The sequence below is a fragment of the Peromyscus eremicus genome, chromosome 3 (assembly GCF_949786415.1).
Source record: "Peromyscus eremicus chromosome 3, PerEre_H2_v1, whole genome shotgun sequence".
NCBI classification, from domain to species: domain Eukaryota; kingdom Metazoa; phylum Chordata; class Mammalia; order Rodentia; family Cricetidae; genus Peromyscus; species Peromyscus eremicus.
In genome coordinates this window covers 134,777,196-134,904,138 of record NC_081418.1, presented here as the reverse complement: position 1 = coordinate 134,904,138, position 126,943 = coordinate 134,777,196, and the positions used below count along the sequence as shown (strand labels likewise).

The following is a 126,943-nucleotide window of genomic DNA, read 5'->3' as shown; positions in this document are numbered from 1 at the left end:
GAAGTGGAAGGCTGAGTGGGAGACACTGCCAGCCGCCGCCAGGACCAGCAGCATGTGAAGATGCCGGTAAGCCACGAGCCATGTGGCAAAGTATAGATTTATGGAAATGGATTAATTTAAGCTGTAAGAACAGTTAGCAAGAAGCCTGCCACGGCCATACAGTTTGTAACCAATTTAAGTCTCTGTGTTTACTTGGTTGGGTCTGAGTGGCTGTGGGACTGGCGGGTGAGAGAGATTTGCCCTGACTGTGGGCCAGGAAGGAAAACTCTAGCTACAGAGATAGAACAGGAATTAGGAAATAATTAGCTGAGAACGGTGGTTTAGAAATTGATAAGACAGGGGTTGGAGAGATGGTTCAGAGGTTAAGAGCACTGGCTGCTCTTCTAGAGGACACAAGTTCAATTCCCAGCACCCACATGGCAGTTCACAACTGTCTGTAACTCCAGTTCCAGGGAATCTGACATCCTCACACAGACATACGTGCAGGCAAAACACCAAAGTACATAAAATAAAAATAAATCAATCATTTGAAAAAGAAAGAAGTTGATAAAACAAAAAGCCGGACAGTGTTGGTGTACACCTTTAGTTCCAGCACTCCTGAGGCAGAGGCAGGTAGATCTCTGAATTCTAGGCCCAGATGGAGAAATTGATAAGAACAAAACAAAACCATATCCTGGCCAGAGTCTGCAACAGTCCTTGTCCCGGTGACCCAGGATCAAAACCTCATCCACTCAATATCCAGGACATATATGACACTTGGAATTGATTCTAAGAAGATAGCTCCTAATTCTGGAAAAAGCCTGTTCCTGCGAAGATAAGACCCTAAACAAATCCAGACTCCAGGGCCAGGGTGATAGCTGAGGCAGTGGAGGGCTTACCTCACAAGCATGAGGAGATGACTTCAGTCCCCAGACCCACGAGCTTGGCTGCTCTCTGTGTCTCGGGCATATACTCTGTTCTTGTTCTGTTTGCTCCAAGAAGTCTGCCTGTTCTTGTTGAATCTCTTTGTCTCTCTCTCTCTCTCTCTCTCTCTCTCTCTCTCTCTCTCTCTCTCAAAGGTCTTGCTATGTAACCCATAACTCTCTGCCTGCCTTAGTCTCCAAAGTTGGGATTATAGATGTAAGCCACCATCACACTGGCTTTCCCTTGAATTTTTTTCTCCCAGGACATCAAGAACCCCTGCAGTCTGGAGACACAGGTATGAGAAGTCTGCCAGGGTCAATGTACTCTGCTGGGGTTCTGGGGGTAGGGTGCTAAGTAAGGGACTGGCCACCATCGTCGTGTTTAGTGAGATGGACACCAACTAACACTTTTTTTTTTTTTTTTTGGTTTTTTGAGACAGGGTTTCTCTGTGTAGCTTTGCGCCTTTCCTGGAACTCACTTTGTAGACCAGGCTGGCCTCGAACTCACAGAGATCCGCCTGGCTCTGCCTCCCGAGTGCTGGGATTAAAGGCGTGTGCCGCCACCACCGCCTGGCACATATTTTATTCTGGTTGAACAATGGCTACAGAGGAGAGGCACAAGGGACCACCCCTACCTTGCATTAAGGAAGTGTGTTTCATCTGAGGAACTGGAGTGGCCTTAGACTATGGGCAGAAGTCACGATGGGAAAGCAACAGGATGCCAACAGCCTAGACCCTGGCATGGAGTTCCTGCTGCTCCCTCCCACAGAACCGTCCACCCCAGACCGCTTTCGTATGAGGAATAAACTCGTATCTTGGTCAATCAAGCCACTGTTTGGAGCTTTCTTCCACTTGCAACGGACAATAGCTTGTGGTGCTTAATAATACACTAATTGTTGACACAAGGCTACTTTGTGGTAAGCCCTCTCAGCCCACCATACTTTTTTTCCTTTTGTAGAGCATGCCATTTGCAACGCGGTCATTCATTATGGATGTGCGCCAAAGCTTGTGGATCCCTCTCTGTTCCCATATTCACTACTACATACTCACATTCACTGTTACACCCCAGCACTGACTGAAGCGCCTCGGGCTGGTGCCTACTTAACACCCCTTGAGTGTGTGGATGGATGGATGGATGGATGAGTCTAGAGCAGAGTCACAAATGCACTGCCTGCTGAAGGCTGCTGGGTGATGCAAATGAGAAAGGAGGGCTGGCTACAGGCTATGGAGAAGGTATTTGCATACCAGACTGAAAGAAAAGGAAGCCTGAGGGAGGGGGGCCCACAGGGGCCGCCTTAAAAGAGCAACTCAGAGGTCTGTCTGACACTTTTACTTCACTTCATTCACAAAACTGAGTCACCTGGCCAGGTCGACTGCAAGAAAGCTTGGGAATGTGTGTCAGATCCCAGGTCTCTAAAGCCAGAGAGCTGGTGCTGCAGCTCTGTAATCCTAGCTACTCGAGAGGCTGAGGCAGGAGGATTGTTTAAGCCCAGGAGTTGAAGATCAGACTGGGCAATATAGTAAGATGCCATCTTAAAATAAATAATCAATAAAAATTGAGCTCAGATAAAGATTGTGAGTTTTGGGGCTAGGGAGAGGGCTCAGTGGAGAAAGTATTTGCCTTGCAGGTTTGAGGATTAGAATTTGGATACCCAGACCCCACATAAAGCCAGCTAGATACTGTCGTGAATGTCTGCAACCCCAGCGCTCCTATGGTGAGACAGGAGGCAGAGAGAGAGGAACCCCAAGAAGTCATGGACCCAGGATATGCAGCAGTGAGCAAGAGACCCTTTCTCAGACAGGGAGGAAGGTGATGACCAGCTAAAGATTGTCCTTTGACCCCTGTGTGTGCTCAGTGACACACTCGTACCTGCACTCACACAGAAGAACCTCTCTCTCTTTCTTGTGCACACACAAGCGCTAAAAAAACTGAGGGCCCATTACTAAGAAGGAGAAAACCGATTTGAGACACAGTTAAAAAGATAGCTGGGATCTGAAGAATGAATAAAAGTTCCCTAGATTTGTGGTTCTCAACATGTAAGTGTGGCCTGTGGACCCCTAGGAGGCCCTGACACCTTCCAGAGGGTCTCAAAGGGCAAGCTACTTCCCTAAGAGCCACAGGACACCATTTGCCTGTTGCTGTGTGGCATCCCAGCGAGGCTGCAAAAGCTTCCTGGCGAAACTGCTGCCTCAGCACAAAGCGAGGCCATGGCAGGAAAATGTAGTAAGGCCCTCTGTGGCCAGGCACTTGCAGTTTAAAACAGGCCCATTTTTTACTGAAGAATGTCTTTGATGAAACAATAAAATTTAATTTTGTTAAAATGCAACCCTTGGGAACACTGTGTTACGAAGCAAGAAGAAGCAGAGAGCATTTTGCTGCAGATGAAGTTGCGATGGTTGCCGTGAGCAGACGCACTTATCCATTGTGGGTGTTACAGGCCTAACTACGCTTTTAGTATCTCTCCTTTATTATTATTATTTTTTAATAGTTAATTTATTTTAGCAGCCAGTGCTCTTAACTGCTGAACTATCTCTCCAGTCCTTTACTGTATTAAAGTGATGGGTTTCATTATGGCGTTTTTATACATACATGTCATTGTACTTTGTTCTTATCTTACTCTTCCCCTCTCCATGCCCATCTTGCTGAAGTAGCCACTATTTAATTTTTGTTTTTTTAAATGTGTAGGGTATTTTGCCTGCATGTTTGTGCATCCTGTGTGCACCTGGTACCTAAGGAGGCTAGAAGATAGGGGTGGATCCCCTGAAGCTGGAGTTACTGACAGTTGTGAGCCACCAGGTGGGTGCTGGGAATCGAACCTGCGTCCTCAGAGTGTTCTTAACCACTGAGCCATCTCTTCGGGCCTGAAACCAGGCTACTTTTTTCAGAGTAGGGGAATGGTCAGAGTACCTGTGCACCATTTGGTGATCACTCCAGCTGCTGTGTGGAACACATCTGGAGGAAGGCAGAATAGAGAGCATCATGGCCAACAGATCTGGAAAAAAGGTACTGGAAAACAGAGACCCAAGACTCTGGGTTCACTTCAAGAATGAGCAAGTTTGCCAGGCGTGGTGGCAGAAGCTTTTAATTCCAGCATTCGGGAGGCAGAGGCAGGCAGTCTCTGTGAACTGGAGGCCAGTATAGTCTACAGAGCAAGTTCTAGGACAGCCAGGGTTATGCAGAGAAACCCTGTCTCAAAAAACAAGCAAACAGAAAGATGAACAGTTTTTCTTTTTCCCAGCACTGTTTATATATTGTCCCTCTAGCTACTGGAGGTTCGTGACAAGCAGGGCTTGGACAAACAGCATCTCTGTCCCCTTACATCTACACTCCCTCGCTCTTGCGGCTTTGTGTTGCTCCGGAGGACATTTCTCCTAGGTTTTTTTTTTGTTTGTTTGTTTTGTTTTGTTTTGTTTTGTTTTTCAAGACAGGGTTTCTCTGTGTAGCTTTGCGCCTTTCCTGGAACTCACTTGGTAGCCCAGGCTGGCCTCGAACTCACAGAGATCCGCCTGGCTCTGCCTCCCGAGTGCTGGGATTAAAGGCGTGCGCCACCACGCCTGGCTCCTCCTAGGTTTTATCTATGCTTGTAGTTTCCAAAGTCATGCAGTCATGGGGCTACACCTGGGTCAGGGGGACAGCAGACCATCTGGACTCCAACAGGAGAGGCCAGGAGATGGGAGGCAGGAGCTAGCATAGGGTGGCAGTGTCTCCCAAGCCTGGAATGGTGGTATTGGTGTAGAGCGATCTGGAGAGATTTTTGAAGACATTTAGTGTTAGGGTCTGAGAGAAGCCCCAAGAAAGGCCAACAGTCACGTATGCAATTTAGCAAAAACGTTTATTTTCAGCATGTTGGGGTAGCAAATAGCGACCCTGAAGGGAGGTCGCAAGATCCTTTTAAGCAGAGTTAGGGGAATTCCAGGGAAGAGGGATTAATCTGGTGTTGATTGGTGGAGGAAAGATTGGTTGGAGGCTGTAGTGGTTAGGGGCTTTTTGATGGGAGGGTAGGAAAAGCTATCTTTGTTTGTTTGTTTGTTTGTTTGTTTGTTTTGTTTTTTTGAGATAGGGTTTCTCTGTGTGGTTTTGGTGCCTGTCCTGGAATTCACTCTGTGGAACAGGCTGGCCTTGAACTCCCAGAGATCTGCCTGCCTCTGCCTCCCGAGTACTGGGATCAGAGGCGTGTGCCACCTAAACTTGGACTAAGGCCACATCTCTTAATCCTTCTAATCCTTTCCAATAGTGCCACTCCCTGATGACTAAGTATTCAAATATATGAGCCTATGGGGGCCATTCTTATTCCACCACATTATGGTAAACATGCAAGTGGAGATGTTCAGTGGGAAGGCGGGTGTCTACCCGGAGAACTTAGGAGAGATCTGGGCTAGACAAGAATATGTGAAATGTTGAAGGAGCAGGCAAAAGCACTTTGGCCTGAGTACTGCCATTTTGACTTCAGACTCCATTTTACCTGTAGAGGAGCTGAGAACTTTCCAATGGCTGATCAACCTCCTCCCTAAACCATAAAAATAGTTGCTATCCATCTTTAGTTCTCTGAAACATTATGGCTGTCCCTAACAACAGAAAGAACAAATGAATCTGATTGGTTGGACTGAAAGGCTTGCATTGTATGTCGGTTGACAATGGTGTAACACACAAGGAAAGTCCCAAACCTTTGATTCCCGATTGAACCTGTAACTTGGTAACACACGTTTGTGCATTTTATGCTTATAAACCCTACTTCCGGCCCTGTTTGAGGCTGTCAGGAGAAACAAAGCTCCTGAGTCCTTGTCCTGCAGCCCTGATCCATCAGTGACCCTCTTATGTGGTTTTTAACAAAACCTTTGGAACCCCTAAGTGTCTCTCTCCTTCCTCACGGTGCGTATCGGGCTGGGTGTAAGGATGTGAGCCACAGCGTGGTGCATGGTCACTCTTGTCTTCTCAGATATCCACATTTCAGCCCAGCCCTTCTCTGCCGCCATGGGTAGGATACACAGCTGCTGCTGCTGGTCACAGTCCTGGAAGAAGCCACACCGCACACATATGCTCAGGGGTGTGGAACGAGAGTCCCTTTGTGGGGTGGCCGCAGCTGCTCTCAAACTGTCACTAAAGGAAGCAGGGCTGTGTTTGCCCACCTGTCCAAACACAGCGACCCTACTCTTCCTGTCAGAGAGGCCGCGCAGTCTAAATGGCTTATCCGTACCTTGTCCACAGAGGAGACACACAAAAGTCTCATCATGCGTTTTGCTTCTTGGCAATATGTTACCTACTCAGTCCCCAGGAAAGGAGTGAGGCGAAACCAGTACTGCTTGAGCTGCCGTGGAGCCAGATTGGCCCTTGCTGTTTCCTCTAGGCCCTTCATCACCTCTAAACAGCCGACTTCGTGGGTTTGTTGGGCAATGTAATCTCATCTAAATTTTCCACTGATGAAATTTTTGCTGACTTTTTTTTTTAACGTGGTATTACTGTATAGTCCAGTCTGGCATTGAACTTGTGATTCTTCTGCCTAAATCTCCCAAGTGCTGGGCTTACAGTTATGTGCCCCTAAGCCCTGCCTCATGCCAGCTGAATCTGGCTGTGTCAGCCTTTTTTTTCTTGCCCCCAAACAGACGACAGTGACATTCAGGCTCTAGCCTGACTCGGCTCAGCTATTTCCAATGACTTTGGCAGTTTTAACTCGTCAATTTCCCCAACAGCTTAGGGCAGAAGGGAGGGACTCCAGAGGGCTGGCCCACATCTGGCGTGTAGAGGAGCCTCGATGCCAGGCTTCCTGTTTCTTCACTTACGAACATCTGTGAAGACATAGCAAAACTCTCTCCCTCACTAGGAACCTGTCTGCAGAGCCTCGAACCCTCACACAGACACACCTGTGCAAGAAGCAGCGGGAAGACGGGCTGGCCAGAGGTAAGGGGCGCGCTTGGCTTCATTCCTTCAAGGAGCTGGAAGGGGCAGCAAGCATGGCGGCAGATGCGCCGGAATGTTCTGGATGCGACTCTCTGTTCCTAGCTGTGGCCCAGTTCTCACGCGTTTCTCTCAGGATAGGTCATGAAAACAGTGATCTCCTACTGGAATCGTGAGCTTCAAAAGGTTAAGCAGCAAGCCGTACTCATCTTCGCCTGCCCACCGTGGCACATACAGTGCTCAGCACAGCAGCAGGTGCTCAGCTGAGGTACCCTGAGTAGAGTGCAGCTTAGGGAGGCAGTGGCTGAGAGAGACAGCAGAAGGCTGGGGCCGGGGCAGTGGTGAGAGGTGAAGCTGGGGAGAAAGAAAAGGCAGAGACAGTTACGGAGAGGAGGAACGATTAGAGAGGATGAACAGGTGTTGACTATGGAGGAGACATAAGAAATGAACAGAGAAAGAGGAGACCAGGGGGGACTACATGCAGTTTTTCTAAAACCGCCACTAAAGACCTTCACCAAGCATCACGGAGTCAAGAACAGTTTAAACCACATGCTTTCTGTGACTCTTGTGTGTGTAAGAGTTCTCTAACTCCTGTCTTTTTCTGTGAAGTTTTAGGAGTTCGGCTTGTATTTTGTTTTCGAGATCTCACTACGTATGTTACCTGGGCTGGCCTAGGCTCAGGCTGGGCTCTGGGGACACTTTTGCCTCAGCCTCCCCACTCACTGGGACCAAGGCACACTATGCCTGGATGGATATTCAGAATTTTTGAAAGGAACCCTGTTTCAGTTACTGTGAGTTAGGAAACGGAGGAGTGAGATTCTCAGAAAGTATCAAAACTGGACTCTTACCTCTGGAGAGCTGTAAGTGGGTACTTTTTGTGGTAGACATGTGGTCAGAACAGTTGATCCTAAGAGAGCTGTGGCTACAGACCCTGGTGCTCTTGGTGGGCAGTGGGCATGAAGCAGGACTCTATTTCTCAAGATGGGGTGAGTTATCCAACTCTAGCCCCCTGCCTCCACACCCTCAGTCAGACCCTTCACATCTCTTAGCGCCACATGGTCAGGAAGTCATGCTGAGCCCCGAATGTCCTTCAGTTCATAGACTTGTTCCTGGAGAGGGGTCCCTGAAGTTCAGTTTGATCCTTCAAAATAGAAGGTTCTTTGATAATTCAAAGACTCTGCTGAACGGAGTAGTACTTTCCAAATGTCCTGATTGCGGGGCACAGAGTTGTTTTTTTTTTTTTTTTTTGGTGGGGGGCAAGCAAGGCAGGGAGAAGACCCTGATGAGGGAGACCACTGCTACTTCTTGTTCTGATTTCTGGTGCTGTCTTGGATCTGGGGGTTGATACAAAATGGCCGCCCTGCAGGGCTGAGGGAAGGGCCCCTGAGGAGTCAGATATGCAGGGACCACTGTCCCCTTTCAACCCCGGACACTCACTGTAGAGGCCTGCCTCGAAATACACATTCTCCCCCGACCATCACCCAGCTCCAGGCAGAGACTCGAAGTGGCCTTGGGTCTTGCTCCCGGCCACAGTGGCTGGAGTTGGGTGGCCAGGTGTGGCACGTTTTCGACGCTCAGTGAATGTTCGTTGGACTGAACAACTTGGATGGAGATGGGCGATGAGATCAGTGTGGGGAGGATGGAGATGGGTGGGCCTCTGTAGGGCCAATGTTGAGTGCTGTTTACAGCTCTGCTTAGACCTTTCAGAGACTAGGGCAGGAGGGGGTACAGAGCCCCCACCCACCCCACCCACCCTCCAGCCTGCGGGCATCTGAGGCAGGGGAGAGGTTGGCAGAGGTTGAAGCCACTGAACCACAAGGGTCGCTTAGAGGGTCACATCTCTAGGAAGTTTATACAAAGCCAGCCAGAGTTGAAGGGTGTGTGGTGGGGGGCACATCCCATGGCTGGGCTAGAGCGGGCTGACTGGGGCCTGAGGGGGGAAGATAAAAGTGCCTGTGGGACCACAGACTGTCGCTGTGGTGGGGCTGTGCCGGCACTGTGGCCTCCTTTCCCATCTCTGGGGGCCCTGTGAGGGTGGCAGGAACCTCAAGCACCCTGAAAGGTGTGTGGTATGTATTGCCATTTTGATAACGCTCCTTGTGTGTTCCCTCTCTGCCTCTTCTGTGTTCCCGGCATGCCTCTTGCCTCTCCGAGTCCCTTCATTTCTATGCCTCTCCTCCATCATTTCTGACAGGCCCTGTGCTCTTTGTGTGTTGGTGGAGCCTGTGAAGGTGGCTGTTGCTTTAATGGCTTTCGAAGCCCCGTTCTCCTTCCCTTGAGACCTCTGTGTTTTGTTTTGTTTCCAGAAAAGCTGTCTACTGTTCTCTGTTCACTGTGTCTCTCCTACTCGGCAGCCCAGTTCCTTTCACATCCACCCCTTGGGTCCAGCCCATCCTCTGCAGCTTCGCCTCAGATCAAAGCTTGTGAAAGACCTGCTGGTCTGCAGGAAGCCAGGCTGCTTGTTTACGGTGTAGAAAGAACTAGATCTTAGTGGTATCAAGAGAGGGGAAAGAGGAGAGAAAAAGAGACAGGGGAGCCCCAAGGAGCCAAGAACAGCAGTGGCTGCAGCCCAGAGGGAGACACCCCAGGAGCTGAGGACTGAAGCAGACGCCTGGAAAAGAGAGATTCAGAAATGCAGATGTGAGCCGAGAGGGGGAGGGGACACTGCAGTCAGTCAGTCCCTGCAGCTTCTCCCAGGGGTGATGTACACAGGATGCTGCGAGGCAGAGCGCCTCTGGGGAGGCTGAGGATGTGGGAATCAAAGGTCTCTGGGGTGGCAGCGGAAGCGTAAGGCACCAAAGTCGGCTGTGGCTGGAAACCCACAGCCTCCTCCACTAAGCCAAAGCCCGGGGTGCACTGGGGTGATGCCAGGAGCTGGGGACAGAGATAGCTCTCCGCAGAGTCTGGGAGTGAGGGGGAGAAAGTGGCTACCATCTGGGGAAGAGCCAGGGACGCCCTCATTCCTCAAGCATCTTTACCAGGGCAAGGGGATTCGGATCCCTAGGAGGGAGAGAGACTTTCTCTGTTAACTTCTACTCCAAGGACACATCTGCTCAAAAAGATTCTCCATCTGGGCTGGGGGTGGGGGGCAGTAGGAAACCCTTTCGGGGCTAGGCTGCCGCTACAGCTCTTCACGCCACACCCTTCCCTTAAATGCTCTGCAGGCCCCACCCCGAGCTAACTGAGCCAAGCACCCCTCATGACTATAGTGACGAGTTTCATGCCCACCTTTCCAAGACACATCTTTTGACAACTTCTCCTTCTAGCTTCCTGTTTTAAACAAAAATTATTCTCTCTCTCTCTCTCTCTCTCTCTCTCTCTCTCTCTCTCTCTCTCTCTCTGTGTGTGTGTGTGTGTGTGTGTGTGTGTGTGTGTGTGTATCTATCATCTACCTGTCTATCCATCTGAAGCATCTATTGTGTTTTAGGTAGGTTCTGGAAAATTCCTTTCAGCCCGTGGAGGAAGGGGACAGGGCTATTTCTTTTTTTTTTTTTTTTTTTTTTTTTTTTGGTTTTTCGAGACAGGGTTTCTCTGTGTAGCTTTGCGCCTTTCCTGGAACTCACTTGGTAGTCCAGGCTGGCCTTGAACTCACAGAGATCCGCCTGGGTCTGCCTCCCGAGTGCTGGGATTAAAGGCGTGCGCCACCACCGCCCGGCCGGCTATTTCTTAGCTTCCTCCAAACGCCTCTAGCATCTCCTCTGAGTGGTACATCCCTGTCAAGAATTATGTATATGGGGAGCTGGAGCAAAAGCTCAGTGGTTAAGAGCTCTGGCTGCTCTTCCAGAGGACCCGGGTTCAACTCCCAGTACCCACATGACAGCTCACACCTGTCTGTGACTCCTGTTCCAGGGGATCTGATTACCACATACAGACATACTTACAGGCAAAACACCAATTTATATAAAGTAAAAATAAATAATTTAAAAAATTGTGTAGTTGGGGTTGCTATGGTCCAGGGGGTAAAAGTCAAGCGTCATGACCTGAGCTCAATCCCCACCCCAGTGAAGGTGGAAGGGGAGAGCTGGCATCCTCTGACATTCTCTCTTCCTCCTCCCCCTCTCTCATAACACAACAATAATTTAAAAAATTATGTATTAGAGCCCAGTAGGAAACCTACCTCAGATGGTTCAAGGGACTGTGTAGAAAAGGAGTTATTACAGAGTCAGGGACAGGGCTAAGACCAACCAGGCAAGAATGGTGTTTCTGGAAGCAGGAAGAGCCCAAATTGTGGATAAGGACGGACAGACAGCAGTTGCAATGGGACAGGGTGGAGGCAGGGTGGACACACACAACCATTGGTGGCGATGGGACAGGGCGGAGGCAGGGTGGACACACACAGCCATTGGTGGTGATGGGACAGGGCGGAGGCAGGGTGGACACACACAGCCATTGGTGGTGATGGGACAGGGCGGAGGCAGGGTGGACACACACAGCCATTGGTGGTGATGGGACAGGGCGGAGGCAGGGTGGACACACAGCCATTGGTGGTGATGGGACAGGGTGGAGGTAGGGTGGACGCACACAGCCATTGGTGGTGAACACCCAGAGCATAGAGAGAGAGTAGGGAAACACAAGAGTGTCTCTTGCTGGGACACTCCCATCTCCTTTGGCATTTCCCATTGGCACCCCCAGTGGTCCCTAGAGGGCCAGGAAGCCCAAAGGACACGGTCAATAGCAGCCAGCCCCTTTCCGTGGAGTTTGGGCACAGACAATGGAAATGAATAAATTGTGTGGATGAGGACGACTTGGTTCCATCCGGGCCAGGGCTGGGTGTGAATATACACTTGTGACTGGCCTTCCTTCTCTTCCCTCCTCCTCAGGTCCCCCCCCTTCCTTCCTTGTGGCTACACTTCTGTGGTACCGAGGATGGAACCCAGGGCCTGCTGAGCAAACCCCGTACCACTGAGCTACATCCCCAGCCTTCAATGACCCACTTAAGAAGCAGAATTAGTGTACTGCATGCAGTGAGACGCATCATCCAGTCACTGTTCTCCGTCCATCCTACTTGGCTTAAGCTAAGCAGGCACATTGTCCAGTCTCTGAGCTCCCACTGGTGCCAGCCTTGTGACGGCTTGAGGCAGCCTGGACTGTTCGGGCTGTCGGGGAACGGATTACATGAATCATTCTGTCTTGAGGAGGAAAATGGGGCATGGCCGGGAGAGCGACTACAGGGAGCTGAGCCAGTTCAGAGAGGGCAGATTGCTGAGGGGTGACATGGCGGCCAGGGTGGACCCAGGGGAAGGGAACATCGGGCTTGGGAGAAAGGATGATTAAAAAGAAGTCTTCATGAATATCTTGTTTCGCCAGCTCTGGACCAGATCCCTGGGGAGTTTCACCCAAACAATCACTTCCCTGAGGCCCACTTACAGCCTGGGCCCCGGAGTTGCAGTGTGTGTGTGTGTGTGTGTGTGTGTGTGTGTGTGTGTGTGTGTGTGTGAGAGAGAGAGAGAGAGAGAGAGAGAGAGAGAGAGAGAGAGAGAGGTCAACAGAGAGAGAGAGAGAGAGAGAGAGAGAGAGAGAGAGAGAGAGAGAGAGAGAGAGAGAGGTCAACAGTGGCTCCAGGCTCCTCCAGAACCGAGTCTCAACCCTCCCCGCTAGCCTGTTATTTGTTGTCAGGCCCCAATACCCTCCTCTCCCGCTCCCCTCCCCGCACCTGCTCTCCCAAGCTCTTTGTTCTCAGCACATCCAGCACACCCCCACACCTCAGTGCTGAGGGACCCAGAATGCTCCTCCCCTTTCTCCTCCCCCTAAGTCATGAGCATGTCTGGGTCTTCTAGAGGTTTGTGAAAACGCAAATGACTAACCCCATCCCCCACTTCGGATCCCCAGGTCTGGGGTGGGCCCATGGATCTGTTTCTTACAAACTCAGTTTCTCAAATATTTCCTGGATATGTTGCAGCAAAGAATCACTCTTCCGGCACTTGGGAGGCAGAGGCAGGCAAATCTCTGTGGGTTCGAGGCCAGCCCGGTCTACATAGTGAGTTCCAGGCCAGCTATGGCTCAGCTCTTCTACTGTAATGCTGTCCCCTCCTCGAAGCCCACGCCGGTCTGCTGCCCTCCTCCCCTCCACAGCCTCAACTGTTGTCTTCATCCACAGGAGAGAGTCCTTATCTTCCTGGTGACCCAGACTTGATGCTGAGCAGGAAGCGAACCTTCTGGGGTTTTGTTTGGTTTGTCTCTCAGCCTGTCTGACTGTATGACTCTAAGTCCTGAGGATTTCATCTGAAGCCAGGCAAGGTGGTGGTACATGCCTGTAATCCCAGAATTTGGGAGGTCCGGGGCAGGAGGATCAGGAGCTCCAGGTTGTCTTCAACAAAAACAAACAAACAAAAGAAAAGAAAAGAAAAAGAGAGTGTGAGGGAGAGGGGAGGGGAGAGAGAAAGAAAGAGAGAGAGACAGACAGACAGACACCCTGTCCCCCAGCTCCCTTGCACCTTCCAGCTGTCTTAGAGAAATTGTGTCCCCTCCCTAGAATCACAGCTTTGCCTTCTCAGGTTCATCCTTTATCCTGCAGCTGGAGGAATCCATTTTACAACCAGAACCACCTTCTACCTAAAACTGCTGGTTCTCAGGCTTCCAAGGTCAAGTCCCAGGGTTTTAGCCTGCACTCCAGGACCTTCAGATACTGTTCTGGCCCCTTGTCTCAGTCCCCATCACTTGGACATCTTCTTAAATCGTTTTCTGTTTCCATCCACAAGGAAGTTATTGGCCAGGGCACAATATTGAAAAACATCTGAAAAAATTTTGACAGGGTCTCACGTAGCCCAGACTGGCCTCTGTCTGTATAGCTGAGGATGACCTTGAACTCCTGATTTCCTGCCTCTCTCTGCCTCCTGTGCTGGCATTACTGGTATGTACCACCACAGCTGGTACCACTAACTCACCTGATGTTCCCGAACCCAGGGCCTCACATATGCCAGGCAGGCACTTACTAGCTGAGCTGCGTTCCCCATTTTTAATTTTTTTGAATTTTTTTATGAAAACATTGCCACCGTCACCCCAGGGGCTTAGTGGTAGAGCACTTGACTAATGTGTGTGGCCCAACATGAGTAAACCAGGCTGGTGAAATGGCTTAGTGGGTAAAGGTGCCTGCCTGTCGATAGGCCTGTCGTCTGTCTAGACCCCTAAGGAACTCACACAGGTTGTCTTCTGACTGCCACGCAAGTGTTACATACACAATAGATAAATGAATAAGTAAACAAAGTAAAAAAATGTAAGTTAATAACAGCTACCCCTGCTCACTTCAGTAAGTAATGTGTTTTGTTTCCCGTTTGATGCTTTTCTCTTAGACAGTCTTGTCCATGTGTACAACGCATTCTGGTCACTCACCCTCCCCACCTTACCTTTCACCACCCCTGTCAACTACTCTCCTCTTCCCAGCAAGTCCCCTTCTCGTGTCTTTTTGGTTATGTTGTTTCTTGACCCACCCAGTTTAACTAGGGTAGCCCCAGAGCATGGGTCTGGAGCTATCTGATGCATGGGCAAGCTACCAGTGTCTACACCACTGAGGACCATGACTGATCCTCCTCCAGCTGTCTGCTACCCATAGTTCCTCAGGGAGAGGCAAGGCTGTGGCCTCATGAGCTTCTGTGCATCCGTGACCGGGTCTAGTTCTGCACAGATGGAGTGTGTTTAAAGTTGACGGGGCCTCAGCTGTCAGTGGCACTCAGTCTTGGAGCAGCTCTGCTTTTGGCAAGCAGGCAGGATATGCAACAAAACCCAAAGTGCTGAGGATCCAGGTCAGTAATGGAACTCTTGCCTGGCACGTGCAAGGGGGGGCGGGTTGCATCCCTAGTACCACAAAAGGGACAAAGAAGCCAATGACGCAGCCTGGGTACAAGGTCCATCTGTAAACATACTAAATATTTGAAAATTACAGTTATCAGGACTGAGAGAGCAGCTCAGTAATAGCACACTTACCTGGCATGTGGAAATCTTTAGGTTCTAGGCCCACCAGAGGGAAAAAATAAAACAAAACAATTTTTACAATATCAGTAAAGGTGATCCAGTTTATAGGTGAAATAAAGGTATCTGAAAATGGTTTACAAAGTTCCTGAACCTGGACCTAAATATATATATGTATATGTGTGTGTGTATGTACATGTACGTACATGCCTATATTATTTTATTTACACGAAATGAAATTGTCAGTCTATGCTTGCACTTTAAATGTCCTATGTGTATGGATGTTTTGTTTCTACGTGTGTCTGTGCACCATGTGTGTATCTGGTGCTATGGGACTGAGTTCCAGACAGGCTACCAGTGAGTGCTGGGAATTGGACCCAGGTCCTCTAAAAGAGCAGCCAGTGTTCTTAATGGCTGAGCCATTGCTCCAGCCAACCTTTATAATTTTAAAACCCAAGTCTAACCAGGACAGAAATCAAAACTAAAAAGAAATGTTTCTCTATCAGAATCTAATAGCTCTTTTATGAGCTACTTGTCCAAAGCTCTAAATAATTATCAAAGCAACAAAACCCACTCATAATATTGTCTCTCATAACAAGATTTATGTGTGAGCAAGTATGTATGTTTGAGTTAGCATATTGGGGGTGGGTATGGGTATCTATGCCAGCTTGCTCCAGGGATCCTCTGTCCCTGACTCCCAGTTACTGGGATTATAAGTGCCTTCCTGGCTTTTAAGTGAGGTCTGGGTTCCAAACTCCAGACCTCACATTTGCATGGTAAACATCTTATCAACTGACCAGTTCAAAACTAAGTGTTTCTTAAGCAAAGAGATCAGAAATAATTACTTTTTAATTTTGTTTTGTTTTGAGGCAGGGTTTCTCTGTATAGCTCTGGATGTCCTGGAACTTGCTCTGTAGACCAGGCTAGCCTTGAACTCAGAGATCCACCTGTCTCTGCCTCCTGAGTGCTGGAATTAAAGATGTGCACTACCACCTGGCTGTAATTACTTTTATTAAAAGACTAGTAGGTTCCCCACCTTTGAGATAGGGTCTCATATAACCCAGGTTTGCCTTGAACTTGCTATATAGCTGAGGCTGGCCTTGAATTCTCTCTCTCTCTCTCTCTTTACTAAAAAAATGTATTTTATGTGTATGGGTGTTTGCATGTATGTATGTGCACCACCTGGGTGCCTGGAGCCTGCTGGGGTCAGAAGAGGGCATTGTATCCCCGAGGTTTGAAGTTACTGATGGAACTGCCATGTGGGTGCTAGGAATCAAACCTGGGTCTTCCATAGGAGCAACACATGATCTCCATTGCTGAGTCAACTCTCCAGCCCCTTTAGTTTTACTTTTAAGATATGGTCTCACTATGTAGTCCTTGCTGGCTTTGGACTCATGGTCCTCCTGCCTCAGCCTCCTGAGTACTAAGATTACACATGTGTACCTCTGTGCCAGGGTAGGAGACTGTAACTCTTCATGGAAGTGCCTGAAACTGTAGTTTGTATTTGACACCCATGCATATACTTTCTTCTGTGTCTGTGTTATATGCTGCTATTGCTTAGGATGTTAAAATTGCTATTATGCTACCAACATCACACAGTCTTAACTTGGCACGGACTTTTGTGGTACATTACTGCAGGGTGCCTGCTTAGCATATACAAATAAGGTTCTTAGGGTTGGTTATAAAGGTCCTGAGGGGGGAGAGAGAGAAAGCTCTTGTGTGCTCCAGGCCCAAGGAATGCCTAAGAGTAATGGTTTCTATTTTCCTCTGCCCCTGCCATTTTCCCAGACTCAGATCCCCAGCAATTCAGCCTGTCCATCTCAGCAAGGCCACAATGAACCGAGGAATCTCTTTTAGGCACTTGTTCTTGGCGCTGCAGCTGGGTAAGTTCTCAGACTGGAGGACCAGCAGCAGATGGTGCGGGAGGTGGGCGGATGGGAGACGCTCAGAGGGAGACCGTGGAAACGTTGACCTCCTTTTCTACCCAGTACAACTCCCAGCTCTCACTCACGGGAAGACAGTGGTGTTGGGCAAAGAAGGGGCTTCGGTAGAACTGCCCTGCGAAGGTTCCCAGAAGAACCATCTGTTCTTCTGGAAGCTCCCTGACCAGACGAGGATTCTGGGACATCAGACTAATTTTATGACTAAAGGTAGGATTCCCTGTCCCCCAACTCGGGGAGGAAAACAGTGAGTTGAATGAACTTGTTGTTGGAAATCTGTTCCTAGGAAGTCCAGTGTTCTGTGGTGGCTAGGGTTGACAAAATCTCAGTGGTTCTCTATTCTGGGATTTCCTTTCTCCAGCTGTTGATGGCAAATGGCTTCTGGTAGAATCTTAATTTTGTTCTTTTAATATCCATGACTTTAATGGACAGTGGAAAATCATCATATAAAGTATATGATTTCAAAAATATTATTACTGTAGGCCATGAAGATGATATGACACTTGGGTTTAATCCCATCAAAAGCAACAGCTAGTGAGTGATATAGAGTGCCTAGAACATCTAAGGGCCTGGATTTGATTTCCCAGCAAAAACAAAGAAAAAAAAAAGTCAAGAGGTGGTGGTGTACTCGGCACCTCGGGGGGCAGAGACAGGTGGATCTCTGAGTTCAAGGTCAGCCTAGGATACAGAATGAGTTCCAGGACAGCCAGGACTACACAGAGAAACCCAGTCTCAGAAAATCAAAACAAACAACCCCACAAAAACAAAAACAAAAATTCATGTTCTGTGATGCTAGCATTAGGAGACTAAGGCAAGAAGGTGATAAGTTCCGGGGTCATATGCCAAGACTGTCTCAAAAACAAATAAAATTCATTTATTTCATCTTAAAAGTGAACATACTGGGCTGGAGGGATGGCTCAGAGGTTAAGAGCACTGACTGCTCTTCCAGAGGACGTGAGTTCAATTCCCAGCAACCACATGGTGGCTCACAACCATCTGTAATGAGATCTGGTGCCCTCTTCTGTATACATAATAAGTAAATAAATCTTTAAAAAAAAAAAAAGTGAACATACTGTGAGCGAGTTCCAGGGCAGCCAGGGCTACACAGAGAAACCCTGAACAACAAGCAAACAGCACGCCCGAGTTCATTCTAAGATGCTGTATAAAGTAGATGCATTTGGCTAAACCACGTGCAATGTCTGAAGGGCTGAAGTTTGGGAAAGAGCTGCAGTCCACTTACAGTCTTCTTGGTAGGCAGCTGAGGCCCTACCCCAAGCTTTCGTGCCCACTTAGAGGCAGAGCTGGGACTGGAGTGCTAGCCCAGGGCCTCCTCTAGAATGCTGTGTTCTAGGCAATCCGATCCTGCTTGATATCTAGACAGGTGTTTTAAAGATGATTCTCTATTCTAGGTGTATAAATACATACGCTTGGGCTGGTGGGATGACTCAGCCGTTGAAGGTGCCTACTGCCACGTCTGCTACCCTGACTTCCAATTCATGACCACAACTTGTCCTCTGAGCCCCACTTGTACTCTGGGGCACGTGTGAGTGAGCACTCTCACACACGCTCTAAAGAAACTAGTAAATGTAGTTAAAAAATTAAAAATATTTATAGTCATCTGAAGTAGATATGTATTTCTAGCTCATTTCTTTTCCATAACTGCTTAATTCCTTATTCAACTCCACTATGATTTACTTGACTAATTCCATACTGCTGGACATTTAGGCTTTTTTTCAGCTTTGTTATAACAAGAGCATCTCCAGTGAATAATTTGTGTCTTTGAGCACATTTTGCAAATACTTTTTTTTTTTTTTGGTTTTTTGAAACAGAGTTTCTCTGTATTGCCTTACCTGTCCTGGAAATATCTCTGTAGAACAGACTGGCCTCAAACTCACAGAGATTCCCCTGTCTCTAGCTCTAAAGTGCTGGGATTAAAGGTGTGCAGCCTCTGCCTGAGGAGGGTGGAAGGAGATGTCAGGTCCACTGGAACTGGAGTTCAAACAGTCATGAGCCACTATGTGGATGTTGGGGACTGAACCTGGGTCCTTGGATAGAGAAGTCAATGCTCTAACTCCTGAGCCATCTCTCCAGCTCCAAATATCTTATTTTATTTTGTGTTTGTGTTGGGGGGGGCACTTGTTTAGAGACAAGATCTTACTCAGTAATCCAGGCTAGTCTCAAACTCCCAATAACCCTCCTTCTGGGATTACAGGTGGTCATCAGACCTGGCTTTCAACAAGACTTATCTCTGTAGGCATGGAGATAACATACTTTTAATCCTAGCATTTAGTAGATCTCTGTGAGTCTGAGGCCAGCCTAGTATACATAGCAAGTTATAGAACAGCCAGGGCTACATAAAAAGACCCTGTCTCAAAAGCAAACAAACAAAGATACATCCCCCCCACAAATCTTATCTCATTCCTAAAGACCTACCCCGCCCCCCACCCCCCACCTCCATCCCCCCTCCTGGTTTCATCAGATGCCATTCGAACTTGACATGAGTGTTACATAGATCACTGGGTTTGAATTCATTCAGAGACAAACGTTCTCTCTAGCTACGACCCCATGAAACTAGACAAGTCATGTGCTCCTAAAAGAGAATGATGGACAGGCACAGGATAGACGACTTCCCATCCCAGAAGAAGAAATGGAGAAGAAGGAAGGGGTGCTGGATTTCTAAGAAGTCCAGACCTTGGCGAGTTCCATTAGAGATTTTCTTTTTTCTTTTTGGTTTTTCAAGACAGTGTTTCTCTGTGTAGCCCTGGCTGTCTTGGAACTCACTCTGAAGACCACCAGGCTGGCCTCAAATGCACAGATCCACCTGCCTCTGCCTTCAGACAGTCATGTGCTGGGAGAGGCCTGCACCATCACCCATGGGCTCATTAGATCTTAAAGGTCAGCATAATCTGCTTCCAGGCTAGATTTGTGCCCAGGACTCTGCTGGGTGGAGTCCTGTCCCCATGGCAGAGGCCAGTCAGCCTGTTGAAACTGTGATAATGGTTCTGATAATCCCTGAATCACCGGTGGGGTGATTTTCCCTCCTTTTGAAAACAGCTCACATTTATCCCTACGTCGCTCTACTGTCTGCCCTTCCAATCAAGGAGTCCACAGCCTTCCCTCACTGCATCCCTGCCATCATTTTATGACTCCGGAGTCCAAACCAGCAGTGTTTCCGCCCATACAATCCATGAACTCTTGGTGACTGGAACACACATCCTCATGTTTAGAATACGAGTGGACTGATAATTTTCCAAATCTGTAAGACTGGGTCCTTTTTGCTTACAAATCTCTTCAGCTAAATACTCAGTTTCATTATTTGCAAAGTCTACCTACACAAAACAGTAGAAAATTCGCACACTTTAGCCAAGTCCTTCGCCACTTTGTAGTAAGAATCCGGTTCCCAACATCACAGGCCTCACCTCTTTGTAGACCAGGAGCCCAAGGTCATCTAGACATATGGAACAGGCACAGGAACAAATGGACCTCAGTGGAAGGCAGCCTTCACTCACTAGAGACTAGGGAAGGAACAATCTAGAAAGGCAAAAGCCTCCATGATAATTATTGCACTTCAGCCAAACATCAGAGGAAACACTCTGTCTGTTCCCTAATGCATGCCAACACTGAGCAAGGAGCCACACTTCCTCCTCTTGAGACTGGACTGGAGTGTCCAAACACCTCCACCAGGATGGTGCCCTAGGGGGTGAAGTTGAGAGTCACTGTTGATCCATGCCAGCCTGCCCCAGGCTCCCACAGTCCTGGTAGAAAGCGTCAGAAGAGCCTGGGTACTCAGCCCACCCGACAATCAAGAACACCACTTCCTGCAGGGTGGTGTCAGGGGCTGCTGGTGGAGAGTTAGAACTTCCATCATCAGCCAGCAGCAATGAGACCACCACACTACAATATGGGTGAGATCAGAGTGCAGGCTGGCATTTCCGCTCAGCCTAGTAGTAATGAGGGGCATGGCCCTCCAGGGTCAACAATGATGGAAGGAATTTGGATTTCTACTTCCATCTGCAGTGATAAGGAGGGGCATCCCCTGAACAAATATTGGCCAAAAGGAGTCAGTTAAAAGGTTTAAAACAACCCCAAAATCTTTTTGTTTGTTTGGTTTGGTTTGGATTTTTGGGTTTTTCGAGACAAGGTCTCTCTATGTAGCCCTGGCTGTCCTGGAACTTGCTATGAAGACCAGGCTGACCTTGAACTCACAGAGCTGAGCCTGCCTCTGCCTCTCGAGTGCTGGGATTAAAGGGTTGTGCCAGCACACCCAGAACAATACAAAATCTTAAAGAAACTAACAACAAAAAACTCTTATAACATAGTTCTGAATGTCTAAATGTCCAGCCTTCCTTCCTTCCCTCCTCCCTTCCTTCTTCTTCCTTCCCTCCTTACACACACACACACACACACACACACACACACACACACACACACACACACGCGCGCGCAAATGCAATGATTTTTTTTAAAGATTTATTTATTATGTACACAGTATTCTGCCTGCATGTGTCCCTACAGGCCAGAAGAGGGCGCCAGATCTCATTACAAGTAGTTGAGCCACCCTGTGGTTGCTGGGAATTGAACTCAGGACCTCTGGAAGAACAGTCGGTGCTCTTAACCACTGAGCCATCTCTCCAGCCCGCAATGATTTTTAAAACAACATTTAATCAAACTCTAGGAAGGCAAGAAAAGGAATACTGAAACACGGGGCTGAAGGATGTAGCTTGGTTGGTAGAGTGTCTGGTATAAAGGAAACCCTGGGCTAGATCCCTAACACAAAGGAAACCCTGAGCTGGACCCTTAGCACAAAGGAAACCCAGGGCTAGACCCCTAGCACAAAGGAAACCCAGGGCTAGACCCCTAACACAAAGGAAACCCTGAGCTGGACCCTTAGCACAAAGGAAAGCCAGGGCTAGACCCCTAGCACAAAGGAAACCCAGGGCTAGACGCCTAGCACACCGTAGTCTGGGCCTGAGAGGCTTACAACACCAGGACTTGGGATATGGAACAAAGATCAGAAGTCCAAGGTCATTCTTAGCTACAGAAGGAGTTTGAGGCTAGATTGGGCTACATTAGGCCATATCTCAAAACAAAACAGAAAAATAAAAAAACTAAAATAAAGTAACAGGCACAAGTCCTAATATATCAACAATTACATTAGGTATAAATGATCTACACACATTATAATAGTCTACATGTATTGTAACAGTCTGCACATGTAACAATCTACACACTTTGTAATAATCGGCACACATTATAATAGCCTACACATATTGTAACAGTGTACACACATTGTAACAGTCTGCACACATTATAACAGTCTGTACATATTAGAATGGTCTACACACATAACAGTCCACACACATTGTTATTATTATTATTGTTGTTGTTGCTATTGTTGTTGTTATTGTTATCTGTTGTAAGACAAAGTCTAACTTTGTAGCCCCAGCTGGCCTGGAATTCACCATGTAAACCAGCCTGGCCTTGAACTCATAGAAATCCTCCCTGCACCTGCCTCCTGGGTGCTGGGATTAAAGATGTGTGCAACCACGTCTGGCCATTATTTCTATTTATGTATTTGCTTATTTTGGGCTGTGCTGAAGGTTTGAATCTAGAGTCTCCCACATGCATGGCAAGTGCTCTACCACTGAGTTTTATTTCCAGCTTCCAAACATTTATTAACAGAGAGCGTTGAGGGCGGGGCTGTAGCTCAGTGGTGGAGTATGAGTGAAGCCCTAGGTTCAATCTACAGTACTTCCAAAAAGGGAGAAAATAACAGTAGATAACATTCTTGAAATTCCAGATTATAGGAATGAATAACAGAAAGGATGAAGGTCCACAAAGAAAAAGAGGGTGTTTTAACTTTCTTTCTTTTGTTCATTCTTTTTTTTTCTTTTCTTTTTCTTCAAGACAGGGTTTCACTGTGTAGCCCTGGTTGTCCTGCAACTTATTCTGTAGACCAGGATGGCCTTGAACTCTGCCTGTCTCTGCCTCTCGAGTGCTGGGATTAAAGGCAGGTGCACGCTGCCTCTGCCTGGAGTACCACAGTTTTGTAAGACGTAACTATTGAGATAAGCTGGGAAAGAGTAGACAGGATTTCACACTCTTATTTCTTACAATTGCATGTGAGTCTACATCTCAAACTAGAATAAGATTGGCTTCCATAAACTCAAAACAAAAAGAAAGAGTTCCACCTATAAAGGACCATGTCAAGGATATTCTACAAAGTGAAAGCCGATCAATAAATATGTCATATAATCCCTTGGAAAGATTGTTTTTAACCGTGTATGAGTGTGTCTGAGTGCAGTTGCAGGAGGATGCCAGAAGAGGGCATCAGATAACCTGGAGCTGAGGTCACAGACTGTTGTAAGCGGCTTGACATGGGTTCTGGGAACCCAATTCAAATCCTCTGCAAGAGTAGTATGTGCTCTTAACTGTTGCACCATCTCTCCAGCCCCATTTTAATTGGAACATTGATTATATGTGAACATGTTTGCATGAGCAAAGAAACAGGTGTGGAAGACCCTGTACCAAACTGTTGCTAGAATTAGAATGACGGACAGAGAAGTGGAAGTGTGAAGTCTGAGGGATTTTTGTGGTTTAAATGACTAACCCGAGAAAACAAAGATTATTTTAAAGCAGCTTTTAAGATGTATGTTATGGCCGGGCAGTGGTGGTGCAAGCCTTTAACTCCAGCACTTGGGAGGCAGAGGCAGAGGCAGAGGCAGGCAGATCTCCAAGTTCAAGGCCACCCTGGTCTACAGGCTGAGTTCCAGGATAGCCAGGGCTACCCAGAGAAACCCTGGCTCAAACAAAAAACAATCAAACAAAGAGATGTATGTTATGAACATTTCCCATTTCATGAAATATTATATATAAGTATCATTTAGGGGTTGGGGATTTAGCTCAGTGGTAGAGCGCTTGCCTAGCAAGTGCAAGGCCCTGGGTTCAATCCTCAGCTCAAAAAAAACCAAAAAGTATCATTTTAGGGCCAACTCTAGTAGTCCATCAAATAATGTCCTCTAACACACAGCCATGGCGGTTTGGATAAGAATAGCTCCATAGGCTGTTTGGGTGCTTTGTCACCAGGGAGTGGAACTGTTTGAAAGGATTAGAAGAGTCAGGAGGTGTGGCCTTGTTGTTGGAGGAAGTGTGTCGCTGGGAGTGGGCTTTGAGTTTTCAAAAGTCCATGCTAGCCAGGCCCAGTCTCTTTCTTTCCTTGCTGCCTGTGGATCAGGATGTAGAACTCTCAGCTACTTCTCCAGCACCATGCCTCACTGTGTGCTGCTGTGATCGACTCCATGCTCCCTGCCATGGTGATAATGGACTAAGTCTCTGAAACTGTAAGCAAAGCCCTAATTAAATGCTTTGTTTTATAAGAATTGTTGTGGTCACGGTATCTCCTCACAGCAATATAACTAAGACAATAACCATTATCATTTTGTTTTTTGAGACAAGGTCTTATTTGGTAGCCTAAGCTGCCTTTGAACCTACAGTAATTCACCTGCCTCAGGCTCTCAAATGGCGGAAATATAGGCGTGAGCCACTACCATTCCAGATGCTATTACTGTTTTACCTGACATAGCATGATATTTAATAATACTATGATTATGATTTTTATTTCAAGATAAGATCTTACCATACAGCCTACTAAGCCTCCGACTCCCAATGTAGCCTAGGCTGGCTTTGAACTTGTGATGCTCCTGCACAGCCTTCCAGATGCTGGGATTCCACGAGTGCACTGTCACACCCAGCTAATTATGATTTCTGTACCTAAATTTTGGTTTGCATTTAAAAAGCATTATTTTTAAAATATTTATTGTTGTTTTTATCATCATCGTCATCATCATCATCAGTGTGTGTATTTGTGTATATGGATGTTCTGGGAGTCACTGCGCATGTGTTGAGGTCAGAGGACAACTTTTGGGGGCCTGTTCTCTTCTCTTACTGTGGGTTTCGGGGATTGAACTCAGGTAGTAAGGCTCTCACGGCAAGAGCTTTTACCTGCTGAGCCATCTCACTGTTGTGCTGGCGTCGTGACCACACACACACACACACACACACACACACACACACACACACGACCTCCACAGAGCCAATATCTGATGCAAAACACACAGGGGTTTATTAATAACTAGCAAGTCCAGGCTTTGTCTGTGTCGCAGTGGGTGGAGGAGGATGACCCTGAGCTTTCTCAGGGTGAGGGGTTTTTAAAGGGAAAAACCACAAGCAGGGTGGTACAAGTCTTTGCATCACGTGATCTGTCTGCCTCTGCCTCCCGATGTTGGGGTTAAAGGAATGCACCACCACTGTCCAGCATAAATAAAAATTTTGAAGATTTATTTTTTCTTGTACGTGTATGAGTGTTTTGACAGCATGTATGTATGTGCACCATGCACGTGCCTGATGCCTATGGAAACCAAAAGAGGGTGTCAGATCCTCCTGGTGTTACAGATGGTTGTGAGCCTCCACATGAGTGCTGGGAAGCAAACCCAGGTCCTCTGAAAGAGCAGAAAGTACTCTTATCCACTGAGCCACCCAATAATAAATAAAATTATTTTAAAAAGAAAAATATAGGCAGGCCAGGAGTGTGGCTCAGTGGTAGAGCATTTGCCTCTGCGTTCAGTTTCTAACATGGCAAAAATATTTCTTTTCTTTTTTCTTTTTCTTTTTAATGTGTGTGTGTGCTATATGTGCATGTGAGTGTGTAGGTAGCCGAAGGGGGGCATCAGATGTCCTGCTCTACCACTCTGCCCCTTATTTCTTTGAGATGAGGTTTCTCACTAACCTGGAGTTAATCTGGTGGTCAGCAGGCCCCCGAGATCTTCCTGTCTCTGGCCTGTACAGCGATGGGGTTGCTGTGGTGACCCTGGTCCAGCTTTTCCTGTGGGGGATGGAGTTTCCAGCTCAGGTCCTCGTGATGCAGGGCTCTCACTCTCTAGCCGTCTCCCCAGCCACAGAAAAAAGAAGTTTAAATACAGGAAAATGGATGTGGGGGAAGGACGTTCCAGGAAGGGCAGGTGGCGTAAGGAAGTAGTGCAAGGCAAGACTTCTGGTGGGGAGGTTTCCAGCTGGTGGCCTGTGGACAGAGGTGTGAAGAAGGCAGTGTCCAGTGGAAGCTGCTAGCTTTGGTCCTAGGCAGGGGATGACACTTGTTAATCATTGCTTTGGAAGTCAGTCCCGCAGCAGCAGCAGCAAGAGAAATCCAAGAAGAAGGACAAGAAACAGAATGACCAGGATGCTCACAAAGGTGTCTGTGACAGACAAGTAGGCCTCGAAGAGGAGGAAACCAAAAGATATCTTTGGGGGAGGTATTTAGTTCTGAATATACATTAATAATTCTGGCTGCTATGACAAATTATTAAGATGTTTGAATTTGAGCAATTGTTCCAACTCTGAGTGACAGGGTCCATATCTGCACTGTAGGCGAAACAGTGTGTAGTTCCTGGAATCAGAGTGAAGATAACTGGGGATGGTTCATGTAAAGTGTTCTGCCTGTGAGTGGGTGCTCTCCAAATAAGCATATTGTTTTATAATATTTTTTAAGCTAGTAGGATATTGTTCCCACATATAAATAGATACGATAGGCCTTCTCGTCAGTCTGGGGTTCCTTGAGGGGTGAAGTAAAGACTCTGCAATAGCTGTGGGCACTGTTCTGGGCAGGGATGCTAGGACACCAGAGCATTTCAACTTCCTTTATGTGGCTTCTATTCACAGGTTCATTTGATGGGTCTGACCGTTTTGATTCTAAAAAAGCTGCATGGGACAGAGGATCATTTCCTCTTGTCATCAATAAACTTAAGATGGAAGACTCAAAGACTTACATCTGTGAGGTGGAGAACAAGAAGATAGAGGTGGAGCTGTGGGTGTTCAGAGGTGAGTGGGGTAGCCTGGGAACACAGATGCCGCCTTACTCCCTTCCACTTCTGAGCTGATGACATTTCACAGACCACAGGGGGTCGAACTGTTCCTCTTGGCTAATGGGGGAGGGACAAAGACTGAGAGAGAAGGAAAGCAGGGGGAAGGAACTGGAGGAAGGAAGGAGACAGGAGGAAGGGAGAGGAGAAAGAGGGGAACCCTGCCTTGTGCTGGGAATGGGCAGCTGGGAGTTAGGAGGGGAGGCTCTGTTGGGAGAGGGGACAGTGGAAAGATACTCTCGTTTTTCCTTTCTTCTTTGTCCTTGGGGATGGTGTGTTGTGATACAGGTCATCTGCTTCTTCCACAGTGACTGCCAGTCCGGACACCCGCCTGCTGCAGGGGCAGAGTCTGACCCTTACCTTGGATAGCAGCTCCAAGGTCACTCAGCCCTCAATAGAGTGCAGAGTCCCTGGGAACAGAATTGTCAAGGGCTCTAAAACCCTCTCCATGCCCAACCTAAGGATTCAGGACAGCGGCGTCTGGACCTGCACCGTAACCCAGAGCCAGCAAAAGAATAACTTTGATATAAACATCTCAGTGTTGGGTAAGAGGCTCCCTCCTTGCAGCCTCCTTCTGGCTCAGGAACTCCCAGCCTTCCTCTTCCCTTCAGTTGGTTTTGGGAGCTGCTGGAGTGGGTGACAGGGATGTATCCAGACCCCTCTCTGACTGAGGTTTGTCCCGAGGTCCCTTCCCCCTTCAGGAGCCCATTACAGCAACCTAAGGAGTATACAAGAAGGAAGGCGTGAGCCTCCACCACCTGGCTCTGTTTCTCTTTTAGACTGGATCAATCTCATGTAGCCCAGGGTGGCCTTGAACTCCTGATCTAATCTTCAGGCAAACTTTATTTATTAGAGCACAAATGAAATATCGCCACAGTGGCACACGCCTTTAATCTCAGCACTCAGGAGGCATAGGCAGGTGGATCTCTGTGAATTCAAGGCCAGCCTGGTCTACATAGCGAGTTCCAGGACAGCCAGAGCTACACAGAGAAGCCCTGTCTCGAAACAAAAGAACTACAATGTACAGCATCCAGGCTAGTGCCTGGCACACAGCAAGCCTTATTTACGTGCTGGCTCTTATTTTGTGAAGGATGGTAAGCAGAGGTCAAGTCACTCCTGGACTCCAGGGGTCCCAAGGAGAGAGAATTAACAACCTTGGTGGGTAGACTGACCCGATCCCCTGTGCCATAAGTTTGCCCCCCTCCATATACTCCCTCATCCTCCTCTCCCTCCTCACTCAGGGCTATTTCTGTTCCTGTTCCCTTCCTACCTCCAGGTTTCCAGAAGACATCTACCACAGTCTATAAGAATGAAGGGGGGCTTGTGGAGTTTTCCTTCCCACTTAACTTTGGAGAAGAAAATCTGCGGGGAGAGCTGAGGTGGAGGGCAGAGAAGGCCCCCTCCCCACAGCCCTGGATCAACTTCTCCCTGGAGAATAAGAAGGTGTCCATGCAAAAGACCAGGGACAACCTCAAGCCCCAGATGGAGGAATCCCTCCCACTCCGCCTCAAGATACCCCAGGTCTCGCTAGAGAGTGCCGGTTCCGGAAACCTGACTCTAACTCTGGCCAAAGGCACACTGCATCAGGAAGTGAACCTGGTGGTGATGAAATGTGAGTGGTGGGCTGAAAAAGGGCATGCTGGGTAAAATGAAGAGGGGGGGTCAGTCCGGGGCTCTCCATGGCTGGACAGGTCCCCAAAGGAGGATGCTTTGACCCTGTTTGTTTGGCTAAATGATGAAGGAGTCTCCAGGTTTTGAGCCAGCTTGATTCTCTCTCTCTCTCCCTCTCCCTCTCCCTCTCCCTCTCCCTCTCTCTCTCTCTCTCTCTCTCTCTCTCTCTCTCTCTCTCTCTCTCTCTCTTTCTCTTCTTCTTTTTTTTTGGTGCTGGGGACAGAAACCAGGGCCTCATACATACTATGCACAAACTATTACTGAGCGGCACCCAGTCCTGGGCTGGCTTTGAATTGAGGCTGAAATCCACAGTCCTTCTCCAACATCTGGCCCGACATTGGCTCTACCAAGGCTTAGACTAACAACCAGGATCTAGTTCTTTCTCTGCCTGACAGCCTGTGGCCCTGGCTGATCCCCTTGGATACCTCAGACCTGAATGCTCACCTTTTCTTTGTTTGTTTCTTGTTTTTTGTTTTTGGTTTTTTGTTTTGTTTTGTTTTGTTTGAGATAGGTTTTCTCTGGGTAGCCCTGGCTGTCCTGGAACTCACTCTGTAGACTAGGTTGGCTTTGAACTCAGAGATCTGCCTCATTAAAGGCATGCATCACCATTGCCTTTATTTATTTATTTTTTATTTTATTTTATATCTGTGTGAGGGTGTCAGAAGCCTTGGAACTGGAGTTACAAACAGGTGTGAACTGCCATGTGGGTGCTGGGAACTGAACCCAGATGCTCTGGAAGAGCAACCAGTATCTTAACCACTGTGCCATCTCTCCAGCCCCTTAAGATTTATTTTCATTTTTTTTTGTGTGTGTGTGTGTGTATGTGTATGCAAGTGTGAGTGAGTGCATGTGTGTGTGTGAGAAAAAGAGAGAGAGAGAGAGAGAGAGAGAGAGAGAGAGAGAGAGAATATATGTCATACATGTCATGACAGAGGAGGTCAGAAGAGCATCAGATCCCCTGGAGCTATAGTTATGGTGGTGAGCTGCCATGTGGGTCCTTTGGAAGAGTGGAAGGACTTCTAAGCTCTGAGCCATCTCTCCCACCCCACCATCATTTTAATATGGAACAAAGTCTTTGCACATAGTAATGGTTGTAACATCAATGAGTTATTTGTATCCTTAACTCGTCACTTCACCAGCTCCACAAATAGCAATGACTAACCCTGACACTTACAGCACTATGCCAGGCCCCAATCAAACACTTCAGGCACTCAGACGTTCCGTTATCGTCGGTGGTGCTGGTGGTTAAGCAGTTTGTCCAGGGACACGCTGTGTGTGCCTCTGCAGACTCCAGGCCTGGCAGAGTACCGATCACATTCAGCAAGAAGGAAATATGGTTCAACACGACTTTGGGTTCAAATCTAAGGATAGCTCACTCCCAGGCTGTTTCTCCCTGACAATGACATGAAAATACCATCCAAGAAGCTAAACGACCACTCACACGTAGGATCATTTCCCCCATTCTACTGAATCACCTCACTTACAGCTTGAAAGTGCTCGGAACCCCCGAGCAAGAGGCTCCAGGTCTCTGCTTCTCCTTCCTCTGCAGTGGCTCAGAAAGACAACACTGTGACCTGTGAGGTGAGGGGACCTGCCTCCCCCAAGATGAGGCTGACCCTGAAGCTGGAGAACCAGGACAAGGTCTCCAGGCAGGAGAAGGTGGTTGAAATGCTGGACCCTGAGGCAGGGCTGTGGCAGTGTCAACTGACCGAAGGGGATGAGGTCAAGATAAGCTCCGATATCCAGGGTAAGGAGTCAATTCCTAAGCCTTGGCCTCTTCAACTGTGAAATCTTCCTAGGGGTTAGTCAAGATGACCCAGAGTCCCAGCTCCCTAGCTCCGTTGACATGGAGGGTTATGTACAGTGGCCTGAAGACATAGGTCCTGAGTTCCAGGTTCCCACTTCCATAGAGCCCAGGAATGAGGCTTTCCTCTGGCTAAGAGCTGCCCTCCTCCATGGCTTCCCTCTAAACCTAAATAAACACACAGGCCTGACTTCAGGCCCCTGACTTCTAGCTCTCTAGAGAACTGTGTAAGAAAAAAAACTGTACTCCCAAGGAAGGCCTGGTGGCCTTTGAGAATCCTGTGTCCTCAGCTCTTCTCTCTGATCTGGGACCACAGGTAAGATTGTCCCTAGATGGAGGCATTGAGTATCTCTCTTTCTTGATCGTGCTTGGGATGGAACCCAGGGCTCCCTCTACCAGAGCTACATCTCCAGCCAAATACAGCCCCACCCCCACCCCGCACTTTTCTCTCTCTCTCTCAGTTTCAGCCAGAGGGTTGAAGCAGGACCAGCCGATGTTCCTGGCTCTTGTGCTGGGGGGCGTCTTCAGCTTTCTGGCCTTCATCGGGCTCTGCATCCTCTGCTGTGTCAAGTGCAGGCACCAGCAGGTGAGTGGGCTCCCATCACCCCCCACTGGGCCCTCAAGCACAGTATCTTGTACATGAGGCTGAGCACCCTGCCACCGGCTGCGGCTGGCTTAGCTCTCCCCGCCTAGCCCCTGAAGTTCCTCACTGCAGACCAGGCCCTGCCTCTGTCTGCAGGGCTGACAGACAGGTGGCTTAAGCCACAGTGAATGCTTCTTCTCTGCCAGCTCCCCCCTCTCCCCCCTCCGAGGGGCACCTCCCTCCTGGAGGACTGGGACCCTCACAACTCCTCTCCTTGTCCCTGGGCAGCGCCAGGCAGAACGGATGTCTCAGATCAAGAGGCTCCTGAGTGAGAAGAAGACCTGCCAGTGTCCCCAGTAAGGATCTGGGCTGAGAGGAGGGAGGGAGGGAGGAGGGGGAGAGGAGGGGGGAAGAGGAGGGGGGAGAGAGAGGGAAAAAGGGAAGGAAGGAAACTGGTGAGGGAGGTAAGGTGAAGGAGTTGAGAAGGAAGGGAAGGAGCAAGGAGATGGGGTGATGGAGAGAGAGTGGAAAACGGACCTGGGGAAAGGGCTGGCAGAGGTGGAGTGGGCCTGTGGTGTGTCTGGACAGATGCTGCAGCGATGTCCATTGGTACCCCTGTGCTGCCAGAGGAAAGTGGGTTCTGGGAGCCATGGAAGCCGTAGCATCCCGAGAGGCTGGGAGGGTGGGTTTGCTCCCCTTATTCTTCTTTCTTCCAGCCGGATGCAGAAGACTCAGAATCTCATTTGAGGCCTAGGCCCCACCGGCAGCCTACCACCTGTGCCTTGCCCTGTCTGCTGAGGCCTGTGGACCAGATGAATGTAGCAGACGCAGTGCCTCCAGCCTCCGTCCGGCCTCCTCTTCCGTAACTGGCCACTGTTTCTCTCCCTCTATTCCCAAGCTCAAAGTAAGCTTGCTCTCTACTTTTCAGACAACTAAACACACTGTTTATTTTTCCCAGCTTCCTTTTCACCAAGACCTCAGCCCTTCTCTGACTCTTGTTCAGAGCCTCTTTCCAGCTGTCTGTTTGGATCTAAGGGCAGTGCACAGAATCAGCCGGGCATAGATGGTGGGCTGGTGTATGGAAATACACAGCACACTTTACAAGAGAGGGCCCTGGGACCGAACTGAGTGGAGGCTTGTGGAGATCGCACAGCCTTTCGGGGACAGATGTGGACCCCAAGCTGCTGACATCAGCCTCAGCTTCCCGTGCTGCCTGCTCCTCACTTTGTGTTGGCAAGACTGGGCTCACATTCTGGCCAGTGTACCAACACACACGCAGGCCACATGCCCCTGCACATAGCTACACACTTATCTGTAGTTAATGTATCAGCCAGTTTAATGTCCTTGGTATTTAAGCCTTTCAAAAACCTTACATGTAGGCAAGTAAAATGGTTCAGCAGTAAAAGCTCTTGCTGCCAAACCTGAGGACCTGAGTTCGATCCCTGAGGATGGAAGGAGAGAGCTGACTCTCAAAAGTTGTCCTCCACTCATGTGCCGTGGCCCTCATGTACACACACACACACACACACACACACACACACACACACACTGAAATCCACGAGCTGGCAGTGATGACCAAGATGGCAGAAATGACCGAGCACCTCCAATAAACTGGAACTAAGGTTGAATGACTACCCCAGGTTGCACAGGTAACTAGTGTGGGTGTCAGGACTAACCCAGGGCTCCTGATTGCTAGAGCCACTCTCTGTAACACAGGGGTGAATGGCAGGGAGATCTCTGGAGCTAGTCACAGGCATGTACCTTGGAAGCACAGGAGCACAGCACCCACAGGATGGCCTGTGTCCAGATCGAGAGAGGATAGAGGAGCAACTCTTGTTTGAATCCCTCCCTGACCACTGATGTTTGTGGACTCCTTTACTGGAGGGCAAAACCCCAGTTCACTTAGAGCAAGGCCAAGAGAACCCACCGTGCAGAGACCTGCCACTCACTGCATGCAGAGCCCGGAGAGTGAGCTATGTTTGGGGGGGGGGGGGTCCTTTGTCCTTTGATGAGATCCTCAGCCCTTGCCACGCATCCAGGGAGACCAGGGTTATAGTATTCTCCTGCCAGTCTTGATCTGTTTCTCTCAGATTCTCAGCTTCCTAGGCCTCTTTCACTCTCCTGCCTCAGCACCCTGCCTTTTTCCTCCCAACCTCGTTCCTTTCTTTTCTTTTCTGATGGCCTCTTCCAGAAAGACCCCCCCTGCTCCACCCCTCAATTGCTGCCAGGCTCCTCATTGATTACTTTTTATTTGTACCCACTCCTGACTCCTGCTTCCTCAGCTGACAGAAAAATAAAGACTATAATTAAAATGCACTTCGTGTGTGTGTGTGTGTGTGTGTGTGTGTGTGTGTGTGTGTGTGAGAGAGAGAGAGAGAGAGAGAGAGAGAGAGAGAGAGAGAGAGGGGGGGGGGGGCATGTACTTCTCTGGGGACCCAGGAGTCTTTGGGGCTTTAGCTGCCAGGCCTGGCCCAGGAAGAAGATGAAATCGCCCAGAGAAGAAAAAATTCCCTAGAGGTTGATTTCCCACCTTCTCATCCCAAAAGCACTGTGTGTGTGACTCTGTAGTTAGCCTAGAGATTATGGGGTTATGTGTGCTTTCCTGCCGTCTGTGTATGGGAGAGGAAAGGGACTATGAGAAACTGTAATGTGTGTGCCAATTGTGTGTGTCCCCACCATAAGTGTGCGCTTGTGTTCTGGGAGGAGAAAGAGGTGTACACAGGTGTGCCAAGAGCTCACATCCTTTTTGATCCGTGCAACCACCTCCAACTTCACAAGCGGTCTTAGCCTGCATCACAAGCACCCTTAGCTTCCAGCAGGCCTTCAGGTGGTGCCCCTCCGAGCTCTACCCAAGAAGAGCCCTGACAAGGATGCACACGGTGACACACGGTGACACGCTTCCTCCTCCCCTGACAGCTAGCTCCTCAGTCCCTAACAACACCAGCTGCCTCTTCGGGCTCATTCGTGTTGAAAAAACGGGACGGGGTGGGGGCAGGACACCAACCGCTTCACCAATGAAGCCCGCTCCCCGCCGTCCTCCTCGCCCCCTCCTTCTCCGCTCCTTCCTTGCCCCTCCTCCGCTAAGTCCCCGCGGTCCAGTTTCCCCGCCCCACCCTCGCCACCCCCGACCCCAAGACTGGCCAGCGGCTCCCTAACCCCGGGCTCGCAGGCGGATGACCCCGGGAGGCAGGAGCCTCGAGGGGCCGCAGACCCGCGCGCCCGCCGCGGGCTGAGCTTGGGAGGCCCGGCTGCGGAGGGGGAGGAGGCCTGGAGGGAGGGAGCGAACGAAGGAGGAGGGCTGGCGAGCCGGAGCCGGCAGGCGGCGGGAGCCCGGGCGAGCCTCGCCGGGAGTGCGTCTCCCCGGCAGAGCGGAGCGCGGCCGGAGGTAAGAGGACCCCTGCCCGGTCCCCCGTGTGTCTCGGCTCCCCCCACCCCGCCCAGCCAGCTGCCTCCGCTCCCCTCTTCCCCGCCCCCCTCCTCCCCAGCCACCTGCTGTTTCTGCCCTGGAGAGCACCCTAGGTGACAGGAGGGAGGAGCCACCTGACCTTATCCGATCAAGGCGAAGGGCGAGGGACCCCTGTCGGCCAGGAAGCCCCCAATAGTCCTCCTCCCTTCCCTTCTCCCGCTCTGTCCTTCATCTCCTTCTCTCTGTCCTTCACGTCTTTCTTCTTCCCTCCCTTTCTGACTCTCCCTCTCTCTCTTTCTTTCGGAACCACCAACTGGGTCTGGGGGTGGAGGTGGGGGTGAGGGTGGGTGGGAAGGGGTCCAAAGGCTGTAGGGGAGGGCAGTGGGGGGCATTCGGACCAATTCCCTACACCTCCCCCTGGCTGTCCATTGCCATGGCAACTAGGATGTACTGGGCTGGGGGGGGGGGAGAAAGGTGGGGGCTGGACTGGGACCTCTTGGGGAGAGCTAGGGCCTGGGGTTCTTCCTCAGGAGACAGACGGTGGCCCGAAGCCATTATGCCGGTCCTTACAGCCTCTGCTCTACTCCGCTAAGTGGGTGACTTGGCTTTCTAGTGTCTTCCCCAGGTCTCGATGAACTGTGTCGCTAAGATCAGGACCCTCCTCCTCCTCCCCATCAGGGGGAAACTGAGGCTCTGGGCCAGAGGAGGAGACCCAAGGTCTCCTAGTGAGGACAGCCAGCCTATGGAAGGTCCAGCTTTTCTTCTCAGCCCCTCTGTCCCCTGCTCCTTACATCCATAATCCTCCTGCTCACTCCCTCCCTCCAGCATCCATCTCCTCCCAAGGGTTTCTGAACCTTCCCTTCTATTTTCAGATACTACCACTTTCCCTCTTTCTCTTCTGCTCAAACTCTCCTCCTTCTCCCTGGTTCCCCCTCTTTCCATTTCTGGATGCTTCTGATGTCAGTGGCTTCCCCGCCCTCAGGTTCCCTAGCTACCCCCCACTTCAGTCCCAGCCTCCTTCCTTCCATCTTCCTTGGGTAGCCGAACGGGTGAAGATCCAGGCTTAGAGAAGCTGGGCCGAGACAAAGACCGCAAGGTCTAGGAAAACGGCATGTAAGGGAAGGGCTCCTGCTTCATTTAATGTGGGCCCCCAGGAAGGAACACATCACATGAGGAACTGAAGAAAGATCTGGGGATGCAGAGACAGGGGTGGGTAGTTCTGAGCACAGGCTATTGCAAGAAGGAACTTTGTAATCCCAAAGCGGGGAGAAAGGGCTAAAAAAGATGGAGACATGGAGACTTTTGCCATGTAGTCTGCAAGTAGAGGAGGTCTTGTTCGTGTGGGTAAGTCGGCATCTGATTTAAGGCAGGAGAATGCTCTGAATGACCCCAGTGACTCTCAACAGTCATTTCTATAGTTCCTAGAGAAAGGGCACATGTGAGCTAGAGTACAGCATAGGCCTAATTTTTGCCCCTCCATCTCATCTTCTTATTTCACAGCTTATCTAGGTGACTGAGTGCCACCCCTCCGCACTGACTGGTCAAGACTCACTGGAGACAGAGGCCTGGAAGTCCCAGCATGGGAATGAGAGGTCTCTAGCCAGCTTCATAGATGGCAAAACAGCAAGCTTGCTTTCCCCATCAGTTACAGGGATAACTAAGGAAAAGCCCCACCCAACATGGAGGCTGAAGACTACCACCTCTACTGATTCTCTGCCTTCTCCCCTGTCCAGCCCACGGGGCCTTAGCTGAGTCGGGTCCTGTAATGCTGAACAGTAAGGAAGACTTGGGGTCAGCTTGCCTGGCTGCAGGGCAAGGCTTGTGGGCATCATGGGGGTGTGTGTGAGCGGGGCTCCAGGGTGAGACCTAGCCCCCGCCCCCAGGAGTTCAAGGGGGTGGGGGTGGGGCCGAGGATAGGATGGCTCGGGGTGGGCTGGGGGCAGAAGAGGCCTCCCTCCGATCAAACGCCTTGTCCTGGCTGGCCTGTGGGCTCCTGGCCCTGCTGGCCAATGCCTGGATCATCCTTAGCATTTCAGCCAAGCAGCAGAAGCACAAGCCCCTGGAGTTACTGCTCTGCTTCCTGGCGGGTACACATATACTCATGGCGGCTGTGCCCCTTACCACCTTCGCTGTGGTTCAGCTCCGGCGCCAGGCTTCCTCTGACTATGACTGGAACGAGAGCATCTGCAAGGTCTTTGTGTCCACCTACTACACGCTGGCCCTGGCCACGTGCTTCACAGTTGCCTCGCTCTCCTACCACCGCATGTGGATGGTGCGCTGGCCTGTCAACTACCGCCTCAGCAACGCCAAGAAGCAGGCGCTGCATGCCGTCATGGGCATCTGGATGGTCAGCTTCATCCTTTCTACGCTGCCCTCCATAGGCTGGCATAACAACGGCGAGCGCTACTATGCCCGAGGCTGCCAGTTCATAGTCTCCAAGATCGGGCTCGGCTTCGGCGTCTGCTTCAGCCTCTTGCTTCTTGGGGGCATTGTCATGGGGCTGGTCTGCGTGGCTATCACTTTCTATCAGACACTGTGGGCCCGGCCCCGGAGGGCTCGGCAGGCCCGGAAAGCTGGGGGCAGTGTGGGAGCCAAAGTGGGTGGGCTGGGGGGCTTGGGTACACGACCGGCTTTCGAGGTGCCAGCCATTGTGGTGGAGGACACTCGAGGGAAGCGGCGGTCCTCACTGGATGGCTCAGAATCTGCCAAGACATCTTTGCAGGTCACCAACTTGGTCAGCGCTATCGTCTTTCTCTATGACTCCCTCACAGGGGTGCCCATCTTGGTGAGACTGAGGTTCCTCAACCTGTTCCTCATATTCAGGTCCCTCCAACTCTGTCAGGCCCGCGGAAGCTCCCTCGTGTCTTCTCACTGTCCTTCCCTCCCGACATTCGTGTTTCCCTGTCTCTATCATCCATCCTCGAGCTCCCGCTACTCAACCTCCCAGCTCCATCAGCCACTCTTCATTTCTGTTTCTATTCTCCAGCTCCATCTTCCATCCTGCCCCTCCAACGTTCAGCCTGACACTCAGCTGCCCTTTGGCGCGCAGTCTCTGAGTACTCCTGAGTGATACCCTAGGCTCACCCTACCACGCTAGCCAGGCCCCATTCCTGGGTTTCCCCTAGTCTAACTTTTTTTTCCCCCCCAGAGCTGAGGACCGAACCCAGGGCCTTGAGCTTGCTAGGCAAGCGCTCTACCACTGAGCTAAATCCCCAACCCGCCTAGTCTAACTTTCTTGAGTGTCGATCTCTCCCCTCCCTCTCTTTCTGTCTCTGTCTCTCTGTCTGTCTCTCCCCAACTCCGGGGTTCTGTCTGCAGCATTTCCTGACTTTCCTCATTCAATCCCTTCTCACCCACCCCGCCTCCCTTCCTAATCTCTGGCATCAGGAGTGGGTTTCAGTCACTCCCTTTCCCCCGCCAGGTGGTGAGCTTCTTCTCCTTGAAGTCGGACTCGGCTCCGCCGTGGATGGTGCTGGCCGTGCTGTGGTGCTCCATGGCACAGACTCTGCTCCTGCCCTCCTTCATCTGGTCCTGCGAGCGCTACCGTGCGGATGTGCGCACCGTGTGGGAGCAGTGCGTGGCTATCATGTCGGAGGACGACGGCGACGACGGTCAGAGGAGGGATGGGACTTGGGTTTCCTGGACAGCTACCGCTAGCGTCTGTCCTTTCCACCGCCCTTCTCCTTGACGAGATGTGCTGCCCTGGGGTGCCCCCTGCTGGACTGAGCTGGAGCCAACTCCGGGCTCTGCACAGCCTGACCGTGCACTCGGCCATGGCAGCCGGGCTTCCTTCCGCACGGAGGGAGCCTTTCACTAGAACCCGGCTCCCGTGTAGGGGCCTGCACCGCCCAGCTTGGTCTATGCCAAGCAGAGTTCCAGAGAAAGGGTCCTCGGTCCTAATGCAAAGAAGGCCTGACATTAAAGGGAAGCTAAGCTTCCTGAAAGAGATGCCCTGCTCTTGGGACAATTCTTGGAAAAGAACAAGTCTGTGTGAAGGACCGGGGACTCAGTGACTGTACCAAAGCTAGCCATTCCCTCCTGGACTTACAGTAATGGGAACCAAAGGTTCCTCCTGGACCTTGGGAAGCGGGTGGAGAGAGGGTGGGTGTTCTCTGCCTGTAACCACTCCACTGCTTCTCTCTCCTAGATGGAGCCTGTGACGACTACACAGACGGCCGAGTGTGCAAAATTCGTTTTGATGCTAATGGGGCCACAGGGTCAGGGGGTCGGGACCCCACCCAGGTCAAACTGCTGCCTGGCCGGCACATGCTATTTCCGCCTCTTGAGAGAGTACACTATTTACAGGTATGGGGAGAAGGGGCCCCTCTCTTCTGGCCCCCTGGCTCTGGACTGCAGGGCACCCTAGGGGGCAGATGAAGGAAAGATGAGGGAAAGAATGGCCCCCTCAGGTCTCTCAGAACCAGGTTTGCCTACTAGAGTAAATGCTCTGGAGAAACGGAAGAGTATGACGCCATTTGCATTTTGCTCGGCTTTCTGCTGCCTCTGCCTTTGTCTCTGCAGTAACCTCCAGGTCTCACCTGCTCCTCTTCCCAGGTCCCCCTGTCCCGCCGATTGTCCCATGATGAGACCAACATCTTTTCTACTCCCCGGGCACCAGGCTCCTTCCTGCACAAATGGTCATCATCCGATGACATCCGGATCCTCCCAGCCCAGAGCCGAGCCCTTGGGGGCCCTCCTGAATACCTGGGACAGAGACACAGGCTGGAGGATGAGGAGGATGAGGAAGAGGCTGAAGGCGGGGGCTTAGCCAGCCTTCGCCAGTTCCTAGAAAGTGGGGTTCTGGGGTCAGGTGGGGGACCCCCACGAGGTCCTGGTTTCTTCCGGGAGGAGATCACCACCTTCATCGACGAGACACCTCTGCCTTCTCCAACTGCCTCACCAGGACCCTCTCCTCGTAGGCCCAGGCCACTGGGTTTTTCACCTCGACGCCTCTCCCTTGGGTCTCCTGATAGCAGAGCTGTTGGACTTCCTTTGGGGCTAAGTGCAGGGAGACGCTGTTCTCTGACAGGGAGCGAGGGGAGTTCAAGGGCTTGGGGAAGACCCTGGGGCCCAGGCAACCCCATCTTCCCCCAGCTGACCCTGTGAGGCCACATGGGCCTGCTTAACTCAGAGGAGGGGGCGTGGGTGAGGACCCCTCATTCTGGCCCTGAGCCTATGGCAGCTGCCTCCAGGGAGATGGGCACTAGATCTGGATTCTAGAGCCCCAGCTCTCTCCCATCCAAGTGAACAGACACCCTTACTCACCCATCTTCACCCCTAGCAAAACGTATTAAAGGTTGAAGTATTGCCATCGAAACCCTGGTCTCCAGCGTCTGCGGTGGCGAAGGGTATGGTCGGTGGCTTGGGGGAAGGAGAAAGGGCAGGGAAAGAGGTACAGGAAGAAACCGTCCAACATGCAGACAGGCTTGGGGCATATGATGCTGGGGTGGGGCACTGGACACCTGAGTGTGTTAGTTTGAAATGGGAAGGATATTTGTTCAAATAAGTGTAACTGTTCAATCATCAACTCCACTAAATGCTCCCATGTGCTCACTTTCTGGGTGAAAAGTTTTGGGGTCAGAATTGGAGTCCCAAGCCCGGAGTCCCCCTCTGCCACGCTGCTTTCCAAAGATCATTCTCCAACCCGGTGGGTTGGCAGAAGCGTGGGTAGATAAACGCGTGAGGGGCGTCCACAGTCCTTTTCCAGGACCCCAGGATAGACGGGAACGAAATTACCCCCACACCACAGGCGTCCCAGATCCCTCACTTCCCCCTCCTTTCTCCATTTCCCTTTCTTACCCACACTAGCCCCATGCGTCCTCGGAATTCTCGCTCGGTCCCACTTTGGTTTTCCCTGCGGCAGGCCTAAGCCCAGCAGGCTTCTTTGGCTTCACTTACTCATCTTTTCCTCTCCCTCTCCTCTCCGTCTTTCCTTCCTTCTCCTCCCCCTGCCCCCCTCCCTCTCCCTCCCGCCCGGCCCCGCATTTCCCTTTGGAGGTGGGCCTGCAGCTTTGGGCACCATGCTCCGGCTCCTGAGGCTGCTGCTGTTGCTGCTGCTGCCTCCCCCGGGGTCCCCCGAGCCTTCCGAGCCCCCGGGCCTGGCCTCGTTGTCGCCGGGGGCGCCTCCCCAGGCTCCCGACTTGCTCTACGCGGACGGGCTGCGAGCCTACTCCGCCGGGGCTTGGGCGTCCGCGGTGGCGCTGCTGCGAGAGGCGCTGCGGAGCCGGACGGCGCTGGGCCGCGCGCGGCAGGACTGCGGGGCGAGCTGTGCCGCCGAGTCCGACGCCGCGCTCCCCGCCCAGCTCCTCGGCGACCCGCAGCCTGCCTCGGGGCCCGGGGCCTGGGAGCCGCTGCTCCTGCACGCCACGCTCCGCCGCGCCGAGTGCCTGACCCAGTGCGCGGCACGCAGGCTGGGCCCGGGGGGTACGGCGAGACTCCGAGTGGGGAGCGCGCTGCGGGATGCCTTCCGCCGACGGGAGCCTTACAACTACCTGCAGAGGGCCTACTACCAGGTGCCGGAGCCCCCGAGGGTGCTACCCCAAGCCGGGTGGCTGTCTTACTTGGAGCTGACCAGGAGAGGGCAGGATGCTCACCCCCCGGACTCAGGGCTGGAGTCCTGGGGGGCGGATAACGGGATAACATTTGAGTGGGTACCATCAAAAGGGCGGCCAGGACTTGTGATGGTCGCGGAGGGAGGGCCAAAAGAGAGTAGGGGGTCAAGCTGGAATGAAGAGGAGTGGGAGTAGATCGAACATGGAGGGAGGGCTCCGCAGTTTTATTTTAGCGGGTCTCGGTGAGTGAACGCAGCCTCTTCCTAGGTATGAAAAACAGACGGTGAGGCAGGAAGTGTGTGTGTACGTTATGTTCAGGAGTGGGAGCTGGAGTGGGAGCCTTCTCTTGGGACAGGACCGAGCTTCGGAAAGGCTGAATGAGGGAGGCTAGGTTTGGAGGAGGAAGCGCCACTGAGGCTGAAATCTGGGTCTGTGGCAGGAGACAGCTACTGGAAGCCAAATGCCTACGTGGCTGGAGGAGGGAGGGGCTCTAGTTACACACACATCAGCTCAGGGTCCTAGAGGCCTGCAGATTCTGGTCACTCAAGGTCTTCCCCGCTGCCCCATCTAGTTCAGCCATTCACTTCATTGTCTCCCAAACTGAGACCCCGAGGTCCTCTGCCCGTGGCCCACCCACTCCAAAGCTTTCAAATCTCCTTTCTTTCTGTACCAGAGTCCTGGGAATCCTAACATTCTGGCTTCCAAGGGATTTGGTGCTTTCTAGTTGGGACAGTCCTGCTAGGCTGGGCTTCCATAAGGCTCTGGAGGAGGTTGGTGAAGGGACATTGGTCTGAACCCCCTCCCCCTACACCTCTGGGCTCTGACATCTCATCCCTTTGGCTCCTCAGTTGAAGAAGCTGGACCTGGCAGCTTCTGCAGCACACACCTTCTTTGTGGCAAACCCAACACACTTGCAGATGCGGGAAGACATGGCTAAGTACAGAAGAATGTCTGGGATTCGACCCCAGAGCTTCCAGGATCTGGAGACGCCCCTATACTGGGTGAGCCTCTCAGTACTGGCTGGCTGCTGCCATCTCTAGCCTTGTGCAGCTTGAGAGCATCAGGAGATCTGGGTACTGTTTCTCAGTGGCCCTGGGTGAAGAGTCTCTCCCTAGTAGTCAGCTTCCTCTGTGGCCACTAAAGTGTGTGCTGTTCTAATGTTCTGAGGCCACATTGTTCTTCCTCCAGGTCCATGCAGCAGGACAGGGATTTCATGCTCCAAATAAGCCCATTCTCTCTGTCTCTGTCTCTCTCCGTTTTTCTCTCTCTCTCTCTATCTCTCTCTCTGTTTTTTTTTTTTTTTTTTTTTTTTTTTTGAGACAGAGTTTCTGTGTTACCCTGGCTGTGCTGGAACTTGCTCTGTAGACCAGACTGGCCTCAAACTCACAGAGATCTGCCTGCCTCTGCCTCCAGAGTGCTGAGATTAAAGGCCTGTGCTACCACTTTTGCCTGGCCTATCTTTCTTTTTGAAACAGGGTCTCACTGTGTAGCCCTTGGCTGTCCTGGAACTCACTATTGTCTACCAGGCTGGCCTCAGAGTCAATGAGATCCAGTTGTCTCTGCCTCCTTGTGCTAGGATTAAAAGCATATGCCACCATGCCCTTTGATCTCCCAATCTTGTTTGATGTCCCCCTACACACACACCGACCTTGCTGCCTTTCCCCACAGGCAGCCTATGACACTGGCCTGGAGCTACTGGGGCAGCAGGAGGCAGCCCTGGCACTGCCCAAGCTAGAGGAGGCCCTCCAAGGGAGCCTGGCCCATATGGAGAGCTGTCGTGCAGGCTGTGAGGGGCCTGAGGAACAGCAGGGGCCAGGAGAGGAGGAGGAAGAAGGGAGCCAGGGGGGCCTGTATGAAGCCATTGCAGGTGAGTATAGTTGGTTGTTTTTACTCTTTTGCTCTTTAGCTCTTTTGGGGGCCCACCACCCAGCTCCCAAATAAATCACACATGGAGGCTTATTATTTCTTATGAATGCCTGGCCTTAGCTTGACTTGTTTCTAGCCAGCATTTCTTAACTTAAATCATCCTGTCTACCTTTTGCCTCTGGGCTTTCACCTCTCTGTATTTGTGTATAGTTTTTGTTTGTTTGTTTTCCGAGGCAGGGTTTCTCTGTATAGCTTTGGTGCCTGTCCTGGATCTCGATGTGCAAACCAGGCTGGCCTCGAACTCACAGAGATCTGCCTGGCTCTACCTCACGAGTGCTGGGATTAAAGACGTGCACCACCACCATCCGGCTTATTTCTATATATCTTTTCTTTCCTTCTTACTCCGTGGTTTGCTGTGTAGCTGGGTGGCTGGCCCCTGGAATCCTCCTCCTTCTCTTGATCCTAAATCTCTTGCTTCCTCATCCCTCCTTTTCTCCTATTTATTCTCCTAACTGGCAGCCCCGCCTATCCTTTCTCCTGCCTCGCTATTGGCCATTCAGCTCTTTATTAGACCAATCAGGTGTTTTAGGCAGGCACAGTAACACAGCTTCACAGGGTTAAACAAATGCAACATAAAAGAATGCAACACATCTTTGCATCATTAAACAAATGTTCCCCAGCAGAAACAAATGTAACACATCTAAAATAATATCCCACGACAGATGAGGGGCTGGACTGTGTGCTGTGGGAGAGCACGGATGCCGGGGAGGACCATGCACAACCCGTGGCTCGTTTGCCTTCTCTGCAGGACACTGGATCCGGGTTCTGCTGTGCCGGCAGCACTGTGTGGCAGATGCAGCCACCCGTCCTGGTCGCAGCTTCCCTGTCCCTGACTTCCTTCCCAGCCAGCTGAGGGGACTGCATGAGGCCTATGCTCAGGGTCAGCTTGGGAAGGATGGACCCTGGGAGTGAAGATGTGTCTCTGCTGCCATTCTGAACCCTGTCTGTCCCTCCTTTTTCCCACCTGACTCTGCATTGATAGTTTCACTGTCAGGGCCCCTGGGAACCAATGCTTCAGGATGGGATCCTTTGACACCACTGTGGAAAGCTCAGATGGGTCACTGGGTCCTTCAGCCCTGTTGCTTCTCGTCTTCCTTTATTTCCTCCCCTCTTCCTCTTCTTTGAGCTCTGCTGTTGAAGGTATGTTTGAGGATGCTTTGGGGCTTCTGGGAGTTGGTGGCCTTTCCAGGTGACCGGCAGCTTTCTTTGTTCTATCCTGTCTGTTGCTGTCCTCTCCCCACCTTCCCCCATCTCCAGTAGGGAACGTGTCTAAGGCCGTGGAAAATGCCCTGAGTGTCCTGCTCTTCTACCCAGAGGACGAGGCTGCCAAAAAGGCTCTGAAACAGTACCAAACTCAGTTGGGAGAGCCAAGACCCGGCCCGGGACCACGAGAGGTAATCCCTTGCCCACACTCACTGGATCGGTAGGGCCTGGAGCAAGCCAAACACCCAAGAGTGGGCTGGGTTCTGTACTCCATTCTGGCTTCATTGTTTATTTGATTTATTTGTTTAAAATTGTTTTATTTTATTGCATGTGTGCGCTCCAGGTCAGAAGAGAGCATGGAGATGAGTGTGGTGGTACACACCTTTAATCCCAGCAACTCGGAAGTTAGAGGCTAGCAGATCTCTGAGGTCAGGGCCAGCCTGGTTGACAGAGTGAGACCTTGTCTCAAAACAAACAAATAAACACAAACAACAGTGAGAAAGAGGACATGGGATGGGATGGAAATCCCTGGAATGGAGTTAGGATGGTTCTGAACCACCGTGTGGGTCCTGGGAATTTAACTCAGGTCCTCTGCAAGAGCAACAAATGCTCTTAACTGCTGAGCCATCTCTCCAGCCCAAATTTATTTGTTGTTGTTGTTGTTTTTATTTTTATTTTTAATTTTTTTAAAATAGGGTCTCAATGTGTAGCTCTGGCTTGTCTGGAACTCTATATAGACCAGGCTGGCCTGGAGCTCACAGTGATCTGCCTGCCTCTGCCTCCTGAGTGCTGGGATTAAAGTGTACAAGACCACACTCAGCTCATTCTGGCTTCTTACCCAAGCTCTTTAGCCACCGAAGGAATATCCAAGTCTAGGTTCTGACCTCTGCCTCAGCTCTCTGCCCCCAAACATCAGACTGTATTCATCCTGGGAGTCTATCCCAGCACTATTCTTTCCCCTTAATCTTATATCTGTCTGCCTTATATCTGCATAAACGTGTATGAGAGTGAGTGAGTGAACGCATGCACAAGCGCATGCACATACACAGAGTCTCTCATGTCCACTTTTTTTTTTTTTTTTTTTTTTTTGGCTTTTTGGAGACAGGGTTTCTCTGTGTAGTTTTGGTGTCTGTCCTGGATCTCGCTCTGTAGACCAGGCTGGCCTCGAACTCACAGAGATCCACCTGGCTCTGCCTCCCGAGTGCTGGGATTAAAGGCGTGTGCCACCATGGCCCAGCTCATGTCCACTCTTACTTTGAGCCCAGACACTCTGAAGGGTGACCCATTGCAGCGTCAGGCTTGGTGATGGATCTCAAGAGCTTGCAACTGTGCCCTAGAACCCAGGGCTGTCCTGTTCTCCCCCAGCTTTCCCTTCCCTTCTCCTTTATCTCCATTCTCCTGTCTCTGCCCTGCCCAGGACATCCAGCGCTTCGTTCTTCGATCCCTCGGGGAGAAGAGACAACTCTATTATGCCATGGAGCACCTGGGCACCAGCTTCCAGGACCCGGTAAGGAGTTGTGCTCTTCTCCCAAGGCTGAGGCACGGTGATGCTGGGCATTCGTATGCCGCTGCAGCCGGCAGCGGTGCCCCACGTGCCCCACGTGCCCACGTGCCCACAGCCGCAGACTTACAGAACTCTGGCATCCCAGGTTCCCAGGGACCTGAACAGTGTGGCTACAGTTAAAGCGGCCAGGGATTATGCATGGCTAAGAATCAGCCTCTCCTGCTCTGCTCTGCTCCCCTCTCCCCCCACCCCACAATCTTTCTCTCTCTCTAGGCCTGGCTCTTCTCCCTCCCCCGCCCTTCCCTTCCTAATAAAGTTCTAAAAAAATCAGGCTCTTGGCCACCAATACCCTCTGGTTACCTGTTTCCTTACCCAGTTTCTTTACCTGTCAATTGTGAAGGTCACACACATTCCACAGTCCTGTTGAAGCTATGCCATCTGACAAAACAGTGCAGAAAGCCTCACTGCTGCTGACTCCATTCCCCTCCCTTAGTTATGAGGACCGAGTCCAGGGCCAGCATTATGAAGCCGGGACTAACATAACGCAGTGGTTTTCAATTGACTTTTTGAGGACTTGGATGACTCAGTGATGAATGCTTCCCTAGCACACATACATGCACAGGGCTCTAGCTCTATCTAGCATTGCAAAAAGAAAAAAAAGCATTGCAAAAGAAAGAAAGAAAGAAAGAAAGAAAGAAAGAAAGAAAGAAAGAAAGAAAGAAAGAATATTTTGGACCCCATAGTTCTTTGTTGGAGGAGGGAATGGGGCTGTCCTCGGCTTTGATGGGTCTTCAGCTGCTGTCCTGACCTTTTCCTAGAAAGTGTCAACAGTACACTGATAGCCCTTAACTCATGAGATCAATTGTTTCCAGACGTTGTCTACTGTCTCCTGGGAGTCAGATCACTCACGGAGAGCTTCTGGGTAAAGTGAGGGTGTAAAGCTAGTTTAGGCCCTATTCTGCCACTCACAAGCTGTGTTAAGTCGACCCTACGATTCCACCTTTCTGTCCCCAAACCCTCACCTGGAAAGTGAGCATGTCAGAACCACCCATTCCATTAGAATTTACCAACTATTACAAACTCTAAACTACAGAGTCTCACTGCAAGTGTAAAGCTTTTAGCGCCTGGCAAACAGTAAGTGTGATGGAAGTCATTGTTTATAACAGTCGGGTCTGTAACTCAGGACTGTCGAGTGTGACGTAGCCCCGGCACTGGGTCCAGGCCTTCCCCACTTTGCCTTCCTCTCTGGAAGCTGGAAGACCTTAACATGGACCTTCAGATTCTAAAGTCAGGAATCCCAGGAGCTAGACACAGAGGGTGATGGCGCTGTTCTTGACTGTCACAGGATTCTTGGACCCCAGCAGCATTCATCCCTGAGGCACTGAGAGAGAAGCTCAGGTAGGTCATGGCCTGTAGTGGGGGCCACTTGGCCCAGGCTGGGAGGTGAGAGGATGGGTCTGCACTGTCTCCTGAGTATGTCTCTCACCCCTGAGAGAGGATCAAGAGAAGAGGCCCTGGGACCATGAGCCTCCACAGCCCAAGTCCATGACTTACTGGAAGGGTGAGTTCCTTAGTATGTGTGGAATTGGGGGACAAGAGATGGAAGTGGGGGAGGGGCAGGGTGGAGGAAGATCAGGAGGCAGAAGTGAGGGCCTGGAATCTGCCAACTACTGCCCTTCAGGTGAGCCCCAGTGACCTTTGACCCCACTCTTCCCCTTGTAGATGTCCTTCTCCTGGAGGGTGTAACCCTCACCCAGGATGCCCAGCAGCTGAATGGGTCGGAGCGAGCTGTGTTGGATGGACTGTTAACTCCAGCTGAGTGTGGAGTTCTACTGCAGTTGGCCAAGGTACAATGGTGTGTGGTTCAGCCACCTACTCCTTTGCTCTTGGCCTGTGTCCACCCAGTGTTCTAACTGCCTCAAGTTTCTCTCTCTCTCTTTTTAAATTTATCTTTATTTTATGTGTGTTGGTGTTTTGCCATGGATGTGGAAATTACAAGTCCCCTGGAACTGGAATTACAAACGGTTGTGAACTGCCATGTGGGTCCTGGGAATTGAACCCCAGTCCTTTGGAAGAGCAATCAGTGCTCTTAACCACTGAGCCATCTCTCCAGCCCCTCTCTCTTTCTTTTAAAAATTTATTTATTTTTATGTGCATTGGTGTTTTGCCTGCATGTATGTCTGGGTGAGAGTGCCAGATCCTCTGGAGCTGGAGCTACAGACAGCTGAGCTACCATGTGGGTGCTGGGAATTGAACCTGGGTCCTCTGGAAGAGCAGCCAGTGCTCTTAACCACTGAGCCATCTCTCCAGCCCCATCAAGTTTTTTTTTTTTTTTGGTTTTTTTGGTTTTCCAAGACAGGGTTTCTCTGTGTAGCTTTGCCCCTTTCCTGGAACTCACTCTGTAGACCAGGCTGAGATCCACCTGCCTCTGCCTCCCGAGTGCTGGGATTAAAGGCAAGGTGTGCACCACCACCACCCGGCTCCATCAAATTTTTTTCAATGTCTGCGTTTTATCTCAACTGTGGAAAAGTTTTTTTTCCTCTTTTTATTTATTATTTTTTGCATAAACATGATGAGTTTATTCAGGATACACTCTTCATATTACCTCATTTAAAGTTAATTGCTAATAAAGTCTATTTCAAACTATATTGGTAATGTGAAAACAGGCATAGCATGAAAACCAAGACTCCTCCTGACTTTAGAGGTTGTCTTACTGTGGAGTTGTCCTTGTAACATTTGTACTGTCGGTTCTGGGTGAACCAGGGTGGCCTCTTCCAGTGTCATTTAACAATACTCTTGCCCTGATCCTGTTCTGATGGTGTCTGTCCTGTGGACAGTGTCTGCAGAAGGAGCTTTAAAACGGTTCCTTAAGCCAGGCAGTGGTGGCACACGACTTTAATTCCAGCAGAGGCAGGTGGATCTCTGTGAGTTCAAGGCTAGCCTGGGCTACAGAGTGAGTTCCAGGAAAGGCACAAAGCAACACAGAGAAACCCTGTCTCGGGTGGGGCAGGGGAGGGGGGGAGTTCCCTAATCAATAAAATAAAATAAAATAAAATAAAATAAAATAAAATAAAATAAAATAAAATAAAAAAGGGATAAAACAAAACAAAACAAATTAAAAATAAAACAGTTCCCTTTGGCCAGGCAGTGGGGGCACACATCTTTAATCCCAGCACTCAGGAGGCAGAGGCAGGCAGATCTCTGTGAGTTTGAAGCCAGCCTGGTCTACAGAGCGAGTTCCAGGACAGCCAGGGCTACACAGAGAAACCCTGTCTCAAACAAACAAAACAAAACCAAAATGGTTCTCTTCTTTCTTCCATTTTGAGACAGTCTCACTGTGTAGACCAGGCTTGGTCTTGAATTCAGAGTCCACCTGCCTCTACCTCCTGAGTGCTGGGATTAAAGGCGTGTTCGACCACACCTGGCTCCCCCTTCTTGATTCCTTATTTATAGTCTCCTGGAGCACTTTCTCAGAGCAATAGCCACAGAGGACGTGTTTCTGCTTCAGGTGACCACATTCAGGACAAATATCTGAATTGTTCTTAATAAGGTCTCCTAAGACCTCTTCTCCTACCCGTTCACTTCAACCCCACATCTGTTTTGGGGGCTGCCATCCAAAAGCTACTATCTAAAAGGCTGGGCTTTCTGTTCCCACGAGTATCATTTGCTAGTTCTGTGAGTGTGGATGGACCCTGGACCGCTAATGCCCAGAGGACTGCAGCAGCTTCCAGTGCTCCCAAATGGTCCAGCGTGCACAGCTCCGGAAGTGCCATCAGCAGCACTGCAGGAGCCATGATCCTCTGCTTCCTTTCCTTCATAACTTAGCTGATGCAGATAGCGTGAGTGCTCTTATTTGAGACAGGGTCTTGCTGTGTGGCCCAGGCTGGCCTTAAATTCAGGATCCTCCTATCAGTACCCCACCTAAACCTTAAGTGCTGGAGATGACAAGCCTTGCAGGTGTATGTCACCACATCTGGCCAGGGCAGATGTGCTTTACAAAGATTAGGAAGAAAAGACAGAATGGAAGAGCAGAGACGTGGGTGTCTATATACAGAAGGTTCTTGGTTCCCTGACAGTTCAGATGGCGTCAGGCTTCCTTTCCCAGGCATGTCAGCCTCTCCTAGTCTGGGATGAATGACCTGAGCTCACATGCTGAGGCTGCCATCTCATGATGCTTCACTCCAGGCTTGGACTCATTCATTACGTATTCCTGGAGTGCCTGCTGTGGACTAGAAATGGCTAGATTCTAGGGGGAGGTAGGTGAGCAAAGACTGCCCTTCAGAGACATGTGGAAGGAGGGAAACCAACGTGGAGGCATGGTTAGAGCAGGTCTAAGTTCTGCAGGGAAGTGTGTACTGTCTGACTGAGACACTGACAATGGAGAGTCCTTGGCGGCTGACGAGGGCTGATACTCCAGTTCAGTCCTACACCGCTCTTGCTGTAGTTTGCAGTGCTGGGGGCGGGGTCGTCACGTCCAGGGTATGGCACACCTAGGCAAGAGTGTCACACACCCTCAGCTCCCTATGCCAGCCTTACCGTTTGTTGTCCTAGCTACCAGGAAGGCTAAGGCAAGAGGACTGCTTGGGCTGGGGAGTTTGAAGCCAACCCGGGCAACATAAAGAGATCTGTCACAAAGGGGAGAGAAAAAGCAGAGAAGGGAGAAGACAGAAAGGAAGAAGGAGGGGCTAGAGAGAAGGATGAGATGGTTAGAAGCACTGACAACTATTCCAGAGGACCAGGGTTCGATTCCTACCACACAGTAGCTCACAACCATCTGGAACTCTAGCTCCAGGCGATCTGAAACCAAGATCTACATGCAGGCAAAACACCCATACACATAAAAAATGATAACAAAAACTTCTAAAAAAAAAGGGGGGGGTGCTTTTTGTGAACTGCAGGAAAAGATGGGTTAAAGGTGTGGAGCCGATCCAGCAGTTTATTTAAATGTCTGTGAGTTGGTTTCCCATCTGTAAAGTGGGATTTCTCGTGTTTCTATCTTGGTGGTGTCCCGAGGCTTGAATACGTTAGTATACTGTGAAGCCTTTAGGAGAATGAGGAAAGCGCTCAGGATGCGGTTGCCGCTACTCTGCGTCTACTATCAAGAGGGAGGAGGGAGAGGGGCCGAGAGTGATGGCTATCGTGGAGAAGGCCTTCTCTTCCCTCCCGGAGCCTCAGCTTTGTTGGCAGATGGTGGACAGCTGCCCGGTGGATTTCAGCGTTCACTTCCGAGTGAGTGGAGACAATCCAGCGGGGCATCCTGTGGACTCAGGCGCCCCCTCTAGTGGCAGTCTTTAGAAGACCGTGGTGGAGGAAACGGAGAAACTTAGGCTGTGGCCTTAGGTTCTGGCTGTATTCAAGGGAATGAGGAGAGGCTCCAGGGAACCAAGAGAGGGGAACAGATGAGAGAGACAAGGAGTGCTAGGGAATAAAAGTTAGAAAAAGATGTTTGCAGAAGATAATGAGAAGACTACACCAGGGGTAATCTCGAGACGTCTTTCCGTTCCTTAACTTAGTGTGGCCTCAGGACCTTTGCATGTTTCCATTTCATACATTCAAGTGGCATCTGCAACATTTGGCTTTAATTTAGATGTTGCCTCGTTAAGGAGCTGTGGATGAGCACTCATAAAATTGCAACCCTGTTTTAATTTTCATATCACTTATCACCATCTGGATTTTTTTTCTATTTATTTGTTATCTTTTTTTAAAATTTTTTAAAAAGATTTGTTACATATACATAAGAGGGCGCCAAATCTCATTACAGATGGTTGTGAGCCACCATGTGGTTGCTGGGAATTGAACTCAGGACCCCTGGAAGAGCAGTCGGTGCTCTTAACCTCTGAGCCATCCCTCCAGCCCCCTCTTTTTTTTTTTTTTTTTTTTTTTTTTTTAAAGATTTATTTATGTGTTATGTATACAGTGTTCTGTCTGCGTGTATGCCTGCAGGCCAGAAGAGGGCGCCAGATCTCATTACAGATGGTTGTGAACCACCATGTGGTTGCTGGGAATTGAACTCAGGACCTCTGGAAGTGCAGCCAGTGCTCTTAACCTCTGAGCCATCTCTCCAGCCCTTTTTTTTTTTTTTAAAGAAACAAGCCAAGCTAAGGCCAGGCATTTATTTATTTATTTATTTATTTATTTATTTATTTATTTATTGGAGCTGAGGATCGAACCCAGGGCCTTGCGCTTGCTAGGCAAGCGCTCTCTACCACTGAGCTAAATCCCCAACCTATTTGTTATCTTAAAACATAAATCCTAGGGGCTGAGGAGGTAGCTGATTTGGTAGAGGGCTTGCCTAACACACACAAAGCCCTGGGTTTGATCTCTAGCACCTCATAAACCAGGTATAGTGGCACAGGTCTGTAACCAGCACCTAGGAGGATGAGGCAGGAGGATCAGGAATTCAACACCATCCTCAGCAGCATATCAAGTTTAAGGCCATCCTGGGCTACATGAGACACCATCTAAAAAAGCTAACAGTCAGTGTGTATAAACAGATAGTTTGGTGTATAGCCAGCTCCGTGGTGGAGACTGCTTAGCATGGGTTAGCCCCGAGGTTTGATCCCAGCACTGCAAAAGAGGAAGAGGAGGAGGAAGAGGAGGTAGAGGTGGGAGCTAGATGGCTTGGGTGACTAGGTGGACTCATAGGGGTGAGGTTTGTATGTCAGGGTAACTAGGGAGTGGCACTCACACAGAGATTCAACAAGTCGGCTGGAAGATGAATGTCTGCAGGGCGTGGTAGTTTATTCCCTCCCATGATCCCAGCACTTGGAAAGTTGAGGCAGGAAGACTGTTGCAAACTTGAGGCCAGAGTAGGCCACATATTGATTTCCAGGCCAGGATGGGCTATAGAGTGACACCCTGTCTCAAAAGAAAAAAAAAAAAAATCCCATGGATAGACATCCAAACCTGGCGAGACCCCAGGAGATATGAGTCATGGGAGGCAGTTGGGTAGTAGGGATCCGGCATCAGAGGTAGTGGAGTCATGGAGCCCATCAGTGGGATGAGGTCAGTGCTGTCTTAATACCTCAAGCTTCGTGCCAGAACTGGCCTGTCAGACTTCCTGTTAGGGCCCTGCTTGCAGAAAGACTCCCATCTCCCCATTGCAGGGTAACCCAGTACTTCCTGCCTCAGACTCCCGCTCCCTCTCCTTCAGCCACTCCTACCATCTCAAGATCCCTTTTTCCCCACTGTGGGGTGCTCTCCAGGGCAATGTCCACATAGTCCCCTTGGTAAGTAGCATTTCAGAACTTCTTTGAGAATGACAATCCAGAAAACCAGGACAAGTGACATTCTCTGGGAAAGGGCCTTAGGTCTGGAAAAAGTCACAGGGGAATTCTGGGAGTTCCTATCAGCTCCAGGACTGAGAAGGCCTGGAGGAGAGCCTTGGAGCCATGGGGCAGGGAGGTATGCCAGGAGTGACTCGCTGTATAAACCCTTTCTCGTTTAGGACGCAGCTGAGGCTGGAGCCAGGTCTGGGTATCGGGGTCGCCGCTCACCTCACAGTCCCCATGAACGCTTTGAGGGGCTCACAGTGCTCAAGGCTGCTCAGGTAAGAGGAGGCCTGGTCCGATGCCCAATGCTTGAGAAGCAGGGCTGTGTCAGGAGGCTGGATACCAAGGCCTGGGCTTTTGTGGAGGAATTCTCTGGGGACCTGAGGCCCTGGTGTGTCATAGGGTTGCTGGAAGGAGGAGTTTGGGCTACTGGACAGACAGTAGACCCACATGGGAGAGTGGTGTCAGACACACGGGCCTAATTTAGGCCGGCCTTCCACGGCCTCTCTCCCTGCCTGCAGCTGGCCCGGGCTGGGACTGTGGGCAGGCCAGCTGCTAAGTTGCTTCTGGAGGCGAGTGAGCGAGTGCGGACCTTGACCCAGGCTTACTTCTCCCCAGAAAGGCCACTGCATCTTTCCTTCACCCACCTGGTGTGCCGAAGTGCCATCGAAGGTAACCATCAGGGAACCCCGTCTATATGGGTCTCCTCTTCACGGCAGTCCCCTGCTGGCTTAACTGGGGACAGGGAGCTTCTCTGATTATTTGTCACCCCAGGAGCTACAGGCATGGGCCCCGGGGGCCATGGTGGGGACCCTGATGTATTCACTGGATCCATTTACATCCTAGGTGAACAAGAGCAGCGCATGGACCTGAGTCACCCAGTGCATGCGGACAACTGTGTCCTGGATCCCGACACTGGTGAATGCTGGCGGGAGCCCCCAGCCTACACCTATCGAGACTATAGGTGGGTAGCCTCTCTAGGGACTGGCAGGTAGGCACACAAGGCCCAAAGGCTGTCTGTATTGCCAGGCCTGGGTCTGGGTTGGCGGTGTGTGTGTGTGTGTGTGTGTGTGTGTGTGTGTGTGTGTGTGTATGTGTGTGTCACTGCCTCCTGTCTTCTCTACTTTCCAGTGGACTCCTCTACCTCAATGATGACTTCAAAGGAGGCGACCTGTTCTTCACACAGCCCAACGCCCTCACTGTTACGGTAGGGGGTTGGGGCAGAGGGCCCAGCTGCGGGGTCAGGATTCAAAACAGAAGTTCTCCAAAGGCAAATGCAGGGAAATGGCTGGGGCCACCTTAACCCTGTCCCTTCCCGCCCCTCTAGTCCTGCTGGCCACTGGACCGCACTCAGGGCTTTCTGCAGAGGTGGACTGAGCCTCACAGAAGATCTCTAAATGGTCCCCACCCCGCCTTCCTAGTTTGCCTTACCTCCTAAGGGTGGCTGAGCATGGGTACAGGATACATACTTGTAGTCCCAGCTGTTGAGGAAGCTAAGGTTGGAGGATCACCAAAACCCAGGAATTCAAGGTCAGCCTGGACAATGTATCAAGACACCTTCCCGGGCCAGTGAGGTAGCACAGTGGGAAAGGTGCTCACCCCGAAGCCTGACAACTGAGTTTGGTCTCTAGAACTGATACGGTGGAAGGAGAACCAGTTTCCACAAGTTGCCCTCTGACCTCTACACCACACTGCACCCTTCACCCCCACCTCCAAGAAAAGTAATAAAAACTTAGAACAAAAACAGAACAAGGTGGGTGGGGGCTCAAGAGATGGCTCAGTGGTTAAGAGCACAGGCTTGTTCTTGCAGAGGACCTGGTGTGGGTCCCAGCATCCACATGGTGGCTCACAACCACCTCTAACTCTAGTTTGGGGGATCTAACACCCTCTCTGGCCTCCCATGACTGGGCAGCAATGGAGCTAGCTATTAGCATAGGCACAGACAGGACCCCTGGACTAAACTTCAGATTGGGGTTCTTAGCACTTTGGAAATTCACTTTCTTAACTAAGGGTGACAGTAATAGTACCCATTATTATTGACATTATTGTTATTATTATTGTAAACAGGGTCTTGCTACATAGCCCAGATTAGCCTTGAATTGACTATATAGCTAGCCCTGGCTGCTCTTGAACTTACAGCAATCTTCCTGTTGTGGCCTTCTGGGTGCTGAGATTATAGACATGCACCACCCCAAGTGACTGACTTTTGGTTTTGGAGATAAGGTCTCATTGTGTAGACCTGGCTGGCCTGGAACTCACATGTAGACCAGGCTGGCTGTGAACCACAGAGATCGGCCTGTTTCAGCTTCTCAAGTGCTGGGGTTAAAGGCCTGTGCCACCTTGCCTGGCTTTGTACACACACATTTTGTGGAGTGCAGATGTGTGCATGCCACAGTGCACATGTGGAGATCAGAACACACCATCAAGTGTCATCCTTACCCCGTCTCTCCCTCACATCTGGGTGTGGCAGTGTTGGGATTACAGACTTGAGCTCCCTCACCTGGCTTGTATGTGGGGGCTGAGAATCTGAACTCAGATCCTTACACTTGCACAGCAAGCACTTTACCCACTAAGCCATCTTCCCAGCACTATGAGAAGTAATTTTTTAAAAATGTTGATTTATTTTACGTGGGCATCTGTGTGTGCATGTGCAAGGGGTGGGCCGAGGAGAGGGTGCATAACACACACAGAGGACAACTTGTAGGAGTTGGTTCTCTCCTTCCACCATGTGTGGAAGTTCTAAGGACTGAACTAACTCAGGTTGTTGGGATTGGTGGCAAGCACCTTTACCCCTGAGCCATCTCTCTGACCCGATAAAAAGTAATTTATATAATATGCTTAAAAGAACGAGCCAGTGCCTTGTATTATTAAACTGTTAATAATGTTAGGTGTCCTTATTGTCCTTGGTAATGGAGACTTTTATACCTGGGCCTAGAAATGGGCAAGAAGAGGGGCAGGCATGGTAGTATACACCTGTAATCCTATCTTTAGGGAAGCTGAGGCAGGAGTTCCAGGCCAGCCTGTGTTACACAGAGGCAGTCTATCTTACTCTTCCCTCTAAAGGCACAAACAGAGCGGAGCAATTGTCTGTGTACTCATGTACAGTCTAGGATTTCCTTAGGGTGGAAATGCATTGAAGGTCCTCATCACCTTCCGTCCCATTGGTGCTGCTCTAGGGCCCTCGGAGTACTTCACTCCAGGCTCATGGGGTCAGGCAGGAAAGGTCAGGCTCCAGGACAGGGAACCTCCAGGAGGCACCTGCCCCCTTTGGCTTCCATCTCCTCCAGCCTTGCACTCTTCCTAGCTAGTCCGTGTGGTGGTACTTTATCTGTGTCCCCAGTAAAGTTTATCTGAGGATCCGAGGACAAAGCCAGCCACTATAGTAAACATAGAAGTCAGGCAGTGGTGACACACGCCTTCATCCCAGCACTTGAGAACTCATGTCTTTGCTTGGGATTAAAGGTGTGTGCCACCACACCTGGCTCTGTTCCCAGTGTAGCCTTGAACTCACAGAAATCCAGTCAGATCTCTGCCTCCCGATAGGATTAAGGGTGTGTGTGCCACCACTGACTGGCCTCTATGTCTAATCTAGGGACTGGCTCTGTCCTCTGATCCTCAGATAAGTTTTATTTGTTAGAGCACAAATAAAATACCACCACAAGTCCCTGAATAGTGAGGAGTAATGGACAGGAAGTCTGATGCTGTGTTTCCCCCACCCCTCAGGCTCAGGTTCGTCCTCGATGTGGGCGCCTTGTGGCCTTCAGCTCTGGTGGTGAGAATCCTCATGGTGTATGGGCTGTGACACACGGACGGCGTTGTGCCCTGGCACTGTGGCACACATGGGCGCCTGAGCACAGGGAGCAGGTGAGGAGTGTAGGGTAGGAGGATATGAAGAAGGGGTGGGTGGGTGGTCACCACGGAAACTTGTGCAGGGGTGAGGCTCACAGTGAAGCTGTTGGCTGGCCCAGGGGAGGTGGATGCCAAACACTGAACCACAGTTTTATCCACCCCAGGAGTGGGTAGAAGCCAAAGAGCTGCTGCAGGAGGAAGGGGAGGAGGAGGAAGAGGAGGAAGAGGAAGAAATTCTCAGCAGAGACCCTTCCCCAGAACCCCCAAGCCACAAGCTTCAGCGGGCCCAAGACAAGGCTGGGAAGCTACTCCGGGTCCGAGAGGAGCTGTGACTGGCTGAGCCAACTTCTTAGGGATATGGCCACTTGACTTGGGAAGGAACCAATGCGAAGGCCTGTGTGACATCAGGAACAGAGTAGTAGCATGCCCTGTCTCTTCAGTCTACCATCGTGGAGACCTACAAGGGCCACCAAGCCCTGGACTCATAAGCTTACTACACAGACTTAGACTAGAGCCCAACAGGCCCAGAAGCCAGATCTGGCCCAGGCTGAGGGACCTGCAGGGTCGCTAGGGCAGACAAAGATCATTATGCCTCCCTGAAAGGCATGGCAAGGATTGAAGGCTAACTCCTAATAAGGAAGACACAGAGGAGACAATCCCATCCTCTCCCAACCTGTGCAATAAAGAACATGATCCCCAGCCAGGGCCTGGTCTGGTCTAGCTCAGCTTCTGTGGCTACTGGAGGTGGGGGTGGCTAGGGCTGGCCTGGGAGGAGACAGGTGGTGTCTTTGGGCCTCCCAGAGGCGGAGCCATGAGAGCCTGTGATTTGTCAGGGAAATCTCAGCCACCTGCTGCCTCATGCAAATAGACCCATGTGCCCCATCACCACCACCACAGCTGCTCCTTGGGTCTCCAACTCTGTCATCTGTCAAGCCCTGCCATCTCTTCCTGAGTATGGGTGAGAGGGTAGCCTGATCCCTCTGGCTCCTACTTTCACAGTCCAGTAAGACCCCAGGAATCGTGTGAGAAAGCGTGAAGACAGATCCCCCCGCCCCCCCAGCCTAGGAGCAGGATACAGGGTTCCATTCTCTTTGTAGTCCTTTCTTTGCCCACAAGGCAGGGGCACATCAGCCCAGCTCCCCCTGGATCAACTCCCCCAACTAGGATCAGGCCCAGGGGCAGCTGGTTGGGGCTGTTGGGGCTTGTCGAGAAAAAGGATTATCCAGATCAGCCCCTTCTAATCTCAGCTTCTGACTGTACCCTCTCCCCCCACAGCCCTCAGTGAGGGAACATGGCTTGGGGTGTTGACAACAGGGTCATCTATCCCCCGTCTGTCCTGGCTCCTGGCCTGCTTGCTGAACAGGTCTGCACTGCCAAGATCATGACCACAAGTTAGAGCTAGGGCCTGGGGGTCACTGGAGCTGTGGCTGCTCTTGTTCTGTTCCTCTCCCCAAACCCAACCAGTAATCCTCACAGCTTTTCTCTGATCTGTGGGCCTGATGCTCTTATCTCTGCTGGCAGACTGACCACGGAGTCTCCCCTTTATTCCCCCCTTCTAGTGGCTGGATGAGGGGGGGGTTACTGCTCTTCTCTGGCTCACAGGCCTGCTCCCCACCCCTCCAGGCTGGCCCAAGTCTCTGGAAGCCACACACCTCCCTCCCTGGCCTCTCCCCCACCCCTGCCAGCTGATTTCATTTGCCTGACGTGGTTGTCGTTGGCCTTACCCTTCCCTGTCAGTTCCCCCCTCCCAGTCGGGCCAGGCCAGGCCAGCTCCTCTGGCAGCAGAGGGGGCAGGTGACAGGCAGGCATCGCAGCTGAGAGTCAGGAGGCGCCTGGGAAGCGGAAACCTGGGAGAAGTCCAGCCAGAGCCCAAGTAAGAGGGAGCTGACCGGCTCTGCCCTCTGGGATTGGGGGCCCACAGGGAGGGCTCAGGCAGGGCTGGGATTGATGCACAGGACCTAGCTCAGGAGGAAGGGGGGCCCCCATCACTTTTCAGGAGTAGGGTAGGATGTAAAGGACAGCAACATGGTCTGATGGGGACTCCCCAACACCTATTCCATGTTCCTGGCAGGAGCCAGAACTACCCCTCGACCTGGGCACCATGGGGGAGATGGAGCAGCTGAGGCAGGAAGCGGAGCAGCTCAAGAAGCAGATTGCTGTAACCCCAGAGCCCTCATCCTGGGGACCCTGGAAAACAGAACTCAAGACATGTGGGAGTGTGGCCTGGGAGGGATTAGGGGATTGGGTTCACTCTTGGGTAACACTTTAGAGACCTCTCTGATCTAGAAGGACTCAGAGACTTTAAATTTGGACCTCACATTTGAGACCACCACCCAACTGCAGAGCCCCATGCCCACTCGTGTCAGTGCATGTGTGTGCCCCCTACCCTACCACAGCTTCCTTGATGCCTGCTTTCCCCGCAGGATGCCAGGAAAGCCTGTGCGGACATCACCCTGGCTGAGGTGAGACTCTCTACCCCTCTGAAGCAGGACATGAGGGGAGGGGAGGGGACTGAATGAGTTCTTCATGACCAGCAACATACTGCTGCCTGAGCTTGTAGCACACAGCCTGTCCTCAGAGTGAGGAAAGACACTCATGAATGAATTCAACAGACACCTATTAAGATCTGCTTGGGGTCGGGCATTATACTGGATGCTGAAGACACAGACACTGGTCTTGTCCCTTTTATCCTTAGCAGTAAAGATGGAGGGGGTGTGTAGGATTTCTCATAGCCTTGAATTGATGGTTGTCTAAGACTGCATTTCATCCATTCTAAAATGCTTGTTTCTTCAGATTTCTCTAAAATCGAGATGCATCTGACAATACATGACACCGTGTTAGCCTATTGTTTCTTTCTTGGTGATACACAAAATAACACTGTTTCTTAGAACCGACAGTAAGTACCAAGCCATGCTGGGTGGCACAAGGCTTGGAGTCCAGCTACATGGAAGGCTGAGGCAGGATTGAAAAGTCAAGACGTGCCTGGGCTGCAGAGTGCTTTTAAGACCAGCCTGTCTCAAAATAAAAAGTAAAAAGTTGAGCTAGGAAAAAATTTTAAACAGAAGACATGAAGTTGCGGGGGGAGTAGGAGGTAGGAGGTGAAGGGTAGATCTGGGAGGAGCTAGAAATAGAGGTGAATGGGATCAAAATGCATTGCATGCATGTATGAAATTATCAAATAGTTAATAGAAATATATTTTTAAAAAGTAAAAAGGGTCTGGGGCTATATTTCAGTGGTAGACTTCCGAGCTAGCACAGCTGAGGCCCTCGGTTCAATCCCCAGTACTGAGAGGGAAGAAAGAAAATAGATCAATTGTATTAAATATGTTCATAAGGGTAAATATCATGAGAAAGGTACTGTGCTAGATGCTTAAATACATAATTTTATATGATTCCCATGGCAACTCTGTAAGATAATAGGCTCATGGAAAGGTGTGATTTGCTGAAGTTGACAAGGTATGACAGACCTAATCTGTGGACTCTGGAGGCTTACCAACTGGGAGGCTGGCTGTGGTTGAAGGGGTGGAGAACTAGAATTCAGCAGGGGCAGTCCCAGGTGATGGCAATGCCTTGGAACCCATGGGTGTTGGCTATGTGTTACTGGTGTGTGAGGACAGGCATCTATCAGTCTCATATCATCTGTGTCTCTCTTCCCAAGTTAATGATCAGTGACCTTATACCAACAGCTTGAGATTGACCAAGGTGGGACCATCTCCATACTAGCGATTCCCCCCTCAATCTGGAGACACTGTGCTAAACACCTCTGCTGTTGAGCAACTTGCCAAAAGCTATGCCAGCACCTGTCTACCACAAGAGGCCCAGTCATTCCAGGCCAGGGGCCTCTTTAATGCTGAGGAACCTGCTAAAGTGTCTGGTCCCTAGCAGGAGCTCGTACAGAGCAGGGGATGTGGCAGACGTGTGAAACCCGATACTCCTTTCTCTTGCAGCTTGTGTCTAGCCTAGAGGTGGTGGGACGAGTCCAGATGCGGACACGGAGGACGTTAAGGGGACACCTGGCCAAGATCTATGCCATGCACTGGGCCACTGACTCTAAGTGAGGATTCAGAGGGGCCTAAAAGGGAGGGAGAGGCAGGGAAAAGAGGTAAGGATGACATAGATGCCCTTTCTCCAGGCTGCTGGTAAGTGCCTCGCAGGATGGGAAGCTGATCGTGTGGGACACTTACACCACTAACAAGGTACCAGCCCTTTCTACTGACCATCCTCCAGGAAGGACCCTCCATCCTTCCTAGGGTTGCCATGCCCAATCTCTGTCCTGTTCACCTGAAGCTCAGGTCCTACCTGCCCCAAATCTACCCTCTGCAGGTACATGCTATTCCACTGCGCTCCTCCTGGGTCATGACCTGTGCCTATGCACCATCAGGGAACTTTGTGGCATGTGGGGGGCTGGACAACATGTGTTCCATCTACAGCCTCAAATCCCGTGAGGGCAATGTTAAGGTCAGCCGGGAACTCTCGGCTCACACAGGTGAGAAGCCCTCTTTTCCTACGTAGGGGTCATGGAAGTCCAGGCCCCTGGCCAGTTGTGACCCTGAGCCAGGGCACTGTCCTTCTAACCACTTCTAGGTTATCTCTCCTGTTGCCGCTTCCTGGATGACAACAACATTGTGACCAGCTCTGGGGACACCACGTGGTAAGGGTTGAATGCCATGGGTGCGGAGGATTGGAAGGTCGTCCTGTCCTGGGCAACTGTGACATTTCTCTGTGATGGGCTCCTTGTCTCCTGGCAGTGCCTTGTGGGACATTGAGACGGGGCAGCAGAAGACGGTGTTTGTGGGACACACTGGAGACTGTATGAGCCTGGCTGTATCTCCAGACTACAAACTTTTCATTTCGGGAGCTTGTGATGCCAGCGCAAAGCTCTGGGATGTGAGGGAAGGGACCTGCCGCCAGACTTTCACGGGCCATGAATCAGACATCAATGCGATCTGTGTGAGTGTCTCATGTGTACCCTTCAGGAACTCCCTTAAACCCTAACACACATCTCTGACCCACTTCCACAGCACCCCTAAGGCCTTTCCTTCGTATTTTTAAAAATAATTTTACCTTTATAGGATAGTTTTAAAACCAATGACAAGAAATCCCATGTCTGCTTCACCCAGATTCACTGTGAACATTTTGCCACATATGCTTACCGTTGTCTCTAGACACACGAGCACACACTCACACTTGGATCCTCCCCTCTGTTCTCTGTGTCTGGTGTGTAGTGCTGGAGACCCAACTCAGATCTTTCCATATGCAAGACAAATGCCCTACCAGCAAGCTGCACTCTAGGGCCTTATTCCTAGGTCCTTTGAGAGTATGTTACACATCATGGCTCTGTGCCCCTTAAATACTTCTTAGAGGGCAGAAGAGGGTGTTGGATTCCCTGGAACTGCTGGGTCACAGTTATGAGCTGTCATGTATGTGGGTGCTGGGACCCAACGGAACTTGGGTCCTCTGCAAGAGCAAGTGTTCTTAGTTGCTAAGCCATCTTTCCAGCCCTAAATCACAAGTTTAAAAAAAAAAAAATCCTCCTTAAGACAAGGTCTCATTATATAGCTCTAGCTAGGTTGGAATTTGCTATGTAGACCAGGCTGGCCTCACACTCAGAGATCTCAACCTCTACCTCCCAAGGGCTAGGATTAAAGATGTGTGCCACCATGACATGCCCAATTTTTAATTTTTAAAAAAATTATCTTGAGTGGGACTAGTCAGAAAACAGATTTGAGGAGTCTGTTCTCTCCTTCTACTGTGGGTTCTGGGGATCAGCCTCAGGTCATCAGGCATCAGGCTTGTGTAGCAAGTCCTTTTACCCACTGAGCCCTCTAGCCACCCCCAAATGTTAAAATTAACTTACTTTACTTTCCATACTTTTTTTTTTTTTTTTTTTTTTTTTGAGTCAGGGTCTCTCTGTGTAGCCCTGGCTGTCTTAGAACTTACTCTGCAGACCAGGCTGGCCTTGAACATACAGAGATCGCCTGCCTCTGCCTCCCCAGTGCTGGGATTAAAGGCATGAGCCACCATACCCATCCTACACATTTTATTTTACCATGCTGGAGAACGAACCCAGGTTAAGCCTAGCGAGCTGTGTATCCGGGCCTTTCGTTCAGCTTCGGAGACTGGGTTGACAACGCTTTACCAGAGCCCACTTCCTGACTCAGGCAGGCCTCCTCAGGCTTACAGTCTCCTCCCTCAGCCTTCGGAGTTCTAGGGACTCAACTTATTCTCTCACCCTGGAACCCAGGCTAGCCTTGAACTCAAGGCAATTCTCCAGCCTCAGCCTCCCAAGTGCTAAGATTACAGGTATAAGTGGCATTCCCGGCTACAGTATAAGTTTTATGTGTATGAGTGTTTTGCCTGCGTGTATGTCTGTACACCACATACATGCCTGACACCTGAACTGGAGTTACAGATGGCTGTGAGCCACCATGTAGGTGTTGGGAAATGAACCTGGGTCCTCTGCAAGAGCAGTCAGTGTTCTTAACTCCTGAGCCACCTCTCCAGCCCCAGTATAATTTGTAAAAACCAGGAAATTCAACGTTTACAGAATACTGCAGCTCTTAACTCAAATTTAACCAGTTATCTCATAAATGTCCTTATCAGCAATGTTTTTCTACCTAGAACCTGATCCAGAAACATGCACATCCTTGCCATATCTTTTGTCTCTAGACTGGAACCATTTTTCTACTTTTCTGGGGTCTGTGGTATTACATCTTCTTGATAAGGGCACACCAGTTTTCTATAATTTCCCTCCAAGTATACCTGCTGTTCTTCATGATGACATTCAGGTTATGTGCTTGGACCTCATGCTGTCCTCACACACCCTGATTTAGTGCCTAGGATCATCACAGAAGTCTGATCTTTTAGTTGTGTGACCTGGGAACCCTTGGTGCTCTTGTCTGCAACATGGCAATGACGCCTGTCTACAGCGCTGGGTCAAGGGCAGAGGAAGCCACAAGAACACAGCGGTGACCAGCTATGCTGCTGGCTGCCTCACCCTACCCAGAAACGGACAGACAGAGGCTGAGAGAAGTACCTCACACTCCCGTGGAAACCAGGAAGCAGGCAGGAAGGCAAGGCCGCCCCAGGTGAGCCCTGACCACCTCTTACCTGTATTCTCAGTTCTTTCCCAATGGAGAGGCCATCTGCACTGGCTCAGATGATGCCTCCTGCCGTCTGTTTGACCTGAGGGCAGACCAGGAACTGACTGCCTATTCCCATGAGAGCATTATCTGTGGCATCACATCAGTAGCCTTCTCGCTCAGTGGTCGCCTGCTCTTCGCAGGCTATGATGACTTCAACTGCAATGTCTGGGACTCTATGAAGTGTGAGCGTGTAGGTAAGGGTCTGGCCCAGACTCCCCAGCCCTCCTTCCTTCCCTCGCAGTTTCTTTATGGGGACCCCTTACTGCTGTTTCCTAATTGTTGCCTATCTCGCGCCTTGGAAACCAGCACCCTTTGCTTCCGAAACTGAGACCATATTCCCCAAACACACAGTGCTCTTTGCAGCCCTTCCTCTGCCCAGTGCCATGCCTGCTCCTTCTGGCCACCTCAAACCAGTGTATCTTAAATGCCCAGTCCTTTGGGGACCTGAGCTTCCAGGGCCATGCACTTAAGGGACAGCCTCAGGGAGGTGTGAACGAGAGTAGGCCATGGAAGGGTCCTTGGCCATGCCTAGGGACTTGTCTAGGACTGGCATAGTCTAGAGTGGAGAGTCTGATTTCCATCAGGAGAGACCAAGAGATGAATGAAAATAAGACATACCCCAGAATCAGGCTCCAAAGCCTATCCAGTTGATTACTTTTTGAGTTTACCTTATGCATGTCACTTTTCTGGGCCTTGCTTTAAAAAAACAAAAACCTAGAACCAAAGGACCACTTCCTTGGGCCCATCCAAGTGACCCTGGCCTTCCTCACAGCAAAATGACATTCCTAACAGTTCACCCTCACCCCACCAGGGACTCAAATTCTGGACCAAGGAATTGGCCTGATGATAATCCCTTTCCTCAGGGCTAATCCTCCTTCAGTTCCTTAGTCTCCATCAGGGCAGAGTCCAGCCTCCCCAGGCTGGAGCTTCTGTACATCATAGGCCCTGACTCACCTGGGAAAGTAGGCTGACTTTTCCCTCTCTTCCTCAGGCATACTCTCTGGCCATGACAACAGAGTCAGCTGCCTGGGGGTCACAGCTGATGGCATGGCTGTGGCCACTGGTTCCTGGGACAGCTTCCTCAAAATCTGGAACTAAGGAGGCTAGAGGAAGAGAGGCGGGAAGCCATGAAGATTCTCAGCTGCTTCCTCCTATCCCCATCTCTTTAGGGTCAGTCTTCTATAGCCCAGGGGCCATTCCCAGTCAACTTCCTTTTGAGAGCAGTAGGGATTATGGGAGTGTGCCTTTGGAAGCATCAGGGACACAAGGGCAAAGAACTGCCCCACTTCCTCCTGTGGCCTCCCCTTTCCATAGTACTCACAGCTTCCCTTAATAAACAAGAACAGACCCTCTCTCAGCCCCTAGAGTCCTCCTGAGCTACCAGCAGCCTTTGCCCAGACCTGGAACGGCCAGGGTGCTCAGCTCATGATTATGGGATGTCACTACTAGTCTCCTGGCCCCTTCATACTTTCTCCTTTTCTACCCTTTCCTCCCCTCTATTATTACTTAATAAAATGTAGCATCCTGTGATGCCAGCTTCCACCCTCTTTGTGCTACAAGAAGACCTAGGTCCCGTTAACGGGCAACAAGATATTACAGGTACTAGGATGAAGGCTAAGTACTAGGTAGACTGTGGGCAGGAAGAAGGATCAAGGCAGAAGCTGAGGTTTCCTGAGGAGGCTGAGTGGCTGGGAGGCACACAACAGCTGGCTACAGACCACAGTCATGGGTGCATGCCTGCATAGGAGTTGATATAAAGGCCTTGGAGGCCATTAAACAGTTCCAAGTGGGGTATTACCATGATCACTAAGCTTGTCAGGCAAACTGGTCTGCCAACAGTTTAGGGTGCTGAAATGGAAAGAGAGACTGGCCCTCTAGAGATAAGATGTGAGGCAGGCGGTAAGAAATTCAAGGATGACAGGACCGGGCTGAGTGTGAGGCTCAGTAATGGAGCATTTGCCTAACATGAGCAAAGCTCTGGGTCAGTCTCCAGCAACACAAACACACACACACACACACACACACACACACACACACACACACACACAAAACGACAAAACAGGAGGAGAAGAGATTAAAAACGTAGAATCACCAAGACCTAGTGACCATACTCACACATACGTCATTCTAAACAGAAGAACTCAATATGATGACCGAGGCCAAGATTAATGTTCAGGCAGACAGGTGGGTGATGGTCCTTCCTATCCACAAGGGTAGGGAATAGGCAATGAGGAAAAGCTTTAGGGAAAGATCATACGTTTTATTTTAAGGGAACTAATGTTGAGTGCTTATGTGGCAGCTGAATAAAAGTTAGGGTGAGAGAGGGACCTGAATGTTCTCAAAAGCAGGTAATAGCTAAGCCCAAACAAAAGGGGGAGAGGAGAGAGGGGCCAAAGGCAGAGCCTTGGGGAACATCAAAACTTACAGCATAGAAAAGAGGCTCAGAAGTGATAGCAGAGAGATGTATCTGGGGCTCACAGACCCCCAGGCTGCCATTCTCCACACAAAAGACCCAGGGCAGCGTTGTCTAACTTCCTAAAGCATTCTTTAAAATCATCTCCTTTACTATACAAGAAACACACAAAACAAAAAAAATGTCCAAGTACCAGAGGTGGCAGCCTGGGAGGAACCAGAAATCAAGACTTTCCTCAGTGCCCTTGGGGAAGGGGCGAAGAACACAGACTGTCACCAGGATCTGGGTGAACCCAGCATGGACCTAGCTCTTCATCAAAGCAAAATGCTGATTTTCCTTGTCATGGTCCTGGCTTTGCTCCCATGCTCCTCCTCCTCCTCCAGTTTTCAGAAATCTTCCAGTTCCAAGAACGACTCCTTCCTTTAGGTCCTTAACATTTTCACTTAGAGGAGAAGGCCGCTTACCCTGCAAAAGGCGGTATGTGAGCCGAGTGGCCAGAGGGCCGTTAAGGAGAGGTAAGAGCTGGGGAAAAGGGTCTATATAATGATGGACACTCTTGGTGAATTCTCACCCTCTTTCTTTACCTGCCGTAATGTCAGAGTCCCAGGGGAGTTGTCATCCTGCAGGACGGTGAGAGGCGATCTCCCAAGCACCTTGCTGTTTGTTTTCCGTCTAGTGCGCTTAGAACCTAGGAAAGAAAGGTTTGTCAAAGGAAGGACGCAGAATGGGGGCTTAGTTTATTCTTCCTACAATAGCCCAGGACATGATCCCAGCTTCTCTTCCCTCCATCTTGCTCTTCAATTTTGTACCTGAAGACTGCGGAGTCTCAGGATCTCTTGAGGGCTTCTCCAAGTTCTGGCTGGCAATTATGGTTTCTGTGGATTGTTTAGCTTCCTCCTTGGTAAACCCCTGTTTGGAGGGGAGTTCAGTCTGGCTCCAAGGCAGCAACTGGTCCTCAAGGGATAACTGAGTATCCAAAGGCAGGTCCAGTTCAGAAGACAAAGGTGTCGGCTGGGGCAGAGCCAGCTCTGGCGGGGACACGGATTTGGAGGCTTCAGTCTCAAAACCCTCACTCAGCTCTTTCACCAGTGGACTCTGAGGGTCTAGAGGGAAGAAGAGAAACAAGCTGTGGCCTTCTGATACGAACCCAGGAGGAAGAGAGAGAGGAGCATCGGGACTCGTGTTCAGATGGGGCGGGGGAAAACAAGCTGTGGAGAAGACTGAGAGGAGAGCTGGGGTGCAGCTCAGTGGTAGAGTGTGAACACAGGAGGAGGGCTGGGCCCCTGGGTGGCGGCGCATGCCTTTAGTCCCAGTACTAGGGAGGCAGAGGCAGGAGGATCTCAGTGAGTTCAAGGCCAGCCTGCTCTACAGAGGGAGTTCCAGGACAGCCAGGACTGTTACACAGAGAAACGCTATCACAAGAAACCAACCCCCCGCAAAACAAACAAACAAACAAACAAAAAAACCTGAGGAGGGCTGGGTTTCATCCCAGTTGGGCTAGGGGAGCCGGGCATGGTAATACATGCCTGTAATTCTAGCACTCACAATGCTAAAGTAGGACTGCCTCAAATTCCAGACCAGCCAGGACTACAATGTAAGACCTTGCCTTAAAAAAAAAAAAAAAAAAAAAAGCTGGGCAGTGGTGGTGCACACCTTTGGTCCCAGTACTCGGAGACAGAGGTAGTTGGAGCTCTATGATTTCGAGGCCAGCCTGGTCTACAAAGTGAGTTCCAGGACAACCAGGGCTATTACACAGAGAAACCCTGTCTCTGAGAAGAAAAAAAAAGAAAGAAAGAAAGAAAGAAAGAAAGGGAAAAAAAGGCCAGCTTAGTGGATAAAGGAGCGTGTTGCCAAGTCTGATGACCTGAACTGAATCCTTAGAAGCTTCATGGCAGAGGAGAGCACTGACTCCCTAAAGTTGGCCTCTGACCTTCACACATGAACTGTGCCAGGTTGTGTGTCCACCCACATAAAATAAATGTAAAAAAATTTCCTTTTAAGTGAGAGGGGTCCGAAATGGGAGGCTGGAGCCCCGGGCAGAGCTACCAAAACCAGCAAATAAAGAACAGTCAAACTGAAATGGTTTTGATGCCACCCTAGATAGGTGTCAGCTCCATCAGCATCCCCTGGACCATCACTTACCTGCACCACTTATCTTCATGGGCGTCCGTGCAATACCAAGAGTAGGAGAGCGGGGGTCTGGGTCTTGCGCTTGTTTCGGACTATTCAGCTGTTCTGTTGGTAGGCTTGGCTGTGGAGAGCTCTCCACCTGTCAATACCGTAAGTTAGTACAAGTCTGGGCCCTGATCTGTATTTCCTCCCCATATTCCCTGTCACAACTGCTAATGCCCATGGATATGCAGCCTGCCAAATGCAGATTAAGAATGCGGAAAGTTGCCAGGCATGGTAGTGGCACACGCCTTTTATCCCAGTATTTGGAAGGCAGGTCGATCTCTGGGAGTTTGAGGCTAGCCTGGTCTACATGGTGAGTTCCAAACTAGCCAGGGCTTCATAGTGAGACCCTGTCTAAACAAAACAAAACAAAAAACACCAGAAAGTCAGTTAATGAAAAAGAGACCATGAATCTGAAAGATAGCAAGGAGGGGTATATGGGAGGGTTTGGAGGGAGGAAAGGGAAGACAGAAATGATATTATATCAGAACCTCAAAAAAATAAATAAAAAGGGGCACAAAGTAAGGTTCCAGTGGCAGCGGGACAAGGACTCGCACAGAAACCAGCTAGCCAGAGGCCCACGAATCAGGACCGCTTCTCTGCACTCCCCACCCCAGCCCGGCGTACCTGAATAGGAGTGCGCTGGATACCAGCACTGGGTGAACGAGGGTCCGCTACCCGTGCCAGATGCTTGTTGTGTGGCAGAGGCCGCGCTGGGGTGCCTGAGATGCTCTGAGTAGAACCCATCTCCGCTAGGGGTGGCGACGGGGCCCGGCTGTGCAGATGCAGAGGAAGAGACGCCGGTCAGGAGCGACTCGGGTCTCAGAGCTTACCGCCACCGTGTCGGACCTCTGACCCCGGACCCACCCGGTCCTCCCAGTTTCCAGCAGAGGAACCTCAGGCTCTGTGGCCCAGAGACCTCGGAGGGGAATAAGGAGCGGACCTTTCTAGCGGCGCATTCGGGTCTGCGGGAGCCTCGGCTGTGCCCACTAATTTATTCGCATCACTTACGGGGGCCCCAGGTCGACCTCTGGGAGAACACCACCAGCTCCAGCAACAACTCCCCAAGCCCGGAGTTTCAAACTTCCCGCCACGCCCCTGCCTTGACCCTATTGGCTGGGCCGAAGCAGACTCTCATAGGCCAGTTGTGGGAAACGCGCCCTCCTGACCACAAGGCCATTGGTCTAGAGGATGTCTATCATGAGGACTGGCCAATGGGCTGAGGACTGGCTTGCCCTCGGGGGTGGTGCCTCGGCGAGCCGGTGACTTTTGTTCCGTATCGGCGTGAGCCCTTGAGCGCTGCTCAGCTTTTCGGTTTTAGTAAAATAGGACGAGTTATTAGGCTGTATGCACAAAACTGGCTGGAGACGGAGCTAGGATGGTTCGCCTAAGGCGAGACGGCAATCCTCATTGGTTGACGAAGTTATCACTCACGTCTCTCAAAGTCCGCCTCATTGGCTACTGCTTTTCAAATACCAAGAAGACAAGTGGCCGTCTGCTTCCCCATTGGACGAGCCCCTGACAACGTTTCAGTAATTCATGGGTTTAAACAACCCACGGTTTGTGCTCTTCACATAAAGCACGCTCCTCGAGTCCTTGAATCAGAGGCGCCGCTACTGCGCGCCCTCCTGGCGCCTCCACCAGCGCGCCTGCCCTGGAAGAGCGGGATTGGTCCTTTCGACCATCAGTTGTGCCAGGAGAGCTTTTCATTGGTGGTCGCTGAGTGGGGCGGAGGGCGGGCACCGGGCGGCAGGCTGAGTCCAACTGCCGTTCTCGCGTGTCTTGCCTTTAGCGCATGCGCCTAGCGAGTCGCGCTCATTGGACGCGAGAGCAGGAGTGGGGGGGGGGACTAGGGACAGTGGGAGCTGCTGTGTGAGGAGGAGCTGCTGCCGGTGTCATGGCGGAGCTGAGTGAGGAGGCGCTGCTGTCAGTGTTACCGACGATCCGTGTCCCCAAGGCGGGAGACCGGGTCCACAAAGACGAGTGCGCTTTCTCCTTCGACACGCCGGTAAGCCCATTCCCCACGCCCGCGGCCACCACGACTTCCTTCCATCGCCCTGGTCATTCGGCCAGGCCTGCAAGCCTTGGGCTACCGCCTCCTTGCGATGCACCCTGGGACTTGTAGTTTTCCCCGCGACGCTCTGCTCTTGCTTTTCATTATCTGGAGCTGTAGTGTGACTACCACTCCCGGAAGGTACAGCTCTCGCTTTGCCCATTCCTGGTCTCGTGAAGCATTATGGGCATTGTAGTTGCCCCTGTCCCTTGTTACCGTTCTAAGATAGAGTTGGAACCTGATCGGTGGACTACATCCCCCAAGCGACGCCCAGAAAAAAAGCCTGGAGGTGGCCGGGCACGTTGCGCAGGGCTCTCCGGGTTTTGTAGTTTCATGTGGAAGGACTAGGGGCGACTCCCCACTGTTCTGGGCAGGGGTTGAGGTTGGGAGGGTATGGCCTTCAGCTTCTAGTCTGGAAGAGAGCTGTGAAGAAGGCCAGTTTGGCGAAAAACTGAGTTAAACATCCTCCATTCGTGGCTAATTTGGACAGGGGATGGGGAGGTGGGTCATTGGTAAGGAGGAGGAAAAACACCCAGTGGAAACCTCTAGTCGTTTCTTCTTTGAAGTGAATTATGGCCGCGCCCCCCTCCCTTTTCCTCCGTCCTTCACAGGTTGCCGAGACAACCCCTTGTCAAGTATTCCAAGAGAGGGTTTCTTTCTTGGGAGGATGCTAAGGCCCCTTTACCATCTTTCTCCCACTCTTGTCTAGTTAGACAAAGCCGCCACCCACACCGTGCTTCACGTTTCGCAGGCTCCACCTGGTGCCTCCCTGCCTGCAGTTCTGCCTTCCTATGTCATCCTCAGCTGGAGACAAGCCTCCAGGCCCAAACCGAAAGGGCTGCAGTTTGGTTGGGATCCGCCCCCTCGCCACCCCTCCCCTCAAGCGGCTGTTGGGCCCTGCCCAGAGCCTTCAGCCAGACCAGCTCATGGCCTGAAAACTGCAAGTCAGAGAGGACAGGCTTCATTAGTGCGTCCCGAGTGCTGAGTAGAGCAGCATGATGTGATGCCCACTCCAGGACCAGTACTGTGATTTGTGGTTTGCTTGCTTGCTTGCTTGCTTGCTTTGCCGGGCTTTGCTCTGAGCCCCAGATAATGCTCTGCTTCTCTCAAGTTGGCCTTGGTAGAAATAAAGGAAGACTGCTGGCCTAGAGCATCGGGGTTTTCAGTCCGAGCTGAAACCAGAACCTTTTATTTTCATCTGAAGTCACTTGAGAGTGCACACCTCCCTCCCAGGAGGGAAAGACAGACATCCGTGTGTCTGTCTGTCTTTACGCTGAAAACAACTTAAAAGTTGTCCCTGTCTCCTCCTTAGTAACTACTTTAAATGACCCAGAAAAGGTGAGGTTTTGGTTTTGTTTGTTTGTTTTGTAATTTTCCAACACGTTCCCTCTTTTCATTCTAAGTCAAGAAATCTCCAGTATAGCCTACTTGATTTAGTAACAAACTCAAGTACGTCAGATCATCTTCTGATTCTTTTTCTGGAAGAAAGAGAGTGTAGCTGACCTTTGTGGTGAGAAATACTTTATTCGTGAACATTGCAGCCTGCACTATTCTGGGGAGTGATACAGTGCAATTTACTGGTCCACTAACTATCTTAGATAGTGTCCTCATTTTACTATCACAGTGGGGAATTTTCAAGGCCACTGAGACTTTTATTCCAGGAAAAGGGTGCCTATTGCTCAAAGCCTTGGATCTGAGACCAGACTCTGTTTTTCAGTTTCCTCTCCCACTTTCTCTGTCATTCTTCTAAAGGCACTGGCAGACTGGCTTAGCTTTGGGGAGCCTGTGTGTCCCTCCTCAGGATTCAGGATGGGCATTTATCTTCCCTGTTCGTGAGTTTTATGTAGTCTAGCTATCTCAGTTGGGTGTGGTGGCAACACACCTGTAACCTCAGCCAGCCCTGGGAGGCTGAGGCAGAGCAGAAGTTTGGGTCATCCCAGGCTACATAGTTCCAGGCTAGCCTAGGTTACACAAGGAGATCATGTCTCAAAAATAAACAAAGGTAAATAAAAAGGGCTAGCTTTGAGGTTTCAGGTTGATGGGGCATCAGTGGGGGTCTTACAGGGAAAAGGGATGAGGTAGGGGTAGCTAGTGGCTGTAAAATGATGGACTTCATGACCTTACTAATCTATGTTCAGGTTTAATTGTGAGTCCCAAACAAGGTATTTTCCTCTAAAGCCAGGATTTTCTTGTAGTAGAAAAGTGACAAAGGAAAGGTCTGACTGTTGTCAAGCTCGGGGTTAGATGGACTGCTTGGTGCTGCGTTCTCTGCCTCTCTGGTCTAGGAGGTCTGTCTGGTTGGTGATGGGTTTGAAAGTGTAGGCCTTTTTTCTCCCAGGAAAGACTTCTTTTTCTTTCTAAATGTAAGCCCTGACACTGCCAGCCCCATTTTCTTTCTGGATCTCCTGAGCCAAAGAAGAGGCGAAGGGACCTTCTGTGGTTGATTGGTGAGCATTGAAACCCACTCAAAGAATGAACAAGAAGAAGATTGGTGACTGAGAGGTCTTGTTCAGTTGCCTCATGAGCTTGTTGGCTGTTTTCAAATTCATAGAGGATGCTGGGAGAACTTTAGCCATATAGCATGTCCCGGCAGGCTACATAAGTTGCTAAGGGCCACACAGTGTTAGGAAACCAGCATTTCTGACCCTTGGTCCTTGGTTTCCCCATATGTCCAAACTGCAACCTTCTTGTGTTTCCCTATTTGTGTTGTGCCCTGCAGGAGTCTGAGGGTGGCCTCTACATCTGCATGAACACATTCCTGGGCTTTGGGAAACAGTATGTGGAGAGACATTTCAACAAGACAGGCCAGCGTGTCTACTTGCACCTCCGGAGGACCCGGCGACTGGTAGGCACAGTGGCTGTGGTGTGGGCTTGAAACATCCAGACACACTCCACAAAGTGCCTGTTTTGTATGTCCATTCCCTTAGTCAGGGTTAGTACTGCTGTGATGAGACGCTACGACCAAAGTGAACTGGGGGAAAGGCTTACACTCTATTTGGCATACTCTTCTACACTGTAGTCCTTCGATGAAGGAAGTCCGGACAGGAACTCAAGCAGGGGAGGAACCTGGGGGCAGGACATGATGCAGAGGCCATGGAGGGGAGCTGCCCAGTGACTGGCTCAATCTGCTTTCTTTTAGAACCCAGGGCTACCAGCCCAGGGGTGGCACCCACAATGGGTTGGCTGGACCCTCCCATGTCAATCATTAATTAAGAAAATTCCCTTACAGCAGTGGTTCTCAACCTTCCTAATGCTGCGACCCATTAATACAGTTCCTCCTGCTGTGGTGACCCCCAACCATAAAATCATTTTCGTTGCTACTTCATAACTGTCGTTTTGCTACTGTTATGAATCGTAATGTAAATATCTGATATGAAGGAGACCTGCTATGCCACCCCTGTGAAGGGCCGTTTGACGTAGCCCACAGGTTGAAAACTGCTGCCCTCTATCGAGGCTTGCCTGCAGCAGCCCAGTCTTACGGAGGCATTTCCTCAGCTGAGACTCCTCTCTGATACTCCAGCACACCTCGACTCCCCTGGTGTCCTTTGCTTTTCTTCCACCTGCTCTCATTTGTCACTGAAACTTGCCACAGTTGTGTCTTTATCTTCATTCCATTGTACAGTTCACCATTCTTTTCCTCCATCTTCCTCATTTGTTCTGACCTGGGGCGCAGGGCTGCTCCTGACCCTCCTTTTTTCTGTGTTTCGTTTTGGTTTTTGTCTTTTTAGACAGGGTTTTACTTTGTGGCCTCAGCTAGCCTGGAGCTCATAGAGAGCCTTCCTCTGCCTCCTGAATGCGAGGACAAGGTCAGGCGCCATCAGACCTGGCCCTCTGAACCCTTTTCATTGCAGAAAGAAGAGGACACTAGTGCAGGCACTGGGGACCCACCTCGGAAGAAGCCCACCCGGCTGGCAATTGGTGAGCTACCTGCTAGGAGAACCTGAGCCTGACCAGTGGCCTTAGAGCTGAGGGGACACATTGGACGAGAGCCAATGACCAATGGTAGTTGTCCTACTTTCTCCCTTCTTCCCTGTCATAACCAGGTGTTGAAGGTGGGTTTGACCTCACCGAGGAGAAGTTTGAATATGACGAGGACGTGAAGATTGTCATTTTGCCAGATTACCTGGAGATCGCCCGGGATGGGTTGGGGGGGCTTCCCGACATTGTCAGAGATCGGGTATGAAAATCTTACCACCCTATCCAGAGATTCTAGGACTGGAGGGGCTGGTGTTCGTGGCTTGAACAGCACTAACCAAACTGGAGACCGAGGGTGGAAAGGGCATGTGGGCAGGGGTTGGGTCCTGGCTGACTCTGTGCTCCCTCTAGGTGACCAGTGCAGTGGAAGCTCTACTCTCAGCTGATTCAGCCTCCCGCAAGCAGGAGGTGCAGGCTTGGGATGGAGAGGTCCGTCAGGTGTCTAAGCATGCCTTCAACCTCAAGCAATTGGACAACCCTGCGCGGATCCCTCCCTGGTGAGGCCTGGCTCCTCCCATCTCTGGGCACAACCCCTAGAGCGAGGGTAAAGAGGCCAGGCACCCTTGTACTGGAGCTGGTGGGAGAGAGGGTAGGGAGCAAGACCAGAAAGAAGGTGTGGGGGAAGATGAACAATGCGGGGACAGCCAGAAGAGGAGAATGGGCCCCTCTTACTGCCGCTCCCATAGAGACCCCGACCCAGAATTCAGCTCGTTTTCTTCTCCCTGGGCTAGTGGCTGGAAGTGCTCCAAGTGTGACATGAAAGAGAACCTGTGGCTCAACCTGACAGATGGCTCCATCCTCTGTGGCCGACGATACTTCGATGGCAGTGGGGGCAACAACCATGCTGTGGAGCACTACAGGGAGACCGGCTACCCCTTAGCTGTGAAGCTGGGCACCATCACACCCGATGGAGCGGGTACTCACCTGCCCCTCCCCACTTAACGTCTTCCAGTTACTCATTTCATGACATGAATAACACATGAGTGTATCCCCTTGGTACGAAATGAAGACTTAAAACTTCACCACTGCCTTTCACAATCCTAGTCCCCTTCCTAGAGACAACCACCATTATCTGGTTAGTAACTGTCTTTCCAAACTGATCTTACTGTAGTAGCTTATGTTACAAGGTTAGAATCCAAATCGTAATTAAATCTGGGTATGGTCGTGTACTAGTGCACATCTGTTATCCCAGTGCTTGGGAGATGGAGGCAGGAGGATCAATTTGAATATCATCCTCAATTACGTAATGAATTTGAGGCCAGCCTGGGCTACATGAAAACTGTCTCCAGAAAAACCCTGCACACACGTGAACATACACATGCATTTGAAAAAAAGAAAATCACAATTCCACCCTCATCCTGTTTCACCCTGTTCCCTCTGACAACCAATTCCAGATGGGCTTGTTCCTCACTAATTCTTAAGTGAGCCAGGAGGGTGATCCTTCCTGGCTGTCCTTATGTCCTCTGGGCAGGAGGTAGAATTGGTGGATAGGCCAGTGCCAAACTATGTCCCCTGCCCACATTGTGTCTGCCTTTTGCTCTAGATGTGTATTCATATGATGAGGATGACATGGTTCTGGACCCTAGCCTGGCAGAGCACTTGTCCCACTTTGGCATCGACATGCTGAAGATGCAGAAGGTGAGCTCCCTCCCACCCCACCCCCCATTAGTGTCAGATTTTCATTCCTGCCTCTGTGGCTCTTCTGTGCCTGAAGCTGAAGTTACCCAACCCCCAAGATGGATTTCTCTTGAAGAGAAGTCTACAGTCATTTGGTCATTCAGTGATGACTACCAAACACTTGTTGCATAATGGTCACTATATGAATAAAATAGATATGCTCCTTGGTTTCATAGACATAGTCTAGGAGCATGGTGGGTCTCAGTCATGTTCACAAATAAGTGAATAATTGCAAATCGCTGACCAGTGACCAGTGGTTTGAGAGATGGATGATAGTGTGACACTACCAGAGTTTATAGCAGGCCCTGGCCTGGCTAGGGGATCAGGACATTTCCTGAGGAAGTGTTCTATGAGTGAGAATCTAAAGGTTATAGTAGGAATGACTTCAGAATGGGAAAAAACATTTTGGGTAGGGGGACTCCTGGTCATTTCACTCCCTCATTCAAACAGAGGTCTGATGACTAATGGATCTAGAATGATTCCCAGTCTGGAGCTTAGAGACTACATGATATTTAACATGCCCAGGCCCCAATTCCATAAATCCTGGGCTGTAACTAGATCTTGCCCTAGACTCTGGGAAACTTCAGGGCTGAGTTTCTTGCCTAGTCTAAAGTCCCCTTCCCTGCAGACGGACAAGACAATGACTGAGCTGGAGATAGACATGAACCAGCGGATTGGTGAATGGGAGCTGATCCAGGAGTCAGGTGTGCCACTCAAGCCTCTGTTTGGACCTGGTTACACGGGCATCCGGAACCTGGGGAATAGCTGCTACCTCAACTCTGTGGTCCAGGTGCTCTTCAGCATCCCTGACTTCCAGAGGAAGTGAGTGATTCTCTTTACTGCTGGTCTCTGGCTGTGTACCGCGTAACCTGAGTAGGGTTTAGTTTGTCCACATTTTTTATTTACTTAAGGAGGACCATGAAGCTGAGAGAATTATTAGTTGATTGAAACCGAATACCTCTTAACACCTTTGCTCCTCTCCTAGTCCAGTCTCTTTGCATGCTGGCCCTCAGCTGTCCTCGTATCTGTGCGCCTGCTCTCGTTCTTAGAATGGCTCCTGTTCTTTTATGGAGGGTGTCCTGTGAAGGGAACATGTTATAAAGCTGCCCTAGCATACACTCCCCAGTAACAGAGCAGAAGAATAAAAGAATGTGACTTCTGTTTATTCTAATCCTGGGCAGCCTTCTCATTTCCTTGGCTCTGCCTTGGGAAGGAGGCCAAGAAGAAGAGTGCCTTGAGCATGCTGCATGCCCTCTTTAGTTAAGAAGGGAGAATGGACAGGTTGCTGCAGAGAAATAGAATGTAACTCTAGGGAGAACATGTTCCTGCGATTAGATGAGTTATCCCTTCCTTTTTCCTGTTTTTTTTTTTTTTTTTTTTTTTTTTTTTTTTTTAAATCTATCTACCTACCTACCTATTTATTTATTTTGCCTTATAGGTATGTGGATAAATTGGAGAAGATCTTCCAGAATGCCCCAACAGACCCCACCCAAGACTTCAGCACCCAGGTGTATGTAGTCAGGTCATTTGTGCAAAGGCTGTTGTGCAAACCGTGACCACCTCGGGTGGGCATCCTCAGAGCCCTGCACAGTTAGACGCTGTGGGCTGCCTCTTGAGCTGAGTTCCTCTTGTCCCCATCCCGACAACACCACACACACGGTCTTAAGACTTGTTTAAGTCGGGTCATGAGCATGATTGAGGGGAAGAGGAAAAGATACAGACGGCTGCAAGGATCGTTAGTTGACTAAGCTAAATAGTTTCCTTGGCTGTTATTACAGGGCCAAGCTGGGCCATGGCCTTCTCTCTGGAGAATATTCCAAGCCAGCACTGGAGTCAGGTGATGGGGAGCAGGTACCAGAACAAAAGGTGAGTTTAGGATTTTATCCTTTTCAGGCTCTAGAATTATATAGGGAAACTAAGAGCTGGGAAGTGTCCACATTAGGTCAGTGGGTGCCTACTGAGTCTCTGCCCTGGCTCTGCCTAGGAAGTTCAAGATGGCATTGCCCCTCGAATGTTCAAGGCCCTCATTGGCAAGGGCCACCCTGAGTTCTCCACGAATCGGCAGCAGGATGCCCAGGAATTCTTCCTTCACCTTATCAACATGGTGGAGGTAAGGATGGGAAGATGGCAGAGAGGCTAGTATTAGCTCTCCTGTTTGCCTTCAGTTGGTCCCACTTACCTCCTCTTCTCAAGCCCAGCCTTGTAAGTCAGCAGTCTGTTTGCAGTTAGCCTGCCCTGTACCAGTAGTTGCACCTGAGGAAAATAGTCAAGACAAGTGCTGATCTTTACCTGCAATCCTTCTTGTGATCTGCCCAATTAGGATTAGAACAGCAGCCACAATTAAAGACGAAGAGGGCTGGGAGGTGGGGCACCAAGGTAGAGCACTTGCCTAGCATGCCCAAGTCCCTGGGTTCATCCCCAACCCAAGAATACTTACTGCTTATAAAGAAAAATAGAGTATTTCAGGGGCCAGAAGCAGGGTTAAGGGTGGTTACTTAGGGAAGGCTTTACTCTGTCTTGCATCCCTGTGCTGCTCAGTGGCTATTTTCTAATCCACTGATGTTCCCTACTGGTTCCCTGATACATCTTTTGAGCCTCAGTTTGTTCCCTGGCTGCCCAGACCTTCCTATCCTGCCTGTTTCCCGTAGAGGAATTGCCGGAGCTCTGAAAATCCAAATGAAGTGTTCCGCTTCTTGGTGGAAGAAAAGATCAAATGCCTGGCCACAGAGAAGGTTAAGTACACTCAGCGAGTTGACTACATCATGCAGTTGCCTGTGCCCATGGATGCAGCCCTTAACAAAGGTAGCTTGCTCCTCAGCAAGGCCTTGGTGTGGATGGAGGCTGAGGTCTGAAGCTGGGCCACAGTGGGAATGGTATTAATCTTTCCTGCAGCCTGTTAGCACTGTTGTGACGACAGACAAAGTACATGGGACATGTGTCCAGTAGGCTTGGTGGGGTAGAGGAACAGGAATAAAGGGCAAAGCTGAACAGAGAACAAGGGACATCCTCTAAGAGTACACCACCCAATTCTTTCACCAGAGGAGCTTCTAGAGTATGAAGAGAAGAAGCGGCAAGCTGAAGAGGAGAAAGTCCCACTGCCAGAACTGGTTCGGGCCCAGGTGCCCTTCAGCTCCTGCCTGGAAGCCTATGGGGCCCCTGAGCAGGTGGATGACTTCTGGAGCACAGCCCTACAGGCGAAATCAGTAGCTGTCAAGTATGTCCTTTGGCCCGGGTTTGAGCTGCAGGCCTTTGGTGGGGTAATCATAAAAGACATGTCTGCCTCTTGGCTGTTTGCTCATTCCTTTTGGTTGAGCTCTCAAGGTTAAATCCCCTGGGCCTGGGGTTTTGTTCCTGAGGGGACCAGGAGGCCCCAGCAAGGGTGGACACAGTGATGACTGCATCTCTTACATTATCCTTTCCTGATGCTTCTCTTTTATAGTGCAGGCTTTTTTCCAATATGGCCTCTGCACATCCTCTCCATTATGCCAGAGCACAGGCTTTTAGTGTCAGCTAAAGGCTTAATTGGACTTATAGCAAAGAGCTTGCTTTTGGCCACTGGCATGGCCTTAAGATCTGAAGAGGTGCTTCAGTTTTAAGGACCAAGTCCCCAGCCCATTGCTACTTCTGTCAATAAAATAGTCCTCTTCCTGGCTCCTGCAGCTCCTTGTGTAGGTCCCTGACCCCCTACCCAGGCAAGAAGATACTGGGCTTTATCTAAGAGTTCAAATCCAGGTAGAGAAAGGAGCGTCCTGGGGTACCAGCACATTTTCTCTCTCCAGGACTACACGGTTTGCTTCCTTCCCTGACTACCTGGTCATCCAGATCAAGAAGTTCACCTTTGGCTTAGACTGGGTGCCCAAGAAACTGGGTATGCTGGTCGGGGTGAGGGTGGTAATGTAGAAAGCCCTAGAAAAAGGTATTCTTAACATATATCAACTAGTGTTCCTCAGATTTTTCTCTAAAAGAGGAAACATTTTGTGTATGTTTCAAAATGTACCTAGTTTGAAAAGACTAACTAAAACTTTTTTTTTTTTTTTTTTTTTGTTGTTGTTATTTTTAAGACAGGGTCTCACTGTGTAGCCCTGGCTGGCCTGGAATTTGCCATGTAAATTATGTTGGCCCCATGCTCATAAAGATCTGCCTGCCTCTGCCTCTCAAGTGCTGGGATTAAGGGCATGTGTCATGATGCCTGGCTAAAACTATTTTGATAGTTGTGATTTACAACTGATTTTATTGTTAAAATTTTTCTAATTGTTAACTATTTTTATTGTGATAATCTTAAAGCAGGTCCTACAGGTACTAGGCTCTAACTTGACACTACTGATTTATCTTGATTTTCTAGATAAGGAAATTGAGACCTACAGATGTTTAAGGCACTCTGACTGTGAAAGGCTCCTGGCCTGTCTGTAGCTCAGACAGTAGTAGATTTAGGACTAGAATATATGTCCCTTAACCCCTAGACTTCCACATGTATCCCAAGGTTGGAACTATTAAGAGCAGTTCCAAACCATGGGGCAGGAGCTTGAGGGTCTGCTGTGACCACTGGGGAGCTACTGAAGTGACCCTTTCCTGCCATTCCAATTGCAGATGTGTCCATTGAGATGCCAGAGGAGCTAGACATCTCCCAGTTGAGGGGAGCAGGGCTACAGCCCGGAGAGGAGGAGCTGCCTGACATTGCCCCACCCCTGGTCACTCCGGATGAGCCCAAAGGTAGCCTTGGTTTCTATGGCAACGAAGACGAAGACTCCTTCTGCTCCCCTCACTTCTCCTCTCCGACATGTTAGTGATTCTTCTTCCTGCCTGTCTCTCTCCCTTACTAATGGGGGAGGGCTTTTCTGCACTGCCCTCCATCCTTTATGTTTCTCCTGTCCTCCCTTTCCAATTTCCTCTGGACCTTTATTGGATGTGAAGACTGGCTACAATACTCCAGCTTCATTCTCATATGAATGTCAGTAGCCTTGACCCTTGGCTAATCGCCCCTATATCTTTGTTACTTCCTTGGTTTGGGTGGGGAGGGAGAAGGGTATCATGGTCCATAAATGGCAGAAAGTCGATCACCTTTGGGATACCAGGTCCACATTTTGCTGTGGCTGCTTTTAGTTCTGGTATGAAATACCTATCCTTGGAAGAGAAAAACATGTAATAGGTAATTGGGAAGAGACTAGAGGCTTGGCCTGTGGGAGGGTAAAGAAACAAGTAGAAACAGTAGCAGTAAGTCATAGTGTCTACCATTCTACCACAGCACCCATGTTGGATGAGTCCGTTATCATACAGTTGGTGGAAATGGGCTTCCCTATGGATGCCTGCCGGAAAGCTGTCTACTATACAGGGAACAGTGGGGCTGAAGCAGCCATGAACTGGGTCATGTCACACATGGATGATCCAGGTAGGCAGAGGTGGGTACCAGGATGGGGCAGGGCCTCCATCTACCCCTGCAAACACTCCTCCCTTCCCCGTCCACAGATTTTGCAAATCCCCTCATCCTGCCTGGCTCCAGTGGCCCTGGTTCTACAAGTGCAGCAGCTGACCCCCCACCAGAGGACTGTGTGACCACAATCGTTTCCATGGGCTTCTCGAGGGACCAGGCCCTGAAAGCTCTGCGGGCCACGGTATGGGCTGCCCCAGCTAAGGACAAAGTGGGGGTGGGAGTAAGGCTGTATTAACACCTTTGGGTAGTGGTACCAAAACCCAGTGCAGTGTGGTTGAAGCTGGCCGCCCTTGTGTGATTGTGATAGCCACCGTGTTGGTGTGCCTGCCTGCCTTGTTAGGAAAAGTAACACTTCCCTCCTCTCCAAGAATAATAGTTTAGAACGGGCTGTAGACTGGATCTTCAGTCACATTGACGACCTAGATGCAGAAGCTGCTATGGACATCTCAGAGGGACGCTCAGCTGCTGACTCCATTTCTGAGTCTGTGCCAGTGGGACCTAAAGTCCGGGATGGTCCTGGAAGTGAGTGTCCCCGAGCATCAGAGCAAACCCGAGGCTGTCTGCTGCACCAGGCCCGTATTCTAGTGCTGTGCCCTCCGGTCTGAGGGCTTAGAAGCTTTGCCTCTCTGATAGGGCTCGTGAGGGTGGAATTCTAGGAGCTGAGATTCCCTTTGCCCCATGTTCCCTGAAACTCTTGTCCTGGGTTTGAGCTGTTAAATACTGTCACACAGGAACCTCATCTTTCCTCCTCTGCTTTCTCTTTCTTCTCCAGAGTATCAGCTCTTTGCCTTCATTAGTCACATGGGCACTTCTACTATGTGTGGTCACTATGTCTGCCACATCAAGAAGGAAGGCAGGTAAGTGGTAGTAACATGCACTGTGAATGAAGAGGTGCTGGTGGGAATGAGGAAGGGCAACCTGGGAGTCAGTCCCTAGAATATTTGTAGGAGAAGGCAGGAAAAAAAGGCCTCCCACAGGAATAGGCAAGCCACACCCACTCCAGGGCTGAATCTGGCTGTCTGCTTTTGTAAATGATTTTTACTAGTACATAGTCATCTGCTTGTTTATGGATTGCCTGTGGCAGCAGTAAAGTTAAATTGCTGTGGCAAAGACTGTAATTACTCAAACGCTGGTCAGTAGCTGTGTGGGGTGGCTTATGGCTGCAGTGCTAGCATTGAAGGTGGAGGCAGGTGACCAGGAGTTGAAGCTTATCCTTGGCTACATGGTGAGCCTGGGCTATATGAGACCCTGTCTCCAAAGGGGTATAGGGATGGGCTAGAGAGATGCTTATTGGTTAAGAGCACTTGCTGCTCCTGCAGAAGACCTGGGTTCCATTCCCAGCACCCACATGGAGGCTAACAATCATCTGTAACTCTAGTTCCAGGGATCTGGCACCTTCTTCTGGCCTTGATGACATGTCACTCTTGCGCACACACCCCAAAGACACACACACTTTAAAAATCCTTTTTTAAAAAAGAAAAAGGAAGCCGGGCGGTGGTGGCGCACGCCTTTAATCCCAGCACTCGGGAGGCAGAGCCAGGAGGATCTTCGTGAGTTCGAGGCCAGCCTGGTCTACAGAGCGAGATCCAGGAAAGGCACAAAGCTACACAAAGAAACCCTGTCTCAAAAAACCAAAAAAAAAAGAAAAGAAAAGAAAAAGGAAAGGAGAATAGAAAATATTGGTCTGTCTGGTTCCTCCAGCTTCACAGGAATGGGTGGAAAATGATTTAAAAAAAAATACAATCTAGGCTGATAAGATCTGATAAGATTTGTTTTGTTTTGTTTTGTTTTCCAAGACAGGGTTTCTTTTTGGAGCCTGTCCTGGAACTCACTTGCTCCATAGACTAGGCTGGTCTCTAACTCACAGAGATCCGCCTGCCTCTGCCTCCTGAGTGCTGGGATTAAAGCATACGTCATCACTACCCAGTGGTTGACAAGTTTGTTTTTTTTTGTTTTTTTTTTTTTTGGTTTTTCGAGACAGGGTTTCCCTGTGTAGCTTTGCGCCTTTCCTGGAACTCACTTGGTAGCCCAGGCTGGCCTTGAACTCACAGAGATCCGCCTGGCTCTGCCTCCCGAGTGCTGGGATTAAACCGCCCAGCTCGGTTGACAAGATCTTAATGAGTAAAGACACTAGCTGTCAATTATGACAGCCTGAGTTAGATTCCCAGAACCAGAAGACTGTCCTCTGACCTCTATACACCATGGTTCAAATATACATTAGTACAAAATAAATAATTGTAATTTTTGAAAATACAATCTGGCTGGACATGGTGGTACATACCTTTAACCCCAGCACTCAGGAGGCAGAGGCAATTGGATCTCTTGAGTTTGAGGCCAGCCAGAGCTACACAGAGAAACCCTGTCTGGAAAAAGAAAAAAGAAAAAATCTGTCCGGATGTAGTTGTATACACATTTCATCCCATCATTGTGGAGGCAGAAGTAGATAGATCCTTGAGTTTGTGGCCAGCCTGGTCTACATAGTATTCCAGGAGAGCCAGGGCTGTTGGGATCCCATCTCTGAATAAACAGTCTGAAGACATCAAATGGGAAATGATCTTTATGGGATTTTGAAGCTCCTTTCAGACTGCTAGCTGGACTGTAGATTTGGGGATCTCAGCAAAGAATGAAAGTTGGGGTCCTTCCCCAGAAACACCTCAGGGATCTCAGGTGATCACCTGAGAGCTGAGCACTTTGTTCATCCTTCTCTGTCCCTTCCCCTGCTTCCTAGATGGGTGATCTACAACGACCAGAAAGTGTGTGCCTCCGAAAAGCCCCCCAAGGACCTGGGTTACATCTACTTCTACCAGAGAGTGGTCAGCTAAGAGCCTGCCCTCAGCCCTTACCACTTCGGGCAGGGGACAGACCACCTGGCATGAGCGGCAGGGTTTGAGGGATGGACTTCAGCCCCCTGCTCTGTACCCTTTTTCTTTTTGTCCCCAGCAGCCAGAAAGAGCTGGAGGCCACGGGAGAATGGCCAAGCAAAGAGGAGGGGTACTCAGTAGACTTTGGGGATAGAGCAGGGGTGGGACAGGAAGGGGCCAACTGCCTGTCCACAATGGGACCTTGTTGCTTCCTTCCCTTGCCCCTGGAATCCACAGTGCTCTGCTTCTCTGTGATGGCCCAGCCCCTGCAATGGGGAGGGGTCTTATCTGTGTGTGCGTGGGTGTGGCTTTATGCATCCTTCCAGGGGAGGGCGCGACTGTGCCTCCCCTCCCTTACGTGTTTGCTCCCTTGTGGTTGGGCAAAGAAGGATATGAGGGAAATAGGGACACCTCCCCCCTTTGCCCTTCTGCCTCAGCCTCCCGTTCTGTCTCTTCGGTCCTCTGGAAAAATGCCAAAACACATGATGTGAATAAAAGGACAAAGACTGGCTGGTTTTGTTTAGTTCTTTAGAGGGAAAATTACTGGAGCGGGGCAGGTTCAGAGAGGCCCAACTGGGTTTTTTGCCCTGCCTCCACCGCTAGGCAATTCTGTCTCTACTTCTAGAAATGCTCAGAAAACTGAGTTGGGGAAGTGGAATAAAGGGAGAATCCAGAAGAGTGGCTGCATCCCCCCATACTGACCATGTAGTTGGTCTAGCCCCATGGTTGCTGGATAAATAGAGGGGCTAGAGTGGGCAGTGGGCAGCCCATACTGGTATTAGCTGACACTTTACAAAACCGCAGCCAGTCTGCGCCCCCCCTGCCCCCCTCCCCCCAACACTAGCATCCCACTCTGCTCCATTTGGCCAAGACAAGAAGTCCAGAAGTCACCAGAGATATTTGTGAAACACTTGGGCCCCTCCCCTTGTGATTGCTGGAAAGGCTCCTCAACCATGGCTTTGCCTTGTGCTGTGGGGAGGCGGCTCTCTTTCGGAGTTGGAAAGGTGCTCTCAGCCTCAGGGAGACTGGTTCAGGGCCCTGCTGCCGCCAGCTGCACGGGAAATGCCCTCTGGTCTTCGAAATCGCAAAGTTGGTTTCTCTGAGCGCGAGGCTCAACATCTCAACTGTCGAGCAACAGGCGGGACGTTTGAGCCCCCGGAACCCCCTAGAACGTTGCTACAAGAAAGGAGAAACGTCAAAATATCGAAACACCGGGAGGTGGATAGGCGGAGGGGAAGGCCTAGCAGCAAGGGGCCGGGCTAACCATGGCGGAGGGCGGGAAGGAGGAGGAGTTCTGCTTCACAGCGCTCTATATAAGTGGCCAGTGGCCAGGGCCTCGCGCTTGTGCTGACCTTCAACCAGGCGGTCCCAGGGCAATGGCGCCTTCCAGGAAGTTCTTCGTTGGGGGCAACTGGAAGATGAACGGGAGGAAGAAGTGCCTGGGAGAACTCATTTGCACCCTGAACGCGGCCAAGGTGCCTGCAGACACCGGTGAGCTCCATTTGGGAGCGGCGGCGGCGGGGGGAGGGGGGGTATCGGGCGTGGCAGCACCTACTCCCTATCCGAGTGGACCTGGATGCTGGCCTGGGGACAGGGGCCATTTGGTGTCCGGGCAGCATAGAGATGTGCTGAGGGGGAAGACATTTAAATGGTGCCCTGGGCCTGTGGATCGGGAAAGGGCTTCTTGGGGTGGGGGCTGGGTGGAAGGTCGCCCCTACGAGTGGACCGGGGCTGGACTAGCTAGAGGCCGCGGTTAAGAAGCGGAACCAGTGTCCGGGTGGATAATCAAGAAAAGTGGCACGTGTCCCCCAGAGTGTGGGGGAGGAAGCTGAGCTTGCGCGGGCTCTCAGCTACCTGCCCCCTCGGTCTCTAGATCCGTGCGTCTCCGCACGTAGCTCTAAACTCCTCCCCTCGCCGCAGCTCGCTTCGGCCTCTGAGCTGGGGGCTCCTGAGCTGGGGGCTCCTACATCCCTACCCCTCCACAGCCTGGACCACTCCTGCCTTCCACCTTAGGGACTGAGCAGGCGCCAAACACGCTGAGCCGTTTGGGAATGAAAGGCTATCCTACAGATCTCCTCAGTCTGGAAATAGGAAAACACAAGGTCTCTGAGAGCTAATCAACTCCCTGCTCACGGATACTACCTATCCTCCATCCTTCCCCCTCCTACCCACCTAAATCAGAGAACCTTGAGAGTGACCAAAAGGGTATCGTCCACTCATTTATTTCCCAAAGAGCCAATACAAACTCCAGTAGTTGGCCTATTCTCCTTATGCTAAACATCCTTGCCAGGCTGGAGTAGTGGGGTGGGCTATTTTAGAAAGGGTTGGGCCCCGGAGAATGCTGAGTCTAGGAGGTGCCCATTCCCAGAATAGCCTGAGGAAATTAGAGCCTCAGCTGTTAAAAGAGCAGAGGGCAGGTTAAGGGCTGGGGCCTAACAGGAGCATTAGGGAGGCTGTGGGATTGGTACAGGCCCAGCCTGGACTGTGTAGTGGACAAAGGTCATCTTTCTGGAATGAAAAAGGCAGGAGGATAGAAGCAAGAGGGTGAAGGCCTGACAGCGAGCCCGGAGAATGAAGGCTTTTTTTGGTCTGATTCTCAGAGGTGGTTTGTGCACCCCCCACCGCCTACATCGACTTCGCCAGGCAGAAGCTAGATCCCAAGATTGCAGTGGCTGCGCAGAACTGCTACAAAGTGACCAATGGGGCCTTCACTGGGGAGATCAGGTGAGTGGAGGCAGTGAGGGGTGTAGAGGGAAATGTCCTTGGAGGCTCCTCGATGAACCTTGGTGTTTGTGTCTGTTTTAGCCCTGGCATGATCAAAGACTTAGGAGCCACATGGGTAGTGCTGGGGCACTCGGAGAGGAGGCACATCTTCGGGGAGTCTGATGAGGTCAGTAAGCAGGAGGGGAGGTAGGAGAGGCTTTCATCGAGAGGGATGTCTCACTGTATTTGTTCAACAGCTGATTGGGCAGAAAGTGGCCCACGCCCTGGCCGAGGGCCTTGGAGTGATCGCCTGCATCGGGGAGAAGTTAGATGAGAGGGAAGCCGGCAAAACCGAGAAGGTTGTTTTCGAGCAAACCAAAGGCATCGCAGGTACCTCTGCAGGAAGGGACCTTTGAGCCTAGCAAGGGCCCCAGAGCTGGGGTCGCGAGGGCAGAGACCCTGCAGCCTGCCTGATTATGTTGAGGCAGGAAAAGGGGGTGGGCCTTGTCACCTCTGTTCCTTCAGAAGCCACTAGGGGCTGCTGAGATGCTCTGTGGGTAAGGGGGCTTACTGCCAAGCCCAGGGCCTGTGTGATCCCCCAAATGCACATGGTAGGAGAGAACCAACTCCTGCAAGTTGTCCTCTGGCCTCCATATGTGCGCCTTGGCGTGCACACACACACACACACACACACAAATTGTTTTAAAAAAAATGGATAGGGAAAAAGAGCCCACCAGGGACTGTAGGTCATTACTGTTACTCCCTGGTGAGCTTGGCTGGGCAGCTCCTTCCTCTTCACTGTTCTCTTCCTGATCTCTGTCCTGCAGATAACGTGAAGGACTGGAACAAAGTTGTTCTGGCCTATGAACCTGTCTGGGCCATTGGTACCGGCAAGACTGCGACACCTCAACAGGTAACTGCCCAGGAGCCACAGGGGCTCCCAGACTCAAGAAGAGTGACTTGTCAAGAATGTTCACTCTAGGCCTAGCTGGGATTGGAGCCTTGTTATTCTCTGACCCCAGGGCTTTTCCCGAAACTAAACTGTCCAAGCACCAGTGTGTGTGTGTGTGTGTGTGTGTGTGTGTGTGTGTGTGTGTGTGTGTTTTCTCTTTGAACAGGAAGGGTTTTATTTAATCTGCCTCCTCTTTCTAGGCCCAGGAAGTACACGAGAAGCTTCGGGGGTGGCTGAAATCCAATGTTTCTGATGCGGTGGCTCAGAGCACCCGAATCATTTATGGAGGTGAGTGGGTTTGGCTCCAGCCAAGGTGGAAATGGGCTAAGACAGACTGAGGCCCCCAGAGAGGTGGGGCTTAAGTGTACTAATCCTATCCCGGACCAAGCCGTCTTCCTGTTTCTGTTCCAGGTTCTGTGACTGGAGCAACCTGCAAAGAGCTGGCAAGCCAGCCTGACGTGGACGGCTTCCTCGTGGGCGGTGCGTCCCTCAAGCCTGAATTTGTGGACATCATCAATGCCAAACAATAAGCACCGTCCGTCTCCCCAACCCTTCGCTAGGCCAGGACTGGGTCACCCAGAAGCTTAGTAACTGTTCCCACCAGACACATGCTTCTGATGTCATCTGTTCCATCTTGTGTCCTAATCCACACTGTACCTTCCTGAACCTTGTACACCTCCCTATAATGGTTGGGACCAGGCCAATCCCTTTACCACTTACAATGGTTAGAATGAAGTACGTCACCTAGTTCACCAAGATGGCTTCCTGGCTGGGGGGTGGATGGAAAGAGTGGAACTGACTGTCCCTTCAGGCCCTAGCAAGAGCAAGAGAGTGAAATCACCTTTCCCTTCTCAGCGTACACCAAGGCTAAGGTCCTCTTGCTCTAGGAGGCCGGGGATGTTCCCCTCCCCGACAGTGCTGCCCTCGTATTGTATTTGTGAACCATCTTACATGTAAGGGAAATAAACACCTGGCCCTGAGCTTGTAGTTGGTCATCTTCTTTGCACGTTTCCATGTAATTTCCCAGTGACAGGACTACGGGGGGCGGGTGGAACAAAAACCAAACAGGCGCTGTGACAATACGTCTCGTTTTTTACTTGACAAACATCTTTGCAGCAGGCTGCCACAGCCTTTGCGGTCTCTTCCTTGTCTCGCCCCTCTCTAAGGGTTAGTGAAGGGGCCCAGCCTCTCCGCCCCTCAGCTTCACTGGCTTTTCTGTTGTTTGTCTAGGCCGATGGTGCCTCTCCACTGTCCCCACCGTACTGACGATGGCCAGGTGCCAGCACAATCTGGTGCTACAGGGTCATTTGTAGAGCAGGTAGCGCTTCATGGCAGGGGGCAAAGGCAGAGTGGGTATTTGGCCAAGCCGGGTATCTCCCAGCGCGTGGCGCACACACAGGCGGCTCAGGTGCAGAAGCGATTGTGGTTCCTCTGCTGAGAGAGAAGAAAGGCAAGGTCAGTAGAGGTGCAGCTCCAGCCAGACATCCTCAAACTCTTGAGTCCTGCTCAAGCTCCCTCATTTCTTCAATTCTGCCTCCGCCTGAGAGAGGAGATCTAAGATTCTGGATTTCTGCATCACCCATCCAGTAAGGCCTGAGTGAAGCTAGAGCCAAGGCCATCTAAGTGACAAGCCAAATGATATGAAGTGATATGAAGCCCCCTTTCTGTGGTCCAAGCATGAGTTTCCACCCCAAACCATTGACACCTAGTCCGGGTCTCACCTCTTCTTTCGCCCATGTAGCGGATGCGAACCTGGCACTGGCCCCAGACAGCGCTTACAGAGGGGTAGAGGGTCCTGCCCTTCAGTCCACGGAAGGCTGGCCCCAGGTAGGTGCCCCCAACAGAGTAGCCCAGAGTCCCCTCCTCCATGTCGAGAACCACCAGCAGTCTCTCTGGCACCACCAGCTGCTCACCCTGAGGTCCAGCAGGGTACTGGCGGGCCTCAAGGCCCTTGCTCTGATGATACAATTTTCCCCGCCCAATATCCCAGCCCCAAGACTCGCTGTTGCTGCCCAAAAGCGCCGCATAGTGGTCAACCTGCAGCGGGGCGAGGGCAGTGGCCACGCCCACCACAGCGTGCGTGCCCCTCTGCTCCAGGGGCCAGCTGATCTCCCAGGCATGCAGGCCCCTCGAGTAACCCCTCTTCCCCCGGACCCCATCAGTGCTTTGGGCCACAGGGCGCCGCTCAAAGCACAGCCCCCCTTCCTTGACATCGATGTTCTCGGAGCAGTCCTTGGGATTCCAGCCGTGGCGTCGCTGGGCTCCTAGGTCAGGAGGGGGAGCAGACAGGAGCTCCTCCAAGCCCTCCGGAGGAGAAAAGTCAGAGTACAGAGCCTGCGAGGTGGGGGTGCTGCTGCTGCCCCTTGCAAGGGCCGTCTGGCCCATGAGGTGAGCAGCTGATGGGATCCTCGAAACAGGCTTGCTGGGGCGTCTCTCTTCCGAAAGTTGAGCTCCCGATCGTCCCCTGGAGCGGCGTGGGAAGAAAAGTGTGAGGCGCAGCATCTTTCCCTAGCGTTCCCGTCATCTGTTCACCCGTGTGTGCCAACCAGCCTGCTCTTGGTCCCCTAACCCTCCTGGGCCCATCACTCTGCTTTCACCCCATCTGTGCCGCGCCCCCCAAGTTTCTCACGAGTTCGCCCCTCCGACCATACCATGGACCATCCCCCTTGCCGTCCCTAACACCCGCCCTCTCTCCCGCACCTCGCTGGGCTCCCCAGCCCGCAGGGACCTCGGCCGAAGCACCCAGAGGGGTAGGCTAGGCGCGCCCCTGACCCGCGACTGCTTCCGGCTCCAGAGGGGACGCAGGACGCCGGGTGGCCCGCGCTCCGCCCCCGGGCTCTGTCGGTGGTTAACCCTCTCGTCACCACCCAGACCACGCCCGCCACGCCACGCCCCCCGTGGGAACCTCACCCGCTGCAAGTAATCGAGGCGAAGAATCTGTGGTGATGCCAGTCGTGGACAGGCGCGCATGCTTTGTGGAGCCTACTGTGGGTGGGTAACCTCTTGTCCCTTCCCAGGACTCGATCTTCCCCGACGTGAAGCTCTTCACCGCAGTTAATCTTTCCGACGCCACCTGACAGCTGCGTGTCCCGCCCCCCGCCCCACCCCCGCGTCCCTGTCTAGAATTAACCCTTTGATGACATCATCGCCTTGGATTCTCTATGGAGAGTGTTCTCGCCACTGGAGACCTTTGTGCAGCCTGGTCGAGTCATTCCTGAGGCCCTAAGAGTAAGAGGCATTGGCATCCTTCCTGAACTACTGCTCCCATTCCGTAGAACGTGGGGGGCTATGTTTGTTCCCTGAGTCTCCTATGTGGCTGAAATGACAGCCATTCATTCCTCAGCCTCCTGAGTAATGTAGACTACTAGTGGGCACATCTTCTAGTGGATATGCTTCAAGGGTTAGTTTTGAGTAAAGCTAGATCACTAGCTGCATTATCATAGGGGAGGTTGCCACTGACCTCCTCCAATGTCTATTGATAACAGTTCAAATATTCCATAATGCTACAGGTAATTTTAACTCGTGTGTGTGTGTGTGTGTGTGTGTGTGTGTGTGTGTGTGAGAGAGAGAGAGAGAGAGAGAGAGAGAGAGAGAGAGAGAGACTCTGTGACCTTGGCTGGCCTAGAACTCTCTGCCTCCAAAACGTTGGAATTAAAGGTGTGTACCACCATGCCCGTCCTAATTCTTTTTTTTTTTTTTTTCTCGTTATTGTTTGGTTGGTTTTGAAATGGTGTCTTGTAGCCCATGCTAGGACAAAACTAGCCGTGTAGCCAAGAGCTGGCCTTGAATTCCTTCTCCTCTTAGCTCCACTTTCAAGTACTTGGATTATAAGGGTATGAGTCACATATGGCTAATTTTAGCTTTTTTTTTTTTTTTCTTTTTTTTTTTTTTGGTTTTTTGAGACAGGGTTTCTCTGTGTAGCTTTGCGCCTTTCCTGGAACTCACTTGGTAGCCCAGGCTGGCCTCGAACTCACAGAGATCCGCCTGGCTCTGCCTCCCGAGTGCTGGGATTAAAGGCGTGCACCACCACCGCCCGGCTAATTTTAACTTTTTAAAATTCAGTTATGGAGCTGCTGAGATGGCTCAGTAGTTAAGAGCACTGGCTGCTCTTTCAGAGTACCTAGTTCAGGTTCCAGCACCCACATGGCAGCTCGCAACCATCCATAAATTCCAGTTCCAGGGGAGCTGATGCTTTCTTTTGACTTCCACACAAATGTGGCACAGACACACATTCACGGAAAATAACTATACATGTAAAATAAAATAATTTTTTTTTCAAGACAGGGTTTCTCTGTATAGTCCTGTCCATCCTGGAGCTCTCTCTGTAGACCAGGCTGGCCTCCAACTCAGAGATCTGCCTGCCTCTGCTTCCTGAGTACTGGGATTAAAAGGCATATACCACCACCACATGGCAAAACAAAATAATCTTAAATAAAATCTGGATGTAAAAATATGCTATCCTAAGTGGCCCAATTATAGGTGATTGTTTCCTTTTGGATGTCTTTAAAAAAAATTTTTTTTTAAATGGGATCAGGGTTTGTAGCTCTGTAGAACACACTGCCAAGTAGGCCTGAAAGAAATTGTATAGTTGGGTTTTTTGTTGTTGTTGTTGTTTTGTTTTGTTTTTATTCTTTGCTCTTTTGGGGGGCCTGCCACCTAGCTCCAAATAAATCATACACAGAGACTTTTTTTTTCTTAGTTTGGCTTGTTTCTGGTCAGCTTTTCTTAAGTTATCCTGTCTATCTTTTACCTCTAAGCTTTTCCCTGTCTCTATTTTGGCAAATCTTTCTTTCTTACTCCTTGGCTGGCTGTGTGGCTAGGTGGCTCGCCCCTTCTTTTCTTGCTCCTGCCTCTCTTGCACCTTCCAGATAGCTCCTATTTATTCTCTCTGCCTGCAAGCCCCGCTTATCCTTTCTCCTGCCTCGCTATTGGCAGTTCAGCTCTTTATTAGACCATCAGGTGTTTTTAGGCAGGCATAGTAACACAGCTTCACAGAGTTAAACAAATGCAACATAAAAGAATGCAGCACATCTTTACATCATTAAACAAATGTTTCACAGCATAAACAAATGTAACACATCTAAAATAATATTCCACAACAAAGATGGAAGGTCATTAGTTGCTTTTCAGTCAAGGCTTTAGTTTCAAGTTGAGAAATAGAAACACAGTTGGACATTTTCCCCAGGAAGATACCTCATTCGTCATTCGTTCTGGAAGACAGCCCTTTCGCCAATGACTCTGATAGCACGAGATGCATCTTGTTGCCTGTTCCCCCAGACGTAGCCTCACTAACAGTCTGCATGTTTTGCAGGTTGAAGCAGTTTCTAAAACTGTGAGTTCATCCTTGGCTAATCTTGAATTTCCATCCAAAGGCAGACTTAAGACAGAACCTTTAACAAAAGAAGATTTCATTTTCTGTGTATGAGGCTTTTTTTTTAGTGCAAGCATGCGTGTATAAATGTGTACCATATACTTTCTTGGCATCCAAGGAAGCCAGAGGAGGACACAAGGTCCTCTGGAACTGGAGTTAGAGGTAGTTGTGAACCACTGTGTGGGTGCTGGGAACCAAACTCTTGTCCTCTGAAAGAGTGCCAGGGGCTCTTAACCTGCAAGCCATCTCTCCAGCCTGAAGGCAAAACCTTTATTTTCTGTTAGTATTGGGGAATGTATCCAGAGCCTCGTGTATCCAGACCATACTCTACTACTGAGCTTCAGGCCCACCCTGAATCAGAGTGTGTTCTTGACTTTTGATGTAGCCTTGTATTTCGACTGCTGAGCATTTTCTGGTTCATGTCTTCCAGCAATAAATATAAACGGCTTTGGATTTTGGTTGGTTTGGGTTTCATTGTTGTTTGCTTTTTAATTTTTAAAATTACATTTATTTTTGCGTGGATGTGGTTGTGTGTGACAGTGTGTAATGTGTGTGGAGGTCACCGGATAACTTTCTGGTATCAGCTCTTTGCTTCCACCGTGTGAGCCCGGAGGTGAATCCAGGCAGTCAAGCTTGGCAGCAAGTATCTTTTTTTTGAACATTAAAAAAACTGGAAATATTTTCTCTGTAGAAAATAGTAAAAATGATAACATTTCCCAATAAGCCCTTTTATTAAGCCCAAATAATAGCTGAATTATACATATAAATATTGATTAGATTCTGGGATACAGAAGAAACCTATCTTCTCTGTTCAGAGAGTTATGTTTTACTTAAGTTGTGTAAGTGAGATTCCTATTCATCTTCCCCTTCACTGTTTGATTTATGGCAGACATTTTTCTATAGGCTAATCCATAATCTAAAAAGATTTTAGCCTCCCTTCCTGAAAGTACAGCCAGCATTTTCTTTCATCAGCTTGATACAGTACAAATTCTTATCCTTAGTGAAATGTTTCACTAAAGCTTGCCCAGTGATTGGGCAAAACCAAAACTTATTATAAACCACAGTCATCCTAGGGTCCCCCCTGCTATATATCCTCCCTGGATCCGTGGGTTGCAGTCTGATTGTTCTTTGCTTTATATCTAGTATCCACTTATGAGTGAGTTCATACCATGTTTGTCCTTCTGGGTCTGGGTTACCTCACTCAGGATGATATTTCCTAGTTCCATCCATTTGCCTGCAAATTTCATGCTGTCATTATTTTTCTCTGCTGAGTAGTACTCCATTGTGTAGATGTACCACATTTTATTTATCCATTCTTCAGTTGACGGACATCTAGGTTGTTTCCAGGTTCTGGCTATTACAAATAATGGGCAGCAAGTGTCTTTACCAAGAGAACCATCTTGCATCCTCTGTGTGTGTTGTTTTAATGTATATGGGTGTTTTGCTTGCATGTATGTCTGTGCACCATATGTGTGCAGTGCCTGTGGAGACCAGAAGAAGGTGTTGGATCCCCTGGGACTAGGGATACAGATGGTTGTGAGCCACCATGTAGGTACTGAGAATGGAAAATGGGTCTGCTGGAACAGCAGCTAGTATTCTTAATCACTGAACTGTCTTTCTAGACCTTAATTTTTTGTTCGCTTGTTTGATTTTTTTTTTTTTTTTTTTTAGTCAGCATCACATGTAGCCCAGGTTGGCCTTCAGCTAGTATGTAGCCAAGGATAACCTTAAACTCCTGATCTTCCTCCAAGTGCTAGGATTACAAGCATGTACCATGATGCCGAGCTGCCAATTTTCTCTAGAGATGAATCACTTGATTTTTGGTGGAACTGTAGTAACTTTAGAATTGGATGACCCAGTTTTACACATTTCTTTAATTGCATTTATTTTTGTTTGGGGAACACTTGTGAAGGTCAAAGGGCAACCGTGTGGGTGCCAAGAATCACACTCAAGTCATCTAGACTCGGCCGCAGGTGCCCTTTCTCTGTTGAGTCACCTGGCTGGTCCACTTTTACAAATTTCTTTTTTTTTTCTTTTTCTTTTTTTTTTTTTTTGGTTTTTCGAGACAGGGTTTCTCTGTGTAGCTTTGCGCCTTTTCCTGGAACTCACTTGGTAGCCCAGGCTGGCCTCGAACTCACAGAGATCCACCTGGCTCTGCCTCCCGAGTGCTGGGATTAAAGGCATGCACCACCACCACCCGGCTCACTTTTACAAATTTCTTAAACACACATGTGCTGATGTCTTGAAGTCATATTTAGATACCACATCTATGATATATATTTAAATCCCATACATATACACATGCATATATACATATGAAAATGTACATATACGCATGCATATATGTATATGTATACACATATGTATTAAAACATATATACATACATACGCATATGAAGTGGGAGCTATTGGCCCTTGTTTAGTAAGTGAGTTTTTCTTCCAGATTGGAAAGAATGTTTCTTTGCTCGGGTGACAAGTGGGTGGACTGCCTTCAGATGGGTCCTATTGTATGGAAACAAGGTACCTTAAAGCACTATAACCTAAATGAAAAAACAAACAAACAAACAAACAAACAAAAAACCGAAACCACATCTAGCCTTGGGCCCCACTGGGCTCAGCAGAACACAGACCAGTTTCCGTCTTACAAGCTGGCCAAGTTCTGCCCTATTTAACCAGACCGTTGTTGAGTTCACGTTCAATATGTCTGTGATAAAACTGGACCTGTTTTATTCTCACGACCAATGACTCCAGTTCTCACAGACTCATGCCGAAGGTTGAGACACGTTTAACTTGGGGACCGGAACATTTGCTGAGAGACAGGGAAGCTGCATCAACGAAATTTCAACAGCATGGTTGCCTAAACCAGGTCTGAACTATGACAACACTACCCGACATGCCTTACAAGGCCCCACCCCTAGAGGAAGAGCTAAAGGCAATTGATGGCTGCTGAAAGAAGAGTCAGTCTTCCCCAGAGATGAGCCCTCTCCTTGGGTTATCCAACACCAAGTGGTCAGTTCTAAAACATATACATACGAGCAACACTACATGAACTCAGCAGGTTGTATTTATACGTTTATCTGTACCAACAATTAAAAAGAAATAGTATTATATAACATGTAAAACAAAACAGAAAGGCTCAAACCTGAAAGGGAAGCCTATTTTCCAAACTCACCAATGAGGATGAAATGGTAACTGGGCTGAGGTTGAGAAACCTGGATTACTGGCCGCCCGCAGGCCCCGCCTCCGGCTCCGGTCCCGCCCCCCGCCCCGGTGCTAGTCCCGTAACCATGGCAACGCACTGGCAGGCTGGGGGTGGGAAAGCTGACTCACTCGGGCTGACGGTCACGTGCGTGGGCGCACCGTGTGCGCTCCGGCGGCCTGGGGGTCTCGCCAGTCCTCAGCTAGCTCCAGAAGTCAGCCACCTCGAGCCCTCCCCAGAACTGCGGCTGCTCGGGCTTAGGGCGTTAACACTCAGGTCTGGAATGTTCCACCAGAGGAAACCTGGGTGGGGAGGGGTCGAAAGCTAGGGAAGGCCTTTTGGAGGAGGAAGAGCTGACCAAGGAAAGCCAGAGAGGTGAGCAGGGGTAAGAATAAGCCTGGTGTGGTGACGCACGCCTGTAATTTATCTATTTGGATGACCAGAAGGATGATGGAGAGCTTGCAGCCAGCCAGGGATCTATACCAAGACCTTAGCTAAAAACAGAACCGAGCCACGCGAGGTGGCGCACGCCTTTTGTCCCAGCACTTGAGAGGCAGGTGGATCTCTGTGAGTTCAAGGCCAGACTGGTCTACAGAGCCAGTTCCAGGACAGCCAGGGCTACGCAGAGAAACCCTATCTCGAAAAAAACAAAAATAAATAAAAAACAAAACAGACCCAGACAGAAGAGTTTTAACTGCAAACCAGAGAAAGCTTGGATATAGGGAGAACCGAACCTGGACCCAGGGTGGGACAAAGGGAGATTTAGGAGAATGCTTTCAGTGAAGCTTCCCTGCCCCAGTGTGTTTTGAAGACTCCATTGTGGCAGCCCTGATAAAATGTTTCCTTGCTCTTCATCTGCTGACCTTCCTGCTGTAAGGATTCTTCACAGGCACTTTTTTTTTTTCCCCTCCACAGGTCTGAAGTAGGAGACAGCTCAGTTTGTGTTAGAAATCTCAGTATTAGCAGGGATGGCAGATCAGTGGGAGGGGCTTGCCTAGCATATACTAGACCTTGGATTTGAAAAACCTGGAAAAAAAACTCCTCGGGGGAAGGTCTCAGGAGACGCCCACCTTCCTTGAGAATTTATAGGCAGTTAATGCTGGGAAAGGGAGAAAGGCTTCTTCTGTGGTGTAGACTTTAGTAAATGCCAATTTGGTAAATGCCAGTGCCCCTTTAATAATCCTTCACGAACCCTAAGGAAACTCATTGGATCAACAACCGCTCAAATTGTCAAGTATAAAGGAACACACCCATTACAACAGCCACACCCTCTTAAAGTCTGCCAACTCTACCAAGATTAGTCACCCAAAACCTTAATTTACCCAATAAAATGCTTTGTAATCTTAGCACTGAAGAGTCATAGGCAAGGGGACCAAGATATAACTGGAGTACCCTGTCTCAACAGTGATGACTGAAATGCTCAGGTGTTCTCCTACCCTTGACCTTCTTCAGGGTCTCCATTTCCTTCTGATGGATCCTGACTGGGGTGCCTTGCAGGCTTGCCATTTCGTCAAGAAGAGGGAGGAGTGTTTTGTTAGTAAGAGCACATCCAAATGGGAGGGTTTTCAGTGATCACTTTTTCAAAGCACGGCAAAGTGGCTGAAAAGATGGCTCAGCCTCTAAGAGCTCTGGCTACTCTTCCAGAGGACCAGGGTTTGATTCCCAGCACCCACATGGCAGCTCACAACCATCTGTAACCCCAGTTCCAGGGGATCTGATGCCCTCTTCTGGCTTCAGTGGGCAATAGGAACATACTGAAGGGGCTCATGGGGCAAATAAATCTCCTTTGTGCTGAGAACTTGGTCTTGGGTGTCTTGTGCTGACTTTGAGGTCCCTTTTACATATACGGTATAGATATATGTAGGTAAAACATCCAAACACATTTTTAAAAATAATTAAACTCATTAACCATGTTAAAAAGCCAACCCTGGTGCAGATAGGCCATCCTAGGAGAATAAAATGTGAGTCTGGGCTACAGTCTGGCAATTTAGTGAGACTTTGTTTCAAAATAAGAAAGAGAGCAGGGCCAGGTGTTGTGGTACACACATTTAATCCCAACACTCCAGAGGCAAGTAGATCGCGATGCATTTGAAGCCAGCCTGATCTATATAGCAAGTTCCCGGGCAGCCGGGAGTGTAGAGTGAGACCCTGGAGAGAAAGAAAGAGACAGAGAGAGCACATGTAGCTCACTGGTAGAACACACTTACCTAGCATATGCAAGGCTCTAGTTCACTCTCTCATATCTCCCTCCCCTCGTGTGACAAAGTTTTCCTGGGAAGATGCAACACACATCTACTCACTCCAGATAGGGAACCCATGACAGTCCAAAGTGTGACTACCATCAAAGTCCAGTTTAGTAAACCAATGTGTTTTATTGGGGTTACAAGAGCAGACATGTCCCAAAGACAGCTGTATCCCTAATGCCCACCCCAGCATGGGTGACAGCTCTCAAAGCTGGGAACCTGGGGTACATTGCACAGCCTGCAGGCAGCTCAACAGATTCAAGAGTGTCCTTCCCAGGTCCTCAGTTGGTCTAAACCAGGCAGCTGGCTAGTCTCAAGAGTCTTTGTCACAGCTCACCTTTTTTCTTCATCTGAGGAGGACTCTCAGCTTTTATAGTTTAGTCTGGCAGAGCCCGCGCAATGAATCTGGTCAGTTTCAGGGACTTCCTGGAGCTATTTTGAGTTGTATACATTCTTGCCCAAGGAGCTTCCTTGCTGGATAAAATGTTTCAATCAGAGGAAACTGTTACAGAACACCCCTTGGGGAGGAGGGAGGAAGGCGGTGTGGTAGCACAGCTGTAATCTCAGCAATTAGAAGTCCAAGCAGGGCCGGGCGGCAGTGGCGCACGCCTTTAATCCCAGCACTCGGGAGGCAGAGCCAGATGGATCTTTCTGAGTTCGAGGCCAGCCTGGGCTATCGAGTGAGTTCCAGGAAAGGCGCAAAGCTACACAGAGAGACCCTGTCTCGAAAAACCAAAAAGAAAAGGAGAAAAGAAAAAAGGAGAAAAGGATGAAACCTGGTACCAACAAGGAGAAGTCGTTTCCCAGGAGGATTTCAGCACTTCTGCCAAGCTGTCTGGCCGCCTTGCAGAAGTGTCAGAGCATGACCAGTTTGGCTATGCATACTTAGTGTTCTAGCTATAATCCTCTTGTCAGGACCTCAAAGACTAACTTGAGACTGGGAACCTGGACCTCTGCATTTACTGTTCCCAACATGGCAACATTGAAACAAAGCTTTCTCTGTGTTTCATTATTACTGTCGGTGGTAGAGCCCAGCCTGCTAGAGCAGCCAGGGTCCCAACTAACAATAATAAACTTACTGTAACCTCCATTTTTTGTTTTTTGAGACAGGGTTTTGTCCTGGAACTCAGTCTGTAGACCAGGCTGGCCTTGAACTCACAGAGACCCGTGTGCCTCTGCCTCTTGAGTGCTGAGATTAAAGGTGTGCGCCACCACCGCCTAGCTTGTAGTCTGTGTTCTTGAGGTGGTTTGCCTTCATTGTCTCTGTAGAGTGGAAATGCTGTCATAATATGTTATCACACATTCTCCCTGCTCCACGTTCAGTTACAGTTTTAAATTAGCCGTTTTTACACCACACACTCACAAACCGGAAAGTGCCTAAAAACAGGTTTCTGTTCTTTTTGTGGTGTGATGTTAGACTTCGTCTCAGTTACTGTTCTATTGCTGTGCAGACACCATGACCAAGGCACTTTACAGAAGAAAGAGTTTAACTGGGGACTCAGGGTTCCAGAGGTTTGGAGTCTGTGACTATGTGGCTGGGCCCATGGCAGCAGGCAGGCACTGGAACAGAAACTGGAGAGCTTACATCCTGATCCACATGCACAAAATGACGGTGGGCAGGGGCAGGAAGAGCTAACTGGAAATGATGAGTTTTGAAAGCTCAAAGTCCACCCCAGTGACGGATCTCCTCCAACAGGCCCAAACCTCCTACTTTTCATCAACCAGGGACCAGGCATTCGATCTGTGAGCCTATGGGGCCATTCTCATTCAGATCACCACAGACTTTGTGTATTTATCTATTTATGAATAGGCTCTGACTGTATAGAGCAGACTAGCCTAAAACTAATTAATTAACTAATTAATTATTTTTGGATTTTTGACCACTGTAAACTAGCCTCAAACTATTTAAGTAATTAATTAGTTAATTAAGTTTTGGGATTTTGAGACAGTTTTTCTACATAGTCCTGGATGTCCTAGAACTCACTATATAGACCAGGCCATCCTTGAACTCATAGAGATCTACATGCCTCTAGGTGTGCACCACCATGCCCAGCTCCCTCAAATTATTTTTGTAAGGGTGTTAAAGAGAATGACTTGGCAGTTAAGAGTACTTGTTGCTCTTGTCAAATTAAAATTGAATGAACTTGCATTTGGAAGGCAGAGGCAGGTGGATTTCTGTGAGTTCAAGGCCAGACTGTTCTACAAAGTGAGTTCCAGGACAGTCAGAGCTACACAGAGAAACCTTGTCTCAGAAAACAAAAAAAACAAACAGTCAAAGACAATGGAGTGAACTGTGGCTGGTAGAAATACAAAGAAGGTCTTCTGAGAATCAATGGTTTGCAGACAGGCACATCAAGATGTTTTCCAATGAGACTTTGATCTCATGCTGTTCCCAGTCCAGAGAACATAGGCAGCTGGGTGTGGCGCTGCACATCTGTAATCCAGGATATATGAGGTGGAGGCCGGAGGACCAGCTGTATGAGGTCAGCCTTGGCTTGTGAGCCCCTAGCACCACCACCAAAAAGAAGCCAGATATACAGAGTACCTTTGGGAAGCCCCAGGGCACAGCGGCCAGGTCAAGTCCACATGACTGAAGAGTGTGATGAAAGCCCTAGACAGGCAACTGCGCATAATGCCAGGTGGAAGCAGGAAGATCAAAAGTTCAAGGTTAGCCGGGTGGTGGTAGCGCACACCTTTGGTCCCAGCACTTGGGAGGCAGAGACAAGTAGATCTCTGTGAGTTCCAGGCTAGCCTGGTCTACAGAGCAAGTTCCAGGACAGCCAAGGCTACATAGAGAAACCATGTTTAAAAAAAGAAGTTCAAGGTTAGGGCTAGGGAGATGACTCAGTGGTTAAGGGCATTTCTTGCAGAGGACCAGGGTTTGTTTTCCAACACCCATATGGTGGCTCATAACTACCTGTAACTTCAGTTCCAGGGAAGCCAATGCCCTCTTATGACCTCCTCGGACACCAGGCACACGTGGTGCATGACAGACATGCAAGCGAACATTCATACACAGAAAAATAAGTAATCTAAAAAAATAAGGTTCGAGGTTATTCTTAGCTACGTAGCAAATGTGTATAGTGAATTTGAGACCGACTTCAGGTACATGAGACCCTTAAGCAAAAAAAAGCCCTACACATGGCCAAGTCCACTAGTCTCCAGAAAATAGATCGAATATGCTCCCCTGGACAAGTGGCCCCCAACAAGTGATGCGTCCTTCCTGCAGCTCTGACGGTTTCCACCATGTTGCTGCCTCCTCAGCCGCATTCAGTATTGAATCCTACCTCCTAAAAGGAAGGAAAAGTAAGCCTAACTCCCTTGCTCTTGAACAGAGGGAAGACTCAGAGAGACACTTCCAAAAATACACTACCTCTCACTAGAAGTTGCCCTGCTGTGCAGAAGTGTGATTTAAAATATAATGGAACATGTATGGGCTGGTAAGACTCTAAAAACAGAGTCCTTTCAGTGGTTGATTTACCTGGCCTTATCCACCTTTTTCATATTTTTTTAAAGATTCATTTTATGTTTTGCTCATACATATGTCTATGCAGCACTGCATGTCTGGTGCCTGAAGAGGTCAGAAAGGCACGAGAGCCGGGGAACTGGAGTTACAGACAGCTGTGAGCCACCATGTGGGTGCTGGGAATCGAACCTGGGTCCTCTGCAAGAGCAACAAGTGCTTTTAAGTGCTGAACCATTGCTCCAGTCCCCACCTTTTTCATATTTTACATTTTGTTTTCCTCTTTTAGATATTTACAGCAGTTTGCTTATTAATACCTATGACACATTCTACTAAGGACACAGAAAAGCAAGATAGATGTATTCATTCTCAAAATGTATGAGCTAGTAAATGTGGTTGAAAAATAAAATATACTACTTATTGGTGTTTGGTCTTGGGTTTTTTTGTTTTGTTTTTTTAATCAATTTTCATTTTCTTTTATTTTATGTACATTGATATTTTGCCTACATGTAATGTCTGTGTAAGGGTGTCAGATCTTGGAGTTACAGACAGTTGTGAGCTGCCATATGGGTGCTAGGATATGAACCCGGATCATCTGGAAGAGCAGCTAGTGCTCTTAACCACTAAGCCATTTGGTCTGTTTGGTTTTTTGTTTCTTTTTTCTTTTTTCTTTTCTTTTTTTTTTTTTTTTTGTTTTGTTTTTGAGACAGGGTTTCTCTGTGTTGTTTTGGTGCCTGTCCTGGATCTCGCTCTGTAGACCAGGCTGGCCTCGAACTCACGGAGATCCTCCTGCCTCTGCCTCCCGAGTGCTGGGTGCCACCACCACCTGGCTGGTCTGGTTTTTGAGACGTAATCTCAATATATAGCCCAAACCAAATGACCTGGAACTTGAAGCAATCCTCCTGCCTCAGTCTTCCAAGTGCTAGGATTATAAATGAGAGCCATTGTAATCGAAGTATATTCTGACTTGGCCAGCCACTGGGGGAAGGCTATCCATCATGCTGGAGAATCTAACTCTGACTGTGTAGTGTAGAGGTAGCCCTTGCCAACTAAACACAAAACAAAACCTTCAGTGGCTCCCCGCAGCTTCCAGGATGCAGTCCAAGCTGCTCACAGGGATCTAGCTCTGTTTCCCTCCCGTCGTACACACCCCCGCACGGCGGCACCTGTTCCAGCCAGGAGGACCACCTGGTTTCCTCCAGCAGACACTGAGCTCTTTCTTCAGGCCTGTGAAACAGGTTCCTCCCCAGTCTGGAATCTGCCCCAAATATATGCTATTGTATATACACGAATACTGTAAAATTATCTCCTTGGGCTTAAGGTGTGGCTCAGTGGTAGAGTGTTTAGCGCGTGCTAAGGGCCCTGGGTTCCATCTCCAGCCTGGAAAACAGAAACAACAACAACAATAGCAAAACTCTCCTGCCACCCAGAAAGAGCCCCATTCTGCTGGCCAGTGTTATGGCAGCACCTGTTTCACTGTACTGGATTATGTGTGTATTTAATCAAAACACTGTAAACCCCTTGAAAAGCCAGAGACTGTACCAGGCTTGTCCCTGGGGACTTAGCTCTCGAAACCTGCCCCAGAGTAAGAGTCTAACAAAAATGCACTGAAAGATACATCTAATATGTCTACCTATTTCTTCTCAAATAAAACCCATACTTTTCCCCATTAATTGTATCCTAACACTTGGGTCTTTCCCTTCTCCAGTGAATTAATCTCTTTGTTATTGTTCTGAGACAGGGTCTTGCTATGCAGCCCAGTCTGAGCAGGGTAGAGAGATGGGGAAATTATGGAGACATGATGCCTTAATTAGGGTTTCTGTTACAGTGAAGAGACACCATGGCCAGAGCAACTCTTATAAAGTAAAACATTCAATCAGATGGCGTACAGTTCAGAGGTCCAGTCCATTATCATGGTGGGACATGGCGGCAGGCAGGCAGACATGGTGCTGGAGGAGCTGAGAATTCTACATCTTTGATCCACAGGCAAAAGGAAGTGAACTGAGACACTGGGCATGGCTTGAGCATATATGAGACCTCAAAGCCCACCTCCACCGTGACACATCTCCTCCATGAATACCACAAATGTAATTAATATCATGAGTGTAATTAATGAATATAATGAGTGTAATTAATGTCTTGAATGTAGCCGGGCGGTGGTGGCACATGCCTTTAATCTCAGCACTCGGGAGGCAGAGCCAGGTAGATCTCTGTGAGTTCGAGGCCAGCCTGGGCTACAGAGTGAGTTCCAGGAAAGGCGCAAAGCTACAGAGAGAAACCCTGTCTCAAAAAAACCAAAAAAAAAAAAAAAAATGTAATTCATGCCACTGAATTGTGAACTTAAAAATGGTTACAATTGTAAATATTATGTTCATTTAAAAAACTAAGGTGGAATGTAATCACCATACATTATATGTGTGTATGAAATTGAAGACAGCGATGTTCTAAAATAGAAAGTGGTGATGGTGTCATGGGCCTATGAGGATGCTGGACTAAAGTCTATCAAATTGTGTAAACAGGCAAATTGTGTACTATGTGAATTATTTGTCAATAAAGATTTTATGTAAAATGTAAAAAAATGAAATAAAACATAATTATACAATTTATACCTCCTTCCCCTTCTTTCATCTCTCCTATGGCCTCTTTCTAATTATTACTGTTATATATACATATATATGTAACTAAGTATATAAATGCAACCTGACGGGTCTGTTTAATGTTCCTGGTGCTTGTATGTTTCTGGGGCTGACCACTTGGTGACTTTTAGGAGCCTCATCCCTGGGGAAGATCAATTCTTTCAGTTCTTCATCTAGGGGTGGGGCTGTGTGAGATGCTCCTCATCCACCTCGGCACATCCACTGGTGTTGTCATTGTTTGATTCTTGTTTAATTTAACCATCCATACTATTGAGATTTTATGGGCTAGCCTGGGGTTACTTTCCCTATTGAAGCCATGAATCCAGGGTTGACCTGCGGTCCCTGAGTCCCTAAGGGATTAAGGGAATTCCTCAGACTGCCGAGGGTGGCAGAGTGGAGCTGTGCCTCCTTTCTTGTTCCCTTGACAAAGTTAACCTTGACTTTACTGTGTAGTCTAGGCTGGCTTTGAATTTATAGCCTCAGTGTTGTGGAATATTATTTTAACTAGGCAAAGATGTGTTACATTTGTTTATGCTGCAGAATATTACTTTAACTATGTGAAGGTTGTTAACACTTGTTTCTGTTGCCTTTGTTAATGATGTAAAGACATGTTACCTTTGTTTATGCTGCATTTATTTAATGATGTAAAGATGTGTTACTTTTGTTTATGCTGCATTTATTTAATGATGTAAAGACGTGTTACTTTTGTTTATGCTGCATTTATTTAATGATGTAAAGACATGTTGCATCTGTTTCACCTTGCCTGCCTAAGGCACCTGATAGGTCTAATAAAATGCTAAATGGCCAATAGCTAAACAGGGAAAGGATAGGCAGGTCTAGCAGGCAGAGAGGATAAATAGGAGGAGGGGGGGAGGAGGAGGAGGAGGAATCTAGGCTCGGGGGAAGGAATGAGAAGAACAGAAGAAGGAGGAGAGAATGATGGACATGCCTGGGGTAAGAAGCCAGGTAGCTGACAGACAGACAGACAGACATAGAGAAGCAGTGAAAGTCAGATACACAGAAGGAAAGAAAGGTAAAAAGCCCCGAGGTAAAAGGTAGATAAAGAGAAACAGGTTAATTTAAGTTAAAAGAGCTAGTCAGAAAGGAGCCTAACTAAGCCAAGCATTCATAACTAATAAGAAGTCTCCATGTCATGATTTGGGAGCTGGTTGGTGGTGGTCCAAAAGAAAAAACCTGTTGCATCTCAGCAACGAATGCCTGAAATTACATGACTGTGTCACCATGACGGGCTAAATACAATCACTTACATTTGCAAAGTTCTTCCAGCTTTCAGAGTACTTTAACAGTTACTCTTTTACCCCTACACCCAGCACTTTGGAGGCTGAGGCAGGGTTACTGTGAGTTTGAGGCCAGCCTGGGCTACACAGTGAATTCCAGGCCATCCTGGGCTACAGAGTGACATCCTATCTCAAAATATCATTTTTCATTCTTTTCTTCACAACAACCTCAGTACTGAGAATACTGAAGAGAAAGTCAGGGCCAGGAGTTTCTTTACTAAGGGTCAAACAGATGAAAAACCAGTTATGAGCTGGGCGGTGGTGGCGCACGCCTTTAATCCCAGCACTCGGGAGGCAGAGCCAGGCAGATCTCTGTGAGTTCGAGGCCAGCCTGGGCTACTAAGTGAGTCCCAGGAAAGGCGCAAAGCTACACAGAGAAACCCTGTCTCGAAAAACCAAAAAAAAAAAAAAAAAAAAAAAAACAGTCATGGGCTGGAGAGATGGCCTAGTGGTTAAGAGCACTGACTGCTCTTCCAGAGGACCTGGGTTCAATTCCCAGCACCCTCATGGCAGCTCACAACTGTCTGTAACTCCAGTTCCAGGGAACCGACACCCTTACACAGGCAAAACACCAATGCACACTAAAAAAGTTAATTAATTAAAAAATGCTTTCTTAAAGAAAAAACATTTATTTTGTCTTTTGAAAATTCTCTAATCCTGAGGTGTATGCTGCTTCATTTTGAGGTAGTCCAAGCTAGCCTGTAACAACCTCCTGCTTCAGCTTCCCGAGAGCTCCTGTTTACAGCTGTGTGTCACCATGCATAATTCAGCAGTATAGTTTTAGATAATACAGGCTTGTGTGACATAACCTAAAGAACACACAGCTATTGAGTGACAGAGCTGTTTGGAACCTAGTATTTATACTTTTAAGTTCCTGCTGTCGCTAAAGCCTGGGTTAGTTCATTGACACCAAATGGACAGATTTGTCTATTTTGTTCCTCGGTCTAGACCGATCCAAAGGAACACTTCCTGACTTTCAGCCCATACAGCATCAGACCACTTTGCAACCTTTAAAAAGATTTAACTATGTGTGTGTGGGGGGGTATGTACATGGAGGCCTGAGACATTGGATCCCCTGGAGATGGCGTGATAGAGGATAAGGAGCCACCCGTTTGTGGGTGCTGAAAATTACACCTGAGTCCCCCGCAAGCTCAGGAGCGCTCTTAACCACTGAGCCGTCCCTCTAGCCTCCAATTTGCACTTTATCTAAAGTGTGTAACAAGATAAGTCCCATATCTTCCTGTACTACCTAATTGTTCTGTTTTCCTTAGATTCCGCAAGATAGCATTAGCTGGGCATGGTAGCACACACCTGTCATCCCAGCCCTTGGGAGGCCGAGAAAAGAGGAGTGTTGCTTCAAAACAGCCTGGCCTGCTCAGAAAGGCTCTCTCAAAACAAAACAAAACACAGCAACAGCAAAAACCCAGAGTAACTCAGCAGACTCCCGCCAATTGTCAAGGCCAAGTTTATTCTACAGAATCTCAAATAAATGCTAGTAAACTGCAGATCTGTCCAGACTCAGCTGGGCCTTTAATTTTATTTTTTTAAGGTTTATTAATTTTATTATTTTATGTGTATGAGCGTTTGCCTGCATATATGTACGTGTACCACGTGCATGCCTGGTGCACTTGGAGATCAGAGCGGGCATCAGATCTCCCCGGAGCTGGAGTTGCAGATGGCGGGTGATTGTTGGAATCCTGAGGGAACAGCCACCGTGGGCCACCGCCCTTAATCACTGAGCTCTCTTGCTAGCCAGTTTTAAGGTGGCTTGGCCTGGGCTTCTGCTCCGTCAGGCCACCTTCCAAGGCCGCCTAAGAAAATAACGAGTGAGCCGAACCCGAGCAGCCACAGATCCCACACGTTAGCATTTCGTGCTTCTCCTAGTTTAACCACTCATCCAACCCGCTTTGCTTCTTAGGGAGAGTCTTAAAGCACAATACCTCCACACCTGACATCTGGTCCCTTTAAGGACATAATGGCCAGCCCGGCCTCCCGCCCACCTCTCTGCAAGACTGTTAGAAGTGGACCATTGTTTTATGTCCTCCGACAATTACCCGCGTGACACCCTTCTTGCCTCCTCCAGGTACGTGGGATTGGGAATTTGGCCTGGTAACTTGGCAACCACTGAACTAACCACCCGCTGAAGGTGGCTGTAGGGGCGTCTGGGTTTGTGCTTTACGGTTGGGTTACTCTGGTTTCTTAACGGAAGCTAGGTGCAAAGCCAAGCGTCCCCGCCTCTGTTGCCATAACAACGACATACAACCCTAACTACCCGCTCGCCCCCCACCCCAGTTGCGTCTTCCAAAAAACAGTCCTGGCCTCTCAGCACCAAGATCCTCTCCATAACTACTTCTAGAGCAAGAGAACCAGGGTCTGCGCCCCGCTCCAAAGACAAATTGGGTTAGAGGGTTGGAGACTGTGCGTCAGGGCAATGGCGTTAAGCAGAGAGATCGCATTAGAAGAAATGAACGGAGCAGGGATTGGGGGTGGAAGGGAACCCGGAGGTGGGGTGTAGGTAAGAGAGAGGAGGAGGGGTTGGTGGGGGGAGATTTTAGGAGGACGCGAAGAACTCTGTCAAAGGGAATTCAGGAAGCAGGGACACTGGGTTGCTGGGGCAGACCTGGAGCCACTGTGAAGGCAGGAAAGGTCCAGGAGTATGGGAAAGTGTCCTGAAGGGAGCTGGAACCTCCAAGCACGGGTTGGGAGTCCAAAGATGTTCTCCAGGATGAGGAAGGACGCATATGTGGGTGGGAGGTCCGCTGTACAGGGAACCTGTAAATGGAGGTGAGGGACGGGAGGGTTTGCTGGAGTGGGAGCTAAGACCTCCTTTCTCAGCAGCAGAACTGAGTTTCACCTGACTCCAGAGGGCAGAGGGGAGAAAGATGTCGGATGAAGATGATCTGGACGACATTGAACCAGACCAGGATGATCTGGAAAAAGAAGAAGATGAGAAGGAGATGGACGAGTGGGATGACTACAGGAAGGAGGGAGAAGAAGTCTCTGAGGAAGTGAGAGCCTGGAGGAGGGGTCCTGGGGCTCGGCGCCAGAGGGGAGCTGCAAAGGGATGATGCCCTTACTGCCCTTCTCTTGCAGTGGATGCCTACCCCGCTCACGGAGGCCATGATGAAGGAAGGACTTTCTTTACTCTGCAAGACTGGCAGTGGGCTGGCTCACGCTTATATTAAGCTGGAGGCTAAAGACAGGTGAGACCTGAGAAACTGGAGCACCAGAAGCCTCCCCTCTCTCATTCCTGGGGGTTTTGGCCAGAGCTCTGTCTCTCTCATCTGATCTAACGGGAAGGGAAGGATGAAAGATGCCTTCAGTGTCCGTGGTCTGGATGTGCCTTGTACATGCTAGACAAGCCTTCTCACCACTGAGCTACATCTCCAAGCCCAGGCAGAGACTCCACAGTGAAGGCCTGTCGAGCATGTACAAGGCACTGGTTTTGATCTCCGCACTGAAAAACAAGAACAAAGCTCCACCTCCCTCCTCTTCCCCTTCCCACTCTGTCGCCCATTGTGAGCCGTCCATGCTGCCCTCTGTCTAGCGCCCTCTTCCAGTTCTCGCTGGGTTCTGATCCCTGATGGTGGATCTCCCCCGCTGCCATCTCCTAGGGACCTCACAGACATCAACCTTCTGCGCTCCTACATCCATCTTCGTTATGTGGATATTTCTGAGAACCACCTCACAGACCTGTCACCACTCAACTCTCTCACCCACCTACTGTGGCTCAAGGCTGATGGCAATCAGCTTCGGAGTGCCCGGCTGAATGAGCTGCCCTACCTGCAGATCGCCAGTTTTTCCTACAACCAGATCATGGACACTGAAGGCATCTCTCATCCCCGTCTAGGAAGCCTGGATCTCAAAGGTGGGTCCTTAGGAAGAGATACACAGGACTTCCCTTCCTAGCGGGGAGCCGACAGGAGTAGGCAGTATATGACTCTTGGCTTAGCCACACAACTGTTTGTATGGATTCAGTCATTTATTTGTTAGGACACCTACAGGGCTGGGGTTATAGTTCAGTATTAAAGCCTTGCCTATACTTAGATGAGGCCTCCCCCCCAAAAAAAAGACACTTATTATAGTTCATTATAATATTCTTTTTAAATTTTATTTTTAATTACATGTGTGTGAATATGTGCAGGTGTCTGTGGGAACCAGAAGAAAGTGCCAGAACTCCTGTGATCTGCCTGATGTGGGTGCTGGGAACTGAACTCAGGTCCTCTGGAAGAGCAGCCGATGCTTCTTAACCACTGAGCCATCTCTCCAGCCCCTCCTTATAATATTCTTTATGATAGTTCTTCATGCAGGAGATACAGCAATGAGCAAAACCAAAAATCTCTATTCTTATGTAGAGCCCGCTCTAGTTTAGGGTGACGGCCAGTTAGCAACAACGTAATAAGTAAGTATAAGCCGGATCTGTTGGCTTGCAACTCCAGTCCCTCTGTGCTGGAGGTGAAAGCAGGAGAGCTGGAGTTCAAGGCCAGTCTGGGCTTCACAGGTAGTTAGAGGTCAGCTTGGCCTACAGAGTGAGACCCTGTCTAAAAAATAAAACAGAAAACATAACTCACAAAGGAAATAAATTCTACAGAAGAATAGACTGGGGAAATATCACTGTGAAAGGCACAGGTGATAACCTCTTATTCTTCCACTGAGCCATATCCCCAGTTCTATTATAACTTTTAAAAAAAATCTTCTATATGATTGTTTAAGGTTTATTCATGCATTTTATGTACGAGTGCTTTGTCTGCATGTATGCCTGCACACTAGAAGACGGAATTGGATCCCATTACAGATGGCTGTGAGCCACCATTCAGTTGCTGGGAATTGAACTCAGAACCTCTGGAAGAGCAGGCAGTGTTCTGAGCCACTAAGCCATCTCTCCAGCTCTGACTTACTCTACTATACTACTATAAGTCTGAACCACTAGGCCCAGCACAGATGACAATTTCAAACTGTTTGTTTAGGGAAAACATCATTTGACCAAAAATGTGCAGGAGGGAAGGAAGTCAGCTGCGTGCGTGGCTTAGGTATCACTAATTCATTCCCCAAGTACAGACAGATGAACCCTTCAGGCCCACTTGCTACGGGGCCCCAAAGATGTTAATCTGGGGTTATTCCTCCTCCCTTCTACCCTGCATTAGAGGGAGAGAGGATACAGAGGGCCAAGATTTCCAGTGCTGAACACTCAGAACGGACCTTCGAGCTCTTAATTCCCTTTTCTGCAGGGAACCGCATCCACCATGTGACGGGTCTGGACCCTGAAAAACTGACTAGCCTGCATACCCTGGAGCTTCGAGGGAACCAGATAGAAAGCACATTGGGAATCGGCCTTCCTAAGCTGAAGAATCTCTTCCTGGTAGCTCCCTGGGCCCTAGGGTGGTGCAGGGAAGGGAGCACAGCCTTGGCTTCCAACAGCCTCGGCTGTTAGCTTCGTCACCACGAGGATGACCAGCCCTTGCATGGTGTCTGACGCTGTGGAAATGTAAAGTCAAGACAATACATACGGGCTTACGCTTATTGTCCTAGCATTTGGGAGGCCAAGTAAGGAGGACAGCTGAGAGTGAGAGGCCAGCCTAGGCTAATAAGATTGTCTCTTAGAGGAAAAGGGAGAGGAGTGAGAAAGGTAGGCATCCAACCTAGCAGGGCATGATGTGTGGAAAATGCAGAGAGAATGCCTTAATACAGGTTGCTGCAAAACATGCTATTCAGGTAAAGAAAGCAGGCTAAGGAGGCCATTTATTATTTACTGAGACAGAGTCTCTTGGGGGAGGGGCTAAGACAGGGTTTAAACTGTGGTCTTGGCTGTCCTGGAACTCGATCTATAGACCAGGCTGGCCTTGAACTCAGAGGTCCACCTGCCCCTGCCTCTCAAGTGCTGGAGGACATTCACCACCACCGCCCAGCCTGAGACAGGGTCTTACGTAGCCCAGGTTGACCTGAAATCACTACATAGTCGAGGATGACCTTGAATTCCTCCTGATCTTCCTGCCCCCAAGTCCCAAGTGCCAGGATTCTAGTATGGACCATTATAATCAACTATATTTTTGGTTTTGGTTTTTTGAGACAGGGTTTCTCTGTGTAACAGCTCTGCCTGTCCTGGAACTCTCTTTGTAGACCAGGCTGGCCTCGAACTTAGAAATCTGACTGCCTCTGCCTCTCAAATGCTTGGATTCAAGGCGTGGGCCACCACTGCGTGTGCACACATGAGCGTGCAAGTGTGCAGCTGTGCTGTGTGTGGAAGCCTGAGGTGGACTTCGAGCATTTTCCTCAGTGGATTTCTACCTTGTGTTTTGAGACAGGATCTCTCATAGAACCTGAAGCTCCTTATTAATCAGTCTGCCTGGCCCGTAGGCTCCAGGGATCATCTGCCTGTCTCTACCCCAACAGCAGGCATTACAGACTGTATATCCCCAAGCTTGGCTTTTTACATGAGTGTTGGGGACACGAACACTGGTCCTCATGCTTGCATGACAAGAATTTTACTGACTGGGCCATCTCCATGGCCTGTGTTTTGTCTGTTTGTTTGTTTTTTACTTGGCTTTTAAAGGCCATACCATGTAGTCCTGGCTGGCCTATGTAATCCAGGCAGGCCTAGAATTCACAGTAATCCTCCTGCCTCAGTCTCCCAAGTGCTGGGATTTGCAGATGTATGCCACAATATCTTGTTTTGTTTTTATTACTTTTTTTTTTTTTTTTTTGGTTTTTCGAGACAGGGTTTCTCTGTGTAGCTTTGCGCCTTTCCTGGAACTCACTTGGTAGCCCTGGCTGGCCTCGAACTCACAGAGATCCGCCTGGCTCTGCCTCCCGAGTGCTGGGATTAAAGGCGTGCGTCACCACCGCCCGGCTTGTTTTTATTACTTTTAAAGGGTATTTATTTTTATGTCTATGAGTGTTTCGTCTACATGTATGTATGTATGTATGTATGTATGTATGTATGTATGTATGTATGTATGGGTAGTGCCATGTGTGTGTCTGGTGCCCCTGGAGATCAGGAAGGAGGTCAAATCCCTTGAAACTGGAGTTACAGATGGTTATGAGCTGCCGTGCGGGTGCTAGGAACTGAACCTGGGTCTTCTGAAACTGCAGCCAGTGCTCTTAACTGCTGAGCCATTGCTCTGGCCCCAAGTTTACCTTATTTTTGAGACAGGATCTCCCTGTATAGTCTACACTGGTCTGAACTCCTTATGCAGCTTAGACTTGTCCTCTTGTCTGTCCCCTACGTGAGTGCTGGGGTCACAGCTGTGCACCACCATACCAGGCTCTAAGTGTCTGTCCGTTTAGGCTGGACGTGCTGCTTTCTGGAATGGTACTACAGCAACGCCTCAGTGGTTCAAGCAGCTCTTGATGGGATGCATAGCAGGAGGGATACAGCTGAGTTTTTGTTAGTGGAAGCTTCTTTTTTCTTTTCCTTTGGTCTATCTTTTCTTCCTCTCTTTCTTTTCTTTTCTTTCTTTCTTTCTTTCTTTCTTTCTTTTTTTTTTTTTTGTAATGAGGATTGAAACTAGTTCCTTGTATACACTATAGGAATGCTCGGCCACCAAACTCCCTCCCTAGCCCAGAAACTAGTGTGTGTTTCTAGTTTCCAGTAACATTTTTATTATTATTTTATCATCATCATTTTTTTTTTGTAGTTCTGGGAAATCTAGTCTTTAGACTTCTTTCCCTTTTCAAATCAAAGTGACTTTACAATTACTTCTTTATTTGGGGATGCACGCACAGCACAGCATGCAGATGGAGTCAAAGACAACTTGCAGGAGTTCTCTTTCCACCGTGGGTACTGGGGAATGACCGGGGTGGCCAGGCTTGGCTCATGGAGCAGGCCTGCTGGCCCTTCTTTGTCTTTTTTAAGGGGCGGTATTTGAAACAGGGTCTCACGCTATAGTCCAGGCATGCCTGGAGAGTCACTAGGTAGCCCAGGCTGGCTTCTCAATCTTCCTGCCTCTGCCTCCTGAATCCTAGATTTGGACTTCTTTATTCTCTATACCACACTCCCTTATCTGTCCCTACTCTCCTCCACTCCTCCCTCTCTCCTTGGCTTTCTTCTTTGCTTCGTCACCCTTTCCCAGCTCCCACTCTCGGCTCCCCTCTCTGAGTCAATGTGTTGGGTGCTGGGTGTAGGCGCAAAACATGCTGAAGAAGGTGGAAGGCCTGGAGAACCTCAGCAATCTGACCACCTTGCATCTTCGAGACAACCAGATTGAAACTTTGGATGGCTTCTCCAAGGAAATGAAATCACTGCAGTACCTGAACTTGAGGTATGGGTGTGCATCCTCTCTAAGACCCACGTTGTACCCATCCATCCATCACCAAGAGCAACTTCTGAGCCAGTGGCCCTCTCCCAGTAACCCACAGCTGGGTCCGTACCTTGTTCTCCTTCTGGGTCTGGTCTTCTGCTTTCCTTTTCTTTCTTCTGTAGCTGGTTCAAAGAGCAACACAAAGATCTTCTTGGGAGCCCTGAACCCTTATGTTAATTTAATCCATAATGAAAAAGAATATACTATGTTTAGTTGGTCCTATGCTATGTTTCAGGAACAGCTAAAAGAATCAGAAGTTTTTCCCTGTTTTTTCTTCTTTTTCTTTCTTTTCTTTTCTTTTTGTTTTGATTTTTGTTTTTCCAGACAGGGTTTCTCTGGCCTTGAACTCAGAGATCTTCCTCCGCCACCTCCCGAGGGCTGGGATTAAAAGTGTTCACCACTGTGCTTAGCTTCTTATTTATTTTTAAACTTGGGGGTCTTGCTACATTACCCAGGCTGGCCCCGTCTCTTGAACTCAATGTCCTGGGTGGCTGAGGTTATAGGCATTCATCACTAGGTTGCTAACTCCTGTTTTGAAGCAATTTATAGTCTGACTCCAATGCCATTTTCCTGTCTGTAACCTATATAAATGCCCTTCTCACTCTCCTAGGCCCCAATTATTCTTTCCATTTCTTGTCTCTTTCTTCTTGAACTGAACATTACCTGTAGAGGACAGCTCTTAACTGATATTAAACATAAAATGTAGCTGGCGGTGGTGGCTCACGCCTTTAATCCCAGCACTCGGGAGGCAGAGGCAGGTGGAACTCTGTGAGTTCGAGGCCAGCCAGCCTGGTCTACAAAGTGAGTTTCAGGACAGCCAGGGTTACATAGCAAAAGTCTGTCTTGAAAAACCAAAAAAGGAAAAAGAAAAGAAAAATACAAGGCCAGATGTGGTAGCACATGCCCATAATCTTAGCACTTGGAGATCAAAAGCAGGAGGATTGCTACAATTTGAGGTGGTAGCCAGGTCTAAATAGTGAGTAGTTCTGTGCGAGCTAGGGTTCATAGTGAGACTCTGCCAAAACCAACAACAAAACCAAAAAGTAAACAACAGCGAAACCAAACCAGTAACAGCAACAGAAAGAATGGGATGTGGTGGCTCATGCCTCTAGTTCCAGCACCTAGGAGGCTCAGGCAAGAGGATGTCTGTGAGTTCGAGGACAGCCTGGGCTGCACAGCCAGGCTCTGTGTCACCCCCACACACACACACACACATAAGGAAGGGAGGAAGAGGAAGAAGGAGATGAATGGTCAGAGGGATTTTTCTCTCAGCATCTCTTTTCTGATAGACAATTATTTGATTTTTTTTTTTTTGTGGTTCTATCAATCAAACCCAGGGCCTCGTGCATATAAAATATGTATGGAGCCTAATAAAATGCCGAGAGCTCAAAGTAAGCAATGCTTCTCAAGGCCCGCAACATTCTATTGAGATTAGTCTGGAACACTTAAAAATGATTTCATTATTGTTTGAAAGCCAGGAACATGCCATTCCATACAGAGTCTCAGAAAGAAGTACGTTAGAGGATTGACCTTTTTATTCAAGCTGAGAGACCCAATCCATCCTTGGCTCTGGGGTCCTTACTGAAGGAAGCACCCACACAACACCCCAACTCCACAGCACCCCACACTTAGGCATGAGCTCCTTCCCTACTGACCTGAATCTTCTAACTTCTGTTGTGGTGTGGCTGATAGAAAATGTCTGCTTCTATAAGGGACATTTGTCCTTCCTCTCCAAATACAAGACAGGCTGAGGCCTAACTCTGCCGCTCCACAGTTTTAAGATGACACATCACAGAGTAGATGTTGGCATTTAGGGATTCCTTGAAGAGTAGAGGTGGGATTGGGGAATTGTATCAGGCAAAATCTGGCCACACCTGGCCGACCAGTCCTCAACAGTCATTGCTTTTAGGGCCTGGCCGGAGGTGTTCTTACAGAGGAAGCCCAGTTCCTAGCTACCACTCAAAGTCCATTTTCTGAGTTGAGTCCTCATGACCTCATCCACAGGAGCAATATGATTGCTGACGTAGGGGAGATGGCCAAGCTGCGGGACCTGCCAAAGCTTCGAGCCTTGGTGATGTTGGACAACCCGTGTGCAGATGAGACCGACTACCGCCAGGAGGCCCTGGTGCAGATGGCGCACCTAGAGCGCCTAGACAAAGAGTTCTTTGAGGATGAGGACCGCGCTGAGGCAGAGGAGATCCGTCAGAGGATGAAGGAGGAACAGGAACAAGAACAGGATGTAGATCATGACATGGAACCATACCAGCCACCAGCTTAGCTGCCCTCCCAGCCTACACAGATGGTAAGGGAAATGCCAGGGAGATGGCGGTGGAAGGTTAAAGGCTGGCCACACAGAAGAGGCCAGGAGAACCCTTAGCAGAGACCAGAGTTAGGGGTTGGAGGTATCTTAGGTATGAAGAAAAGATGAGAGGCCCAGGAAGAGCCGATAAAAGATATAGGAGACCAGAAAAGTGAGAATTGGAATGGCAGGCAGAGGAGCTGATGTGCAGCCATACCCGGCAGAGACGGTTACTAAGGGGCATGGAGGAGCTCATGAGGGAAGGAGATGCGGCTGGGCCAGGGAAAAGATCCTGCACTAAAAATCTGAGTCTAAAAATAACAGGACACAGGTGGGGAGGCGAAAGGAGGGCAGAGTGAAGCGGAGACTGAGAAGCCTAGGGATGTGGGCACAAGCTTCACTCTGTTCCTTTCTTCCAGGAGACCAAGACACTGGCCTCAAGAATTGATGAGACTCCGGTGGGTACCACCACACTCACAGACCTGTGATAGGAAGGGGGAGATGCTGGCTGCCTTTTGTCTCCGAACTGAAAATCCATCATATCCCAAGGCCCAGTCTTTTTGGTGGTCATCTTTGTGTGGCTTGTTTTATGGGCCTAAAGCCCTAAGGTCTGTCTGGAGCCTAGATCGGGGACAGCCCTCAAGCAGTTCTGGAGCAACCAGGATGCTTGTAGCGGTTATGTGGAGAAAGAGCCAAGGAGGTGGCCTGTGATGGGACAGTTCAGGTTTCAAATAAAAAGGTATTTTGATATTCCTGTGTCTGAGCGAGTTCATGAGCCCTCTTGGTGGGCTTCTCCATCAGCATGGGTCAATACCTGCCGCAGTACAGGAGCGAGGCGGTGCCTGCTTCCCTCGAGGTGGCTGGACATAGGTTGGGAGCGCTAGAGCGCTTAGCGGGTGCCTATCCCGGTCCAGGATCGCCCCGGCCCTTCCCCCACCCGTTCGGTTCCCCACCACCACCCGCGCTCGTACGTGCGTCGGCGCCTGCAGCTCTTGACTCATCGGGGGCTCCGGGTCACATGCGCCCGCCCGGCTCTCTAGACTCCGCCCCCTGCCCGCCCCCCGCCCGCGCTGGGAGCTGCAGCGGCCGCCACTCCTGCTCTCTCTGCGCCGCCGCCGTCGTCACCGCCACCGCCACCGCCACCGGCTGAGTCTGCAGTCCTCGAGGTGAGGCCCGTATCGGGCCGCATCCCCCTTCCTCGCCGCGTCCACTCCCCGCTGTCCTGGGCTTGGCCCGCCGGGAGGGTGACGCTGCATACCTGCCCGTCACCTGCCTTCCCCAGCATCCTCCATCCCGGGCCTTCCGGACAGCTCCCGGCTTTCTGGCTCTTACCTCCTCCAGGTTGAGGTACCAGCTCTCTGCACCCGCTTCTCTAACTGCACGGTTCCACCCTCGCCTGGCCCTCTCCCCTCGCCGGTCTTCGCCTAGGGTCCTGCCGATTTGTTTCTTAAGTTCGATGTGTCTGGGCGGGCAGCGCGTGTTTTCCTGGCACGTCCTTTTTTGCTTTGCGTTTGGGGATATACCTTCTCTCACCCTTCCTTGGCTGCCTCAGACTTGTTCTAGACTCGTCCTTCTGTCCCTCCTTCTCTTTTGACATTTCCTTTTCTCCGGTGCATGGGGGAGGGAGGAGAGGAGTGGGGAATTTGACTGGGGGCAGGGAAGACGATGGGTCCAGCCTGGACTACCTCACCATTCCCCACTGCAGCACCTAGGGACTGGAGGCCCCAGGATGCTGTCTCCAGACTCCTCTTGAAAAGAGGAGGAATTCATATCTGGGAGAGAGGTGACGACCCCGGAGTGTTGTATAGACCCTGTGTATGGGGGCTGTCAAGTTGGGGCTCCACTTGCCCAGACGAGCCCTCTTCTTCCTGTTCCAAGATCCAAGGGAAAAAAATGCCAGCCTGGCAGCCATCCCGCCTGGGGAAGTCTAGGGGAACCCCAATGGTCGGCGAAGCTGCTGAGGGGCGAAGAATTCGCTGTCGAGCCCTCCCCTCTTCACTGCGGTGTTCTCCCAGCTTGTCATGAGATGTACCCCGCCCCGACTGCAGTGACCTCCCCTTCCTCACTGCGTTGACCTTTCCCTCTCTCCAGGGGGGAGGGAGAACCCCTTCTCAGAGGCTGACTGCAGCCAGCTCCTCCCCACCCCCTACCCACTGCAGTAACCTCTTTCCCAGCCCTCCCAGCCTCTGGCCCCGCCCACTGGCCCCAGGCCCCGCCCTTCTAAGCCTCTTATCTTTCTCCTTCCTTCACTTCCACCCAAGGAGATTCCAACCATCATCATGTCTATAGAGAAGATCTGGGCCCGAGAGATCTTGGACTCCCGTGGGAATCCCACCGTGGAAGTGGATCTCTATACTGCCAAAGGTGATGGGCGGGGCATGGGCTTTCCACAGCCCCCACTTCCCCTATGCTGGGTCTGGCAGGTTTCGGAGATTTTTCTTCATACTCAGGGGCCAGGGGGTGCTAGACCAGGTTCCCAGGGCTGGATTGTGGAGTCTGATCTTCCTCGACCTGTGAAGCCAGGCTAGATGGGTCTGTGTTCTAGCCCAGAGTGAGAAAGGCCCTGCCTCTAGGTCTGTCTGCGTGCCTGTGTGCGCACTGGAGCACGCATGCTCTGCCTAGCATAGCTTTGTTTCTGTGGCCTCCCACACGTGCCTGTGAGGCCTCAGATGGGCGGATGAGGAGGCCTTGCTTGTGCAGCTGAGACGGTGTATGTGAGTGTGTGTGAGTCTGTGTCAGGGAACAGTATGGGGACAAGTCTGGCTGTGGCAGGCGGGAGTTTCGGCTCCAAGAATCCTTGGCCCAGCGTTTCCTCTCTCCTTCCCCCTCGAATGTCTTCTTCCAGGTCTTTTCCGGGCTGCAGTCCCCAGTGGAGCCTCCACAGGCATCTATGAGGCCCTGGAGCTAAGAGATGGGGACAAACAGCGTTACTTAGGCAAAGGTGATGCCATCCCTCTCCTAGCATGCCCCACCCCCTAGATGCCTCCCCCTCCTCTTCTCTCTACCGGCTCCTGGACTAACCAGCCCTTCTTCCCCTCTCTAGGTGTCCTGAAGGCAGTGGACCACATCAACACCACCATTGCACCGGCCCTCATCAGCTCAGTGAGGCCTGCTCTTTCCTGGGGGTGGCTGCTAGACCAGAGTCCTAGAAGAATTCTTGGATCCAGGGAGGGACAGGGGGAGGCAGAGAAGCCCGCTCTTTAGGAATTATGGTTACAAAGGGAAGGGTGGAAAAATACTGCTAACTACCCCTGCAGGTGCTCCCGGTCCCTAAAGCTGGCAGAGCAGGCCGCAGTCACAGGGATCTGGTGGGACCTTGCTCACACAGAAGACTGTGTGTGAATGAGGGGACCCTCCGTCTTAGGGCCTAGCCCCCACCTTGGCTCTGGGTAATGGGGGCTCTGCTCACAGGGTCTCTCCGTGGTGGAGCAAGAGAAACTGGACAACCTGATGCTGGAGTTGGATGGGACTGAGAACAAATGTAAGCAGGGGCTGGGCTAGGAGGAATAGAAAAGCACAAAGAACTGGAGGGGCCGTGCTGGGGACACAGTGAGTGTCAGAGGACCTCCTCCTTCCTCGCCCAAAGCCACTGCAGAGGGAGGGAGTGACATTAGACAGAAAGACAGGAGTTGGCATGACGTAGTCCGGGGGATAATTAGGAAGATGTGAGGCCTTCCCTTCCTTGTTACTTCCTCCCCCAACCCCACTATTTGTAGTAGAAAATGAATGAGTCCCTGCTGGGGGTGGAGCATGGGGGTGGGAGGTCTCATTTATTGGCTTTTCTAGGGAGTATAGGTGGGGGCAGGGGCTACAAGAGAGAGGGACATTTTCGCTCAGTGCCTTCCTCTGTAATCTCCTAGCCAAGTTTGGGGCCAATGCCATCCTGGGTGTGTCTCTGGCCGTGTGTAAGGCTGGGGCAGCTGAGAGGGACTTGCCCCTCTACCGCCACATCGCTCAGCTGGCTGGGAACTCAGACCTCATCTTGCCTGTGCCGGTGAGCCTAGCCTCCTCCAGGAGGAGGGAGCATGCAGCCCGGTGAGGGATGAGGGGAAGCAAGAGAAAGGCTGGGGGTGTGAGACCTGAGCCTGGCATTTGGGGGACCCCATCCCAGGGCCGGGAGGGAAAGGCTCTTTGACTCATCTGTGACTCTCTGAATCTGACCATCTGTGGCTCCCCAGGCCTTTAATGTGATCAATGGTGGCTCTCATGCTGGGAACAAGTTGGCCATGCAGGAGTTCATGATCCTCCCAGTGGGTGCTGAGAGCTTTCGGGATGCCATGCGACTTGGGGCAGAGGTGTACCACACACTCAAGGGGGTCATCAAGGACAAGTACGGCAAGGACGCCACTAATGTGGGGGACGAAGGTGGCTTTGCTCCCAATATCCTGGAGAACAGTGAAGGTGAGGCCGGAGCCCTTACTCCAGCTCTGAGTCTCACATTGGGAAAGGGGCACACTTGGGTCCTGAGGGGTACTGGTGGAAGGTCCTGGAACTTCTGAAAATCTCAGGAGGTACCAGCCTTTAGGGCGGGCTCCAGGGGGCCTTCTGATTTCACACATAGACCTTGGATATCAGTCTTTTATCTGCCTAGCATGATCTGTTAGCATAGGTCCTCGCTGGAACTGGTGAAAACATTGGGAAGTGGTCTGGGTAAGGTCTATTTTATCCTGTAATGCCACATGCACCATGCTCTAGGGAGGCAGTTACACATCGGTCTCATCCCCTTCCCAGGCTCGCAGAAGGTGTCTAGGATCCCCACAGTTTCTGTGCTGCAGAGGGGGGACTAACTGTAAAGGGAATGGTTAAAAGTGAAGGTGCGGCTGGGGGTAGAGCGCCTGCTCAGCCTGTCTGGAGCCACCACACCACATACAAATGTACGCACATGCATGCACACACATGTAAATACTGATTGATACACAAGTGTGCAGAGATTCTGCTCTGGAATCCGATTACTTGCATTTATTTGAACATTGAAGCGTTATTGGCTGGAATCCCCAACACTTGGGAGGTTTAGGCATGAGGGTTGCTATGAGCTTGAAGCCAGCCTGGGCTACATAAAACCATGCCTAAAAAGAAAGAAAAGAGAATGAATAATAACAATAAAGATGTAGAAGTGGTCTTTTTAAGAACCAAGCATTTGCCAGGTGGTGGTGGCGCATGTCTTTAATCCCAGCACTTGGGAGGCAGAGGCAGGTGGATCTCTGTGAGTTCGAGGCCAGCCTGGTCTACAGAGCAAGTTCCAGGTCAGCCAAAGCTACGCAGAGAAACCCTGTCTCGAAAAACCAAAAAAAGGGGAGGCGAGACCAAGCATTTGAGTAGGGTATGGGGGTGCACACCCTTAATTCCAGGTAGAGACAGTTACATCTCTGAGTTTAAAGCCAGCCTGGTCTGCCCAGAGAGTTCCAGGTTAGCTAGGGCTACATGGTGAGAACCAATCTCAAAACAAAACAAAAGGAATAATCCAAGTTCTACAAATATCATTGAGGACTAAATGAGATAATATATGTAAAATGCTAATATGATGTGATACCAAAGAAAACCCGCTACTAGGAGTTGGAGAGATGGCTCAGTGGTTAAGGACGCTTGCTGCTCTTGTAGAGGACTTAGGTTTGGTATTCAGCACCCATGTGATTCCAGGGACCTAACACTCTCTTCTGGCACCTGTGGGCACCAGCATGCCCATGAAGCACATACATACAGGCGGGCAAAATACTCAATACACAGAAAACAAAAATAAATAAATCTTAAAGCATACACACACACACACACACACACACACACACACACACACACACACACTCTCACACACTGTTAGCCAGGCCTGGTGGTGCAGACCTATCATCCCAACTGCTTAGAGGCTGAGGAAGGAGAATTGAAAGTTCAAGGTATGCTTAAGGTACAGAGTGAGTTCAAGGCCAGCCTGGGCAACTTAGTGAGACCCTTTCTCAAAATGAAAGAGAAAAAGGGGTGGGAATGTGGCTCAGGGGCAAAGAACTTGCCTCAAATAAATGAGGCCTTAGGTTCAAGACCCGGCACCAGGATGAGGTGTGGTGGAGTAGGAGGGTAGGGGAGGGGCTGAGGGCAGGGGGACCAACACTACCAGGAAGGGAATTCCATTCCTCTGTCTCCCCAGAGCCCATCCATACCTCCCCTACCACAGTCCTCTCCTTCCACTCTTAATTTCCTTTTCCTCCCTCTTTCCTTCCTACCTATTTCTCCGACTTAGAATTTCACTGTGTTTGTCTCTAGCCCTGGAGCTGGTGAAGGAAGCCATCAACAAGGCTGGCTACACGGAAAAGATCGTGATTGGCATGGATGTTGCCGCCTCCGAGTTTTATCGAAATGGCAAATATGACTTGGACTTCAAGTCTCCCGCTGATCCTTCCCGATACATCACTGGGGACCAGCTGGGGGCACTCTACCAGGACTTTGTTCGGAACTATCCTGGTGAGAGCAAGGGATGTGGGAGATAGGAAACAGGGAGAGCAGAATAGGCAGGGCCCCGTAGGACACCTGTGAACTTGATGGGGTGTAGTCTGGTGCTAGGTAATATCCTCTGGAGCCTGAGAAGCGGGGAGAAGGGGAAGGAAGTTGCTGCAGAGCCACGCTTTGAGTGGCAGGTAGATGTGCCTGGAACTGGGATGGGTCTCCTCCATCTGATTCAGAACCTGGGCTCTAAGAGCTACTGGGCCCTAGGAAGGACTCTGGAAGGAGCAGGGATGGGGAGACACGGATGGATGTAAGGAAAGCGGCAGGCTTCAGTATCTTTGGTGAAGGTAGGTACTGACTGAAGCTGGCACTGCTGGGAAAGGATCAGAGTTACGGAGTCTCCATATCTACCAAAGGCTTCTGCCCCACTCCGTGGAGGCAGCTGGTCTCCATCTTCCTGAGACAGAGCAAGGTAAAATAGATACCAGTGGAGGAGGAGAGAGCCAGACTAGTAAAATGAGGAAGGACTTCCTGGCAGTAGGAATAGAACTAGGTGAGGATACAGAGAAGGCCAGCTCCCGGGTTCCTAAAAACTGTAGGAAGGGATAGGAATCCCAGCAGGCTTCTTTGGGGGGGGGGGGGCGGGGAGACAAGGATGAGGAGGCTTTGTTGGCTGGGAAGTCAAGGAGGGTGTCCCTCCAGAACTCAAGAAGCGTCAACAGTCCCTCTCCACTCCCTCTCCAGTGGTCTCCATTGAAGACCCATTTGACCAGGATGATTGGGCAGCTTGGTCCAAGTTCACAGCCAATGGCGGTATCCAGATAGTGGGTGACGACCTGACTGTGACCAACCCCAAGCGCATCGAGCGGGCAGTGGAGGAAAAGGCCTGCAACTGTCTGCTGCTCAAGGTCAATCAGATCGGCTCAGTCACAGAAGCCATCCAAGCGTGAGTGGCTTCTGCCTTCTCCCACCTGGCCCTTGTTCCTTCAGGATCCCTCCTTCAAGCCCTCCTAGCCCGATTCTGCCCTGGAATGTTGATGAAAGTTGGGTACCCTTCACAATTCTCTCACTTCTGTTCTCTCTATACCTTATGTTTGCCGCCGCCCCCCCCCCCCCCCCTTTAGTCACTTTCCTCCAGGCGTTCCTTGACATAGAGCAAGCCTGGGGCTGGGAGGGAGTACCTGTGCCTCGGGGCAGAAGGTCAGTGCTGGTGTGTACTGCAGGTGCAAGCTGGCCCAGGAGAATGGCTGGGGGGTTATGGTGAGTCATCGCTCTGGAGAAACGGAGGACACATTCATTGCTGACCTGGTAGTGGGACTGTGCACAGGCCAGGTGAGTGGAGCAGTCTGTGGTATTAGGAGAGCTCTTCGTAGGGTTGATGGGTTCTAGGCCCAGGTGGTTACTCTCCTGCCAGAAGATCGAGAATCAGAGAAGGTTCTAGCACAGAAGTAGGCCAGGCACTGGCATCACACACTTTTAATCCCAGCACTCAGGAGGCAGGTGGATCTCTGTGAGTTCAAGGCCAGCCTGGTCTATATAGTGAGTTCCAGGACAGCCAGGGCTGTACAGAGGGATCCTGTCTTAACAAACAAGAGTGAAAGGGGTAGAAATTTTGAGCTGGTGAGATGGCTCAGCAGGTGAAGGTGCCTGGTGCCAAGCCTGACTGACAACTTGATTCCCGGGATCCACATGTTGGAAGGAGAGAACCAGCTCCCACCAGTTGTCCTCTGACCTCCGCATGCAGACCATGGCATGAGCAGACTCACAGACATACAAGCAGACACTAAATAAAGTATTGATTTTTACAATTAATTAATTAATACAAATGCAGAGTAGAAGTTTCAGGGCTCGACAGGTGGTGGTGGCGCACGCCTTTAATCCCAGCACTCGGGAGGCAGAGCCAGGAGGATCTCTGTGAGTTCGAGACCAGCCTGGTCTACAGAGCGAGATCCAGGACAGGCACCAAAACTACACAGAGAAACCCTGTCTCGAAAAAACAAAAAACAAAAAGAAAAAAAAGTTTCAGGGCTCAGTTTAGCTCAGTTACAGAGTGTTTGCCTAGCTTGTGCAAGGTCCTGGGTTCCACTAAAAAAAAAAATAAATAAAGGTAGGGCATGATGTCGAACACCTTTAGTCCCAGCACTCAGGAAGCAGAGGCAGGAGGATCTCTATAAGTTCAAAACCAGCCTGGTCTATAGAGTGAGTTCCAGGACAGCCAGGGCTACATAGAGAAACCCTGTCTTGAAAACCAAACCAAACAAACAAACAAACATCCTGGGCTTGGTGGCACATACCTGTAGTCTCAACACTTGGGAAGCAGAGACGGGAGGATCAAGAATTCAACGCTAGCCCGTCACTTTTGAGCCTTCATGAAACTGTCTCAAAATAAATGGGATGGGGGAGAGGAGGGTAGGGCTGTCCAATCAGGTGAAGGAAATCTTTAAGCTGCATATCCCCTGGAATGTTTCAGATCAAGACTGGTGCCCCATGCAGATCTGAACGTCTGGCGAAGTACAACCAGCTCATGAGGTGAGGCGGGTCCCTGAAGAACAAGAACCTGAGGCCCAGGACTAAACACCCCATTAGGCCACCATTCCATCTCTAGCATCCGGGACCTGGAGAGTAGGTGATGCCAAGAAAATACTTTCTAGTGGGTTTAGGGTTTAGGGATGGTCTGATTGACAGATCACTAAGGTCACACTAAAGCCAGGGAATGTTCACTTTGGGGCAGTCCTCAAAGAAGGAGTCTGAAGGGACCCAGAGAGAGAACCAGATCCCTCCTGCTCCCCTGACTTCTCCCCTTCTGGATCATCTCTCAGAATTGAAGAAGAGCTGGGGGATGAAGCTCGCTTTGCGGGACATAACTTCCGAAACCCCAGTGTGCTGTGATCCCTCTGCTTGCCTGAAGACTGGAACCTCCATCTCATCCTCCTGGGAGCCCCTTCTCGCTGTCCTGACCTGCCATAGTTCACCCAGAGTCACCCAGAACAAACACCTCAGCTCGCCTGCTCTGGCTGTCCTTGGCTTCCACACCCCCTGCTCTCTCTGCTCTTCCTCCTCTCTGGGCCCCATTTTTGGGGATTCCATTCTTCCTGCTTTCCCGTCTATTCTCTCTTCTCTTAAAAAACTGGAAATGAGAATGAAGATTAGAAGGGGATCCACAGAAGAGCCATCAGTGTCTGACAGGAACTTCAGGATTGGTGTGTTGAGGTGTTTAGAACAGGGCAATGGGGCCATGTGGCACGTGGGCTTTACTGTTCTCAATGTTGTGTATAAGCTATGAACTATGCATAGAACTGGTGTTTGGGGAGTGCTGGATGTGGGATCATGTTTGGTAAGGGGTGTGTGTGTGTGTGTGTGTGTGTTATTTATTTATTTATTTATTGTTCAGCTTGTCAATCAGTCAGCTCCCCATAACTATAGTCTGAAATTGACGAATGAGACTTGACAAAATTGGGCATCCATATTTTCATGTGGCTACATCCCAAGATGACCCAGGATGGGAGGTTTTGCTAGCATGGGAAGGGTAACAGAAAAGGGCCTTAGCAATTGTTTCATTTAGTGCACTGACTGAAGCCTGGTACTTCACAGAACGGCGCTGTGTGCCTGTGGGCTTCTCTCCCTCCCACGGCGCTCTCCCCAGCCCTAGGTTCCCCAGTTCTCCAGCTTCACCAGAACACTGCCTCACTCCCCCATGCCGTGTTCCACAGTCGCCACCCTCTCTGGGGCTTTGAAATGAGCATCACTATTAAAGTCTGAATCACAGTGCACCACCCCGTGTCTGAGGAGTTTTACTCTCTGCTCCATAGGAGAGGAGGGGAGACGAAGGACTGGACATTGGTGACACTCGACCACAGAGCTGGGGAGGGCACAAAAAGGGAGCCACTGAACATATGACCAAGTCTGTGGCATTGTGAGTAGGTGGGAGTCCACGTTGTTTTTACCTTTTTGTTTGTTTGTTTGTTTGTCTTTTTGTTTTGAGACAGGGTGTCTGTGTAGCCCTGACT

The 126,943-nt window shown here is 50.0% G+C and overlaps 11 protein-coding genes across 22 annotated transcripts; 9 read left to right on the top strand and 2 right to left on the bottom strand.

Moving 5' to 3' along the window:
* The first annotated feature begins 6,688 nt into the window (after positions 1–6,688).
* On the top strand, positions 6,689–32,580 carry Cd4 (CD4 molecule). Its single transcript, XM_059256902.1, has 10 exons — positions 6,689–6,798; positions 16,489–16,583; positions 16,689–16,850; positions 26,355–26,513; positions 26,863–27,099; positions 27,831–28,166; positions 29,775–29,972; positions 30,491–30,615; positions 30,901–30,968; positions 31,329–32,580. Exons 2-10 carry the CDS (start codon positions 16,535–16,537, stop codon positions 31,357–31,359), a joined length of 1,365 nt encoding a protein of 454 aa, XP_059112885.1. The 5' UTR covers positions 6,689–6,798; positions 16,489–16,534; the 3' UTR covers positions 31,360–32,580.
* Positions 32,581–35,522: 2,942 nt separating this feature from the next.
* Positions 35,523–39,323, top strand: Gpr162 (G protein-coupled receptor 162). The gene is made up of 4 exons (XM_059256901.1): positions 35,523–36,803; positions 37,440–37,629; positions 38,166–38,323; positions 38,573–39,323. Exons 1-4 carry the CDS (start codon positions 35,937–35,939, stop codon positions 39,122–39,124), a joined length of 1,767 nt encoding a protein of 588 aa, XP_059112884.1. The 5' UTR covers positions 35,523–35,936; the 3' UTR covers positions 39,125–39,323.
* A 715-nt stretch (positions 39,324–40,038) lies between these two features.
* On the top strand, positions 40,039–57,021 carry P3h3 (prolyl 3-hydroxylase 3). The gene is made up of 15 exons (XM_059258575.1): positions 40,039–40,530; positions 41,418–41,570; positions 42,238–42,436; positions 43,244–43,375; positions 43,753–43,889; positions 45,116–45,205; positions 46,548–46,600; positions 46,696–46,763; positions 46,925–47,049; positions 52,650–52,751; positions 52,995–53,145; positions 53,320–53,437; positions 53,605–53,680; positions 56,197–56,337; positions 56,487–57,021. The coding sequence occupies exons 1-15, from the start codon at positions 40,039–40,041 to the stop codon at positions 56,652–56,654; spliced, it is 2,205 nt and encodes a 734-aa protein (XP_059114558.1). The 3' UTR covers positions 56,655–57,021.
* A 1,402-nt stretch (positions 57,022–58,423) lies between these two features.
* Gnb3 (G protein subunit beta 3) lies at positions 58,424–64,956 on the top strand. The gene is made up of 9 exons (XM_059258574.1): positions 58,424–58,480; positions 58,746–58,784; positions 60,270–60,376; positions 60,455–60,518; positions 60,646–60,808; positions 60,907–60,973; positions 61,071–61,272; positions 63,445–63,661; positions 64,459–64,956. Exons 1-9 carry the CDS (start codon positions 58,424–58,426, stop codon positions 64,563–64,565), a joined length of 1,023 nt encoding a protein of 340 aa, XP_059114557.1. The 3' UTR covers positions 64,566–64,956.
* Positions 64,957–65,706: 750 nt separating this feature from the next.
* Cdca3 (cell division cycle associated 3) lies at positions 65,707–69,799 on the bottom strand. Its single transcript, XM_059258573.1, has 6 exons — positions 69,064–69,799; positions 68,680–68,827; positions 68,023–68,149; positions 66,690–66,983; positions 66,465–66,568; positions 65,707–66,345 (listed from the first exon to the last, which is right to left on the bottom strand). The coding sequence occupies exons 2-6, from the start codon at positions 68,797–68,799 to the stop codon at positions 66,184–66,186; spliced, it is 807 nt and encodes a 268-aa protein (XP_059114556.1). The 5' UTR covers positions 68,800–68,827; positions 69,064–69,799; the 3' UTR covers positions 65,707–66,183.
* Usp5 (ubiquitin specific peptidase 5) lies at positions 69,747–84,557 on the top strand. Of its 3 annotated transcripts, none has more exons than XM_059258556.1 (20): positions 69,747–70,060; positions 72,825–72,950; positions 73,957–74,023; positions 74,149–74,282; positions 74,432–74,577; positions 74,812–74,996; positions 75,624–75,718; positions 76,386–76,579; positions 77,196–77,267; positions 77,536–77,623; positions 77,742–77,867; positions 78,406–78,559; positions 78,797–78,971; positions 79,537–79,625; positions 80,345–80,536; positions 81,000–81,143; positions 81,221–81,366; positions 81,554–81,707; positions 81,958–82,042; positions 83,914–84,557. In XM_059258556.1, exons 1-20 carry the CDS (start codon positions 69,950–69,952, stop codon positions 84,005–84,007), a joined length of 2,577 nt encoding a protein of 858 aa, XP_059114539.1. In that variant the 5' UTR covers positions 69,747–69,949; the 3' UTR covers positions 84,008–84,557. The 3 variants fall into 3 exon arrangements, with proteins under 3 accessions (XP_059114539.1, XP_059114540.1, XP_059114541.1); XM_059258557.1 differs by having other exon boundaries at positions 69,776–70,060; positions 80,345–80,467; XM_059258558.1 differs by lacking the exon at positions 69,747–70,060 and adding an exon at positions 72,440–72,552.
* A 672-nt stretch (positions 84,558–85,229) lies between these two features.
* Tpi1 (triosephosphate isomerase 1) lies at positions 85,230–88,681 on the top strand. The gene is made up of 7 exons (XM_059258568.1): positions 85,230–85,537; positions 86,647–86,770; positions 86,852–86,936; positions 87,007–87,139; positions 87,577–87,662; positions 87,902–87,989; positions 88,113–88,681. The coding sequence occupies exons 1-7, from the start codon at positions 85,312–85,314 to the stop codon at positions 88,229–88,231; spliced, it is 861 nt and encodes a 286-aa protein (XP_059114551.1). The 5' UTR covers positions 85,230–85,311; the 3' UTR covers positions 88,232–88,681.
* A 94-nt stretch (positions 88,682–88,775) lies between these two features.
* Spsb2 (splA/ryanodine receptor domain and SOCS box containing 2) lies at positions 88,776–96,322 on the bottom strand. Of its 3 annotated transcripts, none has more exons than XM_059258572.1 (5): positions 96,245–96,322; positions 92,895–93,091; positions 90,612–90,923; positions 89,423–90,165; positions 88,776–89,132 (listed from the first exon to the last, which is right to left on the bottom strand). In XM_059258572.1, exons 4-5 carry the CDS (start codon positions 90,084–90,086, stop codon positions 89,005–89,007), a joined length of 792 nt encoding a protein of 263 aa, XP_059114555.1. In that variant the 5' UTR covers positions 90,087–90,165; positions 90,612–90,923; positions 92,895–93,091; positions 96,245–96,322; the 3' UTR covers positions 88,776–89,004. The 3 variants fall into 3 exon arrangements, with proteins under 3 accessions (XP_059114555.1, XP_059114553.1, XP_059114554.1); XM_059258570.1 differs by having other exon boundaries at positions 88,776–89,135; positions 96,245–96,314; XM_059258571.1 differs by lacking the exons at positions 90,612–90,923; positions 92,895–93,091; positions 96,245–96,322 and adding an exon at positions 90,402–90,534 and having other exon boundaries at positions 88,776–89,135.
* On the top strand, positions 90,876–117,257 carry Lrrc23 (leucine rich repeat containing 23). Of its 8 annotated transcripts, none has more exons than XM_059258564.1 (9): positions 90,876–90,929; positions 107,830–107,994; positions 108,750–108,919; positions 109,005–109,114; positions 109,526–109,779; positions 111,140–111,270; positions 114,033–114,169; positions 116,213–116,510; positions 116,927–117,257. In XM_059258564.1, the coding sequence occupies exons 3-8, from the start codon at positions 108,794–108,796 to the stop codon at positions 116,484–116,486; spliced, it is 1,032 nt and encodes a 343-aa protein (XP_059114547.1). In that variant the 5' UTR covers positions 90,876–90,929; positions 107,830–107,994; positions 108,750–108,793; the 3' UTR covers positions 116,487–116,510; positions 116,927–117,257. The 8 variants fall into 8 exon arrangements, with proteins under 8 accessions (XP_059114547.1, XP_059114548.1, XP_059114550.1 ...); XM_059258565.1 differs by having other exon boundaries at positions 108,747–108,919; XM_059258567.1 differs by lacking the exons at positions 90,876–90,929; positions 107,830–107,994 and adding an exon at positions 108,035–108,057.
* A 52-nt stretch (positions 117,258–117,309) lies between these two features.
* Positions 117,310–117,935, top strand: LOC131906503 (uncharacterized). The gene is made up of 3 exons (XM_059257119.1): positions 117,310–117,474; positions 117,548–117,673; positions 117,849–117,935. Exons 1-3 carry the CDS (start codon positions 117,310–117,312, stop codon positions 117,933–117,935), a joined length of 378 nt encoding a protein of 125 aa, XP_059113102.1.
* Positions 117,936–118,521: 586 nt separating this feature from the next.
* Eno2 (enolase 2) lies at positions 118,522–126,702 on the top strand. Its single transcript, XM_059256900.1, has 11 exons — positions 118,522–118,871; positions 119,353–119,448; positions 119,551–119,609; positions 119,919–119,988; positions 120,368–120,501; positions 120,686–120,908; positions 122,757–122,954; positions 123,681–123,882; positions 124,160–124,268; positions 125,407–125,465; positions 125,756–126,702. The coding sequence occupies exons 1-11, from the start codon at positions 118,787–118,789 to the stop codon at positions 125,823–125,825; spliced, it is 1,305 nt and encodes a 434-aa protein (XP_059112883.1). The 5' UTR covers positions 118,522–118,786; the 3' UTR covers positions 125,826–126,702.
* The last annotated feature ends 241 nt before the right edge of the window (positions 126,703–126,943 follow it).

Excerpts from the sequence above, each read along its gene's own strand:
- Tpi1 (XM_059258568.1), top strand. The coding sequence starts at position 85,312 with ATGGCGGAGGGCGGGAAGGAGGAGGAGTTCTGCTTCACAGCGCTCTAT. Across the intron at positions 86,771-86,851 it reads GCCTTCACTGGGGAGATCAG|CCCTGGCATGATCAAAGACT; the intron begins GTGAGTGGAGGC and ends TGTCTGTTTTAG. Across the intron at positions 86,937-87,006 it reads TCTTCGGGGAGTCTGATGAG|CTGATTGGGCAGAAAGTGGC; the intron begins GTCAGTAAGCAG and ends TTTGTTCAACAG.
- Usp5 (XM_059258556.1), top strand. The coding sequence starts at position 69,950 with ATGGCGGAGCTGAGTGAGGAGGCGCTGCTGTCAGTGTTACCGACGATC. Across the intron at positions 70,061-72,824 it reads CTTTCTCCTTCGACACGCCG|GAGTCTGAGGGTGGCCTCTA; the intron begins GTAAGCCCATTC and ends TGTGCCCTGCAG. Across the intron at positions 78,972-79,536 it reads GCGAAATCAGTAGCTGTCAA|GACTACACGGTTTGCTTCCT; the intron begins GTATGTCCTTTG and ends TTCTCTCTCCAG.
- Cdca3 (XM_059258573.1), bottom strand. The coding sequence starts at position 68,799 with ATGGGTTCTACTCAGAGCATCTCAGGCACCCCAGCGCGGCCTCTGCCA. Across the intron at positions 68,150-68,679 it reads TCCAGCGCACTCCTATTCAG|GTGGAGAGCTCTCCACAGCC; the intron begins GTACGCCGGGCT and ends CGGTATTGACAG. Across the intron at positions 66,984-68,022 it reads CATGAAGATAAGTGGTGCAG|ACCCTCAGAGTCCACTGGTG; the intron begins GTAAGTGATGGT and ends TCTTCCCTCTAG.
- Spsb2 (XM_059258570.1), bottom strand. The coding sequence starts at position 90,086 with ATGGGCCAGACGGCCCTTGCAAGGGGCAGCAGCAGCACCCCCACCTCG. Across the intron at positions 89,136-89,422 it reads CTACATGGGCGAAAGAAGAG|CAGAGGAACCACAATCGCTT; the intron begins GTGAGACCCGGA and ends CTTCTCTCTCAG.
- Cd4 (XM_059256902.1), top strand. The coding sequence starts at position 16,535 with ATGAACCGAGGAATCTCTTTTAGGCACTTGTTCTTGGCGCTGCAGCTG. Across the intron at positions 29,973-30,490 it reads GATAAGCTCCGATATCCAGG|TTTCAGCCAGAGGGTTGAAG; the intron begins GTAAGGAGTCAA and ends TCTCTCTCTCAG. Across the intron at positions 30,969-31,328 it reads AAGACCTGCCAGTGTCCCCA|CCGGATGCAGAAGACTCAGA; the intron begins GTAAGGATCTGG and ends TCTTTCTTCCAG.
- P3h3 (XM_059258575.1), top strand. The coding sequence starts at position 40,039 with ATGCTCCGGCTCCTGAGGCTGCTGCTGTTGCTGCTGCTGCCTCCCCCG. Across the intron at positions 42,437-43,243 it reads CCTGTATGAAGCCATTGCAG|GACACTGGATCCGGGTTCTG; the intron begins GTGAGTATAGTT and ends CCTTCTCTGCAG. Across the intron at positions 46,601-46,695 it reads GCACTGAGAGAGAAGCTCAG|AGAGGATCAAGAGAAGAGGC; the intron begins GTAGGTCATGGC and ends CTCACCCCTGAG.
- LOC131906503 (XM_059257119.1), top strand. The coding sequence starts at position 117,310 with ATGGGTCAATACCTGCCGCAGTACAGGAGCGAGGCGGTGCCTGCTTCC. Across the intron at positions 117,475-117,547 it reads CCCCACCACCACCCGCGCTC|ACTCCGCCCCCTGCCCGCCC; the intron begins GTACGTGCGTCG and ends CCGGCTCTCTAG. Across the intron at positions 117,674-117,848 it reads CTGAGTCTGCAGTCCTCGAG|GTTGAGGTACCAGCTCTCTG; the intron begins GTGAGGCCCGTA and ends TACCTCCTCCAG.
- Gnb3 (XM_059258574.1), top strand. The coding sequence starts at position 58,424 with ATGGGGGAGATGGAGCAGCTGAGGCAGGAAGCGGAGCAGCTCAAGAAG. Across the intron at positions 58,785-60,269 it reads CGGACATCACCCTGGCTGAG|CTTGTGTCTAGCCTAGAGGT; the intron begins GTGAGACTCTCT and ends TTTCTCTTGCAG. Across the intron at positions 60,519-60,645 it reads ACACTTACACCACTAACAAG|GTACATGCTATTCCACTGCG; the intron begins GTACCAGCCCTT and ends TACCCTCTGCAG.
- Gpr162 (XM_059256901.1), top strand. The coding sequence starts at position 35,937 with ATGGCTCGGGGTGGGCTGGGGGCAGAAGAGGCCTCCCTCCGATCAAAC. Across the intron at positions 37,630-38,165 it reads GGAGGACGACGGCGACGACG|ATGGAGCCTGTGACGACTAC; the intron begins GTCAGAGGAGGG and ends TCTCTCTCCTAG. Across the intron at positions 38,324-38,572 it reads AGAGAGTACACTATTTACAG|GTCCCCCTGTCCCGCCGATT; the intron begins GTATGGGGAGAA and ends TCCTCTTCCCAG.
- Eno2 (XM_059256900.1), top strand. The coding sequence starts at position 118,787 with ATGTCTATAGAGAAGATCTGGGCCCGAGAGATCTTGGACTCCCGTGGG. Across the intron at positions 123,883-124,159 it reads GTCACAGAAGCCATCCAAGC|GTGCAAGCTGGCCCAGGAGA; the intron begins GTGAGTGGCTTC and ends TGTGTACTGCAG. Across the intron at positions 124,269-125,406 it reads TGGGACTGTGCACAGGCCAG|ATCAAGACTGGTGCCCCATG; the intron begins GTGAGTGGAGCA and ends GGAATGTTTCAG.
- Lrrc23 (XM_059258564.1), top strand. The coding sequence starts at position 108,794 with ATGTCGGATGAAGATGATCTGGACGACATTGAACCAGACCAGGATGAT. Across the intron at positions 111,271-114,032 it reads AGCTGAAGAATCTCTTCCTG|GCGCAAAACATGCTGAAGAA; the intron begins GTAGCTCCCTGG and ends TGCTGGGTGTAG. Across the intron at positions 114,170-116,212 it reads CTGCAGTACCTGAACTTGAG|GAGCAATATGATTGCTGACG; the intron begins GTATGGGTGTGC and ends CCTCATCCACAG.